General features: G+C 41.9%; 12 protein-coding genes across 17 annotated transcripts; 10 read left to right on the forward strand and 2 right to left on the reverse strand.

Moving 5' to 3' along the window:
• The first annotated feature begins 943 nt into the window (after positions 1-943).
• pi4kb (phosphatidylinositol 4-kinase, catalytic, beta) lies at positions 944-11,953 on the forward strand. 2 transcript variants are annotated; one of them, XM_062464878.1, is made up of 14 exons: positions 944-1,154; positions 2,812-3,583; positions 3,887-4,258; positions 6,264-6,311; positions 7,120-7,347; positions 7,434-7,661; positions 7,765-7,874; positions 8,075-8,179; positions 8,449-8,572; positions 8,819-8,932; positions 9,112-9,263; positions 9,386-9,518; positions 9,608-9,728; positions 10,048-11,953. In XM_062464878.1, exons 2-14 carry the CDS (start codon positions 2,837-2,839, stop codon positions 10,227-10,229), a joined length of 2,664 nt encoding a protein of 887 aa, XP_062320862.1. In that variant the 5' UTR covers positions 944-1,154; positions 2,812-2,836; the 3' UTR covers positions 10,230-11,953. The 2 variants fall into 2 exon arrangements, with proteins under 2 accessions (XP_062320862.1, XP_062320863.1); XM_062464879.1 differs by lacking the exon at positions 6,264-6,311 and having other exon boundaries at positions 991-1,154.
• Positions 11,954-12,691: 738 nt separating this feature from the next.
• On the forward strand, positions 12,692-25,750 carry myo1eb (myosin IEb). Its single transcript, XM_062464877.1, has 27 exons — positions 12,692-13,023; positions 14,823-14,960; positions 15,203-15,292; positions 16,028-16,122; positions 16,225-16,312; positions 16,566-16,655; positions 16,830-16,961; positions 17,172-17,306; positions 17,479-17,611; positions 17,875-18,071; positions 19,319-19,399; positions 19,632-19,718; positions 19,835-19,921; positions 20,080-20,247; positions 20,818-20,903; positions 21,040-21,121; positions 21,321-21,526; positions 21,714-21,858; positions 21,967-22,081; positions 22,507-22,676; positions 22,843-22,988; positions 23,105-23,251; positions 23,445-23,602; positions 23,804-23,878; positions 24,004-24,223; positions 24,613-24,788; positions 25,101-25,750. Exons 1-27 carry the CDS (start codon positions 13,021-13,023, stop codon positions 25,175-25,177), a joined length of 3,327 nt encoding a protein of 1,108 aa, XP_062320861.1. The 5' UTR covers positions 12,692-13,020; the 3' UTR covers positions 25,178-25,750.
• Positions 25,751-27,097: 1,347 nt separating this feature from the next.
• On the forward strand, positions 27,098-35,352 carry prune (prune exopolyphosphatase). The gene is made up of 8 exons (XM_062464880.1): positions 27,098-27,243; positions 30,965-31,072; positions 31,358-31,560; positions 31,836-32,020; positions 32,396-32,554; positions 32,768-32,862; positions 33,428-33,586; positions 33,783-35,352. The coding sequence occupies exons 1-8, from the start codon at positions 27,196-27,198 to the stop codon at positions 34,140-34,142; spliced, it is 1,317 nt and encodes a 438-aa protein (XP_062320864.1). The 5' UTR covers positions 27,098-27,195; the 3' UTR covers positions 34,143-35,352.
• Positions 35,353-35,826: 474 nt separating this feature from the next.
• Positions 35,827-44,508, forward strand: bnipl (BCL2 interacting protein like). Of its 2 annotated transcripts, none has more exons than XM_062464881.1 (10): positions 35,827-36,025; positions 39,419-39,499; positions 39,676-39,740; positions 40,084-40,341; positions 40,700-40,894; positions 41,104-41,206; positions 41,740-41,871; positions 43,599-43,685; positions 43,801-43,899; positions 44,275-44,508. In XM_062464881.1, the coding sequence occupies exons 1-10, from the start codon at positions 35,982-35,984 to the stop codon at positions 44,297-44,299; spliced, it is 1,089 nt and encodes a 362-aa protein (XP_062320865.1). In that variant the 5' UTR covers positions 35,827-35,981; the 3' UTR covers positions 44,300-44,508. The 2 variants fall into 2 exon arrangements, with proteins under 2 accessions (XP_062320865.1, XP_062320866.1); XM_062464882.1 differs by lacking the exon at positions 35,827-36,025 and adding an exon at positions 37,897-38,055.
• Positions 44,509-47,091: 2,583 nt separating this feature from the next.
• Positions 47,092-52,855, reverse strand: cdc42se1 (CDC42 small effector 1). 3 transcript variants are annotated; one of them, XM_062464883.1, is made up of 5 exons: positions 52,742-52,855; positions 50,925-51,266; positions 49,036-49,140; positions 47,666-47,763; positions 47,092-47,484 (listed from the first exon to the last, which is right to left on the reverse strand). In XM_062464883.1, exons 2-4 carry the CDS (start codon positions 50,976-50,978, stop codon positions 47,695-47,697), a joined length of 228 nt encoding a protein of 75 aa, XP_062320867.1. In that variant the 5' UTR covers positions 50,979-51,266; positions 52,742-52,855; the 3' UTR covers positions 47,092-47,484; positions 47,666-47,694. The 3 variants fall into 3 exon arrangements, with proteins under 3 accessions (XP_062320867.1, XP_062320869.1, XP_062320868.1); XM_062464885.1 differs by having other exon boundaries at positions 52,734-52,806; XM_062464884.1 differs by lacking the exon at positions 52,742-52,855 and adding an exon at positions 52,567-52,720.
• Positions 52,856-55,912: 3,057 nt separating this feature from the next.
• LOC134023066 (tripartite motif-containing protein 16-like) lies at positions 55,913-59,663 on the forward strand. Its single transcript, XM_062464887.1, has 6 exons — positions 55,913-56,524; positions 58,038-58,133; positions 58,221-58,454; positions 58,552-58,705; positions 58,819-58,878; positions 59,037-59,663. The coding sequence occupies exons 1-6, from the start codon at positions 55,940-55,942 to the stop codon at positions 59,555-59,557; spliced, it is 1,650 nt and encodes a 549-aa protein (XP_062320871.1). The 5' UTR covers positions 55,913-55,939; the 3' UTR covers positions 59,558-59,663.
• A 1,401-nt stretch (positions 59,664-61,064) lies between these two features.
• LOC134023067 (E3 ubiquitin-protein ligase TRIM16-like) lies at positions 61,065-64,896 on the forward strand. The gene is made up of 6 exons (XM_062464888.1): positions 61,065-61,694; positions 62,006-62,101; positions 62,190-62,423; positions 62,535-62,694; positions 62,851-62,910; positions 63,376-64,896. The coding sequence occupies exons 1-6, from the start codon at positions 61,104-61,106 to the stop codon at positions 63,897-63,899; spliced, it is 1,665 nt and encodes a 554-aa protein (XP_062320872.1). The 5' UTR covers positions 61,065-61,103; the 3' UTR covers positions 63,900-64,896.
• Positions 64,897-69,919: 5,023 nt separating this feature from the next.
• Positions 69,920-73,047, forward strand: LOC134023068 (thioredoxin-interacting protein-like). The gene is made up of 6 exons (XM_062464889.1): positions 69,920-70,360; positions 70,624-70,699; positions 70,808-70,955; positions 71,186-71,545; positions 71,829-72,143; positions 72,259-73,047. The coding sequence occupies exons 1-6, from the start codon at positions 70,111-70,113 to the stop codon at positions 72,304-72,306; spliced, it is 1,197 nt and encodes a 398-aa protein (XP_062320873.1). The 5' UTR covers positions 69,920-70,110; the 3' UTR covers positions 72,307-73,047.
• An 819-nt stretch (positions 73,048-73,866) lies between these two features.
• On the forward strand, positions 73,867-78,808 carry LOC134023822 (hereditary hemochromatosis protein homolog). Its single transcript, XM_062466180.1, has 3 exons — positions 73,867-73,893; positions 76,296-76,344; positions 77,270-78,808. Exons 1-3 carry the CDS (start codon positions 73,867-73,869, stop codon positions 78,307-78,309), a joined length of 1,116 nt encoding a protein of 371 aa, XP_062322164.1. The 3' UTR covers positions 78,310-78,808.
• Positions 78,809-82,161: 3,353 nt separating this feature from the next.
• polr3glb (RNA polymerase III subunit GL b) lies at positions 82,162-98,127 on the reverse strand. 2 transcript variants are annotated; one of them, XM_062464907.1, is made up of 8 exons: positions 97,890-98,127; positions 97,476-97,610; positions 97,200-97,329; positions 96,896-96,964; positions 92,001-92,057; positions 91,262-91,350; positions 90,975-91,091; positions 82,162-82,703 (listed from the first exon to the last, which is right to left on the reverse strand). In XM_062464907.1, the coding sequence occupies exons 2-8, from the start codon at positions 97,593-97,595 to the stop codon at positions 82,617-82,619; spliced, it is 669 nt and encodes a 222-aa protein (XP_062320891.1). In that variant the 5' UTR covers positions 97,596-97,610; positions 97,890-98,127; the 3' UTR covers positions 82,162-82,616. The 2 variants fall into 2 exon arrangements, with proteins under 2 accessions (XP_062320891.1, XP_062320890.1); XM_062464906.1 differs by having other exon boundaries at positions 97,868-98,127.
• Positions 98,128-101,547: 3,420 nt separating this feature from the next.
• On the forward strand, positions 101,548-112,508 carry LOC134023923 (ankyrin repeat domain-containing protein 34A). The gene is made up of 2 exons (XM_062466280.1): positions 101,548-101,821; positions 108,957-112,508. Exon 2 carries the CDS (start codon positions 109,045-109,047, stop codon positions 110,644-110,646), a length of 1,602 nt encoding a protein of 533 aa, XP_062322264.1. The 5' UTR covers positions 101,548-101,821; positions 108,957-109,044; the 3' UTR covers positions 110,647-112,508.
• Positions 112,509-115,484: 2,976 nt separating this feature from the next.
• On the forward strand, positions 115,485-127,130 carry LOC134023069 (uncharacterized). Its single transcript, XM_062464890.1, is given in 14 exon segments — positions 115,485-115,658; positions 122,061-122,273; positions 122,463-122,576; positions 122,909-122,965; positions 123,070-123,195; positions 123,572-123,673; positions 123,807-124,070; positions 124,257-124,367; positions 124,729-124,785; positions 124,917-125,045; positions 125,470-125,500; positions 125,503-125,582; positions 125,682-125,768; positions 125,974-127,130. Coding segments are annotated over 14 exon segments (1,629 nt in total). The 5' UTR covers positions 115,485-115,490; the 3' UTR covers positions 126,064-127,130.
• Positions 127,131-137,426: the final 10,296 nt, after the last annotated feature.

Raw genomic sequence — 137,426 nt, forward strand, 5'->3', positions numbered from 1 at the left:
ATAACAATAAAAATAAGAATATGAATGGCAATAGCGCAAATAAGGTGGCTTGTGTGTAGTGCAGCAGGTGTCGGATGGACTAATAATAGATAATAGTTAAATGTCAGTGGGAGTCCTTGGCCTTGTTGAAGAGGCCAGTAGCGGATGGAAAGAAACTGTTCTTGTGGCGTGAGGTTTTGGTCCTGATGGACCGCAGCCTTCTGCCGGAGGGGAGTAGCTGGAACAGTGTCCAGGATGGGAGGAGTCAGCCACAATCTTCCTCGCTCGCCTCAGGGTCCTCGAGGTGTGCCGGTCCTCGAGGGTAGGCAGATTGCAGCCAATCACCTTCTCAGCAGCGCGGATGATACGCTGCAGTCTGCTCTTGTCCTGGGCAGTGGCAACAGCGTACCAGATGGTGATGGAGGAGGTGAGGATGGACTCAATGATGGCTGTGTAGAAGTGCACTATCATTGTCTTTGGCATGTTGAATTTCAGGTGCTTTCTTGATGAAGAGCTGATTTTCAGTGTTGGCATGGAATGTCTTTTTGTGACTATATTTACTTAGTCCGAATAGTAAGCTACTGCTGTCTCACCTGGCCCCGAGTCTTGACCAAATCCCTTGGAATGTACAGCATGTGAAAGAACAAGCCTACTAGCGCCTCCCACTGGTTGAAGCAGGAAGGAAGCATCTTGATTTTCATTCAGGCATGATTCGAACAGCTACTAGGACTTATTGCTTTTAAGCTTATTTCTTAATTACATGTCTGGCACGTTACATGTCTGGCACCCCAGTTATGCTAACAGTAAGATAACATAGCATGAACTTCTTGTAAATTTTGTATTTTTAACTGTACGAAAACCAGTTATATGTTTAAAACTTTTCCTTGTGAAGGAAAGCACATAACCACAGCTGACCCCTTATATTGATCAATGAGTTGAGTTATAATTATGATCTAGTTATAATTCTAAATTAACTGGTTGTTTTGTGTTGAAATTCAACTGTAACGGAAGAGAGCTGAATTGTAGCTAGGCTATAGAAAGGGCCCCTCTTGGCATGTCACTGACTTCTCTCAATTTACCCCGAGTAGTGGTAAAGTCGGGAGACAGCTTTTCGAAATGGATCCGAGAAGTTTGAGATAAAAGATAAACCTCAAAACTCACCGAAGACATTTTAGGTAGGCTCCATCTTACGACATATACAGTAGATAGTCTTGTTAGGTTCTCAAAGACCGACCAGGCTGAAGGCAACAAGTTAGTGTTGTTGTTGTTGTGCAGCTAGCTACTGCTAGCTAGAGCTAACTAGTCTAGTTGAGTAAACTATCAACTACTGTAGTTAAGTAAATGCGAATGGTTGCACGTGTAAATAAGGGCCATAATATACATGTGTGTTGGCAAGCATTTTCTTCCTCTTGTAAGAAACTAACTGGGTACTAAAGACTAGATAAAGCTACCCTTGCAAGTTAGCTACTTATGCTAGGCTAGCTAGCATGAGTGCTAGTGCAAATACAATTAATACTAGTTTGCCGTTTTGATAGTACTGACACTAGCTTGTTGCCAGTCAATAAGGTTATTTAGAAGAATGTTAGAGCTAACTTCAGAAGCTACTTTCCGCTATTTCAAAGGTACTTCTAAGTCCGATCTTATTCCATATAAATGTAAAGATGGCTTTACCAACATGGCTAGTGCTAGCTCTAACTAGCCCACCAGTTAGCTGTCTAGCTAGAACAGTTGCTAGTTGTTAGTGCAGCACAACTACTAGTTGTGCTGCACTAACAACTGCAGTTTAGCCAAATAGTAAACGAATCTTCGACTACTTATTTAAACTCGATGGTTAGAGCTACATGCCACCTAAACGTATGTTAATTTACTAAGATAGCGATCTATAAGTTTCATGAGTAATTTATGTCTAGGTTAACTACTGACACTGGTCAGCATGGAGTTCTCGGTCATTTAAACGGATTCATGGAAAACAGAATAGAAAAGGTAGGTCAACCACGATATGTTTAAACTTGCAAATTTGTACACAGTCACGATTAAAAAAAGAAAAACTTAAGTGCATAGTTATGCAACTTTATAGAGCGTATAAACTAAAATTTTAGACTGAGCAAGTTGAATACGGGCCGAAGTTGTTGGATGCTTGTGTAGATGTGGTATGTGCTGCTTGACAGCAATGAGCTTGCCCCTTATTCTAACTTCATCTCATTTCCTTCTGCTCTTACCTAATTTAGTTGGCCTCCTCTTCCTTTGGCCTGTGGTCTCGGTAGTGCTTCTAATCTGCTCAATGGGATTAGGGAATGGATTGTCGTATGGTGACATGCCTGGCACATATTGGGACAAGCTCTCTTTCACTGTTTACCTGAAACATGCTCAAACACACACTGAAGGGTTGGTTATCACATTCAGAAGTGAATGTGTATAAGTTTAAGTAAGTTGTGCAGAAAAAACGGACTGCTCATTATGGCAGTGTTTCATATGCCAGACAAGGTTTCTGACTGATAAGTCTAGTAGGGGCCAAAGAGATGTTTGGTGTGACCTGTTTACAACTAGGGATATCGGACAGTTATTGTAGTGTTAGAATACCATTCTTTTGTTTTTGTTACTCTGTGTCTCTCTCTCGCGCACATTCATATGCAAGTTATTTGTATGTCTGTCAAGGTCTGCTGTACTTGTAGCCTGTTATACTTGTTTTGTTCTTTCCACATTCCCCCTATGTCTGTCTCACTCTGTGTGCACAGTAACTCTTTTAAGCTTCTTTACTGTATTTCTCTGCCTCTCTTGTGATATAAAGAAATAACATGGACATGTCCCTGACATCTCTCCCTCCTCCACCAGTGGCTGTGTGGAGCGGTGAGCAGGCATGATGGGTGACACAGAGCTTGAGCAGCCACTGGCTCAGCAAGAGGAAGAAGAGCAGCTGCAGAAACGGAGTCCCTCCTCCACAGCCTCCCCCTCTGTGTCCATCTCCTCCTCCCCTTCCCTCTCTCTGCCCTCCTCCCCTTCCTCTGGCCCTCACCACCAGCAGGCCCTCAGCCTCACCCCCAGCCCCAGCCCCGGAGAGGGTCCACCCGCACCCAGCCCGACTCTGGATGTCATATCAGAGGGTGTCGGAGAGCTGAGCCTGGTTATTGACCCTGAGGTGGCTAAGAGGGCCTGCCATGAGGTGTTGCAGAAGGTCAAGCAGCTGAAGGGTGACGGCGACGGGTCGGGGTCCGAGAGCGGAAGCGGTGCGACGGATCATGCGCAAGTCAATGGTACCGGGCACGCGGACACCTCCGTGGATGGCCTCACGGGTATCATTAAATCAGCGAAGATCCGTGAGGAAGAGGATGCCGAGGCGGCAGGCTCTGTGAAGAGTGCCCGGCGGCGCCAGCGCCACAATCCCTCAAAGCAGTCGTGGCTGCTGCGTCTGTTTGAGTCGAAGCTGTTCGACGTGTCCATGGCCATCTCCTATTTGCACAACTCCAAGGAGCCTGGCGTGCAGGCCTACATCGGCAACCGCCTGTTCAGCTTCCGGCACGAGGAGGTGGATTTCTACCTGCCACAGCTGCTCAACATGTACATACACATGGACGAAGATGTAGGAGATGCCATCAAGCCCTATGTGGTGAGTTTGGGACCGCACTTAAAGTAAACGGCATGTCCCTGATATCTGTGTCAAGGGTGAGTTTATGTTCTGATGCTCCAGTGTTAAGTTTCATAGGGTGTACAGCCTACTAAACACACAGAAGCAGAATGGGCCTGTTTTTTGCAAGTGTCTTAGTGGTTTCATTCGTTTACTCCGCAGCCGGTCGCAATTAGTATTTCATTTTCGGCACGATACATGATCAAATCCCAAAAGAGCCCAAACCACGTTTTTCAGAGGCACATCCGCTTTCGTTTTAAGATCCCACGTCGGCTGTCTCCGCAGGTTCACCGCTGTCGTCAGAGCATCTCCTTCTCGCTGCAGTGCGCCTGGCTGCTGGGGGCCTACTCCGACGACATGCACATCTCCACGCAGCGCCACTCGCGCGGCACCAAACTCCGCAAGCTCATCCTGTCCGACGAACTGAAGCCGACCGGCGCCCGGGCTCGCAGGGAGCCCCTGACTCTGACTCCCTTCTGTCCCGTGGCGCCCGCCGGCCCCTCCTTGCACGTGCACGGGCTGGGCGGCGAGCACAGCCTGTCACCCTCCAAGCGGACGCACCAGCGCTCCAAGTCGGACGCCACGGTCAGCATCAGTTTGAGCAGCAACCTGAAGAGGACGGCCAGCAACCCCAAGGTGGAGAGCAGCCAGGATGAGGTGAGCGCTGGTGCTGAACGCACCCCACACCGTGGAGGGGGATGTTTTCACTTGACTCATGTGTTACTGCTGTGGAAGAAATCTGGGATTGCTTATGTGCTCATATTAATCACGATCGATAAATCGGCTACTGCCTTATCTGGTCATGATTCCGATGCTATTAACATAGTCACATATTGTATTTGTACTGTGATGTCTCCGTCTGCCTATAAGAAACCTCAGATTTCTTATACACTACCCATTCAGAGATCAGTAGTAGTCTTTTGTGGAAAACGATGGACAGTGTGCATTTATTTAGAAACTGCAGTGTTGCATCATACCTATATGCATGCTGCTGCCTGAACACTGGTTCTGTACAACACTGACACCCTGTGGTCCAAAGCTCTGTCACATGATGAAGGGACCTCCACTTAAGCCAGAGTTAGTCAGATGACAAACCACTGCGTGCCTGTGCTACAGATCGACCATGATGGCGGTCCTGCAAGTAAAACCCTTCACTTAAATTCTGAATTTAGCCTATGACTGCTCTGGATGGACATAAGGAATCAAAGACAGGAAAATATTTGAATAGGAGTTTGTGTTTTGTCCACCACTGGGAATGAGAAGACTCTTTGTACATCTATAGTTAATACTGTGTCTATCTGCGCACGCCCTTGAAAGTGATAAGCTGTCATTATGTAAGAGTATATGCTGATCTCTGATCTTGTGTATATGTAATTAAACTGTGATTTAGGATTACTCCTACCTGGTCTTCACTGGCTTTCAACCAATCAGACCCACGGTAGAACAATAAAAATGAAAAACGACCTGAAATATTTCAGGGGTCACAGAAATAGAAGAGCCCATCATCATTAGCACTGTCAGTTTATTTTGCTTTCATTGCGACAGCAGAAATAAACATTGGTTGAGAGAAAGCATGTCCCTGGCCTGTATTTTGGTAAAAATTGGAACAGGGCATAAAAGAGAGATTGTTTGCTCTTAGTGTCTAAAACAATTATTAATAATTAATGTAGCTAACGGGTTATAGGTAGAAGCACTGGCATTGAATTCATGAACCATTACAAAACTCTGAACTGGGATTCAGAAATGTTTGATGTTGGGTTGTCCTTTCATTGGAAGAGCTCTGTGCTTCTCCTTTTTAGATCTTAAGTGAGATCTCACCTCTCTCTCTTCACTTCTCACCTCGCTCTGTTTCTTCCAGTCTCTGGCTGTAGATGTCATGTGAGCCTTGGTCGAATGAGTTAGTGAGAAGAAGTAATTAAAGAGTTTGTGAATTCAGAAGCTGCATCAAGCAATTTGAAGGCAGTTCGTGGCAGTCCGTGATAGCTCAGTGGTTAAAGACCAACCGCATCACAGAAATGCTTAACATTTACATCTGACCTTTTCATTTAGCAGGTGCTTTTATCCAAAGTGAAATACAAATGGTGCATGTAGTAAAGTAAGTACAGCAGATAATCAAGGACTAAAATGCACAGTATAGCAATTCTAAATAACAGCAGTACCAACAGCAGTTCTGTAGTTGGTGCCTAGGAACGGTCTGTATTTTCGCCAGACACAGTGCGCTGTACAGGGTCAGGAGGATGACACGGCACTGAGAACTCGCTGCCCTACCCTGAGGGGATTAAACAGAGGAGATTTGTCTTATGTGATATTGGCTCTCATCCCAACGCTCTTCAGGGCAGGATGACTTGGCATTCAGTATGCATCCTTTCCACAAGCAGTGCTTCGCATTTCCTCGCGACTTGTTGGGTTATAACCTCCATAAACTCCAAAGTCCGAAACTTCACCTTTTTAGTACATAAAGCTTTACCAGTGTCTTACCTGATTATGAAATACACAAATTTGGTCAGCCCTCGCTATTATCAACCCCGTTGATCTCAGTCAATGCCTAAACATCTGGCGCCCTGGTGCCCTTTCCTGGCGACGATGACCTGGTGTCTTCATCCTGTTCTCCGCCCCTCACCTCACACCGTAACTAAGACCTCTAACTCCTGACCGTCTCTAGGATTCGAGCTCCAGCTCGACTGAGAGTCTCCACCAGGAGGCTGGGACAGTAAGTTTACCGCCCGTCATCACCAGCGCTCCCTGTGGTGCTTTGTGTGATACCAGCCGTTTCCACTGGCAGCTAAGGGTCATGGGTTCAACTGCGCATGGTGGGGATTTGTAAGCATGTTCCTGTGTGGGCTGTTAAGAAGAAGGAAAACGAAAAAAAATTGGGACTGTTGATCTTTGGAATTATTATTGGTATTACCCACATTAATTGTCATGCTTATAAATCTCCACTCTTCTGACAGATTCTATTTTTTTTTCCTGTAATTGAAAATGTCTTGTGTTTTTTTGGGGTCAAATTTCTGGTATTGCAGGTTCTGGTGTTCTCTGACTTTAATGTCTGTCAACTGTGAACTTCTTCCTGATGATTGAAGCTTTAATGCTTTCGTTTACTTAAACAATTGTTGAAGTTATATTCTTTTCCGTATTAATGGTTGTGCAGTTTCAACTGAATTATTTGGTGTTTGTGTCAAGTTTGGTAACAAAGTGATTAACAACAGGCCTTCTTAGTAAGGTGGCCTTCCAGGTTTGTCCATTGTTTAACTTGGAATCAACTATTGCAGCTCCTCAATAATTTATGGTTATTTGCTGAATTAATTGCTCACGGGGGGGTCTGACTTGCTTCACATTTGGTCAAATGGGGAAAAGGTGGGTTTTGTCGAGACCTGTTGGCCAAGTCATTACAATTACAGTTTTATCTCTCACAGTATGAACAATTACACCAGGTCAATTGTTGGTCCAATGACATTCTGTGGAGCATCCCTGACATCATACATCTCACATCAGCCTTTTTCATCCTCCCTTCCTTGCAGCCTGTGCGCCTGACGCCCCAGAGAGAGTTCATCAAGTCCCTGATGGGCATCGGCAAGCGCCTGGCCACACTGCCCACCAAGGAGCAGAAGACCCAGCGTCTGATCTCGGAGCTGTCGCTGCTCAACCACAAGCTGCCCGCCCGCGTCTGGCTGCCCACCGCCCCCTTTGACCACCACGTGGTGCGCGTGCCGCACACGCAGGCTGTGGTGCTCAACTCTAAGGATAAGGTGAGGGAGGACACACACACACCCCTGCAACATCCAACATTTGACCGCTCATAAAGTTTTAAACCCTGGTGTTTGTCCCTCTCCAGGCCCCGTACCTCATCTACGTGGAGGTGCTGGAGTGCGAGAACTTTGAGATGTCCAACGTTCCCGTGCGGATCCCGGAGACGCGGATCCGCAGCACGCGCTCGGTGGAGAACCTGCCGGACTGCGGCATCACGGCCGACCAGCGGGCGGGGAGCTTCTCCACGGTCCCCAACTACGACAACGATGACGAGGCCTGGTCAGTGGACGACATCGGGGAGCTTCAGGTGGAGGTGCGTCTCACTGGAGCGACCAGACCGGTTTGGCATTTGTCGCTAATAACGCTCTCCGTTCGGCTCTAATGCGACTGTGGACTTCTTCTGTTTATTTTTTCAGCTCCCCGAGATCCACACCAACAGCTGTGATAACATCTCCCAGTTCTCAGTAGACAGCATCACCAGCCTGGAGAGCAAGGAGCCCATCTTCATTGCCGCTGGAGATATAAGGTACATGTGTAGATAAGGCTTTGCTCGAAGAACACAGAGCTATGCGACTGAACACATCTTGTCACAGTGTTTGGTTTCATGCGCCTGACAAGCTCCTCGGGTGTTTCAGAAAAATCCTTTAGATTTAGAATCCTTTAGGTTTGCCTCAGGATGTGCATTTCTTAAAACAAAACTTTCTCTTCCTGTCACTTTGTTGCTAGGCGCCGTCTGTCGGAGCAGCTGGCTCAAACCCCCACCACGTTTAAGAGGGACCCCGAGGACCCATCTGCTGTGGCCCTCAAAGAGCCTTGGCAGGAGAAGGTCCGGTGAGTACTGACTCCCTCCTGGAGGGCCAAGCGGGCACTGTGCTGCAATATGGGAGACTGCTTAACACTTATCACTGCACACTGAAAACAGAAAGACTTCCTTTCATTCAGTTGTGCAATATGGATTGACACATCTGAGTATTGTATTTCAAATTTCTTAATTTTTATTTCTCCTGTTTCCAGAGACAAGTCTTGTGTAATTCTTATAAAAGAATGTTTTTAGAATTTGAAGTTTTTTCACGATATCTCATCTCCTTTTCATCTGGCAGGCGGATAAGGGATGGCTCCCCCTATGGTCACCTCCCTAACTGGCGCTTGCTGTCCGTCATCGTCAAGTGTGGCGACGACCTGCGACAGGAGCTCCTGGCCTTCCAAGTGCTGAAACAGCTGCAGGTAGATGCTGTACCCCACCTCAGCCCTCAGCTAGGCCTGCAGGCAGATACTGTACCCCACCTCAGCCCTCAGCTAGGCTGGGGTTCCTTGATATAGATAAGCTACTGCTTCTGGGGCTGAAGCTCTCGATATGCCAAGGGAAAAAATATGTTAGCCAATGCTATACTATGCTATGTCCCTGCTACATATCAATAAGCTGAGAAAGGCATCCTTTTTTGACCCCCTCTGTGTCTGTCCATCCTCCAGAGCATCTGGGAGCAGGAGCGCGTGCCCCTGTGGATCAAGCCCTACAAGATCCTGGTGATTTCCTGCGACAGCGGCATGATTGAGCCCGTGGTCAATGCCGTGTCCATCCACCAGGTAGCCCTGTCCCTCACCACAACCGGTTCATTCACATGCTTTTCATATTTGGTTTCCTTTCAAGCCTCTCCTCTTCCTCTTGTTTCACTGGATCTTATGGGACCCAGTTTTCTTCACGAACTCCGAGTGCTTGTTTAAATTTTTTTGATTCCGCACGCGTTGTTTCCTTGCGTGCTCAGGTGAAGAAGCAGAGCCAGCTGTCGCTGATGGACTACTTCCTGCAGGAGCATGGCAGCCCCACCACAGAGGCCTTCCTCACCGCCCAGCGGAACTTCGTCCAGAGCTGCGCCGGCTACTGCCTCATCTGCTACCTGCTGCAGGTCAAAGACAGGTGAGATGGCGTGTTTTCTAAGAGCCACTTTCCTCTCTTTTCAGCTGTAAATTGTACTTGTTTTTTCCTCTTTCTACTGCCTGCATCTCTTTTATTTCCTTGACCCCCCCCCCCCCCCCCAGGCACAATGGGAACATCCTATTGGACGCGGAGGGGCACATCATCCACATAGACTTCGGCTTCATCCTGTCCAGCTCGCCGCGCAACCTAGGCTTTGAGACCTCCGCCTTCAAGCTCACCAGCGAGTTTGTGGACGTAAGTCACATGACCGGCATGGGAACGTGCCTTCTCTGTGCTGTTTCTCTGCCACCCTCTTCTGACCCTGCGGTTTCTCCGTTTCTCAGGTGATGGGAGGTCTCGATGGAGACATGTTCAACTACTATAAGATGCTGATGCTGCAAGGCTTGATAGCTGCGCGGAAACACATGGACAAAGTCATCCAGATAGTGGAGATCATGCAGCAAGGTAGGCTCTGCTCTATCCCCTTCTGTCTGACTTGAATACACATGGGGATATGGATGGGGGGACGGGACGACAAACGGTCTGGTTACTATTATCCAAGCCAAACGTTCATCTTCTGACCTTCCTCTCGTTGGCCTTCCCTGTTCTTTTCCCACCACGTACCACATGTCCACCTCTGTCCAAATCCTATCCACTCATCTGTACCCCTTTCTACACCCTGGCTTTAATCACCACCTCTGTCCCCAACTCATCTCAACCTTCTCCCTCTCCCCAAATCTCCACCCTTTCCTCTCCTCTTCTTTTTGTCCCCTCCCTGTCCCAGGCTCCCAGTTGCCGTGCTTCCACGGCTCCAGCACCATCCGAACCCTGAAGGAACGTTTCCACATGAGCCTGACGGAGGAGCAGCTGCAGGTGCTGGTGGAGCAGATGGTGGACGGCTCCATGCGCTCCATCACCACCAAGCTCTATGACGGTTTCCAGTATCTCACCAACGGCATCATGTGAAAAGAGAGAGAGAGTGTGTGTCTGTTTGATGTTTGGTTGGTTGAGCGTGCGCGTGTGTGTGGTGGGCATCCTCCATTAACAAACACACAGACTTGAGAAAACCACACAGCCCCGTGCCCAGCCCTTCCACCAAACCCTCTTAATACCTCAACAGACTCCTAATGCTTGTTTATAGTGGTCCCTCTAACACAACACCAACGCTTTGGTCCCTATTTTTCAACTAAGGTCTTCGCTCACAGGACTTTTATACCAGAACTGAAGCCCGAGGAGGTCTCAACTGTGAAGCCCCCCCCCCCCCCTTTATTTTTCCAAAGACTTCCTCGCTGATCTGTGGTTGCCTCTTCTGTCTCTGTTTTAATTGCTCATATTTGTGAGTTTGTTTTTGTCATAGCTTCAACGAGTGTTCCCTCTTTTCGATATGTAATGGTTCTGTCTCACTTAACACTGCTCCCTAGCTCCTCTGTTCTATTGCCTCCCACCCCCAACCTTGTGTTTTACAGTCTCCAACTGAATCTACATTCATCCCAACAGATTAATGCATTTTGCTTTTTGTTTTATTCATTAATTTATTTTTTATGAACTTTATTGGCTGTTCCTAACCAAACACTTTCTAGACAAAAGTTAGACAATGAAATGTCTGGTTTCAGTTCTGTCTGTACTCTTAATTATGAACAAGGTACACTTCTCAAGAGGGCATGAGCAGATTGACTGCGAGGAAAATACATGAAGGTTATTTTGACACAAAATCTACCTGCAAAATTGAAAATTGTTTTCTCTGAAATAACACTACCAACAATAATCTTCATTGGTATTATATTCATTGGCATAAATACGTTCACTTGCCAAGGTGAATAGTGAAGTTTGTCACTCATTTGTTGTTTCAATGTCACCAATTCCATTGTTTCAATGTCACCTGAGGCTGTGCAACTTTTACTACTACTATACATTTATATCTATAGCCTTTTCTGACTGTATGAACAAGACAATACATTTCTAAGTAGGCCCCACCACCACATACTTGTTTCAATGGTGAAAGCTCAATTTTTGTTTCATTTGCATCAATTGAATATGACACTTGCTCAGTGAGGAACTGTCAATTTGTATTGAACGAACCTTGTGCGTTTTACTGTGGATGAAAATGGAGATTAATGTAGCTGCTCTCGTGCATCAACTGAGCCACATGGCATCCTCGCTCATCGGACGGGACTTTTACCTTGCAGGTGTTTGACAGGTAATGGAAAGCAGTGGAAGCTGTGTTGGAGTACCTTCATGAACATTCTAGTTTATAAAACGCTGTGAAAGCGTTGAAAGGAACCAGATGTCCTTTACTATGGATTCATATCTAAGGGTTGTAATACATTATTTGAAAGGCTGCTTTCCAGAGTTTATAAGATGGATGTTTAAATGGCCAGCGACTGTGGACTAAGCAGATATTTTTTATATTGGCTTGGTTTCCATCACGCCAATCTCCTTTGTGTCAGTTACTTGCCACCCATCACTCCACATGCAATCCCCCTTTCTAAACAAGTCTAATGAAAAGTGTGAGCAAACAAGCAAGCTATGTAATAGTTTCTTAATTGTTTTTTTTCTACTACTTTGTTTTGCTGTCAAAATCTTTTACTTTCTGTATTACCTCTTGAACGGACCAGCTTTTGATCATGTGAAAGACCTCCATTAACTTGTGAATGTTGCTTTGTATAATAAATTTAACTTTATTGTCTCAGCGCAATTGTCAAATTTATGAACCGGTGCATATTTTCGTTCAGTGACAGTCCTGCAGTGACATCTAAGGAAGGAAGAAAAAGTTTGAAAGGTTAAGTGAGAATTTCGTGTTTTCCATGAAAACTCACACTTTTATTTATCAAATAACTTTCAAAATGAATAGAAAATATAGTCAAGACATTTACAAGGTTAATTATTATTATTAGAAATAATTATTTTTATTTGAAATATAAATTTTGTTCTTCAGACTTTGCTTTCGTCAAATAATGCTCCATTTGCAGCAATTACAACATTGCAGACCTAATCCTTCTAATCATCCATTAGTTTTCTAAGGCAATTAGCAAACACAATGTACCATTCGAACACATATAGTTGCTGGAAATGGGCCTCTATACACCTATGTAGATATTTCATTAAAAACCAGACTTTTCCACCTAGAATAGTCATTTACCACATTAACAATGTATGGTGTATTTCTGATTAATTTAACGTTATCTTCATTGAAAAAAACAGTGCTTTTCTTTGAAAAATAAGGACATTTTTAAGTGACCCCAAACTTTTGAACGGTAGTGTATACACTATTATTTCCAATCATTCAATTTAATGGGTTTCCATAGGTATATAAACTATTTTTGACGTGAGTGGGCCATGTATTTTCTTAAATGAATAGGTTCTAGTTGTTGTGTCGCGTATGTGCACCACCAGAGGACACCAGTCCTTCACCTGACATTTGCTTTTAGGGCCAGCCCACTGTCCCATGACGGGGTGGAGATATCCCCTACCTGTCCACACATGCCGCTATTAAGCAGACGTTTCGGTGATCTTGTACCCCACCTCCTTTGAATTTTCTTATGTTTTCACTCGTTTGAAGAGCGTTTTAGATGTTTGTAAGACTTTTTTTTTTACTGTGACAGTCATATTATGGACGATACGATTTTTACGTTTTAGCAGCTTTACAATGATATGACAATCAACTTGCCTCGAGGGACACTCCTTGGACAGCTCGAGGAAGGGAAGGTGAATTTCTTAGCATTCACGCACTGAAGCAGGAAGTTGCAAAGAAGGGATAATGGTAAGATTTGTTTTAACATTATTCGACACGCACCTACATTTATTAGAAAACAAAAAGTAGCTCGTCGTTTCACAATATGCGGTCATCTTGAATTATGATACACTTACAGATTGGTCAGTCAAATCCATGCATTTCCTAACAGATTTGCAATTATTGCACAGTGCACGAATTTTAAAAGCCCCTCGCCTGAGTCCAGCCAATTAAGTTCCGCAAGTTCTTGTGATCTTACTAACTTGAGTTAAGAGTTGGGTGCAGATATTTCAGAATGCGGTCTTGAATACTAACTTGGGACAAACTCATCTGACGGGATAAAAAAAAAATCAAGTGCGGTGGGTGCAAATGAATCAGCAGGGACAAACGTGTTTGGGCAGGGTTATCCACACCAGGCTGGAGAGGGGAAGGAATGTTGAGAATTCTGGATGAGAAAATTTGGTCAGTTTAGTCTCTCCAGGCCCAATAGAGCCTACTCGGCTCATAATATTTCTGTCCTCTTATGGAATTAAAGTCATCAGTGAGCCACTGTCGTCTGTGCCCTGGTAAAAACAGCCTGTCTTCCTCTTTCATTGTTAAAAATAGCAGAGAACTGTGACTGGCCCTGCAATGACTAGACTGGACTTTTGCACCATAGTGACATGCTCAGTTTTGTCTTCTCAGCTTACCAATACAAAAGGTAGCCTCAAAACCCAATGCAACACACATACAGTACACACACAGGTGGCAGTGTTTTATAATTACTGTGGCTTCCATTAAAAAGGGTTAATACAGCCCTTAAGTTACAATTCGTTTTTTTTTTTTTTTTTTTTTACTTCATATATATGTGCCAGGGTTTGGTTGTCTGTCCTGCATGCTGCAATTTTTGATACCAGAAACCTTTTGTTGGTCATTCTTGATGTTATTATTGTTACTTGACCTCATCAGGATCCCAATGGGGACTGATGCATAAAGATCATGTATCCCAAAGAAATGAGAGAAGGTCGAGTCGTTCACTTGTAATAGAGAGATCTTTATGTGGTTCTGAATCTTAAAATGTATCCACATAATGATGGGTGGTACAGTGATTGTTGGTGGGTTCACCTGTTACCACTTTTAGCTTGTTTGCACCTCAAGTTTCAAGTTTTTATTGTCAGGTGCACAGAACAACACAAGGTCAGACTGGGCACTGAAATTCTTGGGACAAGACAACGCAAGCAACCTGGCATAACATAACATATAAGTACTAAGAACAGATTACATCTATGATAATCTAAAATAAGATAAAAATAATAATCATAATAATAAACATCCTAATATACAAAATAGTATGCAATATACAATATACTAGACCTCTAATACACATAATGACGTATACTAACCTTAGACAAGACCTATACTAATCTAAGACCTATACTAACCTAAGACAAGTGGGGTACAGTTAGTGCAATAGTGCAATCTTGAGTTGAAAGTGACACTGTGTAAAGTGACTAGTGAGAAATGTATCAATGTAAAGTGACTAGTGAGAAATCAATGTCCATTCAGAAGCCTGATGACCCTTGGATAGAAACTATTGTCCAGTCTGCTTGTGCGAGACCGAATGCTACGCACTTTATGCTTAATGAGTGTTAAGTATACAGGCTTACTAAAAGACAGGATTATTTAAAAAAAGATGGAGGGAAAGCGAGGGACTGACTTTTAATATTAACAGTTGCTAGAGCACCAGAATTTCAAAATCCCAAACTGTTTAGCGACACTTTTGTTTCATCCTCATCTCTTCATACCCTCATCTTTTTATTTGACCCTCCCCTCCCCTCCTCTCCTCTCAGGGGAGTAAGGAGCGTTACCATTGGCAGACCCAGAATGTCAAGGTCAGCGGGGTGGACGACATGGTCCTGCTGTCAAAGATCAATGAAGAAGCCATAACGGACAACCTCAAGAAGAGATACATGGACGACTACATCTTTGTATCCTTTACACACACACACACACACACATACACATGTTCTGACCCCACCCAACACAATCCTGTTGTTAAGAGATTTGCCCTAATGATAGGCTACACAGTACACAAGCACATGTTCTAGTGTCTCAACAAGCTCCTCCATGTCACATTTGGCAGAAGGTGGCGTGGATGTATTTATCAGATATAATTGAGACTATATGATTCTGGCTTGTTGGTTGCTCCTCTTTGACCTGCTGTGCTTAGACATACATAGGACCGGTGCTGATCTCAGTCAACCCCTTCAAACAGCTGCCATACTTCACTGATAGAGAGGTGGAGCTGTACCAAGGAGCTGTAAGTACACACACACCAATGTTATAATTCAGGAAGTGAATAACCTTCTTGGTTCTCATGGTGTAGGGCTTTTCCACTGTGAAGCTAAGGTCTCTTCCAGGCTGGCTCAGATCCAGTCTGTCAGCCTCGCCCATGACCATTAAGCACAGTTAATAAGTTACCTGATCTATGTTAATTTCCACACCTCACTGCCTGCTCCAGTTCTTCTATTGTGGAAAAAAAACAACAAGGCTAGAAGTCAACTGAAACCGGTGACCATTGCAATGTAGAGTTTACTTGTGGTTTGAACACAATTGCTTAATGACAGAATCCCCTCCAGGAAACTGGTCTGTCTCGTTACAGTCGATGAAGTTCAGTTGATTTTTGCAGTGCTTGAAACTTGAAATTTGGTAAAGATCACAGTGTACAAGAGGGAGCTAATATTCGGTTCTAGTCGGCAGAACACAGAAGATCAGATGATAATGGTGATAATGTTAAAGATGATGGTGGGGGGCGGTGCACCCTGTGGCTGAACTGGACTTGAATCCGGCCCAGCATGTCTTGCTGCATGTCCTCCCCTCTCTCTCTAACCTGCTTTTCCTGTCTACCTTGAACTGTACAATTCAATAAAGCATGCCCCCCCACACATTTTTACATATATGTGTATATAAAAAAAAAATGAAAAGATGATGATGGTGGTGCTAATTGTTATCAAATATATGATCCCCCCTCAATCCCCGCTCCCTTCCTCTCCAGTCCCAGTATGAGAATCCCCCTCACATCTACGCCCTGGCCGACTACATGTACCGCAACATGATGATCGACTGTGAGAACCAGTGTGTCATCATCAGGTCTGACCAATCAACCCAACAGCTCTTGGACTTGATTCCCATCTTAGATTTACAGACATGCTTTAACAGCTTTTTACCATCCTTCATCTATTCCACGTGCAGTGGTGAGAGCGGAGCTGGAAAGACGGTAGCAGCCAAGTACATCATGAGCTACATCTCCAAAGTGTCAGGTGGAGGTGCCAAAGTTCAGGTGCAGGCTTCTTCTCTATTTTTACACCTTCACAGTCAAGCATGAAATAAAATGATCATTGATTAATCTCAAATAAAATAGCCATGATATGTAACTGTGTCATACACCCAGATTACTCTGACCACTTCTTGTCTAAATGACTGAAACATGAATTAAACATAAAAACAGTAATTATATAAAGATGATGAATGATGCTAAAATCTATCTGTGCTCATCTTTTGTGCTAATCATGCTTGTCCTTGGGTTTTCCCAGCATGTGAAAGATATCATTCTTCAATCCAACCCTCTGCTGGAGGCCTTTGGGAATGCCAAGACAGTCCGCAACAACAACTCCAGTCGCTTTGTGAGTAGAATCAGAACTCCACAGAATACTGGTTGTTAGACAGGAAGCGCTAAGCTGTCTGCTCAAAACCTTGTTTTTGGAATTACAATTCAGATTTGTACTCCCTGATCATTTACAAAGATAGGAACAGCACAAAGATATGAACCTCAATTTGATCTACCCCCGTCTCCCCAGGGGAAGTATTTTGAGATCCAGTTCAGTCGGGGAGGAGAGCCGGACGGAGGGAAGATCTCTAACTTCCTGTTGGAGAAGTCCAGGGTGGTGTCTCAGAACCAGGGAGAGAGGAACTTCCACATCTACTACCAGGTACGACCCAGCTTGTCACCACATCACCGGGAGGGAGAAGATGAAACACTGTGTGTTGTAACAACGTGTTAAGTAGATTTCATGTGTGAAAAGGATTTGTGACATTGTACAGTTAGTCCAGAAGCTTTCAACAACAGACACGGATACATTGCTGCTGTGGGACCTAAATGATGTCAGTATGCTTGATTTCGAATGACTTTTTGATCCCAGGTCTTAGAGGGCGCAAGTAAAGAGCAGAGGGAGAACCTGGGTATCACCACGCCAGACTACTACCTCTACCTCAACCAGTCCGGCACCTACACTGTAGAGGACGTCAATGACAAGAAGGAGTTTGCAGACACCATGGTTTGTTCATCTCTTTCTTTCTCTCTGTTTGTTGCTTTCTATTTATCCATATCCAAGTGATTTTCTTTCACTTTGTTCTCTTAAAATGTTCAAAGACTGTTCTCACTTCTTTCGATTGTGTGTGTGTGCGCATGCTTGTGTGTGTGTGTGTGTGTGTGTGCATGTTTGTCAGGAGGCCATGTCTGTTGTGGGTCTGTCCCTGGATGAGCAGGACACAGTGCTGCAGATCGTAGCAGGCATCTTGCATCTGGGCAACATTGCCTTCCGAGAAGAGGGCAACTATGCTGTGGTGGAGAGTGAGGACTGTGAGTAAACAAACACACATAGACATTCAGACACAATTCAGACACCTAGTACATTCTGTGAATGTGTTTCCCTGAAACAAACGTAGAGAGGGATATAGTCCAGGTGTTTCCAATTTTATCAATTAGTCTTTTTCCTTTAGGACAATCATGTGAGTGCTCAGTGTTTTCATGGTTCTGTCTCTCCTCACCCCTCCTTCCAACCTCTCCTCACCCCTCCTTCCAACCTCTCCTCACCCCTCCTTCTAATCTCTCCTCTCTTCCAGTCCTGGCTTTCCCAGCCTTCCTGTTGGGCATTTCCCAGGAGGGCCTGAAGAACAAGCTGACCAGTCGCATCATGGACAGCAAATGGGGGGGCAAGACTGAGACGATCGCCGTCACCCTCAACACGGAGCAGGCCTGCTTCACACGCGACGCCCTCTCCAAGGCCCTCTACTCCCGTCTCTTCGACTACCTTGTGGACGTGAGTACATCTCCTGGCACTTTACAGTTTACTCTGTTTCTTTCTAGATTTAACTCTCCATGGATGTTTACTTGGTTGAACTGAGAGACCTATCTATGAATGCTCAATTTAGCTTTTTAGGGGCCATGAGTAAGCCATAAGATAAAACTGCATATACAGTATCTTTATCTGCATATTTTAATCTACATGTGATATTGAGGATGTTGGTGTAGTAAGGTGTTACTTAGTTAGATTAGTTATAGCTTTTATTATATTTTGCCCTTCAGCTATGGGACACAAAGAAAAGGCATTTGTTGGCTTTTTAAAGCCTCTTAATTTCTAATTCAGTCTCATACTCATTATTCAGTTGTTCTTGTGTGCGTGCATGTTTGGTGGATGACACAAGATAAGGCACGTCTAATGATATGCGTTAAGAAAGAGCACAGTTTCCGCATGTCAGGTCTTGTTTTCAAACAAGGACATTGCTGTTATAGCTACACATTACGTTTGCCATGCCTTTTAGGAATAATTTAAAAAGTGCAGAGTAGATAAACAGTAAATGCTTTTACTCTGCACGGCCCCACGTGAAATATTTACAAGTGTAGATGGACGGGAAATAGGGCTGGGCGGTATGGCCTAAAATGTTTATCACTTCTTTGTCCGGCAAATCAACCCCACTGACGTTATTTTCAGACATCATTAATGCTGGCTTACACTTGCCAACAAAAGTAGTTTGCTCATATGAATGTTTGCTTCCTCTGGAGTTGGGCTAGCTTGTTTGTTGACTTTCATTGGCTGGCACAATGCGTGCAGTGTCCATGCTGCATGTTTTTTGGGGTAAAAGATACAAATTTGAACAAGCCCACTAGGCAGTATCACTTGACTTATATTTTATACCAAACAGAAACACTTTACTAATACATTTATTAATATATTGTGATATCCATGATATGGCAAAATCCATATCATGGCACAACGCAATACCGGTATTCGCGTTCATACCGGTATACCGCCCAACCCTAACGTGAAAATCTGATTATTTTCAAAGTGCATGTTAAATCCAATGTTCCTTCCTCTCTCACCCTCCCTCTTCCATTTTCTTTGTAGAAATTGTTTTTAGAATTTTTTGCCATTTCCCCATACCTAGGCTATATCTTTCAATTTCTCTCTCTAAATTTTTTTCTTCTACCCTCCCTCCCCAACCTTTCCCTTTCTTCATCCCTTATCTCTTTCCCCCTTCTCCCATATTATTTCTGTTTCAAACCCAGTCTATCAACAAGGCCATGCAGAAAGACCATGAGGAGTTTAACATTGGTGTGTTGGACATCTATGGTTTTGAGATCTTCCAGGTAAACACCTTCTTCCTGCCCTTATTTCTGTAACCCTACAGTAGTGACATTCACAGGTTGACACATAGATCATAGGTGTATCTAATCTATTTGTGTCAAAAAATAGCTGACCCTTACATTCCGGCAGCACGCAATGTGTGCTGAACACCGTCTGTAGTAAATTACAATTTTGATATATATATATATATTCTTTTCAATTATACATTGTAATAATCTATTGTTTTTCTAATAGCAAAACGGCTTTGAGCAGTTCTGCATCAACTTCGTTAACGAGAAGCTGCAGCAGATTTTCATCGAGCTCACACTAAAGGCTGAGCAGGTAACATGATCTGGATGCTCCGACACATCTGCATGCGTTGTGTCATGCAAATGTGTTCATGTAGTAAAGAGTCTCGTTTCCGGCACGCACACACTCAATTGTCTCTGCCTTTGCAGGAGGAGTATGTACAGGAAGGAATCAAGTGGACCCCGATCGAATACTTCAACAATAAAATAGTGTGTGACCTCATCGAGTCCAAATTGGTGAGCGTTACCCAACATAAAGCACCACTTTCAATCACATGCAGACAAAGTATGGCACTTTTAAAGACGTACATTAGTTCCCTTTAGCACACCTGTATAAGTTGCTGCAGTCCAGCGCATGATGAAGCGTCACTGACATTTTCCCCTCACGGCCACAGAATCCGATTGGCATCATGAGTGTCCTGGATGACGTGTGTGCCACCATGCATGCCAAGGGCGACGGCGCTGACCAGATGCTGGTCCAGAAGCTCCAATCCCAGATTGGCACCCATGAACACTTTAACAGCTGGAATAAAGGATTCATTGTTCACCACTACGCGGGAAAGGCAAGGACACCTTGTGTCAGACCGGTGTCAAATGTCATTTGGCAAATATTGGGAAATAAAATGTCAATAAAATGCACTTCTTAAGTATTTTTCCCTGGTGGTTCCAATTGACCCGGACCAGGTTCTCTTTTAATACTATATATAGAGAACATACATTCTAACTTTTTCACTTCCCCCACCCCTTTGAGACGATCAAATGATTGTGAAAGCAAGCGCTTTAGTGCATACTTTAGCTGTTGAAAATGTAGTCAAATCAGAACTCTAATCTGAACTGTTGACCAGGTCTGCCAACATATGTAACTGGTGGTGAAGTGAGCCACCTACTGGAAAGGTGATTGTACATACACTTATTGTTGTACATCACACTGAGGCAGAAACAGCAGCTACACCTTACTCCGAGCTAGTAGTGTCTAAGCAAGAGCCTATTCTAAGCTACCAGCTATCGTCCAATATGATAATCTTTGTACATTATGCAATATTTTGGTGCATTTAATATTGTGTTCATTCTATAATCACCAGAGATATATGGATCATGTTCTATGTCCTGGCTAACAAGTCTGTTTCCCCTAGGTGTCGTACACAGTCAGTGGCTTCTGTGAGAGGAATCGGGATGTGCTTTTCCCTGACATCTTCGAACTGATGCAGAGCAGCGAATTGTAAGAGTTAGAATATGCTCATATTGGGTGTATGTACTTAGCAAATTATATTCCAATTACTTCTTGAGGACAAGAACTACTAACTAAATAAAGGCGTTATGTATTTGCTGTTTGTCTTGTGCTCCCATTTGGGTAGTGTCTTCATAAAAGACCTCTTCAAAGAAAACCTTGAGGCAGAGAAGAAGGGCCGTCCAACCACAGCTAGCAACAAGATCAAGGTATCTATTTTGATTGACAAATGTACTTTGTTGTTGTCATAACCCGATCCAACAGGTTTAAGTAATAACCCCAAAGGATATTGTCACCTAGCTAACAATTAAATGGGTGTGCAGTACGTGTGGGGGATATTTATACTGAGGAGAGGAGTGAGATTACCCATTCCTCTCAGTAACACGTGCATTTCTTACTGTTCCACAGAAACAAGCAAACACCCTGGTGAGCACGCTGATGAAGTGCACGCCCCACTACATTCGCTGCATCAAGCCCAACGAGACCAAGAAACCGAGAGACTGGGAGGACTCGCGAGCCAAGCACCAGGTGGAGTACCTGGGCCTACGCGAGAACATCCGAGTGCGCAGGGCGGGCTACGCCTTCCGGCGGCCCTTTGCTAAGTTTCTGCACAGGTGAGGTCACCGGTGACAGCTTGGGGATTTTTTTCGGGGGAAACTAAAGTCTGTTGGCATGTTCTGTGTTTACAGAATGTGTTTGTGTGAATTGGGGGAAGAGGTAATTAATGACTGTTGTTTATTAGTGCACTAATTTTTATGGTGCTTTGGTCAATATTTGTGTGTGTGGGGGTGCGTGTGTCAGGTATGCCATCCTGACCAAAGAGACATGGCCCAAGTGGCAGGGGGAGGAACGGCAGGGTGTTCTCCACCTGCTGAAGTCTGTCAACATGGACCAGGACCAGTACCAGCTGGGCAAGAACAAGATCTTTATCAAAGCCCCAGAGTCAGTGAGTACAAGTCGATGGCCCCTGAACTCACCTTCACCTGCACCTATACAAGGCTCTATTATTTATTTATTATCTATTGAAGACTCTGTTATGTGTGTGTGAGCACAGTTGTTCCTGCTTGAAGAGATGCGGGAGAGGAAGTTCAACGGCTACGCCCGTGTCATCCAGAAGGCCTGGCGCAAACACATCGCTGTGCGCAAGTACGTCCGCATGAGGGAGGAAGGTAAGATCATCTTCACCATCATCATCCTCACCATCACCATACTCAACATTATTATCATCATTAAGCTGTGTATTGGTTACCCTTTGAATCATTCTATGGATTTGCATTGAGCTTTGACAGTCCAATGTACATTTCCATTATAAGATAAACCAACAGTGCTTTGTGCTTTTGATGTACCCTTACAACAACACACTGCATACATCGGTGCTTATATGCTATTCCCAAACATGGTATGTAGCTTGCTGTGTTTTAACTGTACAAATAGATGGAGCAATGGAACGGTTGTTAAAAGTGAGAGGATAAAATTCCTCAAATGTGAAGAATTTTGCCCCTCTATACTTACCTCATTCTATGTACTCATAAATACTTCTGTAAATAGTGTATGTACTGTTAAGTAGTTGATAACTGTATGGTGTGCATTATAGCCTCCGACATCCTGCTGAACAAGAAGGAGAGAAGGAGAAACAGCCTCAACCGCAACTTTGTGGGTGACTACATTGGCACAGACAACCACCCCGAGGTCCGCCAGTTTGTGGGCCGCCGTGAGAGGATCGACTTTGCGGATGTGGTCGTCAAATATGACCGCAGATTCAAGGTAAGCTGGGGGCCGTCCGTTTGGGTGCCTTAATTTTTATTCTTGAGAGACTGTGATACATAGTTTGATGAATAGGAATGGATATGTCTTTTAAGTTTGTCACTGAATATCTACAGTGTCAACTTCACTCTCTCACTCTCATTATCTCTCTTTTTCTCTCATAAAGACTGTGAAGCGTGACCTCATCCTGACCCCTAAGTTCTTGTACATGATTGGTCGAGAAAAGGTGAAGCAAGGCCCAGACAAGGGGCAGATCCGCGAGGTTCTGAAGAGACAGATTGAGATTGACAAGATCCAGTCCATCTCTCTCAGGTACCAAGTTCTAACAAGTCACCATAACTTTACACACAAGAAGAAATGGCTACTTCATTCAACGTTTTCATCCCTCCTTACCTCACCTATTATTCTGCCCCCGCCCCTTCCCACAGTACTTTGCAGGATGACTTCTTTATCGTCCACGAGGAGCACTATGACAGCGTCCTCCAGAGCATCTTCAAGACTGAGTTCCTCAGTCTGCTCTACAAGCGCTATGAGGAGAAGGCCCTTCGGAAACTTCCTCTCAAGTTCAACAACCTGTTAGTCCATAGCTGCTTCTATCATCACACCCACCCAATATTTATCGTACCGGTTATAGCTAGGAATATAGTTCTGTTAAAGAATTTTGTTCCATTGTGAATCTAGGTGTCTTTGGGAGCTGCAGAGTTCAATAAATTGCCTTCCTTTGTGTGTCCCCCATCTCTCCCTCATCCCCCTCTCTCTGCACTCCAGACTGGAGTTTAAGGTGAAGAAAGGTGGCTGGGGTCCCTTTGGGGCAGCAGGCTCCAGACAAATCCAGTTTCAGACGGGCCAGGGAGACGACGTAGTTCTCAAGCCCAGCAATAAGGTCCTCGTAGTCAGCATCGGACCCGGACTTCCCAAGAACTCCAGTGAGTCAAAACCCATCAAGTCTCAGGACTGTGACCAGCCGTAAACGTCTCTGATTCTAAGAATACATCTTTATGAATTATTTTCTGTATGCATAGATACAAACTGATGCTTTAACATCTGTTTATGGAATTATTAAGTAAATAGCTGAATAATCTTCTACACCATTTTTTTTAAGCACCCATCTGGTTCTTGTGTTTTAGGGCCGACACGCAGGGACAACAGGAAAAGTCGCTACATGGACAACCAGACCCCTGGATCAGGACAGTACTCACGTGGTGAGAAAGGCTAACACAGTAACACATCAAACCAGGTTTTACGGTGCATGGCCACTTAGTTTACAACGCAGCACAGTACAAGAGATGAGTTACAACAAAGCAGGGAATTCCTCTGTGCATCGCAGGCTCCCCCAGGACTAGAGGTGGGAGCCGTGCTGGAGGTGATCGCCAGAGTGGCCGCCCGCCATCGTCCAGGAGTTCAATGCTGCGTCAGCAGGCCAGTATGGATCAGCCTAGCCTGCCTCGACACCTGGGCTCCCGGCAGCCCTCCAAGCGCTCCAACAACAGCAACCTCGGCCAGGCCGACATGGGCTTCATGGGAGTACCTGATCAGGGGGTCGCTGGGTAAGTGGAGGGAGAATACCACATGGAGATGTCTTTGTTTTTTTACAGAACTGATGAATGTTCAGTAAGTACTTTGGTTTCTTTTGCACAATTGGTGTTTATTCTTGAAGTATTTTGAGTTACTTAATGTTCTAACATCAACTATTAAATACTAACATAAGTTAAATGTATTTTCTATACATTTATCTATTTTCTATGGTCTCTCTCTCTCTCTCTCTCACTTTCAGTTCTGTTCAGGAAAAGCCTTTATTGTCATGGAATAAATGTGTTAATATTGCCAAAGCAGCAATTAATTGACAATTATACCAATTATAGTGATGAGAGGAATGTTCAGCATGTTCTTTCTCTTTCCCTTCTCCTTTCTGTCTTTGTCCCACTTCTTCTCTTAGTCTTCATCGTCGACGTTCAAAGGAGTACAAGCCTCCCCCAGGAGCTAACCGCCCTAAACCAGCTCCCAGGCCTAAACCTCGCACCCCACAGTGCAGGGCGCTCTACGCCTACGATGCTCAGGACACAGATGAGCTGAGCTTCAACCCAGACGACGTCATAGAGGTCCTCACTGAAGGTACACTTTCTATTGAGTACTGCCTAAGTAGCCCATTACTATGGCTCAGTTTCAGACATAAACAGGACCAGGATGTTTTCAAGCAAACAGCAGTAACCATTCAGTAACAGGTATCAGAAATGTTTACATGCCCACACATACTACTGCCTAAGACAACATTGTGAGTAAAAGTGTACAACGTCATACCAAAAATCCATGTCTTATGAAAGTACCTGTATTGAACAGTAGGTATATAGTTCATTAACAAAAACAATTAAGGTCCTGATCTGCACTTTACATTACATTTCACACACCTATATCTTACACTGACAGATCCCTCGGGCTGGTGGTATGGTCGTCTGCGAGGGAGAGAAGGCATGTTCCCTGGAAACTATGTCGAGAAGATCTAGTTGAAACCTTAAAAATTGATGCTTTATTATAACACAAACAGTAGAGACAAAAACAACAGGACTTTACATCATGGAATCATGGTCTTGCCAAAAAACAAACATTCAGTGTACTCCAATGTTTTTTTTTTTTTTTAGGGGGGTCTATTTTAGCAGGGAAAATGTTCAAAACCATATTGAGCACTTTCGAATAAACCGTTTAGACTGGTTTAATGGAAATTAAACTGTAATTTGTTCAATCTGGTTTGCCACATTTCTATATAAAAGCAAATATGGGTCATAGTCCTTGAAGGTGGAATACATGTGGAACAATTTTATTAACTTTTTATTTAGTTTTTCTAAAACCATATCAAACAATTGTTTGTATGTGGTCCTATATGTATGAAATTAACACAACTATGGTATAGCAAAGTAAATCAAGGGAGCTTTAGCATCCTGCACAACTTGAAATGCATATCGACATTATAGTTAGGCCTACTATTATGTCAGTTGGTAAGATTTTATTTTTCAGCAAAAACATGTTTTATTTGATTGTATATTGTCTAGAAGAGCATAAAATAAAGACGTTTAGATGTTTATCTTATTTTCTTTTTTCACACGGACAACGGATTGAATACCCGGTAAAATACGTCAAGTCTTCAAATGTAGGCTACATTGTGAGAAACAATTAAATGATCAATAATATACATTTGTTGCGAATTACTAGGCTAAATTATGTTACGTCATGCGCTCGGTTGGATATGACTGTCAACTCGAAGTAGTCCGTGTATGTATAACACACCTTTGAGTTACATTTTAAACTGATGGCTCTCCGATTCGTGTAACGTGGTCCCAGCGCGACTCGACCCTGAGAAAGAGCAGCGTAGTAAGGTCTTTATTAAGAACTTGGGCCAGAAGGAGTGCAAGGAGGCCTACCCGCTGCAAGTTCACCAACGTCTACACATCAATAACCATGGACAGGAGTGAATGAGCAGCTCAGATGTCTTCAGCAAGCATGGAAAGATCACGAACGTCTGGGCCATGAAGGTGGACAATGGCATGTCCCGAAGGTTCGTATTTGTAAACTTTGAGGTATGTGATTTAAAGGCTGTGGATGAGATGAATAAAGTGGCATTCAACGGCAAGCGCATCAATATGCTGTGCCCAGAAGAACCTGAGTGTCAAACAGCTAAGGCGCAGATTCCAAAAGAAAATGGGATGCAAGACCAATCCTTCCTCGCCACGGATTAGTGGGCTAGCCCGCAGTCATTTAAAATAGAAAAACTCATTTTTTTCTTGTAATACTTTTTGTCAGTATTAATTAATTGAATATTTTTCAAACCTCAACAGTAGGGCCTACATGAGTGGCCAGGTTCAAACCCATGAGGCTCAAGCCCAAATGCCGGCCAAGGTCCAGACCAAGACCCGTGCTCATGCCCACACCCTGATGTCTATCCAGCAGTACAATACTTAGGCTACTGTTCAGGTATTTCGAAGATGGCTTTTACATTCAGTGTAATACAGTTGTTTTCACATTGTGCAGCACTAGCCCCTGCATGTGCAAAATATATAGGCTAGCATATACTGAATAGCCGAGAACCTCTATTTATATAAATAGCCTATATGTCGTTTTTTTCTTCTTCTACAAATCAAAAGATAACCATAGTTTTTTTTCTATAAAATAATTTTTAGTAAATTGATTTCTTCTTACAGTGTATAATATTGTATGTAATAATTTTTGTACTTAAATAAATTATTATGTCATAGTATATGTATCAATTCTAAAGAATTGGGTTTAGACTTGCTTTTTAGGCTGTTGTTGATCTGGGTAAAAACACTCGAACGTATAATACTACAGTACCCATACCGCACCACGTTAACCAGAAGCTAGCGACGCATGGCACTTGATACTGCAGACTTCAGTAGGCTACAGCAGCTATAGCTTCTAGCCTTCAAGTCCTGGGAGCGTGCAAACCTAGCACAAGATCAAAGCCATTCAAGTTGACTAAATTTACGACTTGTCATCACCTTTAAAACCATCGATGCCAAGTATGGAAACGTTTCTGCAGAGCTGTCACGGTGCACTGAAGGTACCATGACTGAATCCGGGGGTCGCGTGTGGTTGGTTTTGTTTCATCCATTATTTCTTTTGTAAAATGTTGTCTCTTAGGAATATTCTACGTCGTCTGTAAAATAGTTTATGGAATTGTCTGATCATATTTGTTATGCATGTTGAATAATAACCGAAATTGTTTTGTCATGTCCAAAACAACAGAACGTTAACTCATGCAGAACATCTCGTGCAGCATGTTGGCTAGGTGCGTTGGTAAACGGAAGTTTTAGCATATGTCAGGTAGCTAGCTAAAAGCAAATCCTCATTATTTTGCTGTTTACGCAAAACTGTCTCAACCATACAGTTTATGGTCTCAACAGGATCGTGCCTATGACTGCCGTCTAGTTAATTAGTTTGCTATTGGTATTGATTTCAAAATGTGAAGCAAGCTATTTAGATAGTACAGCCAATCCGTCTGTCTTGACCGTCCAGTGTCACAGTGAGCTCGGCAATAGAAATGTCACGTGCAATAAGGGTACATTTAAACTACTAGTGTACAGTGCCCGTGATGCAGTTGGTGCTTAAGATGTCTGTGAAACACACAAATGCAGATTACTTCTATAGATAGTGCACAGTTCCTGTGATTTTTTTTGTGGCACACAGATTCCTGGAATTACAGATGGGGCACAATGCCGACATCATCGCAGTGTCAGAGATTTCTGGAATTATAGATAGATAGTGCAGTGCCCCGTGCCCGTGATGCAGCTGGCGATGACAGTTCTTCTCAGTGGCTTTGATACCTATATTTCTCAGATCACAACTTCTGTCATCTCTGAAGTACTTGTTCAACATCATCTATTCCAGTCACTTATGCACATCATGAAAGCAATTTCTCATTATTTTAAGCAAATTGCCAATGCCCTTGTACATTTATGCAAATAATAATGTAGCCTTCATTTGTCTGCTGTTTTTTATGTTATCATTTGCTTATGTTGTGTTGATCAAAATGTATTATATTGGTTCTCTGTTAAATTGTCTTACCACCACAAACATCTAGACATTTAGTTCATAACAGAAGTTATTACATGCACAATGGTTTAACCAGTTGTCATGATGTAGGCCTAATTCACCATACAGCACTTGCATGTACATTTAGGGTTAAGTTTTCATGTTTACAAACATTTGTATTTTTTCCTTTGTGCTATGCAATGCTTTAAAATAGTAAAGTGAGTCAGTTGGCTGAGCGGTGAGGGAATCGGGCTAGTAATCCGAAGGTTGCGATTCCCGGTCATGCCAACTGACGTTGTGTCCTTGGGCAAGGCACTTCACCCTACTTGCCTCGGGGGAATGTCCCCATACTTACTGTAAGTCGCTCTGGATAAGATAAGAGCGTCTGCTAAATGACTAAATGTAAATGTAAAGTGGTAGGAATAGTGCCCATGTCTGTGATGCAGCTGTTAATTATAATGTTGTAGCACATTTGGAATGTGCAGGCAGTTTCGACAGTAAACACATACATTTCTGTTACAAAATTCACTGATTTATACTGAAAGTATCCACTTTATATTGTCGTTCTGTTAGCTAGCCAGCATTTCATCCATAATAATGTGACTTTCTATATGGTCTAATTAGGCTACATGACTGTAAAGGTTTTTTTTTTTTATTCAGAAATTGTTACAGATATTGTTACTGTTACACCAAGTTACGTTCGCTGTGACATCGTTCACCACAACACTAGCTAATTAACAACTAGCTATATTCAGAATAAATCACTAACCATTTGCTCTCAACGTTGTAAACACACCTTGCTGGCCTTGTCCCTGAGGACACCAGGTGGAGCTTGTTGAACCCAAACAGTGTTGGGTAATGTTAGATTAGTGAGATTAAAGAGCTTCTCATTGAGGCAGAGAGCACACACTCAACACATACACAAATACACCAGTCCACACACTTTTAGTACACCAGTGCTTTTAGTGCAAGTGCATCAGTCCAGTGTGTCTACATTGGGGATGGAAGAAGAGCATACAATGAGAGAGATGAGTGGAAAAGGAAAGATGTTAGGAGCTGCATTGAACCATGAGGCAATGTGGCATCCTCCTTTTCTTTGCTATCCTTGCTGGTTTGAGAACAGACACCACAGCTCCTTGTTGTCCAATCTTTTCTCATCGGTAGGTTTGATCTTTCTGAAAAGCTATTTTTGACAAGATTATGCAAATGTGGGGGAAGGGTGTAAGTGAGATCAAGAGAAGAAGATAAAGAGGTAGGCTAGAACGAGTGAGATTAATTAATGGAAAGAAGGTGAAATGTTTCCTCCTCTATTTGTGTGTGTGTGTGTGTGTGTGTGTGTGTGTGTGTGTGTGTGTGTGTGTGTGTGTGTGTGTGTGTGTGTGTGTGTGTGTGTGTGTGTGTCTGTGTGTCTGTGTGTCTGTGTGTCTGTGTGTGTGTGTGTGTGTGTGTCTGTGTGTCTGTGTGTCTGTGTGTCTGTGTGTCTGTGTGTCTGTGTGTCTGTGTGTCTGTGTGTCTGTGTGTCTGTGTGTCTGTGTGTCTGTGTGTCTGTGTGTCTGTGTGTCTGTGTGTCTGTGTGTCTGTGTGTCTGTGTGTTTGGGATGCATGTTTCCTTTTAATCCCCTCTCTGGTTGTGTACAGGGCAGGCCGTACTCGACAGGTTATTGATCACGAGGGGAGCTTTTGTTATTGTCACAGTCTATTATCCCCCCACATCCATACTCTGCCCATCAGTGCTACACAGATCTCTCTCTCTCACACACACACACACAGTAAACCCTGTCCAGAATACTCTCATAATGGCTGTTTGAAAATTCACTGTGACTGTCACTGGATGTGCCATTGTGTACATCTAGTTTTACTGTCTGAGGTCATGGCAGAAGTTAGCCAAAAACATTTTTCCATATTCAGTGGGATAAAGCCTTGAAGCATGAAATAGGAGCCAGAAATAGTATAACCACTCAGAACTAAACAGGAGGCCTCAAACTCCATTTGTGGAGCCTCATCGAATTGGAGCAGTATCTGATAGCCCACATGAATTTAATCAGCTACTGGTAGAGAGCGTTAGTAAAATGGTTTTCTTTGCAAATGGCCTCTTCCTTTATTCCTCTGTGATCTTGGACACATTAAGTTGATATTTAAATAGGGTCTCATCATAGGACAGGAGTTATTATGAAATACAAGTGATAAATGTAGCTGCCTCTTACCTTGGAGATCAGCATTATCGAATTGCCATAGTGCTTTTTATTACATTTGTCGCTGGACATTACTCACCCTGTGCCATTCTCTGAAGTTGGCTAGTAGCTTGGTACAGTATCCCGTCTGATGCAGTGAATATTTAATAGTTACATCCCATGATGGATGTAGGTTGTCACTTATCCCGTCCTGAACTCAGCCAATGATCATACACCTCCCTCATCCTTCCTGTGATATGTCATGAGTCCCTTGAAAAGGCACTCATACCTCACAAATTTTGTCTACAGTTTTTGAACACCAGGGATGACCTCAGAATCATTTCAAATAACATGTAACTCGCATAGATTTATTGGAATCAAGACCAAAATTGTTGAGTTTAGCCGTGTGTGAGTATCAACTATGGGGGTTAAATAAAAAAATTATCTCTTCAATTAGATTAGGAGTAATCTAACTTACATACGCACACACACTCTGTATGGTTCTAGTGATGTATGTTTTGCTTCTATACAGTTGTCCAATGGCAAGCTTACAAAGTGTGTTACTTTTTTTTCTCCCAGGAAGGAAACACAGATGGAAGCCCAGGGTTCCACGTGGTGTTGGGGAACGAAGCCTGCGACCTTGACTCAATGGTGTGTGCCTTGGTGTATGGCTACTTCTTGTCCAAGGTGAGAGTCAGACTCAGCTCACCCACCCACAGTGTTGACTTGGAATCATAAAAGAAAAAGCTGTACTAACAATCAATGACCTAAAGTACAAGTTCATTACTTACTGTTCACTTGGCTCGTATAGTGTACGTGATAACACAAATATAATATGTAACAGTTGGATTTCCCTGAAATGTAACGAAATAAGAGAGAGAGAAAATATTGAATGTGGAACACACTCTCTTTTTACAGTATAGAATAGAATGCCACCGACAAACACCTCAACATCTCACTCTCCCTCCCCAGACACTTGACTCTGGGAAAACTCCTCTGGCCGTCCTGAACATCCCCAGGGCAGAGTTCCCGCTGCGGACGGACAACGTGTTCCTGCTGCGTGAGAGCGGCCTCTCCCAGGACTACCTGGTGTTCCGGAACGAGCTAGACCTGGCGGTCCTGCACCGGGCCGGGCGGCTGGACCTCACTCTGGTGGACCACAACGTGCTCCCCAGGTCTGGCTGGAGATATCAGGCTGTGTGTTTGTGTGGGTGGTTTGTGTGTGTGTGGGGATGTGTGTGGATATGTGTCGGTGTGTGGGGATGTGTGTCGGTGTGTGTGTGACCCCCCCTGCACGTCTACATGTGTATCTGCACACTTGTGCTTGGAGGAACCTGTTCTCCAGTGCTTTATCATGACTCATAATCATGTTTATCATTCATTTGGTAATCAAATCTAATTATGAAATCATAAACCTCTTACCTATTAGATCACGTTTTTCCTCTTGCAGTTCCGACAGTGACCTAGAGGGGGCAGTAGTGGAGGTGATTGACCACCACTTTGTGGAGAGAGCTTCTTCCCCCTCCTGCCCCATTACCGTGGAGACAGTGGGCTCCTGTGCCACACTTGTGACTGAGCAGATTTTCCAAAAGGCTCCTGATGTCCTTGACCAACAGGTGGCGCAACTGTTATATGGTAAAACTCAACTAATACAGTGTGCACAGCACAGAAACTAATAACATATTCCCTCTGTACAGATTAGAACTCCTTCACAACATAATGCAACTTGTGCTTGGGTTCCATATTGTATGAACAAAACAGGATTCTATTCCACTGTACTATACTCTACCACGGTCTACATGTTGTCCTCTATTCTCTGAACTGTGTGTGATGTATGCCTCTGAAAATGTCATTTCATATAGTTTAAAGCCAAGTCATAGATCCCATTGTACTTATTCTTCTGCTACAAGTGCCCTGTAGCTGAACTAACTGTAGTATGTCTCGTCCTCATGTAAGTAGACTAGAGGCACCCACTAGAGGCATAATGCAACCTCATGTTTGTGAGGCCAGGTACCATTGTACTAGACTGTGTCAACATGGCCCCGGAGGCTGGGAAGGTCACCCCCAAAGACAGCCAGTATGCCGCGCTCCTGGAGACACGCTTCCCCGGGCTGCCACCGAGGGCTGCTCTTTTCCAGTCCCTGCAGAACGCAAGGTTCGATGTGTCAGGTAACAGATCTCAAAATGTATACCAAATTTGGACCCTTATCAGTATACTTTTAATCGAATGCTTTCTCTCGTGCAACAGCACTGTATAGCCTACAGAAATATTTTCAACAGTAAAAAGTTAGGAAATGCGACTTCTGAGGTGTTTCATCTATACTGTACATACACGCCATGTTTATTCCCACAGTGGATCACCACCTCTTCTCTATCTCTCAGGTCTCACTACAGAACAGATGCTACTCAAAGACATGAAGGCAGCGTCTGGAGAAGACCTGAAACTGGCTGTCAGTGTTATATACATGACAATGGAGGTCAGTGTACAACCCCTGGCATTCAGTTTGAAATGCTGTGCTTTGAGCTGCTTGGTCCAATGACCCTTCTTTTGGCATTGCTACACACACAGCCACACACACCCTTAGACAAGAAAAAGGCTTTGGCACTGGAATGTCCCCGATTACATTGTAATGGACTCATACCACATGTCAAGTCTGCCGGAACCACCCACAAACTCAAAAGGCATCTCAGGGTTTTCTCATGCTAGATTCAGACAAGGGCAGCAAGCGAAAATCAATTTTTAGAATGTCCACATCATTTGTAAGGCTTTCCTCAAGATGTGGCACATTCACACAATACAATTGGCCATCAGAAACAAACAAAACAAATGATCTGTCACTATATTGTCTGTTATATGTCATCCCTGGTTAAGGACAGTGTTTTTGAGTGTTCTGGAGGTTCTGGAGAGTGAAAAAGGTGCCACATGCAACAAATGCCCAACCATTGTATTTTAAATATTGCCGGTAAGTCATGTTTGTTCTCTGCTGACGGTTTAAAAAGCGATCAAACTAACGGTACATGTAATGAATCTGTATCTATCAGGAGTTTCTCCAAAGAAAAGGCCTAGATGAGGAGCTGTGCACCTTCTGCCGCAGACATGGCTACGACCTGCTGGTGGCTATGACCATCTCCTTTGGAGAAAACAAGGAGCCCTTCAGACAGCTAGCCATCTACAGCTCCAGCACCCTCTACAGGGAGGAGGTCCACACTACACCTTCTGCACATTACACCAACAAATTGTTTTTGAAGCTTTTGAAAGGGTTCTCCGGAGATGTTTTAGCCATATTAGCATTGACAGTTAACTAATATGAATGTTTATCCGATCATCCTTTTTGTTTGTCATTGAAGTAGTATTTTAGCATATGACTAGTCTGCTGTTCTGTTTGTGCCCTTGCAGATAAGTCAATCGTTGGAGCAGGCCCGGAACCCCAGCCTAAGCCTCTGTCCAATGAGCAGCCCCTATTCCCAAATCAAAGCCTATCTCCAAGGCAACACCTTGGCCTCCCGCAAGAAAGTCCTGCCTGTCATCAAGGACTTCCTCAGGGACAGAGAGAGCAGAGGAAGGTACTGTGGCAATGCTGAAGACATTGCCAGGGAGGCTGGAATAGATGAGGAATCCATGGTGCCCCCGACCCCCATGAACAGTCTGGTGGAAGGCTGTCCCCTTGACAACGGACTGCCCAGGATAAGCGCTGAGGCGCTGGTGGAAAAGTTTAGCAAATTGGCCAATGAGGCTGAGGGCACGGGGGGGCAATGATGTTGATTTCATTGTTTACAATTCAGTTGGAGCATCCACACTCCCTGATCTCAACAACATCTGGAGAGCCAGAACGTTCCTAACCAGATAAGGATGATCCAGAGTGTTTCCTGGTTATGAAGGAAGACTAAGATTGAATAGATGATCCCCTTGAAGGAACGACTGGTTAGCATGTGCTTCCTGTCATACAGAGTGAAAACGTTCAGAGCGTCCACCCCATTAAAGACGGTACACATTACAGACTCAAAAGTATGACAGATCCCACTGTCACAGGATTGTGTAGAAGTATTCAACAAGGGTTTCACAGATCTCAAAAGATATTCAGAAGTTAGTTAATAGTTAAAAAGAAGTTAATAGTATATTTTGATATAAATATATAAACTTGTTTTGTAGTAGAATGCAGTGATAATACTAATTCATCAAAACAAGGATCACAAATCGTTTCCAATACACTTGAGCAGCTATTAATCTTAAAAGACAAAAGAAAAAGCTAAATGGTGGCACTTAAGGCATGTGTTGATTTTCAAACCACCTACTTAACCTTGAGACATGAAGGTTAAATTAGATTTATTAGAATTAGTGGTGTTTTGCAGTGGTTTGTTGATAAATATGATAGGGTTGGCTTTCAATGAGTGAGGTGTTGAAAGGATCCATTTGCAATTCATAGTTTGATTCACAATTACTTTCGTTTTTGCATTACTTCAGTTTAGATTTTGATCAAATAAAGTACACAAATGAACAGTATGACACACTTTTACATGAAATGTCTTTTTATTCATTCATGTGAAAATACATGTTTAATTTAAAGTATTAGTCAAGAGAAAGCATGGTAGCTTACTTTGTCAATTTAAAAAAAGCACGTAATCTAAAATACATTTATAATGAAGATTTGGAGCGATGATAGCTAACTCTTAAGGTTATGTATAATTATTGACAAATGATTGGTTGTGATGGTCCCGCATATCCTGATAATTGCCAAGAAGAATTGTTTATTTGTGTGTAAATTTCTTCTCTAAAGGTTTAAAAATCGGTTTGTCAGTTTTATTTTGCTATGTTGTGAAGAAGTACAATCAGGAGAAAGTGTATACAGTGATTCTTTTCATATTTTAAATTAGTAGAGAGAAATATGTTTGTTTTTAAAATGAACTTGATTACAACTGAATGTTTAAATACATTTACAAAATTTGTATTAAAACAACATTTTATGTTATTTAATGTATTTCGTCTCAAATGTCTTTTCATGCTTTGTTAGCTTAGATTCATCTCTTAACTTTACTTCTATACTGTGATTTCGATTTTTTTTTTAATTAATTTTTGTGTAGCATTTGTAATGCTATATTGTACAGTTTAGAAGTGACATGTGATGAGGGGAAGACATGCAGCAAAGGGCCACGGTCAGATTTGATCCCAGCTGCTGCAGTAAGTCCTCAGTTTTAACCTTATAACATGACCCAATGCAGCATCACATTTAGACACATTTAGTGGGAATACAGGCACATTTTTAAAGAGAATCCTCGGTGCACATGCTTTAAGTTACCATTAAGTGTTAATACACTTAACCAAGTCCCAGGTAAGCTGAGCCAATAGGGAGGCAACCACAACAGGTTGTACTGAAATGCAGAAAAACCTGTAGGGACAGGGGAGAGGGAGAGTCCACTGACAGACGCACAGCAAGTCAAACACGCTCTGTCACACGCGCACACACACACCCATATCAACAGGACTTCCTCAGGAGCAATGCAGATGAGCTGTTGCAGCAGGCTTAGTTGCTGAAGAAACAACAGTTCCTTAATGTGTCATATCTCCAACGGACAATCCTGATTGCTTCGATTTGAAGACATGGGAACCTACTCCGATACAAGAGAACAGTACCTGACAAATGGGTAAGTCCTTTCTACAAAAGGCAAACCTAAGGTTTGAGTAGATGCTTTGAATTCTCTCTTCTGATTTGCCTGAAATGCAGTGTTGATTTCCTGATATACAGTACACAGGAAATAGTGCTAATATATTTGAGCTAATTTCAGAATGGGCCTGTCACAAAAGTTGCCTGAGGGCAAGTTAGATCTTATGATACTCTTGAATGGAGTAGAGTATTGGGTTTTGCATGCATCTTTTACATGACTCTGTAAATGTCATGTGGCCAGTGAAAGAAGGAAGTGAAGAATCAAAAGTCACTGGTCTTGTGTAACAAGACACTATGTGAGGAGAAGAGGGGGACTTTTTCATTAATCCAGGAAGTCTCAACTGACTTCTAAACACTCATCAGTGTCATCCCTGGACCTCCAGGAGGACTACAGAAGTTTGAGTTCACAGACATTGAGCATGCCAATGTAGTTGCAAGGATTAGGAACTTTGTATTGCTTTTCACAAGGAACAGTCAGACTACAGTTTAGCAAAGGTTATGACAGTTATAGAAAGTGTCACAGCACTTGGCTTCTGGCATCCTGGCTCCTGATTGGGTGGCTAAAGGTATCGCATCACATGTGACTAGCTAAAACAATGGCATGAGAGCAGATCTCATTACTCAACATTGTTATGTATTGAAATGGCACCCCTTTCCCAAGGCCAGTGAATCTGCTTTTCTACACTTGGAATATTCAAATGTGAATCATTGTCCCAATAATGTACCATTCCTTTCATTCAGTCAATCAAATTACAATAAGCTTCAGGTTAAAACATTAATTTGGCAGAGATAGGTGCTTTTACACCAAGACAAAATATACTAGTCTGTCTCTTTCTCTGTTGGCCTCCGAACTTCAATATCTCAATCACGTCAAGATAGTTTCTTCCTCCAGCTTCCAATCCTGTCCCTCAAATAGGCTCAAGCTACAAAAGACGACCTCAAAATAGTCAGCTGCCTTTACATGCTCAAGTTTCCTGAGCACAGAGCACAAAGGAGGGCAGAGTACACCCATGTCGTGCTTCAACAGGCATACCAACAATGGAGAGGTCTTCTGTTCTGAGTCCTTCCCACTCAGGATCAGACTCCAGGCTCAGGTCCTCATCATGTGTTCAAGCCATTCAGAAATAGTATTCTCTAGCAACGTAAAAACATAAAGTAGTGGTTTGGGTTGGTCATGGCTGTCCTATGCTGTGTGTGAACCATGATCATGTGAATGCCTGTGGTTGCATGCGAGATTTACGGATTGTGGTAGTAGTCTAAATTAAGGGATTGTGAAATGTGTCTGGATCCAGGGTGTGTGATCAAGCTAGGGATTAGTGAAGTGGGCTCTTGCACAGAGGATTTGCTTAGCACCCTTTTCTGCAGACATTGCCAGTCCGAAGAATTACTATACCTTTTATTTACCCTCAATAGGTGTTCTGTTGTCTGGGTATACAAGTATTTGTGTGACAGTGTACAGTGCGCCAAACTAACATGTGAGAAGAATCCACCAAAAAGAAACCAAACAAGATTTTCAGGTATCTGAATAATTGTTCATAATGAAGACAAGCCCTTTTCGAAAATGTAAAACAGTTCACATGCAGTCTGTCTTCCTATCCCTCTCTTAATGTATAATAAACTGCACACATTTGCTGGATGAATCAGCCTAGAAGTTGAATTTACATAGAATTTAAGTCAGAATTGTAAAGATTTTTTGTTAGATATGCTCCAGTAGATTTTTTACCATAAAATGACCCCCGCAAAGTGGAATCTCAGGTGTTACGAACGCGTCACCAAGTAGCCGGTGAAAAGCCCACTCATTGGCCAATCGACACACCACCATTCCCGTGTATCTTTTTCATAGTTCGTGTTCGTGCACAACTTGCATAGTTAACCGTATCCTATTTTTAACTTAGCCTACCGAATTCATAAACTTTTCAATCTGTATCTGTATGTTAAATCAATTCAGTGGAATAGACACATTTTACTTTGTGTTGAGAGGAGAATTTATGAAAACAGGTAGAGGAACAGGTATGTCGCATTTTTTAAAATCTGTATTTACATTCTGAAACCACACAAATAGCAATGTAGGTTACGCGGTTGAAACGGGAAGTATAAAATGCCTTTTTATTATAATTTATAATAAATATATTTTCTTTCATGTAGCCTACTACAGGTATTTAAATTGTAAATACACTGTTCACTAAAACAGGCGTATCTATACATTGCCTGTTATGTTACACATACAAAATACAATAATCGGCCAACTAGAAAATCTAATTTTACTGGCTAATCTCCATCAAATCTTAACCATTTAGTTATGTCATCCCCATTTTTTTATTTAGATCTGATTCATTAACATTGTCCAGCTACTTCTTAGTGTGTAATCAAGTCTTTAATAAATGGACAACCATACACCATAATAAGACCATCTAGTAATCAATTGATGAGATCCTACCATTAAGGGGGACAGGGCATGGACCAGTCTTTCCTAAATATGTGGAAATAGTCCTAGTAACATATAGGGTGCTGTTGAATTCTTAGCTTTCCTGAAATCCTGTCGTGTGACACACTGGCAGTTGCTCAGGCCAATGACAACCAGAGGACATGCTTGATGTAAGATAATTTGTTTAGTGTGTGTGTGTACGTGTGGGTGTACGTGTGTGTGTGTGTGTTGTCTTTATGCTGCACATGATTCTGTGTGTGTGTCTCCGTCAGTATGCTCTTACCAGCCACTTTGGAGTGAAGTGAGAAGGAACCAGAGGGTTCTCCTCAAAGGGGAAATATATATTTTTGGTGAGAGCATGTGACTGTGTGCATGTACATGTGTCTTTAATAAGGGTTTCAAAAAAGCCTTTTTGCTCATTTCAGTTAATCAGGCGAACACGATTTAACATTTCACTTTGATGCCAAACTTGGCATAGCTTGTGTCAACTTCGCATATCACCCTGGTTTCTCAAATTATGTCAATACTACAGTATGACCGTTTGACAAGCCCAAACTGCTTGCTGGGATTGTCTGATTCATTGAGGTCATGTTTGTACAGGTAGTGAAAAGTACCTTACTCACTCCTTTTCCCTATGTACTGTGGTATATGTGGAAACTGTACTGACCACAGGGATTACTGCTCTAATGCATCACTGCCCCACACATGTTGTCATGATGTTTCTATATGTGTTTCACTAGGGAAATTAGCTTTGTGATGAAATAACGTCTGATATGGTACTATTTAGCCTTGTGCCACGGTAATATAAAATGCATTGTGTGATGTGGTATATTCATCAATGCCAAATATTTTCGAGAAAAATAAATACCTGTCCTTACATCGGTCAATAAAAATATGAAACGTAAGTATCACAGAAAAATAAATGGTGTTTTGTGTCTTTGATCCAAGGCATTCCGAGGGGGCCAAGGTAGCAAACTACTTCCAGGACATGGAGCTGAGGGAGGAGTGGCAAGACGAGGACTTTCCCAGGTCAGAGGTTAACTGGTTCTTGACCTTTAACCTGTGTGGTATAAATGTGTGCACAATTGTGCACAATCAGATTGAATAAGAATTCGAATGAGAATATGAATGATATTGAAAGTACTTTGACTACCACACATACTGTCAATGCACATCATCCAAGAAGGATTTACTTCCTGCTTTAGACCTCTGCCTGAGGATACTAACAGCCCAGAAGACGAGCAAGAGAGTCACAATGGAGAGAGACCAGGTAAAGCCCAGTTGCAACGCTCTATGCCTTCAAAGACCTGGCACACAGCGAAGTCAGCTGTCACACTTTCCCTGGAAGTCTCCTGTTATTATTATGTGTACAACAAAGATTGAAGGAAAAATTAGACAGAAATAAAATTAGACTGAAATAAATTTTACTGTCAGAAAATGATGTTGGATAGGATATCATATAAAGGCATTAACTGTAATAATGAAGTAAATATACTGTAATACTTTATAATACTGGTAAAATATCAAATTATTGAGTAAAACATGCTGTACTATATTCTTCCTCTCTTACACATACTCTTCACATCCTCCATCCCTCTCTTTCCTTGCCCCAGCTCCGCCCACCAGCTTGGCGCTCTCGGGTAACGGCATGAGGAAGAAGCGTCTGGTGGCGCCTGCCCTGAGTCTGACCCTGGAGAACACCAATTCGCTGGACCGCAGCGTGGTGTCGGGAGAGGAGGGCTACCTGGCTGCCGGCCTCTCCCTCTCGCCCGACGACACGGAGATGGACATCAACCTAGAGGCCATGGAGACGCCGTCGGACAGCGAGTCCTGCACTTTCCCTGACAGCATGCACGAGCTGGAGTGGGAGGGTGAGAGGAAGGGGGAGGGAAGTTCAAGGAGTAAGAGATCAAGGGAAACAAACAGATGGAAAGAAACTCATTTTTGTGTCACTGTTTCATTTGAGCAGTTCTCTTAGTATACAGTGTCATGGAAAGGGCTTTTGACAGTCAATCAGACAGATCAAATCTGAAGGTGAAGACTGACATTTAGAAGGACGTTCAGAAATATAGGAGGTCAACTTGAGAGAAACAAAGAAACGTTAAGCCAGGTACTATAATGAGACAAACTGGTGAATCAGCACAATAAACGATCCACTATTTAACCCCTCCAACCTACTTCAAATACTGTATATCTACCTGACTGACAGCACCCTCTGTTGACCTCCAGATGACCTGCCACGTCTGGGCCGAGGGGAGAGCGGGGTGTCCAGCGTGGCGGTGGAGCAGGCGGAGATGGGTCCTATGGACCTCGACCAGGTCGACAGCAGGGGGCGCCGGTGGAGGCGTTTCTGCATCGCTGGCCAGGAATACCATGTCAACATGAGCGTTCTGGAGCCCTACCTGCAGGTGCTCTCCCACGGAGGTAAGGTCTGCCAGCACTGGGAAGTACCCTAGTTCAAATTAAATCATTGGAACTGAATTGACCTATGGTGCCCGTGCTTCACATGTTTTGTTTTGTTCTTAGAATGTGGGAGGACGACACACTCACTGTTTCTTTAAAGTAACATAAAACATTCTTTAGACCTCCCAGCCTCTCTCCAACTGGTTTTCCACCCTTTGATCGCTCTGAAGGTTACTATGGTGAGGGGATGAACGCCATCATCCTGTTCTCCTCCTGCTATCTACCAGAAAACACGGTGGAGAACTATGAGTATGTCATGGATAACCTTTTCAGGTCAGTATGTTCTACAGTTTCTACAATCTGTGATAAGTTACACATGCAATTGAGCAGCCTTTTGGTCAAACATTACTATGTACCATGAGTTTAGAAATCTCAGAACAAAAAATTACAAGTATTAGTATTTGTGATTTAATTAGTTGTTTTACTTGACGATTTTGATCTTGGTTGCTGTTTGGTAACTTCTTCACAAATGTACAGGATGTTGAGAGCTGTGCAATTGGGAACTGTGTTGCAACTGTGTGTGTACGTGTCTGCTTGAGTGAGTGTGCATGCGCGTGGGTGCTTGGATGTGCGAGCATGTCTGTGTGAGCATGTGCGCTTTTGTGTTGCATGGACACTTCCCTTTGAAAAACAATGTTCCCTTTAAAAGTGTTGACATTAAATATCCTTCATGCCAACACCTGACCTAGCTGCCACACGGACTACAGATCAAATTGTTATTCTGTTACAGACACACCCACACAAAGCATTTCTCCATCCAGCTGACTGGTCAGTGCTGACCCACAGCTCATGTCATGTTGTGACAGGTACATCGTGGGGACGCTGGACCTGATGGTGTCAGAGAACTATGTCCTGGTGTACCTGTGTGGCATGGCTCCCAGGAACAAGATGCCGACTATCAAGTGGCTGCGCCAGTGTTACACCTCCATTGAGAGAAGGTAAGGGAACTCCCAATATAATAGCTGTCACACTCCTAACATTGTACAGTATGTACTGTAGCTGTCCACAGTCCTGTATGAGCCTGTAAGAGCTGGAAGCCAGGGTTGGCATTTCTAGGAATTGCTAGGGATTTCTGTGGTGTTCAAATACAAGGTCATCTATCTCCGCTGTGTAGAGTGAGAAGTGTTTTAAGATGTGTTTTAAGCGAGATATTTTAACAAAAGTTTTGCCATGCATGCATCAGACACTCAACAGCTTTAGTGTTGGTCCAATAGAACGTGTTGTATTGGCTAGTGTTTCTTCCTGTTGAATCTTGCATATTAACTATGAAATCACCCCAACTTTTAATTCTAACACACAGGAATGCCTAAAGTGGGACTAAAATTGGGTGTATTTTTCATATTCTTCAGAAGGGGGCGCTACAATCATTTTTTCTCTCCATTCGACGGTTTCTCTGTCATACTGTAGGTGTCATAGCTACTAGTTGGAATGTGAGCGTCAGATGCCCATTTAGTATATGAGGCTCCTCTGTCTGCCCTCCTTGCCTCTCCTGTGAAATATGACAGGAATGCTGTAATGATCGAGCGCTGTGAGGAACTGGAGTGTTATCGTTAGGGAAGTACTCTCTCCCAGCATTCCTTAGATAACCTCCTAACCCCCTGACTGTAGCGGGCAGGGCTCAGCTGTGGGTGTGTGAACAAGGTGGTGAAAGTGTGTGTGTGTATCCCTTTGTTGTAACTCTCTTGTTGAAGCTAATTTTGAATGTAGTATATTACCAGAGCACAGTCCTTGTTGAAAGTTTATTGGACTCAGTGGTGTTTATTGGACTTCATAGTCAGTCCTGTCTTACAGTAGGTTCCCAAATTAGCTCATGTTCAGTTCTCAGTTTATTTCTCAAATACCACATTTCCACCACTGTTGAAATCTAGTTTTACACACTGTAGTACCACATTCAACTTTGATACTTAGTGTGTGTGGCTCCCATTTTAACCAGGGAGGCAACCTTATCTCTGAGGCAATGTGTTTGTATAGTCCATATAAAGGCAGCTCAGTTTTCTTTCTCCCTCAGTGACTGGCTAGCAGATACACTCACCACAATCTAGAATTTACCCACACCTCCTCCACTCTGACCTCCTTGTTTAACATTACATCCCTTTATATCCCGTTACGTTTATGAAAAACAACGGCACGTTCAAAAGACAAGACGGATAAACAAGGATAGTGAAATATCACTAAGGATCAGTAAAAAGTTAGCACTGACCAAAGTCAGTGCACAATGTCTTTAGATGATCCCAGAACAACAAAATGTCTGACTTTGTGTGGCATTAGTGAATCATGCATTTCCTATCAATGCTGTGCTCTGAGGAGGACAGTAAGCAGCTGACTGTGGCGTTCGAACCTGTCCGTACATAGTGTGGGAAAGGTAATCGTCATGTTGCACACTTGGGGTAGAATTCCCTCCCACTTCATCTTAGACATCAAAGGGTTTGGGATGGTTATGACAAAATACCGATCATCCCTCAGACGTTACCTCACATGTTACCTCACCTTTTTGCAGTGACCTGAGCCTACAGTTCTTCCTTTAATTGGATGTGTAATGGTTTGATAGTTTCAATCATGTTCTCTCCTTTAAAAACAACGTTTCCAGTACCTGACCAGTTCCTGATCAGTGTTAAAAAAAAGACTTGCTCGTGACTGTGTGTGTCTGGTCTCCTCTTATAACCAGGCTAAGGAAAGACCTTAAAGGTCTGTTTGTGGTCCACCCTGCCTGGTACGTCAAAGCCCTGATAACCGTTGTCAAACCTTTCATTAGGTAAGGACTGCATTTCATTTTCTTTATCAACAGTGACTGTTCTTCATTTGATTGTGAAGGCATAACATTTTTCACACCATTCATTACTCCTCTTTTGTCTGTGTGTTCCTTGCAGTGAAAAGTTCAGCAAGAAGATCAGGTTCATTCACAGCTTGCAGGAGCTGTCTCAGTACATCCCCATGGAACGCCTCCAGATTCCTGACTGCATCAGAGAGTAAGTTTACCCCTTCTCCACCTGCCATTGCCTCTTGGCAACAGGATACATTAGGATACATAAGGTGTTCAAATATGGTTACAGTTCTATTAACTCTCCACTGTACAATATGCTGCAACAATCCATAAAGCTATTTACCGTGGCCAGATAGTTGTTCCTTCTGGGAGCCCTGTCCCCACAGGAAGTAGGCCACTAGATGTGTTTGTTACACACTGAAGCTGATTCACAAAAATGGAAGAAACCATCTAACAATGCTCTGTATATAACCACAGAATCCCACAGACTATTAATACCAAGCAATAATAAAACAATGTTCACTCCCATACAGTAATGGCATTATTCCTAAAATGTAAGGATTACTCTTTTCCCCTCTAGGTTTGATCAGAAGACAAACAGGTGAGGCACATTTTGGCAACCACCAATGTACATGTGGAGTTACTGAGGAGCAGACATTTGGAAAGGAAAGGTGGAGGTTGGGTCTACAAGCCGGACAACGAAGGGAACGCTAAATCACCTTAAAAAGTAAACGAACATGAATGTGACCTTGCAAGAGCACATGGGCATCTTGTTGTACAGGACCAGACTTGTATTCTATAAATTATTTATTGATTATTTCTTTGAATGTCATGGGAATGGGAATTGACGTCATTGCATGGCGAAAAAAAAGGAAAAATCTCCCTATTCTTAACTTGCTTGGTCAAGTTTACTACTCAATATTTCACTATCACTCAGTGCTTAGAGTGCTGAATCTCCACTGTCTGTTACACCCCACTAATACATGCCGCACTACTGGGTTATTCTGTTTTGTAAAAGGAGATTAAGAGGTTGATATCCTCCTTTACTATCTAGTGAAAGCACACATCCCACAAGAACCTTGTTGTCTTATTGCAACTGTCAAAAGCTTATAACTCTTACTGAAATGCAGCACCACCATAGTATATACTAATGGAAGTTTGGGTAATACACCAGCAACCAACAGCTAGTGTGAGGCCACTGAGGTACCACTAGAGTTAATTAAAAGAAATATATAGTTTTATGTTACTGTTAGCATTACTGATATATTTTAGGACTGCTAATGCTTCTGTATGAAGTTGCTGAGTAAAGTTTCATCTGTAAGACTGTTTTACAGAGGACAGTTACTTTTTATTATTTATACTTGAAGTTAAAATAAGGAAATTATGAAGCAAAATGGATAAAACACACATTTTCAATACATCATGAATGCCTAGTTATAATGTCAAAGGTTGTCACTGGTTAGTCTTTCCCCAGAGCAGATATTTATTAGACACTAGCAATCTATAACTAATTCACCTGGCAAATATAAAGTCATCCAGAAGTACAGTTTGAATTTGGGCTATGTCTTCCAATTCTAAGAGACATAATTGTTTATAGTGTCTGGAAAAAGGACTTTATATCCCATGCAAGCCTTAAATGAAGAACTGTCACCATGGAAATATTACAGACTCAGGAAACAAGTCCTTGACAGCCACAGGAAGTGAGGTAATCAAGGAGGAAGATTACTGCCAAAGACTCCAGTTCACTACTTGCTGTTCAGTAATCTATATTTACTGGGACTCTTAATCTGGAATCTTGAAAATTCTGTTTATGAACAATAAACCAGTGTGATGAGTATTTTTGAATATAACGCATACTGGAAACCAAAGATATGTGTGATAAGTGTTTTGTACATAAAGGAATGCATTACATTTCTACTGTTGAATATTGAAGTATAATAAATCACATTTGTGTTCAAATCCAAAGATACTGTTTTTTGTTGTTGTTTTTGCTTCTCTTTGACTTTGGTAATAATAATAATAGTAAGATGGGCATATTTCATGTAACACTGAATTGTTTGCACAATTAAATACTTTCCATATACAATACTGTGATGTAGAACTACTGTACATGAAAAAACAAAAAGAAATGTTTTACTAAAAGACAGAAGACATTGATCTAATGCATCTAGAGAAAAACGAAATATCTATAACATGTCCCGATATTGTAGATTCTTAACACCATTATGAAAAGGTTACAGTTTTTCAGGTCAAGATCTATTGGTCTCTTTGACTGGTGTAATTAGTATGTGAATGAGTGATTGGCTAGGCTAGACTCTAAACAAATTAAGAATGTGTGGCACATTCGATTTGATTCACAGATGGCTCCATTTAAAAATGTTTTAAAGTTGGAGCATGGCCATTGCACCTGCTCATTCACAATTTCTTTTATTTTGCCATGAAGCCATTCTAGCAAATGTCATACACTATATATGGAGGTGGTACACAAACGTTCAAACATTTTACTTTCCAGTGAAGGAAAAGGAGAGTTCTCAGAAATGACTTTGTATCAAAAGGTTTTGATTTCATAAAATGCAAATGGTATAACATGATAATTATACAACAAATGTGGTGTTAATTTAGTTGACAAGGCAATTTGCTGTACAGTTTATATGAACACTACATGATAAACAAAGGCAACACATCAGTCATCCTCAACTTTAGGGAAACTAAAGACCCAGTGAATTCAATCTATGGATTAACATGGCTTTAGATGACAAACACATAAAAACACTGTTAAAATGAAAGGTTCCAGTGGACACAGTCAAAACAATTTCAAATGAGCGACAGGCCAGGCAACAGGAATGACAGGGCTGGTTATTCACAACGCATAGCCATCGTAAGGTGCGACACAAAAACAAAAATTTTGAATAAAATAAAAAAACAGCCCATATAAATCAAGAAATGTAAGTGTCATGTCAGTGACATACTATTATTAAAATAGCTATCTTGGGCCGATGAAATATGCCATATTTGGTTCCCCCCAAGAGTGCTAGAGTTGACACTGTGTGAGTGGGAGGCCCAGTAGAGCTGACAGAAGGAATGCACAGTAAAGTGCTAGGAATTTTCCACTCTCATCAAGGTGGGGGACATCCTACAATCCCCTGCTCTTTAAAAACGCCTTAACGAAATGTTCCTTCAGTGTCCTGCAAGGATGATTCTTTATTAACTGGACAGGCTCATAATGTTTCCAAATTGATTTTCAGGAGAGAATCAGATCCTGCCCTTGGACATCATCTAAATCTTAGGACTTTGATGTTAAATCAATTAAAGCGTATTCCATCATGGGCCGACAAAAAAAAAATATTGAAAAAAGACAATAAACATTTCTTAGCTGGCCTGGGTGATAGACGTTTGATCTTCTATCCTGCTTGGATAAGCAGTAAGAATATAGACTGGGACATTCAGATGGTTTTTAAACAAATATAAACATGATATTAGTCTTCTGGACATCTCCAGAAGCAGTCATTATTTGCAGTATTCAAGTTCAGCAGCTCACGCACAGACAAAAATACAAAGGTGCTCAATGGCTGAAAATCCATCGGTGGGACAAATCTTGTTTTGCAAAAAACATCCAATAAAATGAACCAAAAGGAGTCTGGTTTAAACCAGTCTAACAAAAGAGATCCTGTGGAACCCACAGAAAAGCACACACTTCCCAAATGTTTTCCAGTTTTGCAAAGCATACAGAGCGCAGCTTTCTCATTGGACAAGGAAAACATGAAGAAGGCCATCCCATGATCCACTTCACCTGTGAAGTCAAAATGAGTTTTTGGGGGGTATTTGAGTAACTAAAATGAGACCACAGGTCAAAAGAATTTCATTTTCTGATTGATTTACTTTATATTCATGTGCCATTCAAGTTTCTATCGCTGTACAGAATAGAAGTAGTCCATGGGTATGATAGTAGTGCAGAAATGTACTTCACCTACCATTGCTGGAGGAACACAGTAGCAAACAGCTATGACATGCTCCTACGTCCATTGGACCTGGGGCCTTTAGATCTCATCTGCTCCTGGACTGACCCTGACTGCCAAAAAGAAAGAAGAGTCCTTATGTCCTGTTGGCATTTTTTCTGTGATCATTTTATTTGAGAGCTCAGTAAATAAATACTAAGAGACAGTATTTACAGGATATCCATGTGAACAGTACACTGTACAAGTGTCACATATGTGTGTTGATACAGCGTCTCCTATTCTGCACACTGAAACTGAGTAATTTCATCTACAGGACTAAAGTGATTTAAAACCATGTTTTTGGCCCATTGTATGCAATATAACGTTCTGGTTCTATGGTTCGCATGAAACATGAGCCTATTTGGAGCCCTGACAATGTTTTCCATCTTAACTGGTTCCATATGTTACCCAGCTCAATTTATAATTTGTGAGTCATTACTATTACATAACACCGATGGAGGCTGTATGATTTCATTATTGAGGGTTAGACAATAAACATAGCCCAGTATGCTCCAGTGTGGGTTGAACTCTGTATTTATGTCCCATATGGGTTACAGATTATGCCCTAAAAACCATTGTCCTCTGACAGTCATTTTAAGGCATTGAAATAGCTCAGTGCAGACAAACAATGCAGTGCTATCTGTCAGGAGGACAATGGCCCTTCGCTTGCCTTTCAGGCTATGGCTAATGGGCTTCTATGGCCTGGTTATTGTGAAGGTCACATTGGTTTTCTTCAGCTGTCTTTCATATATATGTTTCACTATACTAGCTACCCTGGGTTGCCGAGTATAATCCATAGCTGGTTTAAAATGTAGAGCTCATACAAGCATTCAGGCACCGGAAGCACTTATCAAATACAAACATGTACAAAATGGGCACAAATTGAGCCATCATACTGAGTCACAGTACATTTTAATTAGGACTGAAACAAATTGTGCTATACAACCCTGTATTAACATCAAATAAACCTGACTCTTTTAAGAGGCATTGGGGAAACTCAAAACACAATGGTCTCTGCAACCTATTCCTTCACCACTCATTTATGCAGTTTCTTAGTACTTCCCCATTTCTGTGTGCAGAGAAATTTGAAACTGATATCAAATTTGTGCTATAATACTTTCAATTCCTATGGTCACAATAATATTAATAATGAGTGTGCGTTATACAATAATAATCAATTGGTTAAATCATTGGACCTTGTGGAATTGATATAATAATTTCTCAGAATAAGAAGCACCTTGAAATACCTTGAAAGGGAAGTGTGTTTCACAAATGTCACATACACCTCCTTAAAGTACATACTGTACTAGCATACAAGGATATTCTTATTTTCACAATTTGCTTACCGGCTGGAGTCCGTTAGCCATCTCCCCAGAGCCTATGTGTGTCAGGTGAACAAAGTTTGTGGGCTCGCCAATCATGCTGCGGTCAATTTTCCTCCGCCTTTTCCTCTGTAAACAAAAATAAATGCAGATTCAAGTTTAGATGACAGATAAGCCTGTTTCTGTTTTCATGTATGCAATTTAGCAATGGAATCAATACTTCGCTGTCTGAAAAACTATCAGACAATGTTGCTCCTTTTCAACTGAGACTCAACTGAACTAGTATTGACGTAACATGGGTGCTTGTGAAATCAACAACTACTCCTGACATTACGACTTTTCCCAATATTGTCGTGACTTCCATGAGAATTTGGAGAAGGTGAATCTCCTCTCTCTTTATTATGCATGTCACACTCAATGGAGAGTCTGATCACTTCATTACCGTCCTCTCCCCATACTTGTTTTATTAGATCAGTGCAAGTTCCACCATCAACATGTCATCACATGCCACAGTGTGCTGCAAACAAACCAGGTATTACAACCCAGTATGCTGTGGCGGTATTCACTCAGAACAGATCAGAGACTGATCATTCACACAGCACCATTTGGAAAAAACATGAACACAATATTAATGACACAACCAATACAGCCATTATCAATGGCATGACAAGCACCATACTCTATATTTTTTAATAACCATTACAAACTACACTTTTCTCCACAAATCAAACTTAGCTGGGGAGTCACTTGTTACGGCACATAAACTATTTCCATAACAGTCTGGGTCTCTCTCCACCCAACAATAGAACAAACAGCAACCTAAAAATATAGAAGAGGAAGGAGGAAGGAGGGAGGAAAGAGAATGAGCTCACATTAGCAGCCAAGATGAAAATCCCACTTCCCCCTCAGAGAGACTACTCATTGTTAAAAGAGGGACCTGAATACAAGGGTCAGGGGTGGGTAGGGGGACGTTACTATGGAGACATGCTTCAGAAGGTCAAAAACTTAACATGTCTATTCTAACCCTAATTTATTAAACTGAATCAATGTATCAGATCTGTGGAAAAGACCAAACCATATTTCAAACAGGGATTATAAACAAAATAAACTTCAAGCCAACCAATGACTAAGCTACATTTGCTGCCAGAGTTACTGCCCTGGTCCTTGTTTGTACACTGTAAATATTGGATTTTTGCTAATATAAATACAACTCAGTACTTGAACTGAAAAAGGTTGTACTGGAAGACAAACTTGCAAGTGTGCCAAGACACCTCCGCAATTTACAACACACAGTTTTCGTGTCATAAACTGTAAGTTTCATTTAAATTAGTCTAGGTTTTAAAAACTCTACAGTATTTCAACCCCGTTGTGACCTTCATAATCACTGCCCATGTCTTGGAAATCCTGATTCTGCATCTTTGGCCACCAATTAGTATGTAATAGGCAATGACAGAGCTTTCTTTGTTTTTACATGCCTCGTGTCTGAGCCACTCTCCCAACGACACAGAAGTCTACCCTTCTTGACTGTTGAGGCCCTCTCGTGACTACAGTATGTGGGTCAACCACTTGAGCACAAAAAAAGAAGTAATTTTCCTCGTTCAATTCCCCTTGTATTAGCCTAACCCATTTCTGACACACTTGTGCTGTAACATAGGACCCTCCTCGCTTGTTGTCTGTGAGTGACTGAAGAGAGTGAGCTAATGAGTTCAAAACCAATGTTAGCTGCACGAGGCAACAGTTGGATGGCCTTAATACTGCACTGAAACCAAGAAGGTTCTTCTGTGGGGTCAATCTGATATATATCTAATCTAAAAATATGTACACATTTTAATTAAGTCATAAGAACCCTTTGAATGTCAGACAAGCAGGTCAACGGTCTTTCCCATGATTCCCTGGAAGAGTGAAACACTCACCGGGGGAGGTTTGGCCACAACGCAGCAGCCGATCTTGTGCCAGAACTCACTCATCCCAGCTGTCCTGTTGGTGAAACTGTACTGGAGACCCTGGGTCTCTCTTGATGCCCTGGAGGCAGCCGAGTACTTGCCGGAGTACAAGGGTGAAGCTTGGGGGGCAATTGTGAAAACTTTCCAGTGACCCAACTAATCCAGGAAAAACAAGAGGCGTCCCGTAAGGTCCTGTACACAGACCGGATGTAATTCTCTCAACTTTTAAGAATTGGCCTATTCTCCCCCTTTCTTGTGCAGGTTTCCCATGGGGTTTGTTTTTTCTCTAGAGTCAGACTACATCTGTTGGGCCTGTTGAGACAATATCAGATTCCATTACTTGAAGTCTGACAAAAAACAGGGAAGGTGAAATAGTTACACAATCTCCACCTGCAACAAATGCACATACCTCTTTCACATTGATATATATACACTCAGAATTAAAAATTAAAACAACAACAGCCCTAAACAGGGTTTAACCATTTCCCTCCACTCTTCACATTTGAAAGGATCCCTTTTAGCATTACATTACATTTAGTCATTTAGCAGACGCTCTTATCCAGAGCGATTTACAGTAAATACAGGGACATTCTTTCCGAGGCAAGTAGGGTGAAGTGCCTTGCCCAAGGACACAATGTAATTTGACACGGCCGGGAATCGAACCAAGAACCTTCTGATTAATAGCCCGACTCCCTAAACGCTCAGACATCTGACCCCCGAATCAAGTGTTTAAAAGTTAAATGCTAAATGGATGCAGTAGAGATAATAGCCACTAAGTCAGGCAGAACTGTATTTGCAATGTGCTGCAGAGACACATGGTGAAGAAACGATCGATGATATCACACCCCTCAAGAAATTAACTAGGCCTAATTTAGGAAGGGAATGTTTCTCTACAGTCACTGTGTCTCAATTATGAATGTTCCTTTAACTGAGGGAAAGACATTGAGTCTCTTTACATCAACATGTGTTGGACGAGAATGTTTGGCAGTGCCAAGATGAAGACAAACATTGCACAGAACAATCTTTGGCCAAGGTTAGCTCCCCAGTGGTCCACATGTCCTAATTGCAACCATAGAGGATAAATGGGTAATCGTTCTGTTGTATTATTGACATTATAGCTGTCATTAAATGTGTTTACATGTATAATTACATCTATTGAACACATACAGTAGCAAGCATTAGTTGAAATGTATTCCTCAAGCATGGCAGATTAAATATATTTGGTTCAAATACACCATGTCTACACTATGCTGTCACATTAGCTGTCAGCATGCTATGTGTCTGTGACACAGCATGAAAGAGGAGACACTCCAAATGTAGTGGCACAGTAGCCTACCTTTTTTAATGAAATCAATAGCCTACACCTTTTACCAAGGTCTACTAGCTCTACGTTTCCCTATTTCAGAGCTGAGAGCATCATAGTTAACTTGAACAACACATTCCCTCAAAGCAAAGCCAAAGACAAGTTATTTTGTATCTGATATACACCAATGTTCTAATTAGGATAAATCTTGTTTTAAATAGTAATTTGTGCAAAACGGCGAGCGAACTTATTTTTGAGGAATGTTGATAGTGATAGTTCAAACTGTAGGAGTTATTTAAATGCCCTTACCGAATAATCTAGGAAGCCAATTGTGTGTGTCAAACGAGAGAGAAAAAGAGACAGCTTTCATAGCCTACATTAATACAGACAGACAGAGATGGTGTCTGCTATTACAAAAATTAAACGGTTACTTGGTTTATGTTTAACATAAGAGAAACACAATACGAACTATTTACCTACTTACCAACTGAGATGGCAATGGTCTGTCTTAAACGAATACATAGACAATTAATTAAACCATTAAGAGCTCGACTCTACTCCTTCCCCAAAAATCTTAGACGAACATGGACAGTAACACTACAGCGACACTCTTGTCGTCGCCGTTGGGCTGAACAACTAACCGTTGTCTACACAGATTGCCTTCAGAAAAACGGGTTGATGTGTATTTTTATTGTAGGCAGCGTCAGAGCGCCGCTTTCCGGTAGCTCTTGTAATCACCAGTGTTGTGCATGTTCATACCTCTCATGAACTAATTCAAAGTTCAGTTCATACAAGTAAATATGAATCGTTCACGTTCATAGTTCACCATTTAAATTCGGAACTATAGGCCTAGTTCAGTTCATAGTTTTAAGGTGTGTGTTTACTGTGTGTACAAATTCCGCAAAAAATAATAAGGTGCATCAGATCAGATGTAGTCGCTGAGTCTGCGTCTCTGCTTTCACTTGCCATTTTTATGAGACAGAGAGCTGTTGTCTTGGAATACGTTGCTTGATTGTCTACGTGTGTGCGATGAATCATGGGTAACGTAGTGCGAAGGCTACTTAGAGAAAATGTTAGGGGCACTGAGCAATGTGCAAGCATTCGATTTAGACAGCGTCTCTCCTCAGGAGAAGGAAAACATTCCGTAACGTTTTAGCTAGACCTCAAATAATATGAACGTGTTCACCGTTCAAATTCATTATTTGTCATTAAGTTGCGTTTCTTCATCGTTCTTATAAAAATGAACGTGTTCAATGAACGCGTTCTTTTGAACTCGTTCATGCACAAGTTCAACACTGAAAATCTAGCCTGGTCCTAACCAGACTCAAGTACATTTCATTTGTACAGAGTCTGGCCTCGCTCCATTGACAAGGGTTGACTTCCTTGTAGGCGGGTACTCTGTTGAAGTTTAAAACTATTGGATCTGCCCAGAGCCACTCTGATCTGCCGTAACCAATCGCTAGCGTTCGCCTTAGCCAATTCCTTCACCACTACTGTAAGTAACAGAGCTAGAACGAGCTGGAAAATCAAACTGTTCCCGAACCCCGTGGGGAGGAGGGCCAAAACATCATGGCCGCCAACAAAACTCAGCAAACTTGTTCTTGCTCCGGCTTTAGCTGTTGGATATTCGGCAGCGTTGCCACAACGGACCGAATGGCTTCGCTCGCATCTTTCTCCGCCGCCATTACGGAACTACAACACAAACTAGCGCACGACACCAACGTCATCGTTCTCAGCCACTCCCTCTGTTCGCTGTTTGGCCGGTTGAAAATCAACCTGAAAAATCTGACTTACGTACCGAATGGCCAGACCCAGAGCCTTTTCTATGGCTCTGGCCAGACCTAGTACAGAAGCAAAATCAAAATTAAGCGGAAGTACGTAGGAGGGCAGAGCCAGGCTACTGAAAATCACCTTCATTCATATATTTAGGCCATGCAGTGCTAGCCTGGCTCTGATTTCACAATTCTGTAAAAAAAAATATTGGCTTCATGTTTTTCCAATGATCACCTGTAGTCTTGAAAAAAATATTTTGCATGCAGATGAAGTCTGGTGTCTGGACTGGATCCTTTTCACGTCACTCACTGCTCTCTTGCGACCACTGCCTCCCGGTGTTTTTAGGTGAAATAAACAAACAAACAAAAAACGTCAAAGATATTAGTCATGAAAAGACATGCTCTTTCATCTTAAAGAGTTCTACAAAGACTGCTTGTGTTCTTCATTCAACCTACTACCCCAATATGTTTGCCCATAAATGATCATTGCACAGTCTCACGCTCGCTCTAAATACCAAATCCCCGAATTCCGGGAGATTGTATAGCATTTGCGGGCGTCCGGGAGCCGCTATTGAAATGCGGGACACTCCCGGAACCTCGGGGAGACTTGGGATGTCTGAGTGTCGGACTGGCCATCGGGAGATTTCCCGAACGGCCGGTCCAACTAAAGGCCGCTATGGCCACGGCTATGGTTGCCACCTTCAATACAGAAAAATAAGGGACGCCTGCCGCAGCAGGGGCCACACCCCTCAAGGCCACGATGACCACAGGCCCGATGACGTGCCAGTGGTGGTAAATTACAACTTAAAACATGTTTTCATAAAAATATTAAGATGGATACATGGACATTATAAAAATATATCTGCTATTGAAATCAGTGTGAACAGAGGCACTCAGTCTATCACAACTCAAGTGGTCAGCTAAATGGTAGCTGAATACACAGCTATGACTAAAATAAACATAGGCCTACAAAGTTTGACAGTGAGACCACAAAAAATAGGCTTTTGGGGGAACTTGTGAGAACCATATTTTATTAACTTATTAAATTAACAGATCCATAACTTATTAACTTTAAATTAAACAAATGCTTTGATACTCAAAAAGTCTCTTGGAAAAATAGATATAGTGCAGGAGACTTGCAAATGATCTTCCATGAACATCATGAACATGATAACATCAGTGGACCAGAAGTGTGCAGTATTGGGGCATGTCAAGCCTACTTCCTTTTATAAGTGTAAGCCTACTTCTTATTACGTGGGGGTCACCTGGAGCTGCCTCCGCCATTCTTTCAAATCGACTCTACGCCAAGAGACCCGACTTCCTCTGACTGTCTGTGAACCTGAAACAAACCGATCAAACCAACGATGGCAGCGAGTATTACCCAAACAGGGGCAGAATAGGACGAGTCTTCACAGAATGCGGGTGGGATGATTTGCATGGGATGCTGCATTGAAGACAACTCTGAAAATACGGGACAAACCCCGTCCCGTATTGATTCAAAACGGGACGCGTTATTTTATTCTCAAATACGGGACGATTCCGTATTTTAAGGGACGGGTGGCAACCCTTGCCACGGCACTATGCAGTCATGCCAATCAGAACGCTCGTATTGTCGTTGCCATATAATAAACTTTATTATTATATAGCCTATTTGTATTAAGCAACTGTACACGGGTCACGGGCCGGTCTGCATTTCAAAGTCCCGGGCTGTTTTTCAGTTCCTGTCCGACCCTGCTTATGACCTCCATAAAGAGGTAATTGTGTCTGCCTGGAACAGCTGATTGTTCAAGACAATTATTAACTTTGTTCAACACCCCTTCCTGCATGTACATGCACAAAACCAGTATCATTTGCCTCTTACAGAGAGTTCAAGTGATCAGCTTGGTTCTGTCATAGTCTTTTTCATTAAAATGACCGAGGCCATGGACTCAATCAGCTGTCCCATTTGTATAGATCCACTGAAGAACCCAGTGACTATTCCCTGTGGTCACAGCTACTGTATGGAATGTATTGAGTACTACTGGGATCAGGATGATCGGAAGGGTGTCTGCAGCTGCCCCATCTGCCAAGAAAGCTTCATCCCAAGGCCTGTGCTGAAGAAAAACACTGTGCTTGTGGATTTGGTGAATAAAATTGAAAAGATCGGATTTGAGTCTGCTTCTACATCTAACTGTTATGCTGGATCTGAAGATATGTATTGTGACGTCTGCACTGAGAGAAAGCAGAAAGCCCTCAAGTCCTGTCTGGTGTGTCTGGCCTCTTACTGTGAGGCTCACCTACAGCCTCACCATAAGTCGCCTGCCTTGAAGAATCACAAGCTGGTCAAAGCCTCCTCAAACTTGTGGGAAGATCTGAAGAAGATCTGCTCTCGTCACAACAAACTGTTGGAGGTTTTCTGCCGTACTGACCAGAAGTGTATTTGTTATCTATGCTTCGTGGGTCAACATAAAGACCATGAGACTGTTTCAGCTGTAAGAGAAATGAAAGAGAAATGGGTGAGAATCTAAACTTTCAATAATTGACTCTGATTAACGTAGAAAAGAAGGCATGGCCTAGCACTAGGTCAAAGCAAAGTTAATTCTTTGGTAACAGAACATTCTTTAAAATCCAAAGTCCATTCTGTACTACTTTTTGCTTGAGAGTTGGATAGAGCAAAGTTTATGCTACTTACACACTATTAGATTCGTTATTTTATTGTCCACACCCTTTTTACAAATTAAGTACTGTTTGATGTGGTTGTCTTGATTCTTAGGTTCTGAAAGGAAACCATGATTAATTTATGAGAATAACTATAAATATTATAACACTGGTCTCAACAACACAGGCCCAAACTGGTTTTGCTCCTAGGATCGAGTACTTCTCCCTGGCAGGGCCGAGTCTCAGACCCTTCCATTCACCTGCAATGTCCCCAGGGGTCTGTCATCGGTTCAATCCTTTTTATTCTCTATATGCTCCCCCATGGCCAAGGCTTCCATTAAAACAGTCTCCTTCACTGTTATGTGACAACACCCAGTGTTTCATGAAAATCATCTCTTTTCTTTCATTTGGTTGAACTCTCTCATAATTCACCTTACATCTGACAGACTACTCAGAGAACGGAGACCGTGACCCCCTCCCTCACCCGCAGCAACCAAACCAGCAACACCTTGTACCATCTTTAAAATGTTGCCAAACTGTGGCCTTCTCTCTTGCTGTCAGATGCTACAAAACTTGTCGACGCCTTTGTCTCTTCAAGAATGGAGTACTGGAATACACTTCTCATCAAGACCCTGGTTTGGAGTCTTACTGTAATAAGCTACAGTACATTCAAAACAGCACCAGGATCCTGATGATAGTGTGGAAGCACCACCACATCGTCCCCATCCTCATATCCCTCCACTGGCTCCCAGTCTCAGATTCAACTCAAAATCATCTGCTAACCTTCAATGGCATCCAGGGAACCGCACCCAACTACAACCTCAAAGAGCTCTCACCCCATCATTCCGCCCACCTCCCTCACAAGCAACAGTTTCCTCCTTCACGCCCATCAAAGCGTAATGGCAGACTGTATTATCATACATTTTCTATATACAACACATACAACTATGTACTGTGACTATGATTCTATACTTACATTTACAATAACAAATTATATTCCTAGTAGACCCTTTATCCAAAGCAATGTAAAAACTGTGAAAACAAAAAGTACAACAGAAGATCAAGGATGGGGAAGTGCATAGTTCTACAGTATTTCAGTGGTCAGAGTCAAACAGTCTGTTACCAGTCACATCGCAAAGTCACCACATCTCAGCTCCTAGGCACGGTGAACAAAAAAAAAATTCCAGTGTGAGAATAACAATTAATTACTTAGATACAGTGCAATAACATCTCAATTAATCATAAGATCTCAATTCCTCAACTACAGTCTAAAAATAACATCTCAATTACAGTAGTATTCTAATGTCTATTATTATTATTAGTATTCTGCCTATAAAACAAGCACTGTTGATAAATGATGTTTATTTATAGATGGAGCTGGGTTTGAGTCAGCAAAAACTGCAGCAGAAAATCCAGGAAAGAAATAAGGAGCAGAAGGAGCTCCAACAGGCTGTGATGTATTTTAATGTAAGTGTTATCAAAAGAAAACAAATATCTTGTCTGTTGGTGTGCATATGTGTGTGTTTGCAAAATGTGTGGTTTGTCACCTTACAGCACTCAGCACAAGAAGCAGAAAAGAACAGTGAGAGAATCTTTAATGAGCTGATCTGCTCCATTCAGAGAAGACGCTCTGAGGTGAAGGAGCTGATCAGAGCCCAGCAGAGGGCAGCAGTGAGTCAGGCTGAAGGACTCCTGGAACGCCTGGAGCATGAGATAGCTGAGCTGAAGACAAGAGACACTGAATTAGAGAAGCTGTCACTCACAGAAGATCACATACTCTTTCTCCTGGTAATTCCACTTACCTTTTATCTACAACACAGAAGTAACTGACAGTTCAGCTAACCTATTGTTTTGTCCGTCCGTCCGTCCCCCCTCTCTTTTTCAGAGATATCCGTCTCTCTCCAGTCTATCTTCAGACTTACCCATCATCCTAGTCCCTCCTCCACTGTACTTTGGAGATGTGACTGAGGCTCTGTCTGAGCTGAGAGCGAAATTAGAGGACCTCCTTAAAGGGGAGTGGCTTAACATCCCAACCAAAGGTGGGTACAAAACTAGATCTGTGGGTGGATCACACAAGCACTTTTAAATTATGACAATATGCCTCATGATGTGATTTGACTGCCTCAATTTGAATGTGTTTTTGTGTCTTTAGTGAGTTTGGTTGATGTTGTACTGCCACTAGAGCCTAAGACAAGAGATGACTTCTTAAAATGTAAGTTTCTATGTAACTGTGTCTCTCCACTGACACTACATATTAAGACTGAGACAAACATAGACATGGAGGGAAAGTAGTAGGCTTTGGGCACAAATCTGCTTATACAGTATCTATCTACACATATTTTTCTGATTTGTTCCTTGCTTTTCTCCCAGATTCCTGTTCCCTCACAATGGACCCAAACACAGCACAGAAACACATCCGTCTATCTAATGGGAACAGAAAGGCAGGATGTGTGTGGCCGCAGCCTTATCCTGACCATTCTGAAAGATTCTATAAATGTTTGCAGGTGCTGTGTAAAGAGGATGTATCTGCACGCAGTTACTGGGAGGTAGAGTGGAGTAGTTTAGGGGTTTGTATAGCACTCTCCTACAAAGATGTAGGGTGCAATGCTGACTTTGAATTTGGATGCAATGACAAGTCCTGGAGCTTGCAATGTTATAATGGTGGTTATAGCTTCAAATACAATAATGTTGCTACTAAATTGTCAGGCCCCATGTCCTCCAGGGTAGGAGTGTACCTGGATCATAAGGCAGGTACTCTGTCCTTCTACAGTGTCTCTGACACAATGACCCTCCTGCACCAAGTCCAGACCACATTCACTCAGGCACTCTATCCTGGGTTTGGGTTTGGCTTTGTTTCTTTGGTACGTGGGTCCAGTTTTGAACTGTGCTAGATGGATTATAATTTTGTAATTCAGAAGATGATTTACGATACAATATTTATTCTACTGTCAATATTGTGTAGACATAGAAACTAGATTATCTGTTTTAGGAGCAAAATTCATTTAGGCCATTGATTTAGATTTTACTCAAAAGCTATCAGAGCAATGAAAGTGGTATGTGGCTTAGAATATTATTTTTGAAGAATTAGATTAAATTCATGAGGGAAAGATTAGATTTTACACAGTACAATTTGAGCAATATTTAGAGACAAGATTTCTGAACCTTCTGAACCTTGAAATGTCTGAAAGTAGTCTGTACCTGGAAAAATTCAAATAAACTGTTTTGTGGAAAAACATAGCTGTTATATGTTATTTTCATGTAAACTCGTCCGCTAGGCAAGTGTGGGAGCGTCTAAGCTGGTCTCTCCTCCTTCACTCTTCCTCAGTCCGTTCAGGTGACCTGCCACCTGGGTACAAAATCCAGCCTTTAAGAAATCTGGACATCTGACCCTCCTCAGGATCATCCTGATAGCAGTGTGGATGTTAGGGTCCTCACACAGGACAGACTACCAGAGGCCAGCAGCCTTGTTAAGGCACCTGGCAGCAGGGCGAGCAAGAGAGCAGCCAGCCAGAGTGAAGGAGGAGAGCCCAGCTCATCCAAATGCTCGCGCACATGAACCAACTAAAACACAGAGCAGGGAGCTGCACTGATGCCCCTTAAACTTGTTAATCCACACAAGGAGAAGCAACAAATATGATCAACACTTCATTACACAGGCACACACAAACAAACCCTCAAAATTAAATTGTATCTTTTCCGCTATATTTGGTTCTTCATTATTGCTTTAATTACTAATGTCAAAATCAGGCATCAGCCTAATCCTAGACTAATAACTAGACTTCAATATTATCTGTTGATAAGTAATAATTTAGTTATAAAAGGCTTTGTCAAAATACACAGATTTAGTTTTTCATAAAACAGTGATGCATAGTTCAGATGCATTGTGGTCTCATCTGCAGGGCTGAAAGCGAGACAATTAAAAACAGCTGCTACTTCATCAGTAGAATATTTATTTCTGTAGGTATTGTCATGGAAGTCTTTTGAAGTTATCAACCCCAGATTGGGCGCCATGGTAGCTCACTGAATAAGTGCATGTACCTTGTAGACCAAGGCCTTCCTGCAGGCCCTTTGCTCCGTGTCATCTACTCTCTCTCTCCCCTACATTTCCTGTCCCTCTACACCATCTCTTGGAAAAAGAATTAAAGCAGAAATACCCCCCCAAAAAATAAAATACAAAATCAACCCCATATATGGCAGCCTCACAAATGCTCACACACCTGCACACACACATGTGCACACACATACCCACACACATCTACATGTATGCATGCACACACACACACTTTTGAGACAGTGTTCACTGTAATCATTCCTAAACCACTCCTCTTCTTGCTGAGGGTGGAACCAGGAAGTCCCTCCCCTCCCTACAAGATCTCTTCAGAGAAGACGAAACTGACCTGTCCTTTCCTTCGTCTGGGTGAGAAGAAGAACAGTAAAATGGCTCAACAGGGAGTTCTGCTGGAGCACAACCAGTTCAGTTGTTCAATCTGTCTGGATCTACTGAAGGATCCGGTGACTACTCCCTGTGGACACAGCTACTGTATGAGCTGTATAAAAGACTACTGGGATCAGGATGATCAGAAGGGAGTCTACAGCTGCCCCCAGTGCAGACAGACCTTCACTCCCAGGCCTATTCTGAGGAAAAACAACATGCTGGCTGAGGTGGTGGAGAAGCTGAAGAAGACAGAACTCCAAGCTGCTCCTCCTGCTGACAGTTCTGCTGGACCTGGAGATGTGCTGTGTGACTTCTGCTCTGGGAGGAAGCAGAAAGCCCTCAAGTCCTGTCTGGTGTGTCTGGTCTCTTACTGTGAGGCTCACCTACAGCCTCACTATGAATCTCCTGCCTTTAAGAAGCACAAGTTGGTCAAAGCCTCTTCACAACTGCAGGAGAAGATCTGCTGTTGTCACAATGAATTAATTAAGATTTTTTGTAGAACTGACCAGCAGTGTATTTGTTTGGTGTGTGTGATGGATGAACATAAAGGTCATGATACAGTCTCAGCTGCAACAGAAAGAACTGAGAAACAGGTGAGAAACAAAGCTTCCATCTTTGATTAGATTTGTGTAAATTGAAATATAAAAAAGAAAATGTTGCTGTAGTAAACAATCAAACTGCTGTAATTAGACTTACAGTTTGTGGTTGTCTTGGAATGAGCAAAGGCTATAGTTATGTAATAATTTTGTAGCAGCCCACACCCATTTCAGGAGGTGAAAATTACTGCCTGCCTGCTGTCAGTTAAAATGAATCATCATCTAATACAACATAAAATGATAAGTATTCATAGTTTCACAGTGCTTATAAAACACACATTATTCATAACTTGTGTGTTTATCCTCAGAGGGAGCTTGGACTGAGTCAACAGAATATTCAGAAGAGAGTCCAGCAGAGAGAGAAGGAGCTGAAGGAGCTCCAACAGGCTGTGGAGTCTCTGACTGTGAGTACAGTTCTGGAAGACATATCTGGACTTCAAGTGGGACAGGACAGAAATACAAAAATGTGTCTGTGTGTTGTGTTATGTTCAGCGCTCTGCACAAGCAGCAGAGAAGTACAGCGAAAGGATCTTTACTGAGCTGATCTGCTCCATTGAAAGAAGACGCTCTGAGGTGAAGGAGCTGATCAGAGCCCAGCAGAGGGCAGCAGTGAGTCAGGCTGAAGGACTGGTGGAGAGACTGGAGCAGGAGATAGCTCAGCTGAAGAGGAGAGACGCTGAGCTGGAGCAGCTTTCACACACAGAAGATCACATCCATTTCCTCCAGGTACAGTAACTCACCTTCCATCTACTTTACTGGAAGTAACTCACTATTTAGTTGTTTATTGTTTAGTTCTTTCCCACTAACTCGTTTCTCTCTATCTCTCTTTCTGTTCAGGGTTATCAGTTTCTCTCCAGTCCCAGTGTATCTTCAGACTTACCCAGCACCATTGCCCCTCATCTTAAGTACTTTTGTGATGTGAGGGAGGCTGTGTCCAAGCTGAAAGAGAAACTAGAGGATATCCTTAAAGGGGAGTGGCCAAAGATCACAACCACCAGTGGGTAAAAAACACTAGACTTGTAGAGGGATCATACAAGCATCCTGTAGATACACTGTAGATCATACAAACATCTTCAGACTAATCAAACTCTTTTTACACACTATGTGTGTAACTTCATCTGACCTCTGTGTGAATGTGTTGGTGTGTTTGTAGTGAATCCAGCAGATCTTTTACTGCCACCAGAGCCCAAGACCAGAGCAGACTTCTTACAATGTGAGTATCTTTCAACGGTTCTTTTCTTCTCTTCACTTATACTACACACAAACCATAAGCTACTAGACACAGTAGCTTATGGTTTTTATTGAGATAATAGCAGTGCAGTCCTACATAAACCCCCACCATTCATACATGACAGCTTAACACAGTAAGCAGGCAGCACACATTAGACAGTTGCACAACTGATGCAACTGATGCAAAAATAGATTTGTAATCTCAATGGGACCTTCCTGGTAAAATAAAGGTAAAATACAAAATAAAATAAATAAATAACACAACTGCCATCAGGGAAAAGTGAGACGGCTTTTATAAATTATATTGACGCATTGCCTACCTGCCCAAACTTACTCCAGAGATAGAAATGGAAAACTCTAGAAGTAGTTATCCACCAAATAAAATTGTTTGTGATACTATCTGACTGACTCTTTCTATGATTCTTTGTCTGCTCTGCTCTTCTCCCAGATTCCTTTCAGCTCACACTGGACCCAAACACAGCATTCAAACATCTCTTTCTGGCTGAGGGGAACAGAACAGGAAAAAGTACTTTTGAAGTCCAGCCATATCGTTATCATGCAGAGAGATTCACTGACATAGGGCAGGTACTGTGTGGAAATGCTCTGTCTGGACGCTGTTACTGGGAGGTGGAGTGGAGTGGAGGGGTTGGTATAGCAGTCTCATATAAAGACATCAGCAGAACAGAGTCAGGTCTTCTATCTAGATTTGGAGACAATGATAAATCCTGGTGTCTAGAGTACTATGGTAAATGTTTTCATTTCAGACACAATAATGTTAGGACAGTAACATCAAGCTTTGGTTCCAGGGTAGGAGTGTACCTGGATCACATGGCAGGTACTCTGTCCTTCTACAGCATCTCTGACACAATGACTCTCATCCACGGAGTCCAGACCACATTCACTCAGCCACTCTATCCTGGGTTTTTATTTCGGACTTTTCAGTCCACTGCCAAACTGTGTGTGCTGGAGTAGTTCACATTAGTGTCCTTCCCTCCTTACATCTCTGGTTGTGGAACTGCACCTCCATAACTCCTAACTTCCATATCTGCTCTGAGAGTTTTGAGGGAGTTTTTCCTTGTCTTCTCTGAGGGTTTTCGATTGGCTATTGTGGGCAACAGTGAAGTCAACTTTGTGATATTGCTGGGATAAAGGGCTACACAGAGTAGGGAGTGTACCTGGATCACGGAGCAGGTACTTTGTCCTTCTACAGCATCTCTGACACAATCCTGCACAGTCCAGACCACATTCACTCAGCCACTCTATTTTAGGTTTGGAGTTTGGTGTAATGACTACACTACTGAACTGTGTGAGCTGAAGTAGAGGTCCCCATAACTGTCTATCTTTCATATCTCTTCTGATTTGGTCTTACAATGAGAATTCTTTCTCTTCTCTATGAATGTCAGGGTCAGGGTTAGAGACTGATAGAGATTGACTCATGTTAAAGTATAGAAGACAACTCAAGCCAGATCCTGTGATGATTTTAAGGGTCAGGGTCAAGCACCTGCTTCAGTAGGTTAACGTAATGTGGAAGAACGTTATTTCTGTCTCCACTAGGACAGTTTGACTGCCTTTTTAGGTTCTGGGTTGTCAAAAGTATTTGACACTCAGCTGATTGGAGAGTAGATTGGACATCTCGACATGACAATGCCCCGTGAGACACAGTGTCGCTAGCAAAGTCTCTCCAAAACTATAGTAGTAAGGGATAACAAAGATAACATTCGGCCAAAAGGTGTCTGTTAATCCAGCAGGCAGATACTACATCATATACCCATGCATGTAAATACATGGAGAGTTCAGCCTATTATGCTTGTATTTCTTCAACTGGTGATGTGGTTTCCTACATAAAGAAATTCAATGTAGTTATAGGAAAGTGTTAGTTTTTAGCATTTACTATGAACAGAAAATGTTAGTTATTTACCAAATTGTTATGTTGTATAAATACCACAAGGTTTAAAAGAATAAAAGTTCATGACAAAGCATATCTCTTATTTTCCTTTTAAATATTCGGTAAGAGTCACATGACACATTATATCCAAATATCTCTGTAGTGCATTATCACTGGATATCGCTGCCTACATTTTAAACTGTTTTCATGAGGGTTTAGAACAATTCATTAAACATTGAGATGTGTTTTCGTGTAACAGGAGGTTAACTGACGAGGCCAACACAGGGAGACATGTTCTTTGCAATGGTCCACAAAAGGTTAAATAAATTATAACACTATTAATAGTATTATAACTGAAGTATATTTTCACTTTGAAACTGGCAGGGACTCTACTCCTGCCCTGAACAAAGACATATGCAACATTCAACAACTGAGTGGCTATTAAGTTGCAGTTCACATCAGAAAATAACGTTAATTCAATGCATTTATTCTGAAACTTGATCGAGGTGTTCAAAGGTTTGTCTTGACCTTCAACTATTCCCTTCTTCCTTTATATCAGATAAATGATACACCATCTGTGAAAAAAAAGTTTTTTAGCTTTCACATAGGTAGAATGACGTATGCACTAATATGTTCCACATAGCACACACACACAGCGTGCCCAAAACTACACAACTCCTCCACCTTGTTTTTGGAGAGTCATCATCCATGTTTTAACTCCAACCAGGGCTGGACTGGGACAAAAAAATGGCCCTGGCATTTTTGCTCAGTACGGCCTACCACAATTGGTCGGACTCTGAGCCACTGCATCTGACACAAGAAACAGAGGGGGAGGGGTGGAGCCTGTTAAGAGATGTGATTGGGCCAGCCCAGTTTCAGTATGGTAAATGAACCAATGGGCCACTGTCCCTGCTTTATGGGCCGGTCATTGGCCAATTTTAAGTTTATATTTAAAAAAAAAACGATAATAATATCATATCGCCCCCAAGTGCGTCAGCCCACCGGGCATTTGTCCGGTATGCCAGATTACCAGTCCAGGCCTGGCTCCAACCCCACTTTCTAATCTTACACAGCTAATTATTTGATTGATATAATTATTTGTCTAATTTGGGGCTGGACTAATGAATAAATAAATACCTTAAAAGTGATAGCTCTCTGAGAGTTGGATGGGTAGCCCTGAGCTAGTGCAGCTCTTAGTAATAGTTCTCAGCGAGAGGACCAGAATGATCCACAACAGTAAATAATAATATACGATACAATGTTAAAAAGATGTATCGTGAAGGAGATATGTGTGCAAATATTATGATTCTGTTAGTTCTGGTCCCGAATAAGTGTAACATATACACTGTTTAAACGTCAAATTATAATTCACGTAAGAGTCTGGACATATGACCCTCCTCAGGATGATCCTGATAGCAGTGGGGTTGTTGGGGTCCTCACACAGGATGGACTCCCAGAGGCCAGCAGCCTTGTTGGGCTCAGAGGGATGCAGGATAGGGGTTCTGTCCTGGTAGGTGGCTGGAACTCTGATCCAGCTGTTCCCGTCAGAGACCAGAGACTTGACCATTTGACCACTGGCACCCTTACCATGATGTTTCTGTAATTCACATGATAGGGGTTTCTGAAACCTGGAAAAAGAACGTAGGACCCTCATATGTGTTTTGGATTGATCATTTTATCATATATAAACAGTTGAGTTGTTTTATCCATTCACCTTTTCCATTTTCTGAGAAAATGAAAAGCTATAAAATGTCAAAGGTAATGTTTTGATGTCCTCTGAGCATTCCTTTTTGCATTCAAAATAGATATTATTTGTTCGTAGCTTGCTGTGTGGGTTGGAATGATAAAACTGAATGTCATAAAACTGAATTCTGTCATAATACATGTTGTTTGACAATCTTTTGTGGTACTCAAAAAGCAAAATTCATTTTCCACAGTAGTAGCTGAAATCCTATAAGATATTTATCATTGCAACCTATTTTACTTTGAATTGCAGCTTATGTCAGATCATTTTTCAAACAAGTTTCAGAAGACAAATATATATAGAAAAGGTAATGTAGCTAATACAGTATAATTAACCTATAAAGTTGGGTGCAAAACATGCAATTTCTCTTTTTTTAGTCCAAACCTAAATGTATTACTAGAAGGGGGTATCTGTATACAGTTTCTAAGGACATTATGAAAGGATTATATGCAAATGGTTTTCAAACAGACTTGTTTTCAAACTAATTTTCAGAAATCCACATCAGACAGATCAAAGATGTCTGTCTTTAATGGCAGCAGTGGTTTACAGGACAAGTCGATGTGTTCTTATAGGAAAAGTCGAAGTACAGCTAGTACATCTCGACTGGGATCCAGTAGCATCTGTTACACCCAAAAAAACAATTTCTAGAGCTCTAAGGCCAACAAGCCTCCTGACATCTGGGAGTCCTTCCTGTGTGAGGACCCCAACAACCCCACTTCTATTAAGATGATCCTGAGGAGGGTCAGATGTCCAGACTCCTCTCAGAAGTCTGGATTCTGTCCTCAGTCATCCCAGCATGCCTCAGTGTGCCCAGACCTGTCCCAGAATGCTGTGCAGTATGTGGAGGGCAGAGCCAGTGAGGTGGCAGGTCAGCTTAACAGACTGAAGAAGAGGAAAGAAGGAGAGACCAGCTCAGACTCAACAGATCTTAAGAAGAACATCCCTGTTACAAAGAGAGCATGTCTGACTGTGCACCCTGAATGGGTCCTTAAGATCCGCTCTTTACTCCAAGAGAAGCAGCAACAGAGGCAGGGCTACAGCCACACTTCTTTTCATAATTGCACAACAGACAAATTGAAGATGTCAATGTTGAATGGCAGCAGTGGTTTACAGGAAAAGTATATGTGTTCTGGTGGGAAAAGTCTGGATACAGCTGGTAACTCTGGACTGGGATCCAGCATCAGAAATATCAGCTACGCCGAAACCCCTGATCTCCAGAGCTCTAAGGCCAAGAAGGCTCCTGACCTCTTGGAGTCTGTCCTGTTTGAGGACCCCAACAACCCCAGAGTCCAACTCAGACTTGATGGATCTGAAGATGAGCCCCCCTGTTTCAAAGAGAGCATGTCTGACTGTGCAGCTTAAATGGGTTCTTAAGATCCGCGCCTTATTCAGAGAGAGGCAGTGACAGAGGCAGGGCTCCAGCCACACGTCAGTCAAGGCACCTGGCAGCAGGGGGAGCAAGAGAGCAGCCAACCAGAGTGAAGGAGGAGAGCCCAGCTCAGCCAAACGCTCACGCACATGAACCAACTAATATACAGAGCTGGGAGCTGCACTGCTGCCCATTAAACTTGTTAATCCACAAAAGGAGATACAACATTAACGATCAACACTTAATTACCCAAGCACACACAAACAAACTTTAAAATATATTCTGTCTGTTCTGCTAAATCTGGTGCCTGGTCATTGTTTTAGTGTCCAATGCAAAATTTGTCATCAGGCTGCTCTGAACTAGACTTCCATCTTATCAATTGATGATGTATATTGTCAGTATAAAATATTTTGTCCAAATACATAGGTTTCATTTTTCATAGAACAGTTATGTTTGGAGACAACATCAGCTGAGTTGTCTCAGCTGAAAGAAAGACGGTTCAAATCAACTGCTACTTCAACAGTATACCGTTTATTTAAGAAAGAATAGTATTTTCATGAAAGCCAGTGTCACAAGGAGTAATATTATGAGTTATTTATGCCAGCGGCCCATAGACTCTATAATTCCTCACTGGCAGTGCTGTTGGAGTACCACTTAATTCACCATTCTTCACCGTTCTCTTACTGTAATTATACTGCACTGTTTGCACTGCTCTGTTAGCACTGTTTAGTTGTTTAGTACTATATACTATATATCACACAGTACTTGGTACACCTCTACCCATTTGAGGGCTTCTGTATTTACTTATACACTAAAATTCACCTGTACAGTTTGCTGGTTCATGCCATTCGCCGGTTTTCACTGTTAGCAGTATTATTTGTGTCACCAGTGGCTCTCATTTGTTAACCTGTCTCAATTAACCTCAGTCAATTGTTTGGTCAATTGTTTTGTAAAAATGTGTACTACCCATGTGTGTCACCTGCGTAAAATTGTTTTGTGAATATCCCTCTGTGATTTAAACCAGTGTTTCACCCCATGCACAGTCCTGTTTGTTTTTGTTGGCTAATGGGCATTTTTTTCTTTATCCTAGTATTTCCATATTGCATATTTTCAGTTTTCCTTTTTACTTCTTATACTTATTTCCTTTATTATCATGTCTGCTGCAGAGCTATAATTGACCTTGGGGATCAATAAAGTACATAAATGGACTTCTATTGAACTCGATCCTTGTTTGGCTTTGAGAGCTGCAGGTCAGGGCTTCTTGTGCCTCTGAGGACTGTACGTTAGGCTTATTAGGCCTATGTGTGTCCAAGCCTGTCCCAAGTCATGTCAACATTGGCTACTTCAAGAACCCCTTGACAGCAACCTTGACCTTGATCTGAAACAGACCTGAGGCCAGTAGTAAAGTCAGACAAGGTGTCTGACAGCAGGGGGTGCAAAACAACAGCCAGAGAAAGGGGTCAAAAAGCAGACAGTTTACCCCCTAGCGTCATTCTGAAGTCCACTGTATTCATTGATGATCTATCATAGCTTTTAGTTGCTCTGTATGTTCATGTGTAACATTTGGATAGCCTACTCTTTATCCACTTACCAAAGGACAACATTAACTTTTAGCCCAACAAGCTACCCAATTATTTCCCATGTTGGCTATACAGAAGGAGAGAGAGCTGTTTCATTACATGTTAATCATAATTGTTGAGTTTGATTCAGAGGACATTTTTAGTAGCACATGTTGCACATCTCTAACCAACGATTGGTCTAAGGTAAGCTATTATTGAGGGTCATGTTCTGGGTACCAATGCCACTCCTACCGACAAACGACACGAGGTGTCCACGCGCACTTTCTGAAAGTGGATTGGCTATGAGTGATACAACTGTGCCATTTTGACCAATGACAGCACTGTACTCATTTCACTCATTTCCCAGCCGCATGCACCGACTGTAACGAGATGCTAGAGTGAGTAATAAGTGTCTATGGGATGCCCAGACACCATCCATATAAAGCCCATGCAGACTTCGAGTAAATGCACGCCAGCTTCAATACCTACATAATATTAAAATCAGACATAGAGAAGGTCCATTGTGTCAGCGTTTGCTGCAGTAAATCATTTAACTAGCCAAAGAGCTGATACAACAGATACATTTTGTTTATCCTTATCGGCTGAAATAAACGGTAATATTTAAAATGGTTATGACGAAGAAATTGAAGACTTTTGATATAATTTTCCATGACCCTACTAAGACTTATTGTAGTGGTGACAAAGTAGCCGGGAATATTGTTGTTGAAGTGTCGGAGGTGACCAAGTTATCCGCTATGCGAGTGTTTGGCATTGGATGCGCCAATGTGGGATACACTAAAGGAAAGCAGAGATGTCATGAAGAAATCGATTATCTTAAATACGAAGACACAGTTCGACTAAATCATGAACTAAGAGGTAATATTCTGAACTAGCTAAATTGATATTGAATTCGTCTATATCTAATGCGTGTGACTTTTTTTTGTATCAGCGGTTTTTACTGCAGTGTGCGAAGGCAAAACACTGCACAAAAGTATATAAAAAATATGTTTTACGAAACGTAGACATGCACTTTGAGCCTATTAATGACAATAAGCACGACGTGAAGCATACGTGAAAATTGTAGGCTACTTCTTAATAATCAATAATTATATGCTTTCTGTGTTTTTAATTGACCTCAGATGCTGATGGTTCTGTCACTCTGCGACCAGGAAACAGATACGAGTTCATGTTTGCGTTTGAGTTGCCCCAGTCAGGGTAAGCATTCGATCGTTGCGCTGTAGCCATGGCTGTAGCATACATATAATTGTTTACTTAGGGCTGGAAGATTTAATCGGAAATTACTATTTTACTTTTCGTCCACAGGCAACTAGTATCCTCCTACAAAGGTAAATTTGGTTACGTGCAGTATTATGTGAGGGCAGTGATGGAAAGGCCTTCCCAACCTGCCTTGCAGTGTGAACAGCCTTTTGAGGTGGAGGAGCCTCTGGATGTCAACACACCTGACCTCCAGGTACACCAGCAGACCTCAAGAATGACCATTCACTACCACACTACTATGGAAACATCAAAGATTTTACATCTCATTACTACAGCAGTGAATTTCATAATGTTCTTGGAATTTAGAGAACTTCCCAAATGCCAAGACCCTCCACAGTAATAATAAAAATGAGTAATAAAGAGATGTGTCCATATCATTCAGTGTTCACTCACTCGCTGCCTCTTCTCCCCATGTAAATCCAGATGCCAGCTTCTGGGAGAAAAGAGAAGAGGGTGACTTGCATGTTCATTCCCGATGGCCAGGTGTGCATCAGCGCCAAGATCGACCGCAAGGGCTTTTGCGAGGGCGAGGAGATATGCATAAATGCCAAATTTGAGAACAACTGCTCGCGCATCGTGGTGCCCAAGGCGGCCATCATGGCGAAGCACAGCTACCAGGCTGGCGGCAGGACCAAGGTGTTTCGGCAGAAGCTGTCGGCCGTGCGCGGCGACCACATAATCTCGGGCATGTGCGATATGTGGCAGGGCAAGACCCTCCGTGTGCCCAAGCTTAAACCCTCGTTGATGGGTTGTGACATCATCCATGTTGATTACACTCTCATGGTGAGCAGTACTGGACTCCCCAGATGGGCTCTTTGTGAACGTATCAGCTGAACTGTTGATTTCCCACAGTCCTTTTTACTTTAAACTAGTTGTTCAGAATTGAAACAAAGTCGTATAGCCGTCCTACAGTATATTTAGCTCCGACACTCATGTCTCTCTCTCTCTCTCTCTCTCTCTCTCTCTCTCTCTCTCTCTCTCTCTCTCTCTCTCTCTCTCTCTCTCTCTCTCTCTCTCTCTCTCTCTCTCTCTCTCTCTCTCTCTCTCTCTCTTGTCATTCCTCCAGATCTACCTCCACATCCCCGGTAGTGATAAACTGATCATGGAATTGCCCCTAGTCATCGGCACCATCCCGTTCAGCGGCTTCGCCAGCCGCACCAACAGCATGAGCAGCCAGTCCGAGTCGCTCGCCAGCCCCTCCAGCAGCTGGGCGTCCATGAGGCTCCCCTCCGCGCCCCCAAGCTACAGCGACATCTCCCGCGACCTGCGCATCGACAGCCTGCTCACGCCGCTGCTGGAGGATTGCAACATAGACGAGGAGGACGGTCTCTTCATGAGGGCACCGGCCCGTCATTACCCCCCACCCCCGGCGTACTCCGAGGTGAGCTGTGTGTCTGTCTCACAAGGCCAGGGTCTGAGGGGGTAGCAAAACAGTTTTCAAGAATTTGAAGTATTATACTTTCTCTTACATTTTTTACACGTTTTTTTGTCTCCAGGTTGTTGAGGAGCTCAACGGCTGCAACAATGTTCTTCAGGTTTGCTGAAGTCACAACCTGTCAACTTAACCAAAGTGTGTGCTGTCTGTTGCGAGACTAGAGGTTGGACTGTAAAGTTGTAAAAGAGAAGCACAGCTGTGAAGTTTGGAGAAGCGGGACCATAACCCTAAAACAACAATGGAACAGAGACTTTTGAAGATTTTGGTCTCAGAACAGGTTAATTATACTCTGGTCTCAGCTATCCTCACAGTCTCCAACGTTGAATGTAAAACCTCAATGTCACACTGCCAAAATGCTTACAGAAGTTCACATTTTTGGGCATTGAGACATATTTTGTAAGTTATCTGACCTTAACCCCTCAAGTCATTCCACATTAGTTCTGTACTTGAGTGCGCTTGAGCAGTCAGAGAGTTGCTGTGTTAGACTCATGACTGCAACATTAGAATTGTCACCCACACTTGAAGATGAGCACAGCAGCCATATGGTTTGTAGAAACCAAGCCAATGCAAGACTATGCAGTCAGACATATTGTGTTGTTGCACTTTTTGTGGTGGCAGATTGCTATATAAGTAAAAATTATATTGTATTTTTTTAAGGTCCTTCCTTGGTAGTTTTGACTGTTTTGAATGTACTGTAGTTTCCATGTATTCAAAGCACAAACAAGCTGATTGAATAGACTACACGAATGAAAAATCTAAATTATGTTTTGAAACTGTATATAGAAATTCAATATGAAGAGTATAATTTTTTTCAAGATACATGTTTTATATACAAATACAATTTGACAGAACAACATACTGAATATATGTTTTTGATACTTGAATGAATAAATGAACAGCTTCTGCACAGCTTGACCTATTTGAGCCAAGCTAAAATACTGAGCAGGTGTAGGCCTACTGTGATACAAGAACAGTTCATTGCACTGCACCAGCCTCAACCATAAACAATAATATTTATATGTTGACGCTTTAGTACATATAAGCCGTATCATATGTTGTGATAGACCTTGACACCAGTAAAAAGTCCTATGACACCAATTCAGTTGACTATTATCAACATGTTCCCCTGTAGTTCAGTCAGTTGAGGTCAAGGTAGAGCCATGTTTACACGAGGATGTACAGATGGTAAAATAGGTGAAAACACAGTTCCTATGAGCATCAGATATTTCTGAAACTTGTGAGATATCTATTCTTTAGTACTCTAAAGCTGCCTCTTTCAAATTCATCATTATATCTCAATACCTGTCTGCAGTGTGGCAGGTAAACATAATATATCTTCCAAATGACCTGATTCAATATCTGTGTAGTTCTACATATGTTTACATTATGTATGTACGTTGTGGAAAATGAAAAACAACTCGGTGGATGCAGAGAATAGTCTGTTAGTAAGTGGGGGAAAGGTTGATTGGCACGTTTCTAAGTAAAGCCATGGAAGTGACCAGATGAGACGGACAGGCCAAAATAACCTGTGAAACTGACAAACACCTGTTTCCATGGGAGCGTGCATGCCTGCATGTGTGTTTGCTTTATATCTACTTTTGAATTGTGAAACAAATTTAGGACAGACCCTGGGAGGATTTTATTTCAACACGTGGACATAGCAGAGCCAATGGAGGTGGTCTTGGATGTCAGTGAGGTAATTCATTTAGTAGTCTTCAGTTACTGGATACAACATTTCTGTTGCCTTGCCTGTGAAAGTCCATATTGTTACGTACACAAGCGCACTCAGACAAAATGACCATATTTTTCCATGGAACACAGGTGTATGTAATGTAATGATACATCCAAGATTAAAATTAAACTTTTGTGTGCAATTTCAATAAGTAGTTGCATTCCATCCATCAATAAATTGCATGAGTGTTTTTGTACCATGTTCTATTTGAGAATATACGTGGGCATGAGCTTTTGTCTTGCACAGCAATGTGCTGTGTATTGTACAGCTCCCCTGACACCTGCAGCCTCATGTCAAACTAAGGATAACACTTACATGTGAAACTTGTAGTACTTGTTACATATTTGTATGAATTCTCCAATACATGTCAATAAAATTTGACCTTTCTCTAACTAAGTTGACTAAGTGTATATTCTGTTGTAGCTTGAAAAGGATCAACCATGGTGAAGGGATTGGAGAGGTGAGGTGGGTTGGGGATAGGGTGGTACATCATTGGCAATGACAACCTCACCAAGTTGGGTAGCGGCAACCCCCACCAGAAACCCAATGCTGTTTACCAGCGTCTGCAGCTGTTCCCAACAGGGCCTTCTCTCCTCCCACCAGTCCTCACCACCTCCCTCCCTCTCTCTCTCTCTCTCTCTCTCTCTCTCTCTCTCTCTCTCTCTCTCTCTCTCTCTCTCTCTCTCTCTCTCCCCCTCTCTCTTCCACCCTCCCTTCATCCCTCCATCTCTCTAGCTAATTCCAAGCTGCCTTCTCTAGAAGTCTGGGGTGCGGTCTATCGAGGCTGCCAACATATGTACACAAACAGTAGAGCTGGCCTGACAGACAGAGCCAAGTAGGTCTTCCATGTTGACGCTTGTACTCCTAACCCACCCACCTTGCCCTTACCCCGCAGTTACCTAAAGTTGGCATCTGTGGGAACTGTCATTGCAGATAGACGAGACTGAGGTTCTGGAGATTGAAGACCAAGTCATCTCAACTCTCACACACAGAACTACTACTGTAGTTCCTGCTCCCTTCTTACAATTTCTTACAATCTGATGGTAATCTCAGAACTTGTGAATACAATGTAAACTATGCATTTATTAATTGTAGTAGTAGAATGCAATGTTTATTTTTGAAAAGTGGGGTTACAATGAAATACTGTTGTTATGGCCACAGCAGTTAAACCCTGGGGTTGTTTCAGCAGTAAGACATTGTGAGAATAGCCGAACAGCATTGTGCAGTGGTAACAGGTGGCCACTATGTGGAGTGCAGAAGACATACAGTGGTCCCAAATTCAAGTTTAGATATGCAGAAAAGACAATGTACATTATGTTGTGGTCTGTTGCCGTCATAGGTCAGTGGACATGAACTTTGTGGTGCCTCTATATCAGTGCTCAATACCAAGAACTTATTAGCCACCTGCTACTAAACTCAAATGTGCTGACATTAAAGGCCACTTTTGGTAACCCAACCCAGGCTGGTCCAGTAACCAAACCAAAATCAAAACCCAAGGCAAAATAAATTAAGTCCTCTGAATAAATCACAAAAACTGTTTATGTTATATACAAAGGTTGGCTGGTAAACATTGTTTGGCTTTTTAAACCTTTTCTTGTGGGAGTGATATTTGGGTCACCTTTTTTCTATTAAACGTGGACAGGGAAAAACTAATAGGGATGTAGCACCTTAAGCTGCATTGTCCATCAACCAGAAACTTTCCCCAATACCTCGTCTCACTTCTTAATTTCCTGCTCATGCCCAGTTTGGATTTGCTGAAGTGTCCCCCGCGTGTTCATGGCTACATGTGTATCAGACTGGGGGCACATTGAAATAGAGTAGGTTATCTAATCCTTCCAAATACATGCACCAGGCATTCAGAAACCATAGATGAATCATAAATCATTTATAGCAAGTCTGTCAAAAGAGCCTTTGTGGGTACACCCCTTAAAATGCACCCCAAGATAAAAAAAAATGAAACTCCATTATTTCCCCATTACATTTTTTTCTTCAGAAATGGTCCCAGCCCGTTTATTATATTCTATGACTTAATAGTGAATTTTAGAAGTTTATTTTTAGTGATGATTCAGTATGCATATGGTTATCCAACACACTCACCCACAAAAAGTCACAATGATCAGCATGTCTTCTTCAAGTCAATGAGTTAAAGGCATAGAGAAGCAACTGGGCCAATAATCGACCACATTGGCACATTTCCATTGATTACCGGATTGCAATGAGATGGCAAAGGTTGTGAAAGCGATGTCGCAAACATAGCTACATTTCTGTCTATTCAGCACTTCTTCTCAAATATGTACCAGTGAACAGAACATTTTGCAGGACAAAAAGAACTCACATAAGCCATAAGAGCAGCATGCGACTCGTAGAATAGTGAAGAAGTTGGAGCCTTTGTGACATATGTGGAATCTCAAGAGGGTGAGTGTAACAAGATGCTGGTGGGGTGCACTTTATGTTTCTGCTGACTCATTGTGTCTTCTCCGCAGGGATCACTGAAGGGGAATGGAGGGGGCAGGATGTGGAACGGAGGGGGCTGGAGAGGGCAGGGGTTGGATAGAACTGGCAGGGGTTGATATGGTGGCTGGCAGGATTTGAAAAGTAGCATCTCCATATTAGGAGCTGAAGCCCACTAGTCTTTTTGGTCACAATAACCTTTTTGATATCTGTTCAAACTTCAGTGTTACGGACATGAAGAAAATTGTGATTAGTTTTAAACTACAGGACTGTAAATTTGGTTGACAACACTAAACCAAGCATACACTCAACTCATGGTGTAATACATTACTGTACTGTCCATAATCAGATGAAATATTACAATCTCTCATTGCAAACTTTCATGGTACATTCATGGTAAGTCTGTAACACATCTTGGTCAGAACGCTGTGCGTATGTGTGCACAGAGTGTGGGTATGCTCCCAAGTTTACAGCAGAGACAAGCTTCCTGATGTTATTTGATTGGTTGAATAACTTTCACATGAACAAGGAACTGTAAGGGTGAAAGTGAAAGGAGGCACGATTGCATAGGAACACAAACAAAAAATGCGGTCTAAAAATCTAAATCTTTGGTTTTGTCTTTCATTCCACACCATTGTATATGCAGGTACGATAAGAAGAATGAACTAATAACTAATAATTAAGTTGTATTTGTTTAACTAACGTGAACATTTCTACAACCATGTTATAGTCTGCTACAATTTCAATTACGTTAGGCATAATGTTTTCAAACTGAATAACATTCTGAAAAAAACAAACAACAACAATACATAAATAAAACTAGTAATAGATTGTTATGTTTTAGATCTTGTTTTCATTATGGAGGAGCTTAGTTCCATGTCTCTTTCAGGTTCTGGAAGACATTCTCTGTGGATGTTGGCGACATACATTACAGGAGAGACACCCTTTCCAGAATTCACTGCTGTACTGATGCTGGATGATGTTCAAGTTGGTTACTTTGACTCTAACATCAACAAATTAGTTCAATCCAGGCATACAGCAAACACAATTCGCAATGACATCGCTCAGGAGGGAGTTTATGTTTTAAATAACATGTACATTAGCATGAAAAGACGATTGAGTATTGTAAAACAGCGCTTTAATTTGACTACAGGTGTCCATGTCCAGCAGAGAAAAGCAGGTTGTGAAATGTTGGACGATGGAGAATCAGCCCAGATGATGTTCAGGGATGCTTGTGATGGAGTTGAAGCTGATGGATTGGTTTACAACATGACAGAGTATTCATACTCAACTGGAAATCCTTGGCAGTTGCAATGGGATCAAATGAAGCTTATTTATGTCAAAATGCGCTATTCAACCTTTTATCTCCCTGTTTGCATTAAAAAATTAAAGTATTTCTTAGAAAGAAAAAAGAAAGTAGTGCTTCGTAGGGTGCGTCCCAGAGTCAGGTTCATAGAGAAGGCAGTCCCAGGAGGGGCTCAGGTGAGCTGCCTGGCCACTGACTTCTACCCCCGATACATCAACCTGACCCTGCTGAGGGACGGCCAGCCTGTGGCAGAGCAGGAGCTCACAGGGGGGGCAGTGCTGCCCAACATGAATGGACTGTACCAAGTCAGGAAGACCCTGGACATCACCTCCAAGGAGCTGAGAGAGAGACACAACTACACATGCACCGCTTCTCACCTCAGTCTGGACAACAGGCTTGACATCAGCTGGCAACCTAAGAACTCACACAAACATTCCATATCCATGCTCCTGGGTGTCTTGGTAATCATAGCCATTTTGATTTTTGGGGGGATTGTTTCCGGCCTCTTCCTATGTGTGAGGAGGGTAAGGAGACGTACTGACTCCAGGACAACTCTGCAGCAGCCGGCTAGTATTGATCAAGAGAATATGCAACTGAATCCATTACCTCTCTCTGACAGCTGATATTAGCTTTCTTCCTCTTGTTGGTATTACTGATGGCAAAACAATTAACCTGTAACCACCCCAGATAACTTTGCATTTTAGAGTACATTCAATACATTCAAGAGGATGTTGTTTCATTTGTTATCGCTTGTTTAAGTCTATTCTTATATCATTTTCTCTTTCTTTTTTTTCTGTTAATGAGCTCATGTAATCTCAGATGACATCTGAGAGTTGATGAATTGAGGATTTAATGTTTTTTGTTATATATCCATTGTTATGTTATGAATCTCTTCCAATGAGTCATTGCTCAGGAAGTGACTTCTCACCCTATACAAAAACATGAACAAGGGATTCAGGGCCCAGCTCTCTGACAGTCTCCTCATAAAACATTGATGATCAAAAAACTGAATCCATCCTTTTGTTCTGACACCTGGTATATGTATTTTCTTGTTGATACATTCTAATAGATATTGACAAAACCATTTGTTGTACCACATCAACAATAAAAATGTAACTTATTCAAAAATGTGTTTGAGCTGACTATATCTCCAGTTCACTAACTTGTTGGGGTCCGAGCAGCAAAGCTGCGTAAGCACCCATTGAGTTTCTGCCTATTATTAGTAGGCTAGGCATGAGTATCTTCTTCTTCTGACATTGAAGTCTGGAAGCCTACAGAACCGTAAGGTAAACATATTAGACATTTGATTGGGGACAGTCCCTTGATTCTCTTCACTAAGTTTCATGCTTGAAGCTATTAACAATGTGTTGTTGGTGTGGTCTTTAAACTAGAAATACTGGACTATGGTACAGTAGTAATAAGTACTGTTGAAAATAGTGAAAACAGGTGCTTCCATCCATGCAGTGTAATGTTTGCAGGTTGCCACTATGTGGAGTGCTGGAGACATTTTCTGCAGCACCAAGTTTTATTGGAACAAAAAATAGTGGGATGTCTGTAATACACTTTATATTTACTTAATAAATCCTAAACATGATAAATGCACAAAGATTTCGGTAGATTTCAAAATTGACAGCAACATTTCAAAATTGAATAATTTTCCCATTTTCTTATGCCTTCTTACCATTGACCATTGACTGAGTATATGAAGTTGTAAAGCATTTTGGCATTTTTTATTTATTTTGTTGCAATTTTATTTTGAATATTTGAAACTATTTTTTACATTTGACTACTAATTTCCTTTCAGATAATATCTGATTGTATTTTTATACGTTTTTGCATTTTTAGTATATGAATATTTATTTACATTAGATATTTAGGCTCCATACATGCGTTCAATATACTTCTGTTATGCATATGACCCATTTATAGATTTTCACTGTTGATGTAACCAAGCAATGTTACCTGATCAATTAACTTCAATAAAGTTGCAATAAATAAAGTTCCTATCGTAGTCTATCCCATCCTTACTGGTGATTGAGATGGTTTGACCCATGGTGTCATGTTTAACTGATCATGCAGGGCCACAATATACTGTAGTATATTTAAAGAGAATATATAAATAGAGATTATGTACAGTAACTCCAAGTGTGTGTCATGGAGGTGTGGCTCAGAGAGCTCCCTCTGAACAGGGTGCGTGAGAGAGCGTTCAAGACATTACCCTTCTCCTGCTGTTTACTCTGATCATACTGTTGTATTGCTCAAGTAAATGTCTGAGAATGACAGAAAAGTAAACTAGATTATTTCTAAATGGGTTATTTCATGTGCTGCAAGTGACGCCAACATCTGAAATGATTCATTTTCAACTAATTTATTTAGTTCCTTTAAACTCATGTTGACCATACAAACTATTTGGAAATATTAGTTTCAAGAATGAAAAATCCACTTTGCAGAGGGCAGGTGAAAGAATCTGCCGACCAAAGAATCTTGGTGGCAGATATTGTGGCAGAGCCTGATATTTAAGTGTATCAGTCCAGCATTTTTTACTTTCACTATGCTCTCTCTCTCTCTCTTTCTTCTCTCTCTCTTCCACCTCTCTATGTTCTGTCTCAGGCAGTATTTCAATCTTTTTCTCACTTCTCTCGCTCTTTCTAACACGCTATTTCTCTCTCCTCCACCTCCCTCCCTCATTCTGTCACTGAGGCATCTCTGCCAGCTCTAGTTTCAGCCCAGCTAGGCGTTAGTAATCTTCCACGGCACTTAGCTGTTTCTGTTTCTTAGCATGAGCTCTGATGTGTGTTCCAGACAGACCCCACTGAGAGGAGTGTATGTCTGGGAATGCATCGCAGTGCTAGGCTCTGGTTTGCATGACTTGTCTTGTCTCACGGTTTGCAGATTTTTTTGCAGCCCTTTTATTTTCACCTGTTTTTTGCAGCTCCTTGTCTCCATGTCATGTATACACTCTGGGGAACATCTGGGGGGCACTTTGAGGAAAGTAGTCCGTTTATATTAATGCTATCAATGCATGAAAACATTCAAGGACATATATCATAGAGAAGTATTTCGATTACTATTAAAGAATTATCAGAATTGATGAGACACTTGAGAAATGTCTTCACAAGGAATGCATTCATTATCATACCATTTGTTAGAATTACAAATCAATCCGCGGTCATTGTGAAAATCTCTACCCAAAATGCTACAAATCCACTTAAATCAGATCATATTTAGTGGGGCCCCTTTTTCTAAAGGTCACTCTTCTCTTACAATGGCACTTACTGAGGAAGAGTCCTTCAGACAGACCATCAAAGAGATAGAAGTACCTTCTCCTGTCCTTATCCTGTAGCAGCGAGGGTCCCTGCAACGCTCAGCCCTTGAAAAGAATGTTTAGTTCTCAGTCCAAAGCCCTTTTTAGGAAGTAGGACAAAGATCACACACAAGGGGACATTGCCTCTATATTTTCTCTAAATGGCTTGCCATGGCCACAGGTTACTTGGGGCCAAGCATGTTCAAGTGACCTTTTCTCATCACTTTGTCATTGCTCTATGACACAATCTAAACAAAACCCTTATCCAAATAACCTTGGGCATAAGTACAAAGGTATCAGAGCAAAGTAATAGTACCTATCCAACGGAAGCAGTTGTGCAGTGTAAAATCTTCTGCAAGAGACCTTCCATTGAATGGTTGAGTCGTGAATCCCCGTTGAGGGTTGCCAATGGAACCCGAGACTAAGCCCTGGCAGATTTACAGTGTGATCAATCAGACCATTTATTCTAGGTCTTGCGCTTGATGACAATGTCCCCCCACAAGATGTTCAAATGTATGACCACTTTGTAGTGTCTCTCTCCAGTTAAAACCTATAGTTTCTGTGCTACTTCCCAGCACCATGACGATGGCTGGTGTATCAGCAACATCTGTAAGCATGTTACACACTATTTACGTTAGACTGCCCACACCACTGTATTTATTTGTCTCAAGAGCTTCTTACATAAAATTGATTCCTGTCCCCTCTATGTATTCTTGCCACTGGTGGACTCAATTGCTCACCTGATGCCCCCATAATGGGAAACAATGCAGAAAAAGTGCCCTCTTAGATGCCATCTATGGTAGATGAACATGATAAAGTGCCCTCATGGCTGCCCTTCCAGTGAAGAAAACATGATGCGATGCAATCTAGGGTGCCCCTATGTGCAAAACAAACTTGATGAATTTCAGTGTAGGAGGAAGTGCATACTTCATGTAATCATAAGTCATTTTGGATTACTATAATAAAGTAGTGGTTGCTATGTAAACATGGACAGTGCTTTGTTTTGTCTTGAGCTTACGCATATCTCTGTATGACGCCACCTATTGGTAAGAGCACTTGTGTATGAAGGCTTTGCTTCAACAAGAGAAATATCTCAAAACATTAAGAATTAGCTGCAATTTTTTATCTACATCTTTCTTGAACAAAGAAAGTATGTGCATGATGTAATGTCTTATTTCACTGCACAAATGTTTTTAAACATTAAGATTAAGACAATATTAATATAAAACTCTTACAAAATGTTGTAAAATACAGAAATATAGACATACGCAACACAATAAAACATTGACGGGACATCTAAAACATTTTTCTTTGAACTTATTTTGGTCTAAAACCAGACTTAAAAACACTAAAAAACATAGTGCAAAAGTTTAAATTGACAATGAATGGTGAACACTTATAGAAAAGATGTTGGTGTACCAACATTGATACCTATTTTTTCCCATTGAAAATATACCATCCCACAATAAAAAAATAACTAACATTATAAAACATTACAAGTCATGTAAAAGCCTACAAACTTACAAAAATAAAACAATAACTATAATTACCCTGTTCTGGAGTGTCACATGTTTACCCCTCACAGGAGTCATTGAGTAATGTCATGCTTGGTGCCCAGTTATTTCATCAGTAAATAGCCTCATCCATGTTGTCATCGCTGTCCCCACCAAACTCCTCTCCGTTGTCAAAGTAGGACATGATGTAATCGGTCTCCTATGGGGACATACGATTTATTAGGACACACTCTGGAGTAAACAAAGATGCTCACCACACAGGGTTCTAGCATGAGAACCACAGAGGTAACTTCTGTATGGAGGTTGTGGTGGAAATTTACAATACAGTGTTTTAACAGAAGTTTAAAGTTGGTTAAGAAGCTTGATACAATGAATGTTGAATCAACTCCATTTGGTAGAGATGCCATTTGCAGTTTATGACACCTGGGGAGGATGAGACAGCTGGTCTGGAGACAATGTGGATTCAATTGTATTGTTATTGTGATCTGAGGGAGCAGTTTAAGATGGATGAACTGATCAAGCTGCTCTGACCCTTCCTGTTGCATGGGTGGGGTTAATTAAATACTTGTTTGAAGATGTCCACACAAAGGACAGTTGGCCATTTGACTGGTGAACTCCTGTGGCTTTAGTATCTACTGATTTGGGGAGAGATGCCACATCAAAGAACTGTGGGACACTTGGTATGGAGTCAAACTGTCACTGAGCAGTGCTGACCAATCACAGAGTTTGCTACATTGATGGATTGACCATCAGAAGAACCATTTGATCTAAAGTTTATATAAGGCAGGGTTTTAGGGTTGTTCTTCATCACTCTTGCGAACGACCTGTGGCTAGCACCTCCTTCGTTATGACTGATCACAAAGTACTTTGTTAACCCTTGTGTTATCTTCGGGTCATTCTGACCCATCAGTCATTGTGACCCACCGTCCTATTGCGACAAATTTACCTCCTACAAAAACAAAGTGAAGCATTTTCTTTTAACTGTTGGGCTGTCTCAGACCCCCCACATTGCAATGGTTAAAAGAAAATTATTTTTATTTGTTTTTGTATTGGGTAAAATTGGGTAAACACAACAGTGGTTCGTTATGAACCTTTGGGTCATGTGACCCAAAGGCAGCACGAGGGTTAATTCTTAATTTGTACAAGCAAAATAAATTTATTGAAACCGCCATCTCTTGACTATTCAAATCTACACAGTGCCACTAGAATTTTTCCATTACATCTTGGTGGCCTGTGGGGGGATCCTCGATTAGTCTACGGCGTTCAGCGGGCGGCTCCCCTCAGCGAATTGATCTTCCGGCAAAAAGCCGCCTTTCCTTCCGCCATGCGTGAGACAGCAGGGCCAGGGGGGGCGCCTGTTGGACGTTTTGTGGCTGACGCGGGATCCTGAAAGAACCGGTGAGATATTCTTTTTGGTCGCTGTGTGATTTTAGTTGTCTAAATGTGTGTTGTTTAGACTATTGTCAATAATTCGGTTAAGTTAGTAATTGGGCAGAGACCGGAGGAGAGCTGTGTCCTGTACGTGCAAGTCGTACGAAATTAATAGGGCAGAGACCGGAGGAGAGCTGTGTCCTGTACGTGCAAGTCGTACAAATTGGGAGAACGTTGGAACGTTGGTCCCGTTACGTTAGAGTCGTACAAAAAGCATGCAGGAAATGTGCTGACGAGCGCATAAAGGGTAATAATTCACACGTGATATCGTGCTGTGTGTCTTTAAGGCCCTGGGAAATTGGGTCAGGAAATGTATTGATTTCTGAGTCCCAAGAGTAAAATGGTAAAAAAGTATACTTTAGAGGATTAGTAAAGATTAAATTGGTAAAGAGTAAATTGGTAAAGATTAAAATTGGTAATTAATAACCAGCTGAGTGTTTAAGAAAAAAAAAAAAGGTTAGGAAGTATAGGCCTGTGAAATTTCAAAGTAGAGGTTTTAAGTTTGCAACGCGCGTGTTCATTGGGTGTGCTCAAGCCTTCGGCGAGAGCACAACCTTTGTTCTCTCACATATATATTATTATTTATTGTTTTTTTTGCCCCCCTAAAACTCAGTCAATATTTGGCCTACATACACAACGGCGGTGTCAAAAGGTTCGTCTTGGTAGCGATTGCGTTGCTTCTATTGGAATTTACGTTCCGTTGCATGGTTTGGGCTTAAGTTAAGTTTTTGTGGCGAAAAGTGAAGCTAACGGTGGCTAATTTGCTAGCCACAGTCACTGACGTTACTAACGTCATTACGTCACTAACGTCACGAAAACACGCGTGACTACCTGTAGCAGAACATTCGTTTCGCATCTGTTAACTTGGGGGATAGCTAGGCTAACTATAGCTTTACTGCAAGGCAGCTGCAGGAACGCCACAAGCAAAGAGGCCAGGGTGATAACTATTTACTCATTTTACTTTGTGATATGACACACAATTGTGATGTGTAATGTACAATATAAGCTGATATTATTAAGGAAGTACATCTACTTTCGGAAACAGTAGTCTACTATTTCACTGAAATATTAGCATCATGACATTAGCCTGTGTTGCCTGGCCAACACATACTACAGTGGTCTATGATGTATCTGTTTTCAATCGTTAAAATAAACATTCCTCACATATACATTTTCGTTGTAGGATTTATTATGACATTAGATTACAAGTAAACGATTTGTGGGTGAAATTATCATTACCCGTGGTTTCAATCCAGTGTATCACTGCAACGCTGTAGCCTACGCGAGACACTACAAAAACATTTACACAGCTGTAGGAAGTCAAACGGCGACAGAACATGTTCGGCACTCCCCTTACTTAAATCAAAAGTCTATCTAACTACTAACCTGAACTTCATTGCCACAGCCTAAACTTTGTCAATCTGTTCATGAAAATAATTAATTTCAGTCTAAACCGTACAACGGAACGTTAAATCCAATTCAACCAACGCAATCGCTACCAAGACGAACACAGCAGTAGTCTAGTCTGTACTACTACTGTACCGTAGTAGTACAATTTACCGGGGCAGCTTCTCCACACAGGGCTATATCGCATTTTGCGTTGTTACTGACAATGATCGCTACCAGTGAGCTTTTTATGAATGAGCGATTTTCCACTAAATAAATGTCAAGCTTATTTACGTTTTGGGGGGCATATTTTCAGTTAGCAGATGGTACTGTTTGAATCGCGATTCCATCTTCTACTGCCGGGTAACGTCGTAGAATAATCTTCAAAGGGGGTTCTTTATTAATGAATGAATGCAATGAGTAGGCTAAATGCATGAAAATATCACGAGAAGGGAAAAACTTAAAAGGACGTTTAAGTCATAGAGATTAGGTCAATTTGTACACCGGTCTGCCAAATGTATTCGTTTTGATTCAACGATGAGGCTGCCTCTTGCCTCTTGGGGAAATGAGAAGACATCCATTTCATTCTACACTTCACTCGTATTTTCAGTTGTAAATGAGCAGCAAAAAAAAAAATGCTTTTAAATCTATGTCATCTTTATAAATAATAAGTATGCATTTTTATATAAAATACAGAAATATCAGTTGTAAAAATGTCATTAAAAAACGGACCCCTGTCCAACCGACGCAAGCAAGCACACCCTACAATTTCCCCAGAAATTGTACCCTCTCTAGTTTTTTGTTTTAATTGCAAGTTATTTTTTTTGAAGTTAAAAGAAGTATGAGTAACTAATGGTGTCTACTATTCAAGCTATATACAAATTACAAAAATCAAAATTTTAATTATTTTTCGGTTTGAATATTTGTAATTAATGTGCAGTTGGGGTATATTTTCATTGAAAGTTATGAAGTTCTACCTATATAACCTATATAGAAATATAGATGGGGTATAAGTTTGGCTAATGGTTACATTAAGAACATTTTATGGTCTATGTTTCATTTTGGAATCATACAGACTAAATTCTGGTTTAGGGCAGTGATGCTAGTTTTCTACATGTCTTGTAAAAAGAGAGATTTGATTTGGTGAATTTAAATACAAAAAAAATAATAGGGAATCTGAAATATAAAAGTATTCATTTGAACTGTTCCTAAAGGTTTTTTGAAGAAAAGATAATAAGAGACTAAAAGTTGAGGTTATTCGTAATTTGGTTGTTTTCTAAAATAGTTTTATTTTATACAAATTGGTTCAAAAGTTGGTTGCTTCAGAGTAAGCTTGTTAATTCATAAAAGGGAAAATAGTTAAAATATTTACTGATAGTTAACCTTTTCATGTTCCTGTTAAATTTGCCTGAAAACGCCTAAACAGCATACCCAAAGTAAATTGGAAGCTGTTCTTGAACCATTTGGAGTACATGCATGTAAATGATCTCTTTTGAAAGCTGACACTCTGAAGTTATGTCCCCTGTTGTCAGGACCCCTGTCAGTCCTTCTAGTGTTGAGTAATAGAAGCTTGAACACAAGGAAAGTGAAAATTTCTATTTCCGCCTAGATTTTGTTTTGAAAACAGAGGCCTGAATAGGCCTAGAGGTGGTAGGTATTATCTGGAAGACTAAATTGGACCACAGGTTGAAGCCTTACCCAATTCAAATCAAAAGTCAAACATAATACCACAATATATTCATATTTGACACATGTTTTTATAAGAGTACATCCAGGAATTTTCTAAAAGGGTCTTTTGGAGACTCCAAAATGACCCTTTGTAACCAAGGTCAAGGTCAAATAAAAAGGTATTATTTTTCATAATTGTTATCTCTGGCCCATCTCTGGTACTTAGAAATATCATATATAATAGCTAAATCCCTAATTAGTAATACTGAAACACAAAAACTGAAGCATGAACACATTGGAGTGCTTTATCTGATTCCAAGGATTGGCGCACAAAGAACACTGATTCTGTCAACCATATTGCGCAATCGACTGTTATTTTGAAGGCTCCACAGACGCATACAAATGAGGTATTGGCATTTTCAGCTAGCTGTCAGCTACAAGGCTAACGAGCTAATTTCAGAGCCAGTCGAAGCCAGTTCGAGAAATTTGTTTAGAACCAGTGTGGGGGGGGGGGGGGGGGGCGGGGGGCAGGACGCACAGACCTAGTTGGCTTTAGAGGGCTGTCAACGGGGCATGGAAGCTCCTATTGGGTCGAACAAGGTGTCAATCAAAAGGGGAGGGTTCAACGGACATTTTGAGACCTTCATTTTGTAAATACTCCGTTGATAAATCGGAGAAAATAACACTTTTATGTGAACAAGTTGTTTCTTCCGTCGGCTAACTTGCATAATGAAACAAAGGATAATGGCTATTCATGAACGTAAAACATTGTATTTGGACGAATTACTTTACATGGTTAGATACTTTGAACCCTTGGGACTTACGCAGATCAAGTTTTGATGGCATGATTTGCACACCTGGACCTATTTGAACAACTTAGGGTGAGTACAACTTTTTTCTTTGGCATTGTTGAAGGAATGTTCACCGGAAAAAGACGTTGACTTTGCTTGCTATTGCGACTTGATCTTGAATTGGTTTATTTCAATGGAAGCACAAGAATCGTAGCTTTCCAACGATGTATAACATGTGTAGCGTCTAAAAAATATATTTTTTAGAATTTAGTGCGTCGTAACTGAGGAAGGGGGAGGCAGCATTTTTGTCTCGCGGGCGAAACAGGAGCGTAAACAGGTTAAATACATCATTGGTGTTACATATGATTTTGGGAAAGGTATGGAAACAGGAAGTTTCTTATTTTCACTTATAGAACAACTTGCTGTATGCAAATGTGGAATTCACTCTAACAATGATGATTATTCCACAGGGAAAATGCTAGTGCTGATACTAGCTGGAGCAGTTTCTAGATTGCCTGCATGCATTGATGAACTAACTAGAATATGTTTTTGATGTTGATATGTTTATAGGAAGTGATGAGATGATGTTGCTATGTCCGGATGAGCCTAACTTGACAAATTTGGGCTTACAGGACTCTTTTGAGGAAAATTGTTGTGTGACCTTGATACAACATTTGTTACAGATTCTTTAAGGGAAGCGCAGGCTTCTTAGAGAGGAAGAGATGACGTTTAGGAATTTATGACTGACTGATGACTGACTGATCCAAACAGAGTGACTATGGGGGTTTTGTGGTTTTATGTCTTTAGCTTCAGTAGTTTGGCTTTGTGATAGGACTGTGAGGGTTTGATATGATATTGCTGAGTTGAATATATTGGACTGTATTTAACCCAGAGTGAGAATTTTGTTTTTGTTTGAGTATATTTGATAAGATTTACAGAATACAGCGGACAGATGGAGAAAGGAATGGTGGAATGGAGATTCGAACTTGGACTAATCCACAAGAAAATGCGTTTTGGGAAAAAGGAAGGATATGAGAATAAAAATGGAGGTTGTATGGTCTGCATAAAACATTTATCTTGAGATTTTGCTAAGTTAACACATGGAAAGATCATGCCTCTACAATTTGTGTGATATCAAGAATGCATTATTTTAGCATACAAGAGGATTTGTAATGGATGCATAGTCATTTTGTCAGTACTTCATATGTGGGACAAGTATTATGAGGAAAGGAATTTAAACACGATAAGCTTCACAGTTAAGGTTAGAGAAACCATTTGAGTATTGATAGATGGATTTTGTAGAGTTCAATTTTTGGAGAAGTGATACTGTTTTAATGATTGTTGATGGTTGTTGGATGGGAAGAAGTTTTAGACTTCTCAGGTAGATTTGGACTCAGTGGTCAAGTTTTGTTAATTTAGATTATTCTTCGATGGGATTTTTCTTTGAGGGTATGTAATGATAATGGGTCACACTTGTTTATGGAAGTTATTTTGGTGTTGATAGGATACAACATTGTGTTAATCACTTCAGTTGAATGAGAGAACAGAACTTTGAAGACTAAGTCAGACGACAAGAAGTCAGTTATCTTTAACTGACCTCTGTGAGAATGTGCTTGTTTATTACTGTGCAACCTTTTGGAGTCTACTTTGTGTGAGATTCACAGGCAGGTGAAGGAGGCTATTCCTATGACTGGACCGCTGCATGATTTGATACCAGATGACTGGATCGTGGTGAAGGACCTGAAACGCCTGGTAAAACCCAAGGTGGACGGGGCCATACCAGATTCTCCTGACGACTAATCCGGCGGTTAAGACCGGAGGGAAGAGCAACGTGGATACGCGCTAACCATTGTAAGCGTGCGCCCTGCCTGGAGACGGAAGGAGAGGATACGCATTCTGCATAGTACCAAGGAAAGCTCAGAGCTGTACGCAAAGTGCGGTGTCGTTGAAAGTTGCCCTGAGCAATTTGATCGTTGTTTGTAATTGGTTCGACTCGACTACACTGACTGAAAGAAGTTTGCCTAGAGCCAACTGAAGATGGTCACTACGGATGCACAATCATGGCATCCGTTCCGACAACCTGGACTTTGTGGTGTACAGGGTGCAATGGGTTTTGTCTTGGGACTAGCATTTCTTATGTTAATGTTTGAATTTTATTTTTCTTGATTAACTGTTTGGGTTTATGGTATTGTAAAACAAAAAAAGAGAGGAATTGTGGTGGAAATTTACAATACAGTGTTTTAACAGAAGTTTAAAGTTGGTTAAGAAGCTTGATACAATGAATGTTGAATCAACTCCATTTGGTAGAGATGCCATTTGCAGTTTATGACACCTGGGGAGGATGAGACAGCTGGTCTGGAGAAAATGTGGATTCAATTGTATTGTTATTGTGATCTGAGGGAGCAGTTTAAGATGGATGAACTGATCAAGCTGCTCTGACCCTTCCTGTTGCATGGGTGGGGTTAATTAAATACTTGTTTGAAGATGTCCACACAAAGGACAGTTGACCATTTGACTGGTGAACTCCTGTGGCTTTAGTATCTACTGATTTGGGGAGAGATGCCACATCAAAGAACTGTGGGACACTTGGTATGGAGTCAAACTGTCACTGAGCAGTGCTGACCAATCACAGAGTTTGCTACATTGATGGATTGACCATCAGAAGAACCATTTGATCTAAAGTTTATATAAGGCAGGGTTTTAGGGTTGTTCTTCATCACTCTTGCGAACGACCTGTGGCTAGCACCTCCTTCGTTATGACTGATCACAAAGTACTTTGTTAATTCTTAATTTGTACAAGCAAAATAAATTTATTGAAACCGCCATCTCTTGACTATTCAAATCTACACAGTGCCACTAGAATTTTTCCATTACAAGGTTTAACACAAATCCTGCATTGCCTATCAAACAGTATTCATATAAAAATGCACGCACAGTTCTCAAAGGGAGGAGGTTAACCTGAGAGTTTATTTCCCAAACTCAGATTAAGTCTGGTCCAAAGCATAAACAAATGTGATGAGGTCTTCCAATCTAATAACTAGAAATGTGAATATGTAAATTGACATCCCTTTTGTAATCCAAGATAGCTTGAATAGTGCCTGGTCAATAAAAACAAAACGTAACACTTGTTTCGTTGGGGGTTTGGCTAAGTTCATGAAGATAAGGTAAGGTATGTAACAAGTTAGGGTGCACACCTCTTCAAACTCTTCCTCGTCGTACTCATTGTCACCCTCCTGCACCTCCTCCTCCTGCTTTTTCTTCTCCCCCTCTTCATCATCCGAGCTCACCTCCTCCTCTTTTTTCTCCAGTGTCTGAAAACACATGAAGCATTGTGTTTGCGATGCTTTCAGATTTTACCAAGAGATTCTCCCATAATCGTGTACTTTGCTGCATGCCAACAGAACACAAGGCTCGGTATGTTTCTGCTGAATGCCCATGGCCAAGTGATGAAGAAGTTGTGGCTGCTGCAGTGAGGACTAACCTCCAGTTTTAATATGATCTCTTCCTTGTCCACTCTGGATTTTTTACTAGGTTTGGGTTCCACTGGAACCTCCACAGTAAGGAAGGTGTCTGTGAAAGAGGTATAAGAAAAGAAAGATAAGAGAGCCATTAGGGAACCAAATTTCCATCATCTATCCCCTCCCCCAGTCTCCCTCCATTCCCTTCAAATGCCACTCATTCACGACACTGCTCTATATTTAGCCCCACAAATAAAAAGCGGATCATTTTTTCATGAGACGGACAGCGTCTTTGTCGTCTGCCTGCGATGGCTTTATCTTATCTCTCCTTTCACATGGAAAGCAGAAAGGCAAATGGATTCCCTTGTGTCCCTGGAGAAAGACCATGGGTCACACACACACAGCTCCTCCCAAGACACCTGTGTCTGTGCCACTTCATCCATACAATGCAAGTTGCCCAGAACTTACAAACAGAGCAAGGAGGACCAGAGGTACATTTGCTAGCTGAGGCAGACCACGCTAATAACTTAGGACAGACAAATATTGATCATATTTACTGTATTCTGTTTAACTGTATACTTGCATACAAGCATTTTATTCTTTCAGTAAACACAAATGAAGGCAAAATATCAGTAACACGTGTGAGAGAAGACCAGACTTTTAAAATGTACAGAATAAAAACGTAAAAATACATAAAGATTTATGTCAATTAATTTAATGTTAATTAAATTAACATTATTTGGGAAATAAGAGTTCACTTACTCTCTTTCTGGGGTTTTCTCACTCGTATTCGAAGCTCTTTAGGCAATCTTTTCCAGTCTGCAATGATAACAAAATACACATTCTTGGACACTGACAAAACTTCAATCACAAGCAGAGACCTTCCCAAAACGATGCTTCAGCATATCTCCATCAAATCTAGTTTGGAGACTGCAGCCACACATTGTTACCTAACAAGGCTCAGAGTGACAGCTTTAATTTCCATCATTTTACATGGTTTGGATCAGCTGACAACTTCAATCAGGCTGTTGCACACTCTGTTACATCGGACACATCTGGGAAGGACCAGCGAATTATTTCATGCTCTTTAAAGGATTATATTATTGACTTCATTAATCTTTGTTTAACTACATTATGCTGGTAATCAGATCATGCTGGCTGCTTCTAGTCCATGCTATGCAGTTTCTCTCCTGTCTTGTCTCGGCTCCCCCTCAGCCTGTTTAAACGTTCACCATGCTTGGCATCATCATGAATAATGAGACTCATTGTCCAGGTTTTTGTTTTCTGATTTGTCCATTTGCCAACAAATAGTTTTTTTGAGCAAATGTTCTGTGTGGCAGTTTGTTAAGACGTATACCGTATTTTTCGGAAAGCTGCGGCATGTACTCCGATTTTGCAGTTTTCTTGTGGGTGTACGGCTTATATTTCAAAGCGGCTTCATATCCCAGTTTTAGAACAAAAAAGTGGCTTCGTCCCAAGATCTCTACAGACAGTGCAGCTAATTTAATGCTCAACACTTGAACGGGGGCTTATTACTTGAAAGAGGAATTATTTACTGTGTCGTTACACTATAAGGGCTTGGAAATACAGTGACTTGCTAAAGTAGGGAAATGGCTACCCTTACAAAAAAGAAGTATGCTTCAAGTTTATTTTGTAAGTATACTTAGTATAAAAAATTATACTATTATCATGTAACTTAAAGTATACTAGCAGTGTTCTTATTTATATACTATTTTTGTACTAAGTAAACTGAATTGGCCCACTTTTTAGGTCATTTAGTACACTTTAAAGTACACTTATAGTGTATTTGAGGTTTACTTTGGAATACTGTAAAGTAGCCTGTGTAGTGCACTTTCAGTTCATAAAGTATACTTCCTAAAGTACTTAAAAGTATACCTTGGAATACTCTAAAGTAACCTGTGTAGTGCACTTTCAGTTCATGAACTATACTTCCTTTAGTGCCTCAGAAGTATTCTTCGCAATACTTTCAAGTGCACTTTGAATTATTGAAAGAAAAGTACTTCAAGAATAAACTTAATAAACGTCCATTTACTATGATCTAGTTATATATATTTACATATTCAGGGGCCCCTCAAACGCCGCTGAGCTTGCGTCACTTGGCGGGGCCTCACAAAGTGACACGGCAGATTCTTAGCTGAAAGAAGCTAATTACTGCGTAAACACTAACGGTGTAATAATCCAGCTCTTCTTATGAAACGTAACAGTCATTTAACTCATGGCTACAATGGCAAACCAGCACAACAATGACAATTTCCACTCAACAAAACACTTCATTGTAAGCAGACACATTTAAAAAACGAAATTCATGAAGTCACATTTGTATTTCGAACAAACGGCAAACTTATCAGCAAATTTTCACACTATTTACCGCCTTGCATCATGGGAATTGACCAGTCAATGAGCCACGCTATCGTCACTTTTTCACGTCATTTCATTCTTCAGTCAGTTTGACAGTATAACCTTCAAATGCAACCCTTCTGTCTGCTTCTTTCTCAAGTAGCTTTTTCGTTTTTTCCATTAATACTCCAATTGATAATTATTAGTATAAGAGTATAGGGTTTCAGAATGTTTTGGCAGTAATTAAGGTTGCAGCTTCAGTAACAAAAAAGATTCAATGTGCAATGCATAATAGACTTTCCTAGACATGAATAATTGGAATGAGATGGATCTAAAAAATGTAACCTGTATTGTACTTTAAAATTATTTTGATGGTTTTTGCTGTGTAATAATAGAAAACGTACATCCTACTCCAGAAGAAATGTATACCATTTTCTGTTTCTAAGCATATCAAAAGTGAACTATTTTCTAAGTATACTTCTTACAAAAGTGAACTATTTTCAAAGCATACTTAAAAGTATATCAAAAGTGAACGATTTTCTAAGTATACTCCTTAAAAGTATAGCAAAAGTGAACTATTTTCAAAGCATACTTAAAAGTATATCAAAAGTGAACTAAAAGTGTACTATCCATATTTTAGTATACTTATAGTATACTTTAATATACTTCTTTTTTGTAAGGGTAGTAGAACATAACATTTCATAATAATTTCAGTAAATCAAACAGCTGCAAGACCCAGTGAAATGTTATATACAGCTAGCAAACTAACTTTAGCTAGCATCGCTGACAACATTGGCTAATTCAACTACGGTAGTGTAACCGAGTTCTTTGTATGTTCGTTTTAGATATAATTTTATATGATCTTGTGGACAATAAGACACAGACGCGGTCTCTTTTAACAACTTGTATTTTCCCACTGCTCTTCTTGACGTCGCCATTCGAACAGCCTCACCAGCGTGCTGATCTGGAGTCAGTTTGGTAGGATTTGGGTATAAATAAATTATTTCATTTAAAATATGGATTTTTATTTAAAGATATTCATGTAATTTGCATGCAAAATAGGTCTTCCCGAACCAGCGGACAAAAAATTCAACCCGTGGCAACACTTCAAAAGTAGCTAAATTCTGCGGGAAAACCGCGGACCTGGCAACACTGGCCCTCACTGACTTCACGTAATGCTTACGTCAGCATCATGCCAACGGCAACTCCGGAGGGACAAAACACCCCTTTCCGTTGAACATAGAAAGGTCTGCTACAGTAGGCTATCCTCAGGATTTGCAGGCTAGCTAAACTTATACTTTATCTCAACTATTTTTGTAGACATGACAATGGATTTTTCCACTAAATGAGTGACTTGGCTTTATTTCTGGACATACTAGCCACAACCAAAGTGTGTTACACAATGCAGTAAGATCGCCTATACTCGTGCATTGCTTGGTATTGTAGCGACAATGCTCTTGGTACCCAGAATGCCCCACGGTAAGCTGAAAAGCTACGAAGTTAAAGGTCCCTTGACATGAAAACTTCAGTTTAGGAGGTTAACATTAATATGAGTTCCCCTAGCCTGCCTTTGGGCCCCCAGTGGCTAGAAATTTCGATAGGTGTAAACCAAGCCCTGGGTATTCTTCTCCGCCTTTGAGAAAATGAGAGCTCAAACGCTCGGTTTTGAAAAGCCCCTATTATGACGTCACAATAGGGGGTTACCTCCCGAGAATTTGGCCCACCAATGAAAAAATGAGCTACGACTAGGGTTGCCACCCATCCCTTAAAATACGGAATCATGCCGTATTTGAGAATAAAATAGCGCGTCCCGTTTTGAATCAATACGGGACGGTGTTTGTCCTGTATTTTCCGTGTTGTCTTTTTCTGCAGCATCCCATGCATATCATCCCACCCGCATTCTGTGAAGACTCGTCCTATTCTGCCCCTGATTGGGTAATACTCGCTGCCATCGTTGGTTTGATCAGGTTCACGGCCAATCAGAGGCAGAGGAAGGCGGGTCTCTTGGCGTAGAGTCGATTTGAAAGAATGGCAGAGGCAAGTCCAGATAAATGAAGTAGGCTTTACATGCCCCAATACTGCACCATACTACTTCTGGTCCACTGATGTTATCATGTTCATGATGTTCATGGAAGATCATTTGCAAGTCTCCTGCACTATATCTATTTTTTCCAATAGACTTTTTTGAGTATCAAAGCATTTGTTTAATTTAAAGTAAATAAGTTATGGATCTGTTAATTTAAGAAGTTAATAAAATATGGTTCTCACAAGTTCCTCCAAAAGCCTATTTTTTGTGGTCTCACTGTCAAACTTTGTTGGCCTATGTTTATTATCGTCATAGCTGACGATATGGCCACTTGAGTTGTGATAGAGAGAGACTGAGGGCATCTGTTCACACTGATTTCAATAGCAGATATATTTTTATAATGTCCATGTATCAATCTTAATATTTTAATGAAAACATGTTTTAAGTTGTGATTTACCACCACTGGCCAGCATCGGGCCTGTGGTCATCGTGTCTAACTAGAATTCACTGTTTCAAGTCAGCCGCCTGCAGCCGGCTGCAGCGCTGCATGAAGTCAGTCCATGTCGAACGCACCTAGTAGAATAAAAACGACCGGACGAGTCGGGTAGCAAATCGGAAATTCAATACCACCTACATACACCGGGGGCCGTTGCCTCAAGCCGAGGGGTGGGGGTCTGAGTTAGCCCCACCTCTTTCTTCCCCATAGCATTTAAAGCTACAGACACAGAAATGGCACGTCCTGAGGAAAGCTCATTGTAAGACTGTTTGTAGTGGCTGTAATTCTGCACCAAGGCTGAATTTAGGGAAAGAGACTTCAGATACAGTATTAGGGGACCACTAAGGCCTATAAAAAAGCATCCAAAAACAGCATGTCATGGGATCTTTAGTGGATTAGCTTAGTTAGATAAGAATTGTTCGGAGTTCTATTGTTGTGTTTGTTCTGTTTTGATATGTGTAATGCTATGGTCTGTAGTTTAGATAATTTGAGTGTTCACCCTGATTGTGAATGTTGTCTCGTTAGATGGCTATCCAAGCTGTCCAATGTGAAAGTGGTGCTGGGTAAATGGACAGTCGGCCTATATTCCAGTGTGGCCTAGACTCCAATTTACAAACACAAAGTTCCAATTCTTGTGGGATGCCGCTTATAGAAAATGCGGCCTATTTTTCGTAAAAATACGGTAATCACTGTGGTGCAGTGGCAAGAATGAGCATCCTGGTCCTGGATCTCAGCACCATGCAAAGTTATTGAAACTTAGCTGCACTACAGACTCACCAGGGTTCCACTCAATAGTGTTGTCCGTAGGCTCGTTGTTCTGGTACTTATCAGAATAACGCTCCACATCTGTAAGTTAAAGAGATAAGTATTGGGACAGAACCATCCGGACTCTCTACTTTCATATCTCAAGTGTTTACCTGATCACACCCCTTCAAAGGCAAGCACTATAAAACTACAGCAAAACTCCTATAAAACTACAGCACTAAAATATGCTTGTTTATCTGGAAGGCTTTCATGTACAACATTCTGAGTTTGTGATTCGGTCTATGACACATTCATGTCATAGACATGCCAAGCAGACCTTTTTGTGGGGCAGCAGGACGGATGTAAAATGGCAGGGTCTTCATGGCACCTCTGAACTCCTGCTTCAGGGCTAGCATGTACTCTAAGTCCTCTCCCATCACCAGAGGTACCGGCTTGTGTTCCATAGGCTACCAAGGCATAAAAATACTCACTTTAGCCTTTCTTATCTCTTAAGGATTCCTTCCTAACACACAGCGTTTTGTAGTCAGATATTATTGTGGCTAAATACATGAGAGGGATAACATACACGTCACAGATTACAGAATTAACTTACGGGGAAAAGAGGAGTGGGCTGGAGAATGGAGGGGGGCACATTTTCCCCTTTCCCAATCCCGACTGCCTCCACACTGAAGCTCATGTGGCCCCTTCCGCGCCCACGTCCCCTACCGGCCATTGTGGAACAATAAACCTGTGATAGGGAATGAAGAGTAAAACGGAGATGGTTAGTAATTGTCCGTAAACATGCAATCAAACTATCGAAACAAATCCAGGGGGGTAGGCTATTACAGATATCAGGTTATGCGACATAACCGGGTCGCATAACCTGCTTTCTGTTACCTGGTAATGCACATACTTTCAAGATGCACAAACGTGCAAATAAAAATTATCTAGAATGTTCAACAATTAAATGTTGAAATGGAGACTATATTTCCCCACCCATTTTACCTTCTTAAAAAACTTCACGTACAGCTTAGCTAGGCTTTGAAAGATGCAAGCAAAACACAATTGGAGTGTTTCCTCATAAAGCGATACCCAAACAATTTGGATAGCTGGAAACCCGTGCAATTCCTTGACAACTGTCCATTTTAAAAATCCATCAAATTTGAACTTTAACTGTAATATATTGCAAACATCTGTCTGAAGACAAGTGTCTTAAGTTGGTGGTCAATATTCTTTGTTTACATTATCTCGATGTTCTCTGCAAATGCAGTTGTGACACTATTCATTCACTGCCCCCTGGTGTTCCGGAGCTTTTTAGGAGTACTGAGACACTGTGCGTTCCTTACTAAGTCAACATGTTGCAACGGACATGCATGACAGAATTAATAGCGATGCTCCATCGTCTTGTAAATTGTTATAGCCTACTAGTTACGTATTTATATATTATTAATCAAAATAGCCAAAACATGCCTTGGATCACAAACTGGGCAGCTCGAGCAGTTACAGTCTTTGGGAACTTCCAAGTACAGCTATTACTGATAGACTTGTATCTGCCTCTTTCCAACAGGCAAAGTTGGGTCAATAAATATTTGGACATTGACACAAGTTTAGTTATTTTGACTGTTTACCAGGGCCGTAGCCATGGAGTCAACATTGGGGGGACAAATTAAATTTGTTATGATAATTTCGGACAGCGTGGGTGGTTGCCTGTCGTTGCGTAGCACATTTATATTTTTATATAAATATATTGGGGGGGACATTTTGACCAGATTTGAGTGTTATATATTAATATATATTATGATTATGGCCTTGGTTTACCAAAACATATTCAAGGAACAGTTAAATAATGAATGTGGGCTTAAAGTGCAGTGTTTGAGCTTCAATTTGAGGGTATTCACATCCAAATTGGAGGGAGGGTTAGGAATTCCAGCTCTATAATATGTCAACTTCCCCCTTGGTCCCCCTTCTTTTCAAGGGACCAAAAGTAATTGGAGAATTGACTCAAACCTATTTCATTGACAGGTGTGGGATATTCTTTGTTATGTCTTCATCAATTAAGCAGGTACAAGGTCTGGAGTTGATTTGAAGTGTGGGATTTGCATTTGGAAGCTGTTGCTGTGAACATGCGGTCCAGTGTTCCCCCTAGGTTTACGGATTTGTGAGGGGGGGAGGGCGGCGGCGGGCCCTATAATGATGGTAGGGGAAACACTGCGGTTGAATGAGCTCTCAATGCAAGGGAAACAGGCCATCATTAGGTTGCAAAAAATAAGAAATCCATCAGAGAGATAACAGGAACACTAGGAGTGGCCAAATCAACAGTTTGGTACATTCTGAGAGAAAATAATGCACTGGTGTGCTGAGCAACACAAAAAGGGCTGGATGTCCAAGGAAGATAACAGTGGTGGATGATCACAGGATCCTTCCCATGGTGAAGAAAACCCCCTTCACAGCATCCAGCCAAGTGACGAACACTCTCCAGGAGGTAGGCATATCCTTATTCAAGTCTACCATAAAGAGAAGACTTCACTAGAGCTATACAGAGTGTACACCACTAGAGTTAAACCATTCATAAGTCTCAATAATAGAAAGGCCAGATTGGACTTATTCAAAAAACATCTAAAAAAGACAGCCCCAGTTCTGGAACATCATTCTTTGGACAGATGGAACTAAGATCTCCCTGTATCAGAAAGATGGGAAGAAAAAAGTATGGAGAAGGCTTGGAACGGCTCATGATCTGAAGAATACCACATCATCTGTTAAACACAGAGGAGGCAGTGTAATGGCATGGGCATGCATGACTTCCAATGGCACTGGGACATTAGTGTTTATTGATGATGTGACAGAAGACAGAAGCAACCGGATGAATTCTAAAGTGTATAGGGATATATTGTCTGCACAGATTCAGCCAAATTCAGCAAAGTTAATTGGATGGCACTTCACTTTACAGATGGACAATGACCCAAAACATGCAAAAGCAACCCAGAAGTTTTTTAAGGCACTGAAGTGGAATAATCTGCAATGGCCGAGTGAATCACCTGATCTCAACCTGATTGAGCATGTATTTCACCTGAGGAAGACCAAATGTAAGGCAGAAAGACCCACAAATAAACAACAACTGAAAACAGCTGCAGTAAAGGCCTGGCAAAGCATCACAAAGGAGGAAACCCAATGTTTCGTCCATGGGTTCGAGGGTTCAAGCAGTCATTACCTGCAAAGATTCTTGACAAAGTATGTTTGTTTGATTTATGATTGTTAATTTGTCCAATTACTTTTCAGACCCTGAAATAAGGTGTCAAAAAATGGTTGCAATACCTGAACGTTTCGTACAATATTTTTGTTCAACCCCTTGAATTAAAGCTTAAAGTCTTCACTTTCATTTCAAATCCATTGTGGGGGCAGACAGAGCCAAAATTATTATAAGTGTGTTACTGTCCAAATGTTTATGGGCCTAACTGTATGTATTTAAAAGATGGTGTAAACAAATACAGAGAGATATACTCCAACAAAGTTGATGTGCACTAATACAGATGTCTGTTGGGTAGCATGTTATGTCTGGCTTGTAAAAAGAAGATTCAAGTTATAGTTTAAATCCTAGTCATCCTTAGCTCAGCATCCTGATGTAGCTTACTTGGGGATGATTTCACACCTGAATGATCGGTAAGACTTGACTTGTCAGTCAGCCAGATATTGTCAGCCTTGTGTGTGTGTGTGTGTGTGTGTGTGTGTGTGTGTGTGTGTGTGTGTGTGTGTGTGTGTGTGTGTGTGTGTGTGTGTGTGCGTGAGTGTGTGAGTGTGTGTGTGCAAGAGAGAGAGCGGGAGTGCGCACACATGTCACCGTGGGAACGCTTCTGTAGGAATCCAGTAAATCAGTTGCCATAGAAACTGTGTTCCATAATAGCAACAGTCACTGAATTAGTATTTTATTTAGTCTGGGTACAAGTACTTTCTCCTTATGCAGTCGTTTCAATTGAATTGGGAGCATGTATATTTCTTCTGTGTCAAATGACTTAATGAAGCTAAGAATTTTTTAAATTTTGTTTAGTTTCTTTGGTGCATATATTCAAGCTAAATTATATGAACACTTCTTAAAATGCTGCAACTGGTTTAGCAATGAGAATATCCAACATCAATCATACAGTAATAAAGTGCATCAGCAGTTGTGTGTGTGTTTGTGTCTGTCAACTTATTCATAAGACCTTAAATATACATTTAGGAAGAAAATATATTTGAAGGTGGGAAAACAAGTGTAGGCCTACATAATGTGCCTGTGGCTTAGGTGTGAAATCTTGTTGCAGATGCAACCTATGGGCAGGATTTAAATAGCCTGACTTTTTCATCACGTAAAATGCAACTCTAAAACGTTCATATGTTCACTTGACATCCAAACAGCCAAGTTTAAACAGAAGTAGGCCACCCTGCTAAACGGATCGAGCTGACCACCGACTGTCTAGAAGACTCAGAAAACAATCCGTCTTAGTGTAACAGTTTTTCTTTAGTCTTTCAGGTTTAGCATGAATTTACATAAGTTTATGAACATGGTTGTCGAACTCAACGGCATCTTGCTTAACATTCTGCTACCTTGCTGCTGAACAGTCAGGTTATATCTCTCCCTCCACCCCCCTCTCTCCCTCTCTCTCCCTCTCTCTCCCCACCTGCCTGTCAAACTCTGGGACCATCTGAGCGTGTCGTCTGCTCTCAGCATCTTCGCCGCGTTCCTTCCATGTGAATTCGATGAGTGGGAGCGCGAGAGCATCTCTTCTTCTCTCCAACCACGCGGCCCACTCCCGCCCCCGCAGCGAAGCTCCGCGTCTTCTAAACTCGTGGTGGCTCGAGAAGAGGGGGAAGGGGAGGCAAGCTGGCTCAACGCAGAATATTTGATTTGCGGAGCATTTCACAGATTGGTTTATAGAAAAGCCAAATGCCAAATGAATCCAAATTAAACGTTTTGCACTCCCTATGGTAAGAACCTGTTTTTAATTTATCAGAGCATGTTGTCAGCAATTATTTGCATAGCAGCCTAGCTTACATAAAAAACTGTAACCAAGCCTACTGTTGTTCTAGTTAAACCAATGCCTTTCTATTACCGAAGATAATAATTGTGCTGAACTACAATATAAATGTGAATAGCACATCAAGTTACACTGCGGCTTAGAATGATCCTTCAAATTTCACTAGAATGCATGTTTATATGTTTTATTATAGCAACATATCAAGCGACTCTAACAAGTAACTTGAAGTTATTTCATTTTTAAATGTTCTGTCGACAGAACTGCATGCTTTAGACTTCCAAGACGAATCTCCTCAAATGGAGTCGGATCGTTTTACTGTACCAGTGTGCTTTACATTGAAAGTGATTCTATAATCTGGTCTGAAATTCATCTTTACATTTTCTATAGCGCAGTTTTTCCAGTCCAGTTACACTTATAGTAACACTGTAAGCCTGAAAAATCATGAAACTGCACAGGTCTATAGTAAAAACTGATTGTCAACCTCCTCACTCAATGCGGTTGTGTTTTGAAGCAAAGCCTAACCTTTGGAATGTTGCGACTGGTGAGCCTTCATTTGAAGCCTACAGACTAATAACGCCGTTGTGCTGATATGGTGAATATATATATACTCATTCTGAAACGACTGTCATCTTAAGGAAATGTCTAACTGCAAAATGCCCCGTTGTTCAGTAACATGCACTGTTGAATTCGTCTTTGTTGCCGCAGTTCGCCTACTGTTTAGTCAGTCACCTGGAATGGTAGCCCACAACTTCGCTGGCGGTTTAATTTTAGAACTAAGACGTCAGTGAAACCAGCTGACGTAAACAAATAAAATAAATTGGTCAGAGTAAGTGCTTTTAGTTAGGATTTATTTATTACCGATATTATGGTGGGTCCGCGGTCAGTATTTAGTCTATACATTTTCGTTTTCTTGCCGCTTGACAGTACTAATTCAGGACCACGGAGAGCTACAACTGTTCAGAACGGAATCTTTACGCGGTAGCCTATGGTTCATTCGCTGACGGTTCTCCTATTTAATATGATGTAAATGATGAAGTGAGACTGTTGGGCTTTATGGAACAAAACATTAGGATACCTGGTGATTGGTGTTCTACCATTATATTTCCTTAGGTCTATACGGCGGTGCTGTCTGATTCTGTAGCTGTAATTTGACCAATAGGTTAATATAATTTAAGACTGGGAAAAATATATGTTAAGTAAATAAAATAACTACGTAAAACATTTGTGGAAGTGAAGGAAGAGGGCTGTTGAATAAGGTGCATTGGAAAATGTTGCTCCTGCTCACCATCGGTACTATTACAGACAGTATTACACTGCAGTATACTCTCGCTAAACACCTTTAGAATGTAACTTTTTATGCTGACTTTCTATGCAGGAGACCACCTCTCATCATTGTTGCTTTTGATTCCTTGCAACATCCTGCAATGAAGCGTTAAAAGCTGTGGCCTGCATCATGGGCAGATGCAATGCTTGATGTGGCTTGATTGGGCCTGAAATCTAGACTCGCCTGAATACGGAGCTTTTCACTTTGGCCAAGGAAGTGATTGATCCACAATGTGAACCAGCGCAGAGAAGAGGACAGCATGTACTCAACCGCAGTCAGAGGTCACAAAGGGACATATTATGGTGCAGCATAGAACATTCACCATGGAGAAGATGGAGGCTAAACAGCAGATTGTATAACATGAGACATACAGTACGTGCCAAATGGTTCAGTGGGAGTATTACTGTATCACTGCTGCATGCGCTTGAATCCCAACCTGTTAGTGTAGCTCTACTTGGCCTTTACTCTCCTTGACTTCTTCACTCAATCTCCTTGGTCTTTCTTCATATAAAACTGGGAGGAAATGTAGTGCTTTAAAAGAGAATACGAATGTGTGTCCCACCAAGCTGCATGTGTAGAATCAAAGGGTGAATGTCCAACCAACTCTGGACAAAAACATAGCTGAAAACATGTTTCTTATGCATTATTCATACTTTCCATGTCGTTACAGATATACAACAGAGCAGTCTTGGCATCATAACTGTATGAGAGATGAAATGCAACGATGCAGTGAATAGGTCAGGGGTCAAATCCACCGCGAAACCCTCCAAGACATGCCTAATCGGTCTGGAGGGCCAATGAGAGGCACCTTTAGAGCTGTAGGCAATCTCATCCATCTTCCTAACAGGAAGTGATCAGCAGGTGGGCATGTGACATAGCGACGGCCACCTCAGGCTGATTTGGTAAGTTGGTGGTTTAGCGGGTGACGGTTGGTGCAGTGATGTGGGTTCCTGTTGTAGTGTAGTGGAAAGCTAGGTGAACAGATGTCGTAGAGGTTTGTGTCTGACAGTCTCCTGTCAAGGGGCTTGGTGACTATTTAGTGCCAATGCATATGCATGCCTTTGATTGAGCTAATGAGCAAGCGAGAGAAAGTGAGAATTTGTGTGTATGCCTATGTGTGTGTATGTGAGGGAAGAGAGAGAGGGTGAAGGCATATGACAGATAGGGTGGGGGTTGGGGGAAAGTGTTCATTTTAATAATGTCTTCCACCCGCACATACAGACTCATCTGTATGTGCGGGTGTTTTCTGTACTTTCACAAGCACACATATACACACACATATTTTCTCTCTATAAATCATGCACACATTCCTTTCAATTGAAAAAGAGACAGTCTTGAAAGGGGAAATTTGACCAGCATTCAGTCACACAGATGAGCATTCCTTCACCTGCTGAAAAAAGGGCCACATGGCACAAGAGAAATATGCACTGGGTAAACAATATGAGGTCAACACATTAGACAGTTTGCTTGCAGGTAATCCATAAAGATACCTTGCTATATTTGTATAATTTGATTTGTAGTTTTTAGAAGCTATCGAAAATGTTTATTTGTCCAAATAGAAATTGACACAAAGTATTAAAATCTTGTTTTATACTAACAGCCAAATACTAATCTCTATTGTATTAGTGTTGTTACCCTCCGCCTCCTATCAGCCATAGGGATAAGATGCAGTAGTAGTGACAGCTAGCTACCAGAACGATCCATCTCACTCCAGAATAGCTGTAACTACTGAACCCAAAATAGCTTATTTTTTCCACCTTCCCTCGGAGTGGGAGTGAGTCTCGTTTGCACTGGCAGCTGAATTGATGTCCAACCCCCCATGGTTGTCGACAAAACCTGTTGCCAAGGGGTCAAACTGGGATGCTGTGGGCATGGATGGGGGGGGGGGGGGAGAGATGCAGCAAGAATGGTTGTGGAGGTGAGAGCAAATGATCATGGCTGCTCTGCATGAGGTTGTGCATATGTTTTCTAGTCTGCTCGCCGGCTCGGTGAGACAAACACAGCCGCACCCTTCAGACGTCTGATGGAATCCCTGTCACAGTTCGTCACGGTAGATGTGGAGACCTTCAAAACCCCATGGATATGTTCGTGGAGAAGCATGGAGAAAGGTTCAAATTTGTATTCAAAACGGATAGAAATAGAAAACATAAAACCTTTCTGCACCTTTCGACCTATTTGCCATGGTTGCTCCTTCTCCATTTGATTATTTTGTGTATCATCTTTCATAACAATCCAACTTTTAATAACATCCTATATATTAAGGGATTTACAGTACAATACACAGAGGTGGGAGTCACTGATGCACACAAGTCATGAGCCAGTTTGGTGTAAAATAACAATAGCAACAAAAAGATTTCAGTTCAAGGGGAGAAAATGTGTCATATTTTCTGCTCTGCAAGGCCTATTGTGCGTCGTTATCTGACCGCCGCGACACTGGCACTCACGCTGTGCCTGTTATCCAGGCGCATCTTTGGCGATGACTCATACCTCTGAGATGGTCTCCTCGTTATCTGTGTTCAGAAACCCAACCTGCCCCGCAAAAAAACATCAGTACCGAACCTCAGGTGGGCCATCTTTACCGTGTGCCACATCTCTTACCTCTGAGTGTGTGGTCTCTCTCTGCAAGGAGGTTTGAATACCTGTGATGACTTTGGTATCTTCGCTCTGAAACACTTCCTTGTGATAGCTACAGTAGGTTAGCTTAAGCCTATCTACCAATTCTGATGTAACAGCCATGTTTTCCATTGTACCTCTTTGCTCTGAGTTGACGGAATGAAGAAGATCTTCGTGTTCAATTGCACCTTGTCGCTGGCTGCGAATGAAAGCGCTGTTGGATAGCTATGCCTTCTCCAATATCTTTTCACTGAGTATTTTCCTGCTGTGACATATCGTTACTAAAGGATGTCTTTGCTCTGAGCTGCCAACGGTATCACTGCTGTGGTACTGTATGATAGAGAAAGGCTTGTGTGTGAACTGCTCTTTGTTTCCTGCTGGCTAAGAAGCTCTTAAGGACCAGATACAAGTTGAGAGCCACATGGTCCAGTGTCCCTGTTGGCTTTAAGTTGAGTTCAACACACACTTTTTTGCAAATACATTCTGCATGAGGTCCTGTGGAATAGTGATAACATTTTGCCTCCACCTTGCAAAGGTGTTGGTGGTCAGTCTACTTGTTCAATCAGCCAATTGTTTTATAAATATCCACTTTCACATTGATTTTATTGGACTCACAGTCTTGGTCTTTATGCTTTAACGTGGGCCAACTGATGTTAGAAACACTCTCTCTCTGTCTCCCTTTCAAACACATACACGCACAAATGCATGCACTTTATTTAGGCCCACTGACACACACAAATGCACACACAGAATTCTGTGGGCGGCAGCCCTTGTAACCACGCACTCGGAATAGAGAGCCTTTCTCCAAAACCACGTCTCAACTCGCAGCCTGACAACCACTGCTGCCCTGACTGTCCCCAACACCCACTCCACCCACCAAGGCCCCTGGAGGCATTCAATAACGACAAAGTAACAACTGTCATTAAAGTGACATTGATACCCAATAGAATTATTTAGGCAAATAGGGTGATAATAAAAATTGCCTGGATGGATGAAAAGTAATTTAATTGAGCTCTGTCTCAATGAACAAAGAGACTGAGGTCCACCCAGGCATTGTAAAGTCTGTCACTCAAACTATTTTGTGCATATTTTGTTGAGTGCTAGGGAGCCTGTAATTTGTGACACAAATAATATATTTTACCAAAGACAGGCAGAAAGACAGATAATATAAAATATATAATTTGTGTTACAAATGACAGGCTCCCTAGTTTCCTGCATTCTTTTGTTAAACATGGTATGGCTCTGTTGATTGAAATATACATCTATCATAGATACTAACATATGATAATATGGTTTAGCAGAGATTTTCAAGCTTGAACTTGTCTGCATCATTCTGATTACAGCTGTTACACTTCAACTCTTTGGAGTAAAAAACATTGCAAAAAGTATCTGTCAAGTCGACCTTCTAACTCCATTTGTATCTCACAGCTCCAGTCCACACCACTGCCTTTTTGCCTGTTAATTGACTTGTGTGTGACAGGTTGCAGTTAGCCTGTATCCACGTAGCTTTCCCTTATGACTTCCTAGTAACAGGGAGGCAAATTGAATTTTGAAATTGTCTCTGCGAAATACCAAACAGTCCGCTTTATAAACCCACACACATGCACATGAACACACACACAAATCCGTCCCTGGGGGCCATCCATCCACACCACAGGCACGCCAAATCACAGAGCCAGGCCTGCACGCACACATACTCGTAAGCACACATACACATACAAACATGCACACACACCTTTAAACACATTACTCTTTCAATGGTTGAATACTTATTGGGCTGTCCTTCAGTGTGGGAAAGTGTGGCAAGAATGACAATTTCAGTGAGGCTGCTTGGCTTGTTCTCACAGATCAACAGGGGGCTGCTGAGGTAATGAGGTCCTAATGACCTTATCAACCAGCCTAGGCAGGAGGAGTACCCTGGAATACGCTTTCAGCAAACCCCTCACTAAAGTGAGATTGATGTGGTAGCAACGATTGTGGTTTGTTTTATAATTAATGTACTCATCAACTGCACCTGCACTGGCTGTAATGTCCTCCCTCTTTTGCCCCTGCAATGATTACAATCCATGTTTTCTGTTGTCATAGACACAGTCTGTCCCCGTTCTTCTAGTTAACCCTGGTTGTGAGCCCGTGTTGATGTTTAACATGAACAGAGCAGGGTAAATCACCCTGGCATTCAACCATAATCCCCAGGTGACACAGCATCACCACTATTTACAGACTGTTTGTTTCTTCTCTGAGAATTATTTTGTCTCTTTTCCTCTATCAGTGGTTCATTAGCACAGACCAGAATTTATTCATAGACAACCTTTGAAGAGGTTAAAGCTCACTGTGATTGATCCAATGTAATTATAGACAAGGTGCTGTGATTACAATATCTTACATAATAACAGTGCAGGTAGCTTACAGAACTCCTATACGTTCAACGATTTGGAACTTTTGGAACTGATTTTCCACCCATAATGCACCATTTTAAAACATGTTACAGCAACTCAAGATTTGGTGCATGCTTCCCTTTTGCCAGCAAGACTGTGCAGTAGTTCATTCAGATTTGTGTAAATGAGCAGGAATATTTCATAAACCCCTAAGTATCTGGTGATAGGCGTAGCATTTGGCCCCCTTAGTCTCACTTGGCACACACAGTACACAGCATATTAGGCCTTCTATGTTATGAGTTTGCATAAATTGTTCAGCAATTCAATGTGGTGTGAATGCTAAGAAGACATACTTCCTCATAAGGATGTGTTGAGTGGTGTCGCAAAATATGCTGGGTTACAGGTGAAATGAAGGGTCAAGCTCTTGATGATGTGATCTTCTTTTTTGTCATGGCAATGATCTAATAAGGCTGGCCCAGGCCTCCCCAAAATGTGCACACATCATAGCTCCAATGATAAATAGACTATTAGCACTTTTACAGCATTTTATTGTAGAGATAATAACTCTGGAATAGTTACCTTTTGTATTTTCTCTCTTTTTTAAACACGTAACCTGTCTTTCTCAATCATCATAATGATCATTCAATGTCACATTTTTTGTAACTTGATTCTAGCTCTAACAGGTAGGAATGACATGTTTCTGTAAGTTAGTGTCAAAGAGTTGTCTGTGTGGCATAGTTCATTTACTTTACTACAACATTGTTTGTCCCCAGATTGTCCAGCCCCTTGTGCAGGATGCCTAGTCAATGCTAAGCTAACTAACAGGCTGCAGAAGGACTGAGTGGAGCTCCAGGGACAACCATGGGAGATGGAGTTGCCCTCCACACCGAGGGAAATGCTCTCCTCAAAGCAGTCTTCCAGGGCAAACTGCGACTGACCCGCCTGCTCCTGGAGGGAGGCGCCTACATCAATGAGGGCAACGACCGCGGTGAGACCCCCATCTCGGCGGCCTGCATAGCTAGTTACGATGACTCCCAGACCCGGCAGAGGATGGTGCGCTACCTCCTGGAGAAAGGTGCCGATCCCAACATCCCTGATAAGTCTGGACGGACCGCTTTGATTCACGCTTGCGCCGAGCAGGCAGGAAAGGAGGTTGTGTCACTGCTCTTGGAGAACGGAGCTGACCCAAGCCTCAAGGATTACTCTGGGTCTTCGGCCCTGGTCCATGCCATCAACCGGGGCGATCGGGATACCTTGCAGGTTCTTCTGGATGCTTGCAAGGCCAAGGGCAAGGAAGTGATCATCATCACCACGGATACGTCACCCTCAGGCACAAAAAAAACGAAGCAGTACCTAAACTCTCCACCCTCTCCGGCTCTGGTGGACAATTCCTCTCCGGTTTGCATGTCCCCTTCTGAGGTGGAGATCCGCACCTCCAACTCTCCTGCGGTGGAGAAAGCGGAAGAGGAGGTGGGCATCTTTAGCTTCGCGCTGACCTCGGCTTTACCCTTACCCTCATCTCGACCTCCGGGGGACAAGAGGCCACCCCCGCGTAAGCTCCTGAAGAGGTTGAACTCAGAGCCCTGGGGTCTGGTGGCGCCCTCGGTGCTCAGCGGTATCCCACAAGACACTGCGAACATTGGCTCAGGGGAGGAAGCTGGTGGGGTCATCAGGGTTGTCACAGAGATGAACGGTTTGTCTATCTCGGGCCCTGGCAGACCTCTCTTGTCTCGCCGGCACAGTATCGAGACCCATGACCCCTGTTCGCCCAAGCTCATCGACCGGTCTTGCTCCGAAGACTGTGCTGCTTTCTGTGGCTCATCTTGGGCCGACAAGGTCCAGCAGCATCAAATCCTGTACAGAAGGAACACTGCACCAGAATCCCAGGAAACTGCAGGAGGACCGGGGGCGGTGGCAGCCCGTGCCCTGGCTCACCCCAAACTCACCCGGATGGAACACTATGAGTCAGACACACACCTATGTCCCGAGTCCATTCCTGGGTCTCCAGACTCAGGCCGAGTGTCCGTGGAAAGACGGAAGTACAACGCTTCGCCCCTGTCCCTGCTCACCAGCTCTTCTCGGGAGTCACTGGAGAGCATCCCCAACTCTGTGTCCCCTATCACCATCCGCAGGCGGCCCCATGGTCTCCTGGAGCGTAGGGGCTCTGGGACGTTGCTCCTGGACCACATCTCACACACCAGGCCTGGCTTTCTGCCTCCACTAAACATCAACCCCCAGAGGCCTATCCCGGACATAAGGGCTAACGGGAAGCCCACATCCCCGGTCAACTGTGGTCCCAAGATTCTGGTCCCTGTGGCCCCTGCTTCACCTAAACGGGGGCCGGACTTCAAGATGAAAAAGAAGCTGATGAGAAGACACTCCATGCAGACGGAGCAGATGAAACAGCTCTCGACCTTCCAGGAGATACTGACCGAGAAGGTTGTTGAGTCGAATGGGGACTAAGACTATAAGTGACATGTGAGGATGGGATTGTTAGTTGTGAGGGCTTTTTGTGGGAAAGGAGGCTACTGTGACTTCTCCTTAATGGGTCCATGTCTTTATGGTTACGCTACCTTAGTTAGTAACTTGTTTTTATTTAAATATGACCAGAATTTGGCTTTTTCTCGAAAGAGGCTTTGCTCCATTTTTACTCCATGTTGTCTAATGCAGCTGCTTTTTTATTTTTAGGTGACCTATTTTCCCTTAAAGGGTTTACTTTCTATAGTGTCACAGAGCCAACTAATATTGGTCATGTATTAAGGTTTTTCATTTTATTCAAATGTGTGCATTACAGTAATATTCCACATGCAATCAACAAAATATATAAATCTTGCTTTTTAGATGTTCACACTTGCAAGATTTGCACCAATGTCTTGTGAACCATTAGTGATGCAAAACATGATCTTGGCCTCTAAACTGATTGTATAATAATCAGTAGAATACAAAAGCAGCACCATGTTAGCAAAAAAGTATTAAGTGTTTGCAGACTGTGAAGTTTCACGTTTAGTATTTGTGATTTCACACTAAATGTTCTTTTGGTGAGGAGACAAAAAAACCAAATGTGTCTTGTTGACAGTTGTATTGCATCAGGACAGGTTGCTGCTTTGTGTACTGTACGATGACTCTACAGATGAGTATTTTTCAATTTTCCATTGAATTGTAATCAATCCACTAGATTGATGCAACTCCTTAGTTATTGATTTATGTATCTTATTCATTCATTTATTTATTTATTTATTTATTTGATATCTGTACATTCTTCTGTACGCATTGTACTGTATGTACAGTATCTATGTCACATGCATGGACATGTTATCAGTGCGCTTTTATTTTTCTTTGTCTTTTGTGATTTCTTTGTCTTTATCTATAATATTGGTTAAGGAAGGTGTTTTTACTTTTTCCATCCATCCAGTTCTTTATTGCCAAGACACACTGGTGTTTTGTCACAAGCCTAGCATAGCCTGTAAAACTACCATGTGACACACAATCTGGAACTTTCATCAGAGTGTTACAGAGAAATTATGTTATCAAAATAAATTTTTAAAGTTGATTGAAGTGCAATTCTTCTCAAACAAATTCCAAAGAGTCGGAGATAACCACAAATAAATGCACATTGGTGGTATGACTTTCTACAAGAAAAGAGCTACTAGCACATGCTTTGTAAATAATGTAAAGTAAAAACATCTATGTTTGATGATGTCTATGTGCAGTACTTTATAGGCTGGACAGCAACGTGAAAAACTTTACTTGACCTTGGTGAATGTGTGAAGTTGTTCTTACATATTTGCAGTAAAAGCAGTCTAAAGTATACTATAGTATTTGCCAAACGGGATATTATGAGCTGCTGCTGTAAGTCTCAGAGAGCCATCATTTAAAGTTACAGACCTGTTGAGAAAAAGCGAAGGATGAAATTTGAGCATACAATATTCAGAAAATGTGTTTGAATCTTACAAAAACATTTGTTTTGCTTCCATTTGTACTGTGTCTTTAATAAAAAATTATATGTCTAAGTGCTCCAAGGTTTGGTATTCACCTCTTGTTGATTTAACTTCATGTAGGTTACTTGAAATTCACGATAATACAATTAAAAAAGAAATATTTTTGTATGCCTGTTAGAAAATAGCAAAGTCATGTAATATATTTTTCTTGTTTGAACTTGATTGTATTCAATTGTGGAATAAATATTGATTTTATGTTCACGTGTTTCTCAACCCAAAAGTCAATTTCCCAAAATATCAATGACCTGCCAATGTATTTATTCTTGCCAGTCATGAAAAATGTGGATCTTGTATTTTCTGCATATTGTGTTGTTCTGTGGCTGCTGTTTGTATCACAACTGTATATCATGCATACTGTAGATCCTCCAAATATTGGCAACTGAAAAGAATGCTTACTTAACATTTCCAACCTGCTTCAAAATTGGGTCTTGGTGCTGTCTGCAGCACTGTTGAATGTCAAAAACATTTTTTTTGCAAAGAATCACCAGGACCAATATTGATTGTATGCCTGCTTGACTATCTGATGCTAATCAATTCCATGACATGATGACAAAGTATTTGCTTCAGCAAATTTGCTTCAATTGCACTGATCTCAACACATTCAATTGAGAAATAAGAAACACACAAACAGCACTAACATGTCAGCTTTGGAAATGAACTTCTAATCAAATGTGAATGTACATACTGTACAAGTTTATACGAGTTCTGTAGCACTGCAGTGCATAACAGATGTAGTGCACAATCTTTTATGACAGAGACAGGTTTCACTCTTGGCTGACTATGCACGATGCTTTAACTAAGAAAACCAATTCCTTCTAACCAGTTATACATTACACTAGGCCTACACAATGATCCTGGATGTGAACAGTCAGGCTAGCTCCCTGACTTCATGCAATGTCTCTCAGCTGGCTCGGCTTGTCATTAGGCTTCAGCATCTTTGCCTAAGATTCCGTTGTCGTCTCAAACGCAAGTGATTGTATCAGGCATCAGACCACAGTAGGATCACTCCAGTGCACTGCGGTATTGTGCAACACTCATTTGCACCCTGGCCCATGCCTTGCCTTTGGGACTGCAAGAACACTCCTTGCAACCCTGATGAGTAAGTGCTATGATGGAAATCAATTGGGCAGCAATTTATAGTGTGACTTTGCAAAAGGACATGGCAGAATGCAATAACCTGCCGAAGGAGACAGACAGGGGAATAGGACGATCCCGCTGGTTATTATCTTCACATTTGCAGTTACAGAGTTTGCAAGAGCTTCTTTTAATCTTTCTTTTTCCCACTGTCACATACTGATCTGTATGCAAAAGCTATGTAAAGTCGACATGTTTTTCTCCACTCATTCAGGGTGGTGTGCAAAACAAAATATTTTTAACAAGACCAAGCAGACTTGTGCCTGTATCGACTAACCTGCTTGGAGAGAAATCCCATCCAGAATTTCATCAGTGTGGTCCTCCATCTTATCCCAGTTTTATTTAAGGAGGAACATGGTTTGACACATGCCTTTCTTTCATTGCGTTAGGGGCTCAAGGGAATGACGACTTGCTGCTTATATATAAACAGAACGTGTGCAGAGGCTAAGTAGGCCCAGTCATTGATGCATGATGAACTACAGCTGTGTTTTACTCAACATTACCATTAGCAGTTGTGCAAGTAGGCCAGTTAAACTAGAGGAAGGTCTATTTTGAAGATCAAGATCATTAATGATCAGAAATATGCGTTTTTACCTATGCTTTAATTCCTCGAGTTTGTTCGAGTTTGAATAGGCAAAAAAATAAAGGTGAAATAAATGTTCCTTAGAGAAAGGTTAATTATTTTAAAGTCTGCCTTATTTTAAGGCAATAGACAAAACCCAAGCTACTGCATGCATTCTGACTAGACTATGACATTCTAGTGATACTGCCCTCCATTGTATATTATTGGTGTGAAAAAAAATCGTTAAATGCTCCTGGAAAGCTCAACTAAATTATGCTGCCTTCCTTCAGAGTTCCATATCAGTTTTCAAATTGAAACTGTGGTTACTGTGTTACCCTGCTTAAACTGCCACCTAGTGGATCTTTTTTGCACTTAACGAACGGGAAATCGGAGATGGGTATGGCTGCAGCCTGGAGCCTCCCGGTCTCATGCCCTCCCAACACGCAGCTGAACTCACAGCGTCGCAGTTATTTTCTTTGTTTCCGTTGGATGCTGTTTATCTGTAAGTACATACACATTATGTATAATTTGTGTAGACGTTTATATTTTGCCGAAAATGTTTGTTTTGTTACATTGTCTCTGTAAATTAGGACTACAGGGTCGTCAAGTGTTACCAAGTGAGACACCCCCCCCCCCCCCCCCGACACGAGCTTTCACGTGTGTGTGTGTCCCTCACGGTCAATGCGTGAGGCTTGAGAACCCTGGTCGGACTAAGCGAGGTGAAGTTAGTTTCATATTCGACATTCGTCTCACATTCGGAAGACGCTACTTTGCAGCGTCGCGTTAGGGACCGGGTGAAAACTACCCATACAATTTTGAAAGATTGTGACTTTTATAATATTGTTATGAATATAAAACCTCAAACGAACAGCAGTGTATTCCAACAATGTATGGCCTACTTCCACACCCTGTACTTTTTCAATAAAGTTTTAAAAAAATGATAGAAAATCGCTAATCTCTGAAAATAGCATGAAATACTCACTAATCTCAATATTTTTTTCAAATTTGTGTCTAAAAATCTCAAATGTACACCAGATTATTCTAATAATGTCTGACCTACTTCCACACCCTTTACTTTTTCAATAAAGGTTTTAACAACATTCAAATCAATCCCTAATCTCTGAAAATAACATGAAATCTTCACTAATCTCAATAACTTTTTCAGACTTGTGTTGTCCTCAAAATGTTATTGAGATTGGTGGATTAGTTATTGAGGATTTCATGCTATTTTAGAGATTAGCGATTTTCTATCCTTTTTTATTAACTTTATTGAAAAAGTAAAGGGTGTGGAAGTATACCAGACATTATTAGAATAATATGGTGTATAATTGAGATTTTTTGACGCAAGTTTGAAAAAGTTATTGAGATTAGTGAGTATTTCATGCCATTTTCAGAGATTAGCGATTTTCTATCTTTAAAAAAACGTTATTGAAAAATTACAGGGTGTGGAAGTAGGCCAGACATTGTTGGAATACTCTGCTGTTCGTTTGAGGTTTTATATTCATAAAAATATTATAAAAGTCACAATTTTTCTAAATTGTATGGGTAGTTTTCACCCGGCCCCTAACGCGACGCTGCAACGTAGGGTATTCCGAATGTGAGACGAATGTCGAATGTCGAATATGAAACTAACTTCACCTCGGTGTCGGAGCGTGCCAACTGCCAACTTTTCCAAAAACCTTGGATTGAGATTTGGTGGGGCCAAACCAAATTTTGCTGCGTACAAAGCAGTTGCTTCACTCGTTGTCTTCGCGTTGTCTTCTCAGCGTGAGAAATACAAGGTGTGTCGTGAGAGCATGTGAACTGGTTGAAATGCGTGTTTCACGGCCAATGCGTGAGCGTTGGCAGCCCTGGTTTGTATTCATTCGTTCAGTTTCACAAAAAAATGTTTTAGTAAACATCGTCAAGAAAAGTCAAGCCTTGAGTTTATTGATTTCAAGTTGTTCTAGCTTTGCACGGTACGCGCTGCAAGGGTATAATACAAATATATTGTTTGAAGATTAAGGGTTGTCCTAGTGGATTATTGTATGAAGGAAATGCAAAGTCAACGATAAACAACAATAGACGACAACAATAATACACGAGCTCGGTAACACACCAGCGATAGAATAAGTGATATGTTTTTTATTAAGGCGTGGCTGGTAGCAAGTCAAGCCCGATTGAGTGGAGGAGGCTGGTAGCAGAGTGTAATATAATTTATGTGGGTTTCAAGAGTGATTTCAATTGCAAGTGTTTTATGTCTAATTGTTAAGGAACATCCTGAGACTAGCTTTCAGTTTGCAGAAAAAGAGTTAGGGCAACATGTGCAGGATGAAAGGAAATAGGGCTGAGGGGAGAGTTGAGGCGGAAGAGGAGATGGGAATGGGAACGGCTGGCCCGCTTTGATTGGTTCAGGCAGGAGGACTCAGTAGTAGTGATTACTTGATACTTTATTACACACGATACAATACATGTTTTCAGAATCAGAATCAGAATGGGATTTATTCGCCATGAAAGTTTGCACAGACAAGGAATTTGCTTTGGCAGGAAGGTGCATACAATAAACATATACCTAAAATTTAAATATGTGGACTATCTATACTAAGGGTACATCAACTAGCAGTACTAAATGGGATTAGAATAGAATTAAATATACAATAAAATAAAATATAAGTTGCCGTAAATTACAATATAAAAATACAAAAATACAAATATTACAAAAAATACAGATGTACAAGATACCATTTTGTAATGCAGTGCAAAAAGCAGTGTGTTTTAAGCAAGAAGTCATTAGAGTCAGTGTGGTCCCTTGGCCTTGTTGAAGAGGCCAACAGCAGAAGGGAAGAAACTGTTTTTGTGGCGTGAGGTATTGGTCCTGATGGACCGCAGCCTTCTGCCGGAGGGGAGTGACTGAAACAGGGAGTGTCCAGGGTGGGAGGAGTCAGCCACAATCTTCCTCGCTCGCCTCAGGGTCCTCGAGGTGTGCAGGTCCTTGAGGGTAGGCAGATTGCAGCCAATCACCTTCTCAGCAGTGCGGATGATACGCTGCAGTCTGCTCTTGTCCTTGGCAGTGGCAGCAGCGTACCAGACGGTGATGGAGGAGGTGAGGATGGACTCAATGATGGCTGAGTAGAAGTGCACCATCATTGTCTTTGGCAGGTTGAACTTCTTCAGCTGCCGGAGGAAGTACATCCTCTGTTGTGCTTTCTTGATGAGGGAGCTGATGTTCAGTTCCCACTTGAGGTCCTGGGAGAGGATAGTGCCCAGGAAGCGGAAGGACTCCACAGTGTTGACTGGGGAGTCACACAGGGTGATGGGGGTGAGTGGGGCTGTGTTCCTCCTGAAGTCCACAACCATCTCCACTGTCTTAAGAGCATTGAGCTCTAAGTTGTTCTGGCTGCACCAGGTCACCAGGTTGGCCGCTTCCCACCTATAATCAGACTCGTCTCCACCAGAGATGAGCCCAATAAGGGTGGTGTCGTCCGCAAACTTCAGGAGTTTGACGGACGGATGACTGGAGGTGCAACTGTTGGTGTACAGGGAGAAGAGCAGAGGAGAAAGGACGCAGCCCTGAGGTGATCTGGTGCTGATGGACCGGGAGTCAGAGACTTGTGTTCCCAGCTTAACGAACTGCTTCCTGTCAGACAGGAAGTCTGTGATCCACCTGCAGGTGGAATCAGGCACGTTCAGCTGGGAGAGCTTGTCCTGAAGCAGGGCGGGGATGATGGTATTGAAGGCAGAGCTGAAGTCCACAAACAGGATCCTGGCATAGGATGCTGGGGAGTCCAGGTGCTGTAGGGTGAAGTGGAGGGCCATGTTAACTGCATCGTCCACAGACCTGTTGGCTCTGTAGGCAAACTGCAGGGGGTCCAGTAGAGGGTCAGTGATGGATTTAACCCTCGTGCTGCCTTCGGGTCACATGACCCAAAGGTTCATAACGAACCATCATTGTGTTTACCCAATTTTACCCAATACAAAACCAAATAAAAATACTTTTCTTTTAACCTTCGCAATGTGGGGGGTCTGAGACAGCCCGACGGTTAAAAGAAAATGCTTCACTTTGTTTTTGTATGCGGTAAAGTTGTCGCAATACGACGGTGGGTCACATGATGGGTCAGAACGACCCGAGGAGAACACAAGGGTTAAGGTGTGCCAGCACCAGGCGCTCGAAAGACTTCATTACCACAGAGGTCAGGGCGACGGGTCTGTAGTCATTATGTCCTGTTGGCCTTGGCTTTTTGGGCACAGGGATGATGGTGGAGGACTTGAGACAGGCTGGCACATGGCATGTCTCAAGGGAGGTGTTAAAGATGTAGGTAAACACCAGAGACAGCTGGTCAGCGCAGTGCTTGAGGGTGGCTGGAGAGACAGAGTCCGGCCCAGCTGCTTTGCGGGGATTCTGCCTCTTGAAAAGTCTGTTAACTTCACCCTCCTGAATGGAGAGAGTCGTCACTGTAGAGGGGGGGAGGTGGGAGGCCTCCTGGGTGGGAAGGGGTAGTTCAGGACTGTCCAATTGTCTTTCAAATCTGCATTAGAACTCATTCAGGTCGTTGGCCATGCGGGAGTCGTTAGTGGAGTGGGGGGCTCTGGGCTTGTAGTTGGTAATCTGCCTAAGCCCTCTCCAGACAGAAGCAGAGTCGTTTGCAGAGAATTGGTGTTTTAGTCTCTCTGAGTACAGTCGTTTAGCCTCCCTCACCGCCTTGCTAAACCTGTTTTTCGACTCCTTGAAACTGTCTTTGTCCCCACTCCTAAACGCGGCCTCTTTCTCTGACCTCAATCTTCTGAGTTTAGCTGTAAACCAGGGTTTGTCGTTATTGTAGCTTACCCTGGTGCGTGTTGGTATACAGCAGTCCTCACAGAAGCTGATGTATGATGTCACAGCCTCTGTGAGCTCATCCAGACTATTGGTAGCAGTCGTGAACATGTCCCAGTCAGTGCAGTCCAAGCACGCCCGCAGATCCTCCATAGCTTCACTGGTCCACTGTTTTGATGTCCTCACAGCAGGCTTACAGCGCTTTAGCTTCTGCCTGTATGCAGGAATCAGGTGGACCATGGCGTGGTCAGAGTGACCCAGTGCTGCTCGGGGGACCGCATGGTATGCTTTGCTGATTGTAGAGTAGCAGTGATCCAAGGTGTTTCCTTCTCTGGTAGGGCATTTGATGAATTGTCTATATTTTGGGAGTTCTTGAGTGAGATTGCCTTTGTTAAAGTCGCCTAGCACAATAACCAAGGAATCCGGATTTTCATGCTCCACACTCAGCATCTGGCTGGCGAGCACACGTTGAGCCTCGTTGACGCTAGCCTGCGGAGGCATGTAGACGCCGACCAGAATGAATGATGCAAACTCTCGTGGCGAGTAAAAAGATCTACAGTTAATAAAAAATGATTCCAGATCAGGAGAACAGTGCTGCAGAATCACTGTCACATCTTCACACCAGCCACTGTTAATGTAAAAACAAATACCACCGCCTTTCGTTTTGCCAGAGAGCACAGGGTCACGATCCGCTCTCAGCAGTTTGAAACCTGCTAGCTGTAGCGCAGAGTCTGGGATCAGTTCACTCAGCCATGTCTCCGTAAAGCACAAAACGGAAGATGAATGAAAGTCTCTGTTTTTCCACACCAGTAGCTGAAGTTCATCCAGTTTGTTGCTCAGTGAACGCAAGTTGGAGAGAAATATCCCCGGTAACGCTGTGTGTGCCCCACGCCGACGGAGTTGCACCAGAGCACCGGCTCGTTTGCCTCTCCTACGGCGCTTCGCTGCTAGGACAAAGCCGAGGGCGGCTTTGACTATAATTCCCACTAATTCTGCCGCTGGAAGCAGAAAAGTGGGAAATAAATCCACAGGAGTTGTAGTCCTGATGTTTAGAAGTACTTCTCTAGTTAGAGAACCCCGGAAATCTTGGCAGAACACTGAATTAACAGACAAAAAAGAGCGCACCTAACGACCGAGGCAGGCATCATCGGCGCCATCTTGGATTGGATCAGGCATAATGGTTCTGCTCGCAGCGGCTCCCTGCTGCACCCAAAGGAGACACCGTCTCGACATCTGAGCAGAGAGCAAGGAACGCATTCCCCCTACGAAAGGAACACAGAACCAAGGGTGGAGGCCGGGGAGGCGGAGGCAGCAGATTGAAACAGAGAGCATCCTGTGTCGCACTAAGCAATGCAGAGTGCAGTGATATCCTGTTTAAATAGCCCGCCCTGCTAAGAAGGTGTGCCCCAACTGCGTGTTTCCTGCATGAACCATCTCCGCCCGATTTTGCTGTGTTTCAGGGTGAAGATGAACGTGTCTGGGGAGTGTAGCGTGATGTCTGAGATGCATGGGTGAGCAGAGGGGTCAAAGGTGGAGGAGGTGGAAGTGAATTCTGAGCACCTTAGGAAGCCGAAGGCCAGGAGGAACATGGCTTCTAGGGTGGCATCGGTGGAAAGGGAGTAGTAGCCAGTGCAAAGTGTGTGGATACAGGCGGCTAGAGAGAGCGGGGATCTAGGCGCTTAAAGGTCCCATGGCATGAAAATGTCACTTTATGAGGTTATTTAACATTAGTATGAGTTCCCCTAGCCTGCCTTTGGTCCCCCAGTGGCTAGACATTTTGATAGGTGTAAACCGTAGCCTGGGTATTCTTCTCCGCCTTTGAGAAAATTAAAGCTCAAATGCTCCGATCTAAAAATCTTCCCCTTATGTCATCATAAAGGTGAAAGGTTACCTCCCCTTTTTCTGCTTTGCCCGCATAGAGAATTTGGCCCACCAATGAGAAAATGAGCTGCGACCATGCGACCGCGATATTGGTTTTTCCTTGAGAGACATCATGGCTTGCAAATGACTAAAGCATGGCAGTTAGCCCCGCCTCTCTCCTCCTCATAGCATTTAAAGCTACAGACACAGAAATGCCACGTCCTATGGAAAGCTCATTGTGGGACTGCTCGTAGTGTCTGTAATTCTTGGAAAATAATTTCAGGAAAGAGACTTCAGATACAGTATTAGGGGACCACTAAGGCCTATATAAAAGCATCCAAAAACAGCATGTCATGGGACCTTTAAGGCCTTTCATAAGGAGGGAGGTCTGACTGTGGGAGATGGCTGTGCAGGGGGAACCGGAGAGCAACTTGCAAAAGAAGTTGATGCCACTGAGGTACATGTGGATAGTGGAAGTGCGGATGGAGAGGTGCGTGTGGGCGTAAGAAATGAAGCTGGTGATGGAAAGGAAGGTCGAATGAGGGGAAGGTGAGGTGGTGAGCAGTGTAGAAGGACTTGGAGCACTTCCAGGCTGTCCTGTCGGTGGAGAGTGTACGGGCTACATACATTGGAAGATGGCATCTTGGGTGTGCAGGTGAAGGTCGTGGAGGGGTGCCGTCATGTGAAGGTGGTACAGGAAAACGGAGGAACCGGAGTGGGAAGGGGATCAGCCTCTGGTGCCAAGAGTCTGAATTTCTGGAGGGAGAGACGGGAGAGGGAGTTAGCCATGGTGTTGTCGTGACCGGGGATGTGAACGGCTCTGAAAATGAACTGATGTGTGACTGAAAGCCAAGTGAGGCGGTGGATGAAGGTCATGGCGCCGGTGATGGAGTCTGAACGACCTTTATTAATCCAGGAGACGACGGCAGTATTGTCAGAGTGGATGAGGATGGATTGGCTTGACCAGTCATGGCCCCAGAGGAGGGCGGCGATGATGAAGGTGTAGACTTCGTGAAGTGCGGATGAGGGGGTTAGTGAGGGAGAGGGGCAGGAAGGGAGTGAGCAGGTAGTTGGAGAGGAGGAGAGTGGGACACACTGGCTGCGAAGCACTGCGATTAGCTGCGAAGCGCCTGGAAGTGCCGCCTTTTTTCTTTCGGCACCCATGTTATTAAATTGCATTCCTCCGTGCTTTAGCTGGCCTAATGCATATGAGTTGATTGGAGTGAAGGAGGAGTCCTGGTGCGCTGACTTCCTCCCGAACTTCAGTTAATAGTCAGTCCAAAGTTTAGAATAGGCTACTGTTAAATAAATGTATTCCAAACTAGTAAATTACATGTCTCTTTCTCTCTTTCACTTACTTACAACTATAAAGTACAGACAGAACTATTAATCTGTATAAAATCACCATATCTTGTTAACACTTTCATTCACATTGTGAATGTTCCACAGAGGACCAAGTTCACAGAATATATGAGCAGTCATGTGACTATCACTGATAAATGATCAACTTTTATCAACTTTTCCACACTAGAAAGACCGTCCTTATAACATCCTGCTCTCCACTGTGAAGATGTCCTGCTCTGTATCAACAACCACTAATGGGGTGGTGGTCATCACCCATGTTCACCCTGCTGGGAACGGCTTGGGGATGGGGGCCTCTTCCCCCACCTGTATGGGTCGGGTAGGACCTGTGGTGTCGTCTGTGATGGAGAGGTTCCGTGAGGGACATCCAAAGGCTCTCGGGGTAGGACTTTATTGTACAAAGTGTATGTAAGATAAATATCAAAACGGACCAATAATGAAGCATGTTTCATTGCACAGCGGGGTGTATGGCTACATCCTTGTTTACACATTTCTCTTATGACCCTGTTTTGTTACAGAAAGAGTCACTGAGTGTGATTGTGCTACTTTTTTTACTCTGTTTTCCTGTCAGACAGTACAAATCATGGTTGGCGCCATGACATTTTTGTTTGGAATCGTGATGGCTGTTGGTTGTGTATTGAATCTTACAGTAATATTTGGTTTCTTCGTCTGGGGCAGCATCATTGTAAGTGCACATCTTCCCTTTGGTTCTTTTTGTTGTTGGTCGTCATTCTACCGTACTGGTTCACGTTTAAGTTTCTGTTGTGTCACCATTGAAACCATGTTCACCACGTTGAAGCTTCTACTCTGCTAAAGCAGTTTCGTTTGGTATGGCTAAGCTCTAGCTCAGCTTCTCCAGCTTAAGACTTACATGTCTTTATTTTGATGTGTACCATAGAGTGTACTTAAGTATGCAGTTCATAGTGTTGCATAGAAAAGCTAATTGATTTAAATTTACATCAACTTTGTGGCTACAGGAAACCTACTACTAAGCAAACATCTATTTTTCTCTCTCAGTACATAATTGCAGGCTCTCTCACCATTGCAGCTGAAAAATCATTGAACAAGTGCCTGGTTAGTAATGTTCAACATTCTTAATGTCCAGTCTAGTGTTTTGGAATATCTTCATAGATTTAAAGTTATAAATCCTTTAACCCTGCTTTTTCTCTCTCCCTCAGGTGAAGGCTTCATTGGGAATGAACGTTGTTGCCACAGTGACTGCTGGCATAGGCACCTTTCTCTACTCTGTAGATTTTACTGGTGTATTTCTCTATTTTTGCGGTGCAATATGTGAGCAATACTGGGTATGACCATATATATATATTTTTTTAATTATTTGAGATGCTTATGGAATTTAAGTTACAGTATGCACACTGATAAAAATTAAACCGGTAAATTACAGGTCTAGTGTCACTTAAGTCAAACTAGTGTAGCTGACTTAGGGTCTTGCTGTACACGGGGTTGAAGGTGTGGGATATGACTATTTTAGCAGAAACAGTGTTATTATTGGCAATTGTATTATATATAAATGAATTTGGGGCACAACTGTCATTCATGCCATCATAAAAGTCTTCCTTAAAGCTGTAGGTGACAAAATACTTCTTATACAAAGTCAAGTACATAGCTACTAGAGTAACATTTTATCTGTTGTGAAAATCTTCTAATTTTGTGTCTTCCCAGGGAATTGCTGCCATCATGGTGCTTTTCTCTTTGCTGGAGATGATGGTCTCCATTAGTGTCTCAGTATTTGCCTGCAAAGCTCTCTGTCATTCCCCCCCTGAAGTAAGTGGAGGCATTGAAAACAACGTGGGATTGGTCAAAATGCCATCCAGTGCTGACAGCTGGTATAGGCCACTGCAGGGGACAGTGAAACAAGATGCACCTTAATAATTACATGTCTTATTTTGTCTTGTAGCAGGCGTTCATCGTTGACAGTTACTTACCTGAAGGTGGCCCTGTACCTGTACCTTCAAAGACAACATTCAACATCCCACCAAACAAGATGTCCAGTTCTGTATCAACAACCACTAATGGGGTGGTGGTCATCACCCATGTTCACCCTGCTGGGAACGGCTTGGGGATGGGGGCCCCCTCTCCCCCCACCTGTATGGGTCGGGTAGGACCTGTGGTGTCGTCTGTGATGGAGAGGTTCCGTGAGGGACATCCTAAGGCTCTGGGGGTAGGACTTTACTGTACCAAGTGTATGTAAGATAAATATATGTGATCAAAACGGAGCGATAGTGAAGAATATTTCATAGTACAGAGGGGTGTATGGCTACATCATTGTTTACACATTTCTCTTATGACCGTGTTCCATTAAATAGTCACTGTCTGACTGTTTTTGCTCTGCCTGTTTTGCCATCAGACAGTACAAATCATGGTTGGCGCCATTACATTTTTGTTTGGAATCGTGATGGCTGTTGGTGAATTGAGTCTTGGAGGAGTAAGCGGTATATTCGTCTGGGGCAGCATCATTGTAAGTGCACATCTTCCCTTTGTTACCTTTGTTGTTGGTCGTCATTCTACAGTACTGGTGTGGATTTCAGTTCACTTTTAAAGTTCTGTTGTGTCACCGTTGAAACAATGAATTGAACTGAAATGAATTGCGCATGTCATCCTTTTTCGGGGACGTAAGGCATCTTACTCCACCTTCCTTTCCTCCGCCCACTACTACACCCACGCAGCAGCGCACAGACATTGGGCCACGTCCGATAACGCGTCTTTAGAAGACGCACGGATACGCCACACTCACCCCGGTTGGTGTATGATCAGTGCTGACATCAACTTTGTGTGTACAGGAAACCTACTACTGAGCAAAATGTATTTTTCTCTCTCAGTACATAATTGCAGGCTCTCTCACCATTGCAGCTGAAAAATCGTTGAACAAGTGCCTGGTTAGTAATGTTGAGCTTCCTTAATGTCCAGTCTAGTGTTTAGGAGTATCTTATATATATATTCCTATATATAACTTTATATAGATGTAAAGTTAGAAATCCTTTAACCCTGCTTTCTATCTCTCCCTCAGGTGAAGGCTTCATTGGGAATGAACGTTGTCGCCACAGTGACTGCAGTCATAGGCACCGTTCTCTACTCTGTAGATGCTGCTGGTGTATTTCACTATTGGTACTTTTACCATGACGATGAGCGATGTATGGTATGACCATATATATTTATTCCTTTTTTAATTTGAGATGTTTATGGAATTTAAGTTACAGTATGTATACTGATAACAATTAAAATGGTCAATTACAGGTCTTGTGTTGTAAGTAGTAAGACCTCTCAGTTACTTCAGTCAAACAAGTGTAGCTGACCCAGGGTCATGCTGTACTCAGGGTTGAAGGTGTGGGATATGACTAATTTAGCAGAAACAGTGTAATGATTAGCAATTTGAATATATATATAAATGAATATGAGGCACAACTGTCATTCCATTCATGCCATCATAAAAGTCTGCCTAATTGCTGTAGGCTATTAATTGACAATAGTAGATAGCTACTAGAAAACCAGTATCTGGAGTGAAAATCTTCACAAAATGTTTCTCATGTACACAGCAATTTCTTAATTTTTTGTCTTCACAGGTGCAACAACAGGGAATTTCTGGCATCATGGTGCTTTCTCTTTGCCGGAGATGATGGTCACCATCAGTGTCTCAGCATTTGCCTGCAAAGCTGTCTGTCATTCCCCAGCTGAAGTAGGCGGAAGCATTGAAAACAACGTGGGATTGCTCAAAATGCTGTCCAGTGCTGACAGCTGTAACCTTAATAATTGCATGTTTTATTTTGTCTTGTAGCAGGTGTTCATCGTTGGCAGTCACTTACCACAAGGTGGCCCTGTACCTTCACAGACAACATTCGACATCCCATCGAACACCTATGAGGTAGGAAGTCTAACACTGATTTTCCCCCATTTCTACACCAGAGGTCTCTGCATCAAAACCTAAGTTACAAAGGGAATGCAGACAACACTAACCAAAACCCAAACATGCTTTCTCTCAGAAATAAAAATGAATGTTTAACTTAATAAGAATCAATAGGTTATCCTTGATAAATTATGTCTTCTCATATCCTCTTTTGTTGCTACAGACTTTGACGACCCCAAAAGGACCAGAAGAGGGATTGCCTGCCTATGACAACAACAGACCCCCCCAGTACAGTCCGGCTATCATTCCCTGAGGGTCTTAACTGTGGCTGCTTGCTTGGCTTCTAGGTTCTCTGGAATTTGTTATGGTCACTTTATTACCCCCAATAATCACTTTTTAAAATCTTTCCACTGGTTAGAGGGAAATTATACTGACTGAATGATGTTTTACCCTGTAATTTTTTCTCTCTCTCCTTGTAGTTCAAACTCTCGGCAATTAGCCTACCAAAACTTTCTTAGTATTTTGTGGAATTTAAATACTGACTTTGTGAATCAAAGTTCTGTCAAATATAACTATATTAATGGACTGTTTTTTTAATTTTTAATTTATTGTTGTATTATTATTGTATGGGGGGATGATTATTCCTTACGCATTTAGACGGTCAATTAGCAACATTCAGGGGCGAAAACAGACGTTAACATTCGGGGCCCAAACCTAACATGAGTTACACGGTCTGATAAAAAAGGGACGTTGTTGGCCGAGGTCATTTTCCGTTTTTTACAGATTGTGAAAGTGCAGATTGTAAGCTTTCAAATCATGTTTAATATATTGAAATCTGAAAATATTTGAAGATGCGCGTATCTGAATGTTGGTAAACCTGGAAAGCTCTAAGCCCAGATATTCGGCTTCAAAGATTATAGGCCTTTTATTATATGGCAACGACAGTACAAGCGTTCTGATTGGCTAATTGGTAGTCATGCCAGCCGCGTATGCGGTCTGATACGGATACTTATTGCCCTCTGACGTCATATGCGGTCTGATACGGATACTGATTGCCTCTGACGTCATCTGGGGTCTGATTCGGATACTTATTGCCCTCTGACGTCATCTTCAAAATGAGCGATATCAATTAGTTTTACTATCCAGATGACAATAAAGACATCAACAGCGACAAGGACATTATTAACTTTCTAAAAGAGCAGAAAAGTGTGAACACAGAGAGAAAAACGACAAGTGATAGGCAGATTGCTAGGTTTGGTTGCTCAGATTTCAGATTGGTTGCTATAGGCAACACCTGAAACACACCGTGAGAAGACTTGAGAGCTGAACAAAAAGACATGTTTTAAATGAAAAGAGCTAAAAATGCCATATAATAAACAACTTACTAACCTCGACCGTTCGGTTAGTAAGTAGTTATTCATGCCTGAAGAGGGGGGGGGGAGGGTGAAGGGGGGGTCGCCCAGGAAAGGGAGCCACACAAGCTAAGGCCGCCACTGCTTGGTGGCACTGGTGCTCCCAACGTTAAAAAGTTAGTTAATTTCGAGTTTTACATCAGACTATTTCTTCTTAATTTCTGCCATGGTCCGGTTCTCCTAACCCACAGCATTTACGGCCCTATTGAAAGCTTTCCACTCTGCCGACTTTCTTTTGTTGTTTGTTGCTAATACCTGATGACAGGCTGCCAAACAGGACACATTTCCTCGCCTCCACCTGTTGTTAGAACCTTGATCTCACAGTCTGTGAAAATGTGACCTCAGGGGCGCATTTACTCAACTCATAAACTTTTTTGTTGCTACAGACTTTGAAGACCCCAAAAGGAGCAGAAGAGGGATTGCCTCCCTATGACAACAACAGACCCCAGTATAGTCCGGCTATGATTCCCTGAGGCTCTTAACTGTGGCTGCTTGCTTGGTTTTTGCTTTAGTTTGCTTTAGTTTGTTATGGTCACTTTATTACCTCCAATAATCGCTTTTTAAAATATTTCCACTGGTGAGAGGGAAATTATACTGACTGTATGTTTAACTGTGTCATGTTTTGTTTTTTCTCTTCTTGTATTTCAAATTCTCTGTTCTGGTGTAAGGCTGGGTGTCATCCTGCCCCCACCTCTCATATGCTAAAATCTGGAGTTGCTGGACAGAGTCTTTACTTGACGGCTCTCATACCTCATTGCGTAACTTACTGTAGTATTGCTTGTCAAATGTGGATAAGTAAGGGTCAAGATGTGGTGTGACTGGTTGTTCTTGGGTATAAAAGGAATTGTGAAGCATTGTTCTGTGGATTCTTGATCTCCTCAGACCTTCTCCTCAGCTCTGGCTTGTCCTACTCCTTCCTCACATCTTGCTTTCTATCTTTGGTTTACAATAATTATGGTAGAGTAAGAGTTAACTTTCATTCTGTAACATGTTTGCCTTGTAATTGATTTCATTCATGTTATTAAATGTATATTTTATTTCACCTCACTTTGACCTTTCAGAATCAGAATCAGAATGGTATTTATTTGCCATGAAAGTTTGCACAGACAAGGAATTTGCTTGGGCAGGAAGGTGCATATAATAAACATATAGGGACCTAAAATTATGTGGACTATCTATACTAAGGGTACATAAACTAGCAGTACTAAGTGGGATTAGAATATAATTAAATATACAATAAAATAAAATATAAGTTGCCGTAAATTACAATATAAAAATACAAAAATACAAATATTACAAAAAATACAAATGTACAAGATACCATTTTGTAATGCAGTGCAAAAAGCAGTGTGTTTTAAGCAAGAAGTCATTAGAGTCCGTGTGGTCCCTTGGCCTTGTTGAAGAGGCCAACAGCGGAAGGGAAGAAACTGTTTTTGTGGCGTGAGGTATTGGTCCTGATGGACCGCAGCCTTCTGCCGGAGGGGAGTGACTGAAACAGGGAGTGTCCAGGGTGGGAGGAGTCGGCCACAATCTTCCTCGCTCGCCTCAGGGTCCTCGAGGTGTGCAGGTCCTCGAGGGTAGGGAGATTGCAGCCAATCACCTTCTCAGCAGTGCGGATGATACGCTGCAGTCTGCTCTTGTCCTTGGCAGTGGCAGCAGCGTACCAGACGGTGATGGAGGAGGTGAGGATGGACTCAATGATGGCTGAGTAGAAGTGCACCATCATTGTCTTTGGCAGGTTGAACTTCTTCAGCTGCCGAAGGAAGTACATCCTATGTTGTGCTTTCTTGATGAGGGAGCTGATGTTCAGTTCCCACTTGAGGTCCTGGGAGAGGATAGTGCCCAGGAAGCGGAAGGACTCCACAGTGTTGACTGGGGAGTCACACAGGGTGATGGGGATGAGTGGGGCTGTGTTCCTCCTGAAGTCCACAACCATCTCCACTGTCTTAAGAGCATTGAGCTCTAAGTTGTTCTGGCTGCACCAGGTTGGCCGCTTCCCACCTATAATCAGACTCGTCTCCACCAGAGATGAGCCCAATAAGGGTGGTGTCGTCCGCAAACTTCAGGAGTTTGACGGACGGATGACTGGAGGTGCAACTGTTGGTGTACAGGGAGAAGAGCAGAGGAGAAAGGACACAGCCCTGTGGTGATCCGGTGCTGATGGACCGGGAGTCAGAGACTTGTGTTCCCAGCTTAACGCACTGCTTCCTGTCAGACAGGAAGTCTGTGATCCACCTGCAGGTGGAATCAGGCACGTTCAGCTGGGAGAGCTTGTCCTGAAGCAGGGCGGGGATGATGGTATTGAAGGCAGAGCTGAAGTCCACAAACAGGATCCTGGCATAGGATGCTGGGGAGTCCAGGTGCTGTAGGGTGAAGTGGAGGGCCATGTTAACTGCATCGTCCACAGACCTGTTGGCTCTGTAGGCAAACTGCAGGGGGTCCAGTAGAGGGTCAGTGATGGATTTAAGGTGTGCCAGCACCAGGCGCTCGAAAGACTTCATTACCACAGAGGTCAGGGCGACGGGTCTGTAGTCATTATGTCCTGTTGGCCTTGGCTTTTTGGGCACAGGGATGATGGTGGAGGACTTGAGACAGGCTGGCACATGGCATGTCTCAAGGGAGGTGTTAAAGATGTAGGTAAACACCGGAGACAGCTGGTCAGCGCAGTGCTTGAGGGTGGCTGGAGAGACAGAGTCCGGCCCAGCTGCTTTGCGGGGATTCTGCCTCTTGAAAAGTCTGTTAACTTCACCCTCCTGAATGGAGAGAGTCGTCACTGTAGAGGGGGGGGAGGTGGGAGGCCTCCTGGGTGGGAAGGGGTAGTTCAGGACTGTCCAATTGTCTTTCAAATCTGCAGTAGAACTCATTCAGGTCGTTGGCCAGGCGGGAGTCGTTAGTGGAATCTGGCTCAGATTTAACCCATAGTAAGTAAGTAAGTAAGACTTTATTTATATAGCACATTTCATACAAGAATTGCAGCTCAAGGTGCTTTACATAAAATCAATAAAAACAATAATACAAGTGATAAACAATTCAAACAAAAATAAAAATCCCAATAAGATCTCTGTTCAAGAGAGAAAACAACTTTAAACATGCATCTTAAAAGTAACAATAATATACAGTTAGGTCCATAAATATTTGGACATTGACACCATTTTCATCATTTTGGCTCTGTATACCACCACAATGGATTTGAAATGAAACAATCAAGATGTGCTTTAAGTGCAGACTTTCAGCTTTAATTTCAGGGTATTTACATCCAAATCAGGTGAACAGTGTAGGAATTACAACACATTTGATGTGTGGCCCCCCTCTTTTTAAGGGACCAAAAGTAATTGGACAATTGGCTGCTCAGCTGTTCCATGGCCAGGTGTATGTTATTCCTTCATGGGAGTTTGTTATTTCATTGACAAGGAGCAGATAAAAGGTCTAGAGTTCATTTCAAGTATGGTATTTGTGTTTGGAATCTGTTGCTGTCAACTCTCAATATGAAGTCCAAAGAGCTGTCACCATCAGTGAAGCAAGCCATCGTTAGACTGTAAAATCAAAACAAACCTATCAGAGAGATAGCAAAAACATTAGGTGTGGCCAAATCAACTGTTTGGTACATTCTTAAAAAGAAAGAACGCACTGGTGAGCTCCGCAACACCAAAAGACCCGGAAGACCACGGAAAACAACTGTGGTGGATGACAGAAGAATTCTTTCCCTGGTGAAGAAAAACCCCTTCACAACAGTTGGCCAGATCAAGAACACTCTCCAGGAGGTAGGCGTATCTGTGTCAAAGTCAACAATTAAGAGAAGACTTCACCAGAGTAAATACAGAGGCTTCACCACAAGATGTAAATCATTGGTGAGTCTCAAAAGCAGGAAGACCAGATTAGAGTTTGCCAAAAAACATCTAAAAGAGCCTGTACAGTTCTGGAACAACATCCTATGGACAGATGAGACCAAGATCAACTTGTACCAGAATGATGGGAAGAGAAGAGTATGGAGAAGGGAAGGAACTGCTCATGATCCAAAGCATACCACCTCATCAGTGAAGCATGGTGGAGGTAGTGTTATGGCGTGGGCATGTATGGCTGCCAATGGAACTGGTTCCCTTGTATTTATCGATGATGTGACTGCTGACAAAAGCAGTAGGATGAATTCTGAAGTGTTTCGGGCAATATTATCTGCTCAGATTCAGCCAAATGCTTCAGAACTCATAGGACTGCGCTTCACAGTGCAGATGGACAATGACCCAAAGCATACTGCGAAAGCAACCAAAGAGTTTTTTAAGGCAAAGAAGTGGAATGTTCTGCAATGGCCAAGTCAATCACCTGACCTAAATCAAATTGAGCATGCATTTCACTTGCTAAAGACAAAACTGAAGGGAAAATGCCCCAAGAACAAGCAGGAACTGAAGACAGTTGCAGTAGAGGCCTGGCAGAGCATCACCAGGGACGAAACCCAGCGTCTGGTGATGTCTATGGGTTCCAGACTTCAGGCTGTCATTGACTGCAAATGATTTGCAACCAAGTATTAAAAGTGACAATTAGATTTATGATTATGTTAGTTTGTCCAATTATTTTTGGTCCCTTAAAAAGGGGGGGGCCACATATAAAATGTGTTGTAATTCCTACACCGTTCACCTGATTTGGATGTAAATACCCTGACATTAAAGCTGAAAGTCTGCACTTAAAGCACATCTTGATTGTTTCATTTCAAATCCATTGTGGTGGTATACAGAGCCAAAATGATGAAAATTGTGTCAATGTCCAAATATTTATGGACCTAACTGTAATTAATAAAAGTAGGAAAACCCTTTTGAGATAAAATTACTTAAATGCTTCGGTAAAAAGGTAGGTTTTAAGCTGTCTTTTAAAAATGTCTAGAGTGTTTGCTTCCCTAATATTTATGGGTAATTTGTTCCATAGTTTTGGGGCGTAATTGACAAAGGCCGAATCACCAATCTTCTTATGACTGCTTCTGGTGACCTCTAATAGGCCTGCATTTGATGATCGCAGTGTTCTAGCTGGTGTGTAGTTTATAAAGGAGTTAGCAATGTAGCTAGGTATTTGTCCGTGTAGAGCTTTGTATGTGAGGAAAAGGACCTTAAAGTCAATTCTGAAGGTAACAGGGAGCCAGTGTAAAGTAGCTAGGACAGGACTAGTGTGTTCTCTCCTTTTAGTTTTGGTTAATAATCTAGATGCAGAATTTTGAATGAGCTGTAGTCTTTCAGTGGTTTTCTTGGGAATACCAGTGAAAAGTGCGTTACAGTAGTCCAGACGGCTGGATATAAAAGCATGAATTAACTTCTCTGCATAATTTTGGTTTATGAATGGTCGTACCTTTGCTATATTCCTCAGGTGAAAGAAAGCTGTTTTGGTCACTTTATTAATGTGAGAGTTGAAATTCAAATCTGAGTCCAGGATTACACCGAGACTCGTCACCTCTGGTTTAAGACAGGGGGTTAAACCTCCAAGATTCTTAATAAGCATCTCTCTTTTGGATTTGGGGCCACATAGTAGGACTTCGGTTTTGTCTTCATTTAATTTAAGAAAGTTAGCGTTCATCCATTTGTTTATTGCCAACAGGCAGTTGGTAATGGAATTGATGGCCGTTGCATCGTTGGGTTCAGTGGATATATATAGTTGTGTGTCATCCGCATAGCTATGGAAATCTATGTTATGTTCTCTGATTATGTCGCCGAGTGGTAACATATAAAGAGAAAAAAGTAATGGACCTAAGCAGCTTCCTTGAGCAACCCCGTAGCAGTTCTCATGTTTCTTGGACCTATGGTCACCTAAACTAACATAAAACTTCCTTCCTGTGATATATGATTTCATCCAGTTCAATACACTATCCGTGAACCCAATAAGCTTTTCCAGTCTATTGATTAGGATGTTGTGATCAATTGTATCAAATGCTGCACTGAGATCTAACAGGATAAGGATAGAGACTTTATTTGCATCAGAGTTTAGTCTGAGGTCGCTAATTATTTTGGTGAGAGCAGTTTCAGTACTATGTTATGTTCTCTGATTATGTCGCCACTGTTGTGGGTATAGGATCAATATCTGAGGTTGTGGAGTTAGATTCGCTGACAATTTTGGAAAGTTCACTAAGTGTGATACAGGTAAATGTGCTCATGGTTATGTTGCAGAATCTACTGATGTCAGTTTCGATACCACTATTAATAATACTAGCTCTGATCAAAGTTATTTTGTTCTTGAAGAACAAAGCAAGCTCTTCACATTTAACTACTGAGGATGGAGGTGGAGCAGGGACAGTGTTTAGCAGCTGGTCAATGGTGGAGAAAAGAACTCTGGAATTTCTGGAATTTTCTGTAATAATGTTGGAGAAATATTCTCTCCTTGCTAGACGGATGGTTTTGTTATAGGTGGTTAGTGTATCTTTGTAGATATTGTAGTGGATAGTGATCTTTGTTTTCCTCCATTTTCTCTCTGCTGCACGGCATTTTCTTTTTGTTTCACTAACATTTTTATTTCTCAGCCATGGGGAGGTTCTGCTTGTGCACTTCTTTTTGGTTTTCAGTGGTGCAACAGAGTCTAACTCAGATAATAGTTCATCATTGAGGTTCTCTACCATTTCATTCAGAGAGCAATCATGGTTAGTCGGCTCATATAGAGCAAATTGTTCAGAAAATTTCATCATAGCTGTATCGTCTAAATATCTTCTATGGACTAAGAATTCTTTTTTGTTTTTTTGTTAGGATAATTTCCACATTAAAAAGTATATAATGATGGTCTGAGAGGGGTAGATCAGTTATTGAAATATTATTGATATTTAGTCCAGTTGTTATCACTAGATCTAGTGTGTTTCCGTGTCGGTGTGTTGGGTCTGTTATGTGTTGAGTTAGATTGAAACTGTCAAGGAGATTTAAGAGCTCAATAGTTCTTGGGTCTGTTTTTTTATTTACTTGGATATTTAAGTCTCCGTTTAAAACTACTTTGTCATATCTAGTGACACATAGTGATAATAGTTCAGAGAATTCTTGTATGAATATTGGCGAGTGCTTGGGTGGACGATATATAATAACAAAAAGTATTGATTCGGTTTTGAGCTCTATAGCAAGATATTCATATGATGTGAATTCACCTAGCTCAGTGATTTTGAACAACAGTTTAGAGGAGAAAATAGCTGCGACTCCTCCACCTTTTTTTGATGTCCTAGAAACTTGGTGAAAGCTGTAATCATAGAGTCAAATAACTGGAATTCCATTGGTATTGGCATTATTTGGTTCATGTCATTACACTGTTCAGTTTCCCAACTTCCTTAAACCATAGGGGAATTAGTTTTGGTTGTTTGGCAAATATTAAACCCCTTATACTGGCAATTACCTACATTTGCTCTAGGCCGATGTGAATGGTGTGACATTATTATTTTGTGGAATTTAAATAAATTATGACTGACTTTGTGAATCAAAGTTAGGTGAAATAAAACTATATTACTGGAGTGTATTGTTTATTATTATTATTATTTTGTATTATTCTGAATATTATTTTATGGGGGGGAGATTAAGCCATATGCATATAGACGATCAATTAGCAACTTTGATCAATATAGGCTACCGCCAAATTTGAATGATAAAACAAAATTGCAAAGTAACTAAAATACGTTATCAAAATGAATGAAAAAATCAGTTATCTCAGATCTTAAACACTGGGGTCTTACTGGTTAGACTCTAGGCTACAGCAAAAAAGACAACAAATATGGATGCTCCAAGCAGGGTTGGCTTTATACAGTCGTATAACTTTGAGCCTCCAAATGTAACAGACGTGGCCGCGCAAGCTTCGTCGGCAGTGCACAACCGTCCTAACCGCCCGTCACTGGACTCAAACTCAGAACCACCGTCTCTGCAAGTGCGACCATTAACAACTATGCCCATTTATTGGCCTATTTAATCTATCCCTTCACCAGTACACTGACTCAGTTGATTAAATAGACAATGTTTGATAGCAACAACTTTTCTCTGTCTAACTAGTTGATAGGATGAGATGTCAGGCGGAGGGCGGAAAGAGTTGCACGACACTGAATAATGTTTTGACCTCGTTTATTAGGCGACGTCGGATCATGTGACTTCCCCACAACAGAGTGGTCAACATGAATGAAAAACTTGTCTCTCAGATGGCCTTTATGTATGGCCGGACGGTACAAATATAGTAACCACAAAACATGCCCTTAAAAAGCACAAATTTCACGAATGATGCACATTGGAAATGGCACACAGGGGATACAGTCATAACTCAGTGTGTAGACTATTCTATGCATCCTGCTCTCTCCAGAGATTGAACAGAGCACATTCCAAAATCTGTGTCTTGCCAGGGGCCCACTGCGCGACCTCTTGACCCCAGCTAGGGACAACCTCACATGTAGAAAATCTGCACATCATTAGTAAAGCAAAAATCTGACATATGCAACCAGCATATCAAACAGGGCTGGACTGGCCATCTGGGATACCGGGCATTTGCCCGGTAGGCCGACGCACTTTTGGGCCGAATCGCCGATATATATATATATAATTATTTTTTTGGCCGGCCCATAGAGAACTGACAGCGGCCCATTGTTTTTTTGGGGTCGGGCCGGCGCATAGAGAACTGACAGCGGCCCATTGGTTAATTTCCTTAATTGGCACTCGCCTGACCCAATCGAATCCAGGAAGACACGAGCTGTTGGCTAATGCCTAACATCGTTTGGTATCGTTAAAGTTTAGCATCGATAAAAATGGAGAAACGAAAGCGCAAGGGAGGCGCAGAAAAGCTAAGAGAGAAAAAGCTAAAAAATCTACCGGCGGATGCCTGCATTAATAATCCAGTGTTGTTAAAAGGCCATGCAGCTTTCCACTGTTACTTGCACTTGAGTATGGACATTGTGTACTATAGGGCCTCCAAATCGTCAATAAAAAGTGAGTGAGTACACTGCTTCTCTTGTATTGGTGCTCTTTTCCAGGGCATATACTACTCTCAGCTTTATTGTAGCTTTTGGGGAGGGTTGTGGTTATTGTATATTGACACTTTTGTTCAAAGCGACAAAATATGAATCTAACAATAGTTAAAGGGCCTACTTTGCATCAGTGACAAACAAGTAATTAATAAGAAGACAATTGATGGCACCGTTATTCACAGCAACTCGTATTAATCATTTAACTGTTAATCACAAATATAGTACTAAATGATATGTCAGGCGGTAAACAGTCCTACTAAACAGATACTTCAGTTAGGGTATAATCATTTAGCAATACATTATGTATTTATCAATCATTGGATACTTATTTGGAAGTTAAAAACAAACATTTGTCAACAATTATTAAATGATCAATATCTTTAGATTTTAAATGTAGACAGAAATGTAAACAGAAAGTAGCAACAGAACTTGTCTTGGTGTATTAACCCCTCCAACCACAGATCTCAACAAGTCTGGGCAAATTACTGAGTATGCATCAATCAGATGCAGCATCTATGCAAAATGTGCAAAGTTGTAATTTTGCAGGTGTCTATCTCAGGACCCAAGGACTGTGCTGAGTTTGGGTCTACTGTGTACTATATGTAACAAATGTCTAGATCTTTGTGGGGTTAAGACTATTTAGCAGAGAACCAATATAATACTGTGGGAGTCAGGTGGCTAAGCGGTGAGGGAATCGGGCTAGTAATCCGAAGGTTGCCAGTTCGATTCCCGGTCATGCCAACTGACGTTGTGTCCTTGGGCAAGGCACTTCACCCTACTTGCCTCGGGGGAATGTCCCTGTATTTACTGTAAGTCGCTCTGGATAAGAGCGTCTGCTAAATGACTAAATGTAATGTAAATGTAATACATTTTGATCAACAGGACATAAGTAATTGATAATGTAGGGAACAGCAGACAATTGTAGGCTACATAATGATTTTCATGAATGTACCAGAGCATTGGCAATTTGGTCAAAATAATGAAAAATAATGATTTTATGATGTGCATAAGTGACTTGATGATATTTTTCCCCTGCAGTTTTTACAATGTCATCATGTACACTTGTAACATATGGAAAGCCGTGTTGGTCAAATTTAAATAAATAAATAGATTGGTAAATAAATACATAAATAAATATGGCTATGAAATAAGATGGCAATAAATATATAAATATAGCATCATATAATTATTTAGCTGAATCCATTTACCTACATCAGTAAATAAATACACTTACTTATTTCAAAATGATGTTTTTGTAAAGACGACATTTATTTATTTTTTGGGGACTTTTATTTCCCTACGCCACATATATTTCTGAACACC

The sequence above is a fragment of the Osmerus eperlanus genome, chromosome 7, assembly GCF_963692335.1.
Source record: "Osmerus eperlanus chromosome 7, fOsmEpe2.1, whole genome shotgun sequence".
NCBI lineage: Eukaryota > Metazoa > Chordata > Actinopteri > Osmeriformes > Osmeridae > Osmerus > Osmerus eperlanus.

Coding starts and splice junctions, on each gene's coding strand:
- LOC134023066 (XM_062464887.1), top strand. CDS start 55,940: ATGACCGAGGCCATGGACTCAATCAGCTGTCCCATTTGTATAGATCCA. Junction 56,525..58,037: donor GAGAAATGAAAGAGAAATGG/GTGAGAATCTAA, acceptor GTTTATTTATAG/ATGGAGCTGGGTTTGAGTCA. Junction 58,879..59,036: donor AAGAGATGACTTCTTAAAAT/GTAAGTTTCTAT, acceptor CTTTTCTCCCAG/ATTCCTGTTCCCTCACAATG.
- cdc42se1 (XM_062464883.1), bottom strand. CDS start 50,978: ATGAGTGAGTTCTGGCACAAGATCGGCTGCTGCGTTGTGGCCAAACCT. Junction 49,141..50,924: donor TTGTGGCCAAACCTCCCCCG/GTGAGTGTTTCA, acceptor TTTTGTTTACAG/AGGAAAAGGCGGAGGAAAAT. Junction 47,764..49,035: donor TGGCTAACGGACTCCAGCCG/GTAAGCAAATTG, acceptor TCTTTTTGGCAG/TCAGGGTCAGTCCAGGAGCA.
- bnipl (XM_062464881.1), top strand. CDS start 35,982: ATGGGAACCTACTCCGATACAAGAGAACAGTACCTGACAAATGG. Junction 39,500..39,675: donor CAAGACGAGGACTTTCCCAG/GTCAGAGGTTAA, acceptor TTCCTGCTTTAG/ACCTCTGCCTGAGGATACTA. Junction 41,872..43,598: donor TACACCTCCATTGAGAGAAG/GTAAGGGAACTC, acceptor TCTTATAACCAG/GCTAAGGAAAGACCTTAAAG.
- LOC134023067 (XM_062464888.1), top strand. CDS start 61,104: ATGGCTCAACAGGGAGTTCTGCTGGAGCACAACCAGTTCAGTTGTTCA. Junction 61,695..62,005: donor CAGAAAGAACTGAGAAACAG/GTGAGAAACAAA, acceptor GTTTATCCTCAG/AGGGAGCTTGGACTGAGTCA. Junction 62,911..63,375: donor CAGAGCAGACTTCTTACAAT/GTGAGTATCTTT, acceptor CTCTTCTCCCAG/ATTCCTTTCAGCTCACACTG.
- myo1eb (XM_062464877.1), top strand. Junction 16,313..16,565: donor GTGGAGGTGCCAAAGTTCAG/GTGCAGGCTTCT, acceptor GGGTTTTCCCAG/CATGTGAAAGATATCATTCT. Junction 21,859..21,966: donor TTATCAAAGCCCCAGAGTCA/GTGAGTACAAGT, acceptor GTGTGAGCACAG/TTGTTCCTGCTTGAAGAGAT.
- LOC134023068 (XM_062464889.1), top strand. CDS start 70,111: ATGGTTATGACGAAGAAATTGAAGACTTTTGATATAATTTTCCATGAC. Junction 70,956..71,185: donor TCAACACACCTGACCTCCAG/GTACACCAGCAG, acceptor ATGTAAATCCAG/ATGCCAGCTTCTGGGAGAAA. Junction 72,144..72,258: donor CACCCCCGGCGTACTCCGAG/GTGAGCTGTGTG, acceptor TTTTGTCTCCAG/GTTGTTGAGGAGCTCAACGG.
- prune (XM_062464880.1), top strand. CDS start 27,196: ATGCCAAGTATGGAAACGTTTCTGCAGAGCTGTCACGGTGCACTGAAG. Junction 32,021..32,395: donor GGTGGCGCAACTGTTATATG/GTAAAACTCAAC, acceptor TTGTGAGGCCAG/GTACCATTGTACTAGACTGT. Junction 32,863..33,427: donor TTATATACATGACAATGGAG/GTCAGTGTACAA, acceptor TGTATCTATCAG/GAGTTTCTCCAAAGAAAAGG.
- polr3glb (XM_062464907.1), bottom strand. CDS start 97,595: ATGGCCGGTAGGGGACGTGGGCGCGGAAGGGGCCACATGAGCTTCAGT. Junction 96,965..97,199: donor TCCTGCTGCCCCACAAAAAG/GTCTGCTTGGCA, acceptor TTTAACTTACAG/ATGTGGAGCGTTATTCTGAT. Junction 91,351..92,000: donor GAGAAAACCCCAGAAAGAGA/GTAAGTGAACTC, acceptor CCTCTTTCACAG/ACACCTTCCTTACTGTGGAG.
- LOC134023822 (XM_062466180.1), top strand. CDS start 73,867: ATGGAGGTGGTCTTGGATGTCAGTGAG. Junction 73,894..76,295: donor TGGTCTTGGATGTCAGTGAG/GTAATTCATTTA, acceptor TGCGACTCGTAG/AATAGTGAAGAAGTTGGAGC. Junction 76,345..77,269: donor ATATGTGGAATCTCAAGAGG/GTGAGTGTAACA, acceptor TGTCTCTTTCAG/GTTCTGGAAGACATTCTCTG.
- LOC134023923 (XM_062466280.1), top strand. CDS start 109,045: ATGGGAGATGGAGTTGCCCTCCACACCGAGGGAAATGCTCTCCTCAAA.
- pi4kb (XM_062464878.1), top strand. CDS start 2,837: ATGATGGGTGACACAGAGCTTGAGCAGCCACTGGCTCAGCAAGAGGAA. Junction 7,348..7,433: donor TGCTCAACTCTAAGGATAAG/GTGAGGGAGGAC, acceptor GTCCCTCTCCAG/GCCCCGTACCTCATCTACGT. Junction 9,519..9,607: donor TCACCAGCGAGTTTGTGGAC/GTAAGTCACATG, acceptor TCCGTTTCTCAG/GTGATGGGAGGTCTCGATGG.